We start from the raw sequence: 144179 nt of genomic DNA, 5'->3' as shown, positions 1-144179 counted from the left end.
CAATGGCACATCTATAAGATCTCAGACAAATTAAGATTACTTAGACTTTATTACCTGGTACTTGACTTCGAGTCAAAAATCCCTTTCAGACTTACCCATTGCCTATTTAAAGGCCAACGAATCATTGTTACTTGTGTCCCCAACCAACTTGTGGGTTTCACTATTGTAACTCCCCAACTCCAGGGACCGTTACGGTGTGCCTTGTAAACAGTGCTAAACTCGCTAATCGAGTCATTTGGCCAAAATCGTGAACTAAGTATGATTAGCGGTTTAGGATTTAAACATTTTGGTTAAGATGTAACGTTTCACTAGAACATTTAATATATACATTGGGATCCCGAAAATAAAGTTTCAGAGTTTATTACAGAATATATATACAACAGGCCGTTCTAAGCGGCAAAACAGGGTTCAACCCTAGTTCCACTTTAAACCTCGGCCGTGGCGGACGAGCAGCTGCATATGTACACATCATCACCTAAGCTTTCCAACTCAAGGATGGTCCAGCTTCCTCATGCCTTTACCTGCACCACGTAGCACCCATGAGCCGAAGCCCAGTAAGAAAACCCAATAAAGCATGCTATAATATCAACAACGATCATAATAATCATTCAGGACTATCAGTCCAGGCAAATAGGTGACAATAGCCAAAAGTCACAATAATGAGCATCGCTCCTTCTAGCCATGTGACGATAGGGTCACCAGGGCTTAACTGATACGTGATCCTTTCATAAGTTGATTAGGACAGGTGCATGGTGAATGGTCACCAACATAACCTTCCTCCCGACCCTAGAGTCGTGCCATGGACAACGTCCCTTGGCCGTGTGACTAACAGTCACCGGGGTCATATACCTTGGCCATAAACATCTGGTCGTAGACCAGGCAAGCGCTTATAAGTTCTTCGACCTTAGGGTAGGTCTGGCATTAATGCCATAGAGCCATTCAATGCATGATTCTCAACTTAAGCTTGATTAGGACAGGTGCAAGGTGATTAGTCACCAACATAACCTTCCTCACGACTCTAGAGTCGAAACTATGGACAACGTCCCTTAGCCATGTGACAAACAGTCACCGGGGTCATGTACCTTGGCTATATTCATCTGGTTGTAAGCCAGGCAAGCGCTTATAAGTTCCTCGACCTTAGGGTCGGTCTGGCATTAATTCTATAGAGCCCTTCAATGCATAATCATCGACCTTAGGGTCGGTCCCTGACTAGTCAGTGTCGATCACAAGTAAGACATGCCACCAATCACATATTTCATGTTCCATATCCATAAACGAGGCGTTTAGCATGCTTACTAAACAGGTATTAGTGCTATTAGGGCCATGCATAAACACAGAGGCTCAAGCTCTGGCCATAATCATACTCAGTATATAAAGCATGTCCCAATCATATGTTTCTCATGCATCATATGCAGTATATCCAGCAATCCAACATGCACCAATAACAGCCATGCACGTCACGTTTCATAGTCAAGCAACATGCATCAAGTATAGCCATGCATGTCATACATAATAATCAACCGGCATGCATCAATAATAACCATGTATGTCTCATATACACAAGGTGCAGTTTTCTGACCTCAAAGCCGAGCTAGAACGATTAAAAGTACGACCCTTGAGAACGATCAACTTTTAGTCCTTTAGCGGTCACCTAGTCATAACCAAAATATAGGATATCATTAATAAAAATGATAACTGAGGGTTCCCAAACCAAATCCCAGCCCCCGAGACCTCAAATACTACCCAACCGGGTACTAGGTCCAACCCCGATGCCTATGGTAAGAATCCCTAAGCTAAAAACCACTTTATAGAAATTTTGGCCTTATGGGCCGCGGCCCCCAAAAACTGTGCCGCGGCACGCCCCCAAGCCCCATCTGCCAGACACGCTTGGGCCGCGGCACACAAAAGCTGTGCCGCGGCACCCAGCCCAGTCCAGGCAAAAACCAGCAAGCGACTCAGTTTTTTTCCCCTGCGTTTTCCCTTAGAACCAGCCCCTCAAATTAATCCAAAACCCCTTCCAAACACTCATTCAAACCTCTAGACACCACCCATAACCTCCCCTCATCAAAACCCAATCTAATCACCCATCAAAACCCCCTTTGAATCCAAACTTCCAACAAGAAATCAAAGCTACAAAACCAATGAAGAAAACAGAGTATCACCTGAGTTCAAAGGCTAAAACTCACCTCAAACACAGCTTTGAATCCCCTTTGATGGTTGTTACAGGTTCCCTAGCTGTCACCTTTGATTTCCAAGCTTAACTTCTTGATTTGGGCTCTCAAAATTCAAGGGAAGGTGAGGGAGAAAGCTTGTACAGGATGGAAGAGAGAATAAGAGGATAGACTCTGTTTTTACTCTGTTTTCTACAGCCCTTATGTCATATATATCCTTAGGGTCAAAAGACCAAAATACCCCTAAGCCAAATAAACCCCTCTAAAATCTTCCGAGGGTAAAACCGTCCTTTCTCGCCTATCTTGTTAATTGTAATTAACGCTCTCCAATTCTCGCCATTCTCAATATCCTCAAATTCCAATAATTCATATCCCGTTACCCTAAAATCCCTGGTAACGCTCTAATCATTAAATTCACCCCGAGACTCACCCCGAGCCCCGAACTTAACCCGCTATGACTAGACCGAACACTTACATCTCATGATCGTCTCATGTCGATTAGCTCGAACCAATCCACCTTATAATGTGGCTATATTAATTAATCACAATCACGCACCCAAAATATACAATTACGCCCACAGTGGCCAAATTACTAAATTACCCTCATAATAAACATATGAGCCCATATGCATGCATTCACCATCATATAATAATATAATTCACATAAACATGCATATAATCATTAAATACTATAATAAATCAATTATAGCCCTCCCGGCCTCCTAATCAAGGTCTTAAACCTTATTAGGAAATTTGGGGCATTACAACTATCCATATCATAGGTGCTGAGTTCCGAGAAATCCTCCCACTATGACGAGGCATCGTAACTTTCTGACTTGGATTAGTGGTTTCTAAATGTACCTTGTTTTCATCGACTTGCGTCGATAAGGATGGAACAATAGTTTATCATTTTTCCATCTAATACTATTTTGCTATGAGACTTGAAATTCATTATGTAGTCATTATCCAGAAAAGTAGCATTTGTAGAGCCAAACGCTTTCTTGTCTACTGGACTATGAAACAGACCACCCTGAGTACCTTTAGAATAGCCATCAAACAAGCAAACCCTCAGCTCATTGTTATAGCCTTCTACCTTTTTCCTCATGACACCACCAAATTCCATAATGACGTAAACCAGGTGCACGGCCATTTCATAATTCTAGTGGTGTCTTGGAGACAGCTTTTGAGACGGCACAACATTTAAAAAAAAATCACATGCGGTTTGGGTAGTATGTCTCCAGAAAATATTTGAGTAAAAAGTTGGTAGAGTTTAACAGCTTATCATAGAACACACATTTTCATAAACGTGCGATTCACAACGCTCAGCAACACTGTTCTGTTGCGGAGTCCTTGGGGCAGTTGTTTTAATCAAATCTTCAAGTTCAATTAAATGATCTTGGTTCTGATTATCCAAATATCCTCCACCCCTATCAGATCGCAAGATCTTTAACGTTTTACCTAATTTGGTTTTAAAGCCATTGCAATGAATTCTTTGAACTTCTTAACAAATTCGCAGAATTCCTATGCTTTAGGTACTTACATGAGTCTCTAGAGCAATCGTCGATGAAGGTGACGAAATACTCATAACCACCCCTCGCTTGAACATTCATATGTCCCCAGACATTTGAACATACTAGCCCTAGTGGTTCTTTGGCCCTTTCTCCTATCACAGAGAATGGACGCTTTGTCATTCTGCCCTCGAGAGTAGATTCACAAACAGGTAGGTCACCCTAGGTGAGTTCCCTCAAAGGCCCAGCCTTTGTTAGTATTTGAATCCTATCATAACAAATATGACCAAAGCGAAAATGCCAAAGGTACGTCATTTCTAACGTTATTGACCTTTTGTCGTTTAACGGTCCTAGAATTAGCTGTCTTAAACAACTCATTATTTATAACATACGGTTCGTTTAGTTGCAATAGATATAGCCTGCTTTTCATACATCCACCCCACAATTCACATCCATTTAAAGAAATAGGATTTTATTACTTGTGAAAGTAACTACAAATTGTTGTTGATGTAATAAGAAAAACTTAAATTAAAATTTCTATTGAAAATCAGAATAAAATAAACATTGTCTTAAAACAATATATTTATTTCCAAAATTCATTCAAGCTTATCCTTTTGCCTTGTTTGATACGAACAACCCTTGATGGATACCAAGTCGTAGCTTTTTATCCTTCATGGCTTTCCCAATGCTAAAAGTGCAAAAAAAAGGTACATGCATGTTTAGTAGATTGTGATTCAACGATCCATAACCGAAGTATCATCCTCTAAAATCACATGCATCCAAGACAAATTTAATCATTTTGGGTTCCATATGCCTTGAGTTCCGGGCAATCTTGTTCCAATTCCCAGTCTCATTGCAGTTGGAAACACTCCCCTTTTTTTTGTGTACTTATAATCAGGCCTTGCTCCAAGATGCTTTGCAGCATTTGGTGCCTTGCCAGTTGACTTCTTGTTCTTTTTATATGAATTTCTTCCTCTCTTGCTCTTCGAAGAAAAAGCTCAAAGCAGCTTCTCCTTGAGCTTGTTTAGTAGTATTAGTATTCTTTCATTTGCTCGAACTACCATCAACAATCCTCTTTGAAGGATTTGGTGATCGTTGCATGGGAAAAATAGGAATATCTTTGATTATCACGAACTCGATGTTATCTAAAATCAACACCATGTTGATGTTGGACAAACATTTCGTGAGGTTCTCACCATAGAGTAACATTTTAGAGATCAGAGAGAGTATGAGGTGGGAAGCCTAGAGCTTCTATTATCAACTAAGTAGAAATCAACGCATTGCTTGACAAACATTTATTCATTAAATATTTTAGAAATAGCATAACATACAAAATGTTTTGAGATAAGCAAAATACTAAAACACTTATCTTCTATTTCTTAGGTACTTTAGCTAGCCATGAACCCATGTGTCCCGGTAGGCAAGAGTCACAAATATTCACGTAGTTAAATAGAGAAACATCTCAATTAATAAAACGTCATAGACTTTTATTAACTACCTATTCCATCCGATCAAAGTAACGGAAACTCATGTGTCCCGGTAGGCGAGAGTCACAAATATTTCTTACTTTATGAGTTTGACCCACGGTTTCGATTATTATAGACTTAATTCCTATAGTCACCGTAGGGATGAGTCTATAGAAGGTCCATCTATAACCATCTATCCTAAGAAATTTAACCATGTTAAGAAGTCCAGTGAACACCTTCCGTAGGGAGACGAAATCAAAGCGCCATGAGGCCCCACTGAACTCTAACCTTGTTAAATCAACGGTGGAGATCGAATTGAAAATTTTTAAAACTCATTATTAAATATTTTAGTATTTTATTCTTTTTGAAAAAATATTAACTTAGGTTTTCCAAATTATCAAAATAATCAATAAACCAACTAAGGTTCGCCAAATTATAAAAATAATCAACAAACCATAGTTTATAATTTTTCCATTAATTCTAAAATTACCATTGAAAATTAATCCAAAAATTAGAATTAATATGTTTCTAATCAATTATTAGGTCCAACTAAAAAGAATAACCTAATACAATTAAGCCCAACTTAGGTAAATGGGCCTTAACAATTCGAGCTTGCATGGAGGAGAGCTGGGTTCAGTATGTCGGACCCACTACTAAGGCTCCCTAACTTCCACACAAAGCCCAAAAAGACAGGAATTTGAACCTTTGTTTTATTAATTGTTATTCAATTGATTAGACCCAATCTAGTAATGCAAAGCAAATGAGCATTCACAAGTGGAACCACCCACAAGAGAGGAATTTAAACTTTACATGTTCAATTGGGCCCAAATAAAACCTAACATTTTATGAAAGTTTTATTTGAGTTTTCCCACATTTTTTAAACGCAAAAATTGGGCCATCACTATACTTATATTTAAAGCCCAAATGCAAAAAATAACTTAATAATGATGTTTGATATGTTAATAATTGAATGGGCCTAACATGTTATTCTATAAGCATGTATTATTAAATTATGCAAATATACCACAACAATACACTATTTTGTAAAATACCATAATTAATTAACATAGAATTCATCGGACAAATTCAATATAATTAATTAAACAAGTTACAAAATATTAAATTAATTAAAATAGAATTTATCACACAAAATTCAATTTCAAATAATTAATTAAGTTGTTAGGAATGATAAGATATTTTATTTTTAAATATTTTAACAAATTTTAAAATATCAAAATATTTTTTAACCAAATTTAAAATATATAGTATTATCTGATAACTAATTATAAATATTTTAAACAATGAAAATATATTGAATAATCAGATAACTAATTTTAATATTTTATTTATAACAAAATAAAAAAATATCATGATTATCAGATAACAAATACAAAATATTTTAAAAAGAAAAAATATCTATAAAATTATCAGATAATCAAAAAATATGTTTTGATGAGTTTTTTAGTTTTTTGAAGCTTGAGTATTGATGATTTTGCGCCATTGAGATGTTTGAGAACTTTTTTTTTTGGATTTGGATATGTTTGGATGAGTTTTTGGAAGATTTTTAAATGAAGAAAACGAAGGTTTTTGGCTAGGTTCGTGGTTGGGTCGCGGCCTTGTTCTTGGGCGCCGTGGCCCAGGCTTGAAGAACTAGGAGACTCGCTGATGGGCACTTAGGGCCGCGATGCAAGGTAGGTGCGCCACGGCACGAGGCGTAGGCAAAGAAGTGGTCTGGCTTCTGTCTGGAGGTGGGCGCGGCTCAAGGCTGGGGTGTCGCAGCGCTTAAGGGCAGTTTTGGCGAAAGTGGGTTTCTAATCATGGGAACTTAAACCTAAGGGTTCGGGATCGATCCTACTACCCGGTTTGATAGGATTCGATGTCCCGGAGGCTAAGACTCAGTCAGAAAGCCTTTATTTACTCCTTATTGATGGGATTCTATATTATGGTTGTGACTAGGTTATCTTTAGAGGCTCGGAAACGGGATCGTGCTCGATGGTCGTTTATTGGTAACCTATGCTTAGACTAAAGGTAAGAAAACTACACCCAGTATGTGATACATGTGATTATGGCATGGCCTAAATGTTGAATATAGAGTTGATCAGAGCTTGGGTCTCTGTAAATGTGTATGGTTATTATTATGCTTGTGATTTCGAATTGTTGAACAGGAACATGAATAGGCATGAGCGCCTGAGTATGTGCATGATTATGATTATTCTTGTGATCATTGATTAAGCATTCTGAATGCTTTATATCTGGATATTTGACTTATGATATATGCCTATTTGCATTATTTTATTGAGAAAGGCTTGACTTATTAGTCAAGGGCGGCAATAGCGCGTTGCACGCTGATCGATATGGTTATGTTTAACCAGAAGCGCATCATACGCTTGATCGATCTATTGGTCGAAGAAAACTAAAGAGCCAGGTACGCTGGGCCAGCTCCAAGGCTGGTTATACAAAGGATAGGGCAGCGGACCTCTAGGTGACTTATTAGTCTCATATCCTAGGGTTGGGCCCCAACATTGACTCATTAGTCAAGGACGGCCTTAGCACGGTGAGTGCTGGTCGTAAAGCATTGACTTATTAGTCAAGGACGACATTAGCACAGTGAGTGCTGGTCGTAAAACATTGACTTATTAGTCAAGGACGACATTAGCATACTAAGTGTTGGTTGTAAAGCATTGACTTAATAGTCAAGGATGGTAATAGAACGCTGAGTGTTGGTCCATATGGTTTAGTTTAACTAGGAGCGCATTATACGCTTGACCGACCTATGGGTTGGACACAACTAAAATGCTTGGTATGTTGGGCCAGTTCCAAGGCTGGTTGTATAGAGGACAGGGCAAAGGGCCCCATGGTGACTTATTAGTCCCATATCCTAGGGCGCTGAGCCATTATGATTCCATAATCATGTATTTTTGGCATTAGGCCCTGATATGATTCATTGATCATTTATCTAGGGCAATTGGTCCCATATGATACTGTGGTCATTTATATGAATGTTATGCATGCATGAGTGGGGATTTTACTGCTAGGCATGCTTATTATGATTTGGTAACATTTTATTAACTGCTTATGAGTATGTTTAAGTTTTCTTACTGAGCCTCGGCTCACGGGTGCTATGTGGTGCAGGTAAAGGGAAAAGAAAGTTGGACCATCCTTGAGTTGGAGAGCTTAGGTGATGATGTGTACATATACGACTGCTTGACCACCACGGCCGATGGTTTAAGGAGGAACTAGGGTCAAACCCTATTTTTCCGCTTATGTCAGCAGGTTGTAACTCTTTTATTGTAATTAACCTTTTAAATATATTTTAGGATCCCATGTATACAATAAACCTTTAGTGAGACGTTAGTATCTTTGACCACAAATTTTGACCCTAAACCGTTAATCACATTTAGCTACACGATTATGGCCAAATGACTCGTTGAGCAAGTTTAGCACTACTTAAAATACATAGTGTAATGGTCCCTGGGTTGTAGGGCGTTACACTACTGTTGCTCGTTCTCATGGTGGTAATGGAGCGGGTGATCCTCCTCCAGATCCTACGCGAGTTCCCACTTCCTGTGAGATAGGTAATATACTATAATTAATCACAATTTTTTATCAATAAATGACAAATTTTTATTATTTTGTTCAATTTAATTTTATTGTTTAATTAAAATATGCAGCAGCTGCCGCGAAAAGAAGAGGTCGGTCTCGATCCAAAAATTTGCAGTAGCTTGTCAATGACAATAAAGGTTCATTGGCTCTACAATTTGATTTGAATGAGGGAACCTACAAAGCAGTTGGTGATTTTGGGACATTGTTCACGAGACTTATTGGTAACCTTATTGGTCACCATGTCCCTTTATATTATGACTCGTGGAAGAGTGTTTCGGATGAGCACAAGATAGGATTGATGCAAAAGATTGAGGTAAATTTATCAACTTATTCGCATGCAATGTTTCTTTATAATTTCAAAATTATAACCAGGTTAAACTTTTTTTTAAAGGAATTTTTCATTCTTCCTTGAGCTCTCCCTGAGTGGCGACTAATAGAGACTGGGATTGAGCGAGATTTTTAGGATCGCTACAAAGATAGAAAATGTTGTAAGAAAAAACACTTTGATGAACATGGAGGGTATGATGATATCGAGACAGCCAGAAAGAATCCATCGGAGGACATGGACAACGAGAGTTGGTAGAAGTTGGTTAACCTTTTCACCACTCCACAGTTTATGGCACACTCAAAGGCAAATGCTGCCAACAGAGCAAAACAGAAGTATCAAAGTCTTCATGGATCGACCTCTTATGCTTCTGCTCGATTTAAGAAGGTAAATAAAAAATATAGATAATTTGAAATATTTTCAATTATCTTAATAATAATTTCAATATTTAATTGATATTGTGTTATATTTTGTTTTCTAAAGATGAATCTGTTGGGAAAACTTATACATGATCATTATTTATTTTCATGTAGATCTAATATTAAACACGTTAATATGAGAAAACCTAGAACATATTTCTAAAATTGAATTCAAAGAGAAATAATGATAAGAATACTTACATTATACGCAATGGAATAATAGAGTCATTCCTTCAGTTTCTCTAACCCTTGTATCCTTTCTGTCGCAGAGTATTACCAAGAAACTGAACCGATCATCAATTTTCTTCACAACCTTCCGAAGTATCCTTAGAATCACCAAGACTAGAGGGGGAAATTCTCAACAAATGAGATAAATACAGAGAGAGAAGAAGAGAAAAAGAACAATGAGGCTTAGAAAATGACTTATGTTTAGAGATAATCTATATAACCTATCAGAAACTTATGATTCAACTTTTGATTTCAACTCTCTCTTAGCATTCCTTTTATAGAATCAATTAGGTCATTTATTTAGTTAAAAAAATCAATAAAATAATAGCCAATAATCTTCCCTAGGTCGAAATTATCATGGGCTTTAGGCCCGTGAAATTTCTCATTTGATTATAAGCTCGTTGGACTTAAAATCAAGGCATGTATTATTTTCTATTGATTTAATTAATTAAATCCTTTATCAAATTAATTTAGATACCAATTTATCTTAATTAATAAATCTGCCATAATTTATTTTTTCTTTTCTAAATTGTATAACTCTGTGAAACTATCCAAAATTGACTTGGTATTTTTTAATTATAATTGATAATTAAATCAATTAATTGAGACTGTCTAGATGATTTTATCCAGGGTACAGTGGGGACCATGGGCCTATGAAATCAAGCTCCAATAAGTTATCATAAATCTAACAAATAAAATTTACTAACTTATTAATTCCCCGTGACTCCACTAAAGACTCGTAATTGCACTATTGAATTCATAGAACGCTCTATAAGTAATATAGATACGTTATTAATTATCCATTGTTACAACCATAATTGTCACTTAATCCTTTATAGACGGTCTACAATGAGATGGGACTAAAATATCGTTTTACTCCTCATTGTATTTTATCCTTAAAATACTTAGTTCCTTGTAAATGATATTTCAGTAAACTAGTATTAATTACTAAAATGAGATCTCTATCATTTAGCACCTTGAACCAAACTAAAAGGAAACCATCGTTTCACTTCTTCATCAAAAACTATAGATGTTCATATCTATGATTAACACTCCCACTCAATTATACTATCGAGTTCCCAAGATGTAAGTATGGGCTAGTCCGTAGGGTAAGTTGGTAACGAACAAGTCAAAGAACCCAAATAATACAATCAGTTAGAATACTAACCACTCAAAATTGAGATTGAATTGACCTATGGTCAACTATATGATATGACTATAATAGATAATAATGGTATGTTTACTTATCCTATCAACTGTCAATATTGGTCCAGTCCGATGTAATAAATACATCCGATATTATCTACTTTGCTAATGTTCTGGAAAGAACATAACACTAAAATGTGTAAGTAGATCATATCGTAGATTGGCAAGTCAGTGTAAATCCTGTGCACTGACTAATCTTAGGACTAACTTATATTTGAACATATAATCATATTTATATTCCATTGTGATTACGTCACTATAGATACGATTAGCTATATGCTCGGGATTTAATAGAAGTTTATATTAAACAAATTGTTGACCCTAATTTTAGTCAACTGACACGGAGTCAAAATGCTTGATGTGGATGGATGTGTTGGAATGAATATAATGACAAAAACAATAAAGGACACAAGAAATTATAGTGGTTCGGCCCCAGAAACTAGTAATGACCTACGTCCACTTAAGCTATTATTGATATGAGATCTTAAAGGGGTGATCAAAGAACTAGGGTTCTTCGAGTTTCACAAACCTCAGAGAGATAAACAGTACAATCGTAATAAAATAGCTCTAATTCTCTCGTAAGTATGTAATTTTAATTAAGCAAAAACCAAAAGTCCCTCCCTTGAGCTATCTTTCTCTATTTATAGGCTCAAGGAGGATTACATGAATTTGTTACAGATATTCTCTCCTAATTAATCGGATAATCAGGAATCATAGGAGATAATCTCGGGATTGACTTTGATTCACCCAAGATCATATTGAAATATGCGGAATGTACGACCACGCTGGTCGTAAGAAAAACTCAACCGCCGCGCCTGTAATGTCTTGCTGGTCGATACTCTAACAGAACTTTGCCAGGTGTCATCCACGTGTTCAGAAATCGCCTGCCACGTCATCCGTGCCTGTTTTTTGGATAACATTTGCCCCCAAGTTTATTTATTACTACCAACAATAAATAACTTTAAGGAAACGACCATTCGATTACCCCACCAGATTTGTCAGAGTTCGTGCATCCTTGGGAAAAGTAACCTACCCCTGTCCAATCACGGCTTTTCGGTTCCCAAGTAACCTATTGACGGATATCACCCTTCCCCATGCTTCGAAAAGAGGAAACTGATGATTACTCCTTCTTTCATGCCACGGACAAAAAATATATATAGCCTTCTCATAGTCTTCTTTTTCTTTTTACGCAAGTTATTTCTCCTTCAAGAAACCCTAAAACCAGAACCTTCAATCTCTCCGAAGACCATCTTTCAGCATTTCAAGAACCAACCGTCCGTTCGTCTTCGCTTGAAGCTCTTCCAAATCTCCACGACCTTTGCTTCTGGTAAGTTTCATAACCTTTATGCTTTTTTATCTTTGCCGTGCATGCCTCTGTGGGTTAACTGTTAAGTCCTTGTGTTGTCTGTATTTTTGGGTTGAGATGCATGAAGGTAGGGGATTTATTGGGTGATAGTAGATAGGATGATATTTCTTTGCCATTTAGAAGTTACGAGTTAGTTTGATAGCTGAGATCATGAATTTAGGACGTAAAACCGAAGTGAAAATTCGATTTTTATGCTAGCTGAAAAACTGAGTTTTTCCCGCCCTTAAAGGAGTTGAAAAATCTTTTTCAAAAAACTTTTTACTTTCACTTTTTGATATGCTTTTCAAACTGTTTGTGTGAAAAAAATTAGTTTTTTGTTAGAATGCTGTTGTATAAAAGTTTGACTTTTATACACGACCAGCGTTATTCTAAAAAACGTTCTAGATTCTTCATCCTCACCTCCCCATTCTTCTGTTTGCAGATTTTAATGCCAGATTTGTGGGGAGGTGAGAGGCCAATCAACGACGATCTTCTTGCACAACTGCTTGAAGGCGAAGAACAGTTGGCCCATCGCGTTCACGAGATTCCATTTTCCAGAGTTTCTTCTTCTAGACCTCAACCATCACCACCTCAAATGGCTCGCTCTAAATCTCCAGGCAAGAAGAAACCAAACCCTAAAAACAATCCAAATCCACTTGCCCAGCCTGATTCGCAGGCTAGGGTTCCCTTGACTAGTGGTCGAGAAAACATTGCCCCTGACCCTCGCATTCAGGTCAGGGCTCGCCCTCAACATTCAAACCTCCCTGATGTCGAGTGGTATCTTTCTCCCACCAGCCAGGTGACTCCCCAGATGCTTGCCAATTATCTTAGGAAGTATCCTCTTACTGGGGTCAATCTCAAGATCCCTGCTGCTGACCAGAGAGCTAATCTGCCTGGGGGCGTCTATAGCGCTTGGTCAAGATACCACATAGAGGCGGGGGCTACCCTTCCTCTACATCCATTTTATCAGGGGGTGGCAAACTACTTCGGTGTTGCCCCCTTTCAAATTACCCCAAACGGATATAGAATACTCGCTACACTCTATATCCTTCACAAACTCAAAAAATGGCCAGAGCCCACTCCCCATGAGGTCAACTTCCTTTTTGACCTTAAGTCCAACCCCCAACAGTACGGGACGGGCTTTTTTCACCTTTGTCACCAGGAAACAAACCGCACGTTCCTGAGTGACACTACTCATATCTCCAACGTGGGGAAATATAATCAGGAGTATTTCCTCACGCCAGACATGACTACAAACAACTTGGCCTTCGCTCGAGGAGGTAAATGTCCTTTTCCACTGGTCGCTATTTTTCTTAACAAATTATTTTAAACTTCTCTAAAGTATCTTGTGCCTTTCACGACCATGGTTACGCCCGAACCCAACACCAGACATGGTGTTGAGGTCCAACACATTGGCCAGGATGGCTGATGCTGAAAAAAGCATTAAGTCCCTGGTCACTGATGAAAACCTGAGGCTGTCTAGCCTCCTGGCTCCTCGTCAGGAAACGAGGGAACCTGTGGTGGCAGATGCCACTGTCGAGGGGCATCCCGAGCAGCAACCCCCATCGTCCCCTCCTCGAAGGAAGCCAACGGGGGTTACGATCAGGGAACCCACTGGCGTCCCTTCAGCAGAGAGGCCTTCTACACCCCAAGGGAAGGGGAAACAAAAGGCAACAGAGTCTGTCATAGACTTGGATGAGTCTTCTGACAAAAACGGTACTGTTATTTTTCTTTTAAATAGCTTGCCAATTCCCTGTCACTTGTTTGACGGGGACGGCAATTTTACATATACTCCAAATCTAGGGCCAGACTTCTTCGTGCCAGAGAGTGAGTGAATGACTAATAGAGTCAGTAGTGTAGTGACAAGTAGTTGATTTTTTATCTACTTCTGATATGCCATGATTTTTTATCTATTTTTGTCTTACTGTCTGCATGCTTATATTTTTCTGCAGAGATGGCTTCTCCAAATGTTTTCGACTTATACCAGACTCAAGAGGAAGAGGAGGTCCCCCTGGTCCGACAGAAGAAATCGGCCAGGAGACACGATGGCGAATCTTTCCAAGCACCCTCGGCCAAGAAGGGTCGAGCAGCTGATCCTCCCAAGGATGGGCCCTCTGGCCAACCTTCTACTCAAACACCTGCCTCTGTTGAGAAGGAGGCCCCACCTGCCGCCACCAACCCTCCGCCCGCGGCTCAAAAAGAACAGGCCCAACAAGCTGAACTTCCTAGGACCAGACTCTCGAGCCGTTCCCTGCGATCAGCTAAAGATCGCCTTGCTCACATCCTGAAGCATGACCGTTGCAGGGAAGCAATGGCTGAGGCTGAGAACATGGGGGTCGATCAGATCCTTAACAGGGCTCTTAACGAAGTAGCTACTGTAAGTACTCTTTCTCTTGGCTTTCATCTTTCCTTCTTGTAATATAGCCTAACTTTTATTCTTTGACTGCAAGCCATGCTGACAATGACCGCTGCTCGTACTCGCGCTATCCTTAGCATCGAGTAGTCCCGGGCGAAGGTTGTTGAGGAGCTTAAGGCCGCAGAGGCCAGGCATGCTAGGGAGTTGGAGGTGGTTACCCAGCAGAAGGATGCTGTGGTGGCAGAACTGGCAGAGAAGCAAACTTCTCAAGAAACTCTGAGGAAGCAGAGGGATGACTACCTGGAGTCCAGCCGAATCCACTGGCATGAAGTCAAGAAACTTAGGGAGGAGCATCTCGCTAAGGACGCGACCATTGCTGTTCTCAAAAGCCAGGTGGAACAGCTCAAGCTCACTAATGCCAAGGACCTGGAGAGGTATAAGAACGCGACACTTCGGTGTTTCTACAATTTTTGGAAACACAACCAAGGTGCCGACTTCAATTACCTCCCAGAAGATGCTAGGAAGGCCGAGCTAGCCCGCTGCACTGCTCGGTTAGCTGCCGAAGAAAGAGCTAGGGTCCCTGCCTCCCCAAGCATTCAGCCAGCCGCCGAAGTGGAGGGAGGAGAAGCTGGAGGGGACATGGTCGACTAGAGTGCTCCAGAGAATCCTCCTGCTCCCGAGGCTCCTTAGGATTTTTTGTTCTTTTATTTTTCTTTTATCACACAACCTACGGGTCATGATGTAAAGACTAAAAATTTTTTCTTTTTAATTTTGCTGCATAGGCAGCATATTTTCCTTTTACTTTGAACAATTACATCCAAGCAGTACTGCTAGAAGTATAAAAGAATCCCTTTTGACATTATAGTATTTCTGCTTATTATAACATCTGTTCGCATGACCAAACTTAGCATAGTACTTTGGCTTGATTTAACAAAATATAAATTCTGAAAAATACTCTAAGTACCGTAGCATGCTTTCACTTATTTTGTTCATGTGTTTACATACCTCTTGGTATGTTTTGCTATCGATGTACCTTATATGGCCCCCCAAGTGACTGAGGAGCTTTAGGTCCTTGGTCACTTGCCTTGACCACGACCTGTACGAACATTACTGCTCGTTAGGAAATGCAACACTTATAATACCGCAAAACAACACACGTAATGAACAAATACTTGTTAATTTTTTTTTACAAAGGTTGGCAAGAATGACTGGCTGCGCACAGTCCCTTATAATTCTCGTATTAAAATGGACTAAACATGTCTTTACGAGTGATCTTAAAAAGATCTTACACTTATAAGCGATTAGCCATATAACATGGCTAACCCTTTTTCAAAACTTGTAAAAAGTAAAAATTAATACAAGCCAGTCCTTTAAAAAGGAATGTTTACTGATAATACTTGCGCAGGTGTTCTCCGTTCCAATAGCGTGGAACGAGATCTCCATTTAAGCGTGCACGTTTGTATGTGCCTAGATGAAGGACTTCTTCAATCTGGTAAGGTCCTTCCCAGTTTGGTCCGAGTACTCCAGCAGTTGGGTCGCGGGTGTTTAAGAAAACTCATCGAAGTACTAGGTCTCCGACGTTGAACTTTCTTTCTTTCACTTTTGAGTTAAAATACCGGGCGACTTTTTCCTAGTATGCAGCTACTCGGAGTTTGGCTTTTTCTCGTTTCTCCTTAAGCGAGTCTAGGGACTCCATCAAAAGTTGGCTATTCTGGTCCTGGTCGTATGTGATTCTTCAATGTGAGAGTGGATCTAACTCGACTGGAAACATAACTTCATACCCGTATGCTAAGGAAAATGGGGTATGACCTGTCGCTGTTCGATGAGAAGTTCTATACGACCAGAGTACTTTAGGCAGCTATTCTGGCCATGCTCCTTTAGCGTCTTCGAGCCTTTTCTTCAGGGTATCTTTAAGTGTTTTATTCACTGCTTCAACTTGCCCATTTTCTTGTGGATGCGCAACTGAAGAAAAGCTTTTGACGATTCCATGCCTTTCGCAGAAGTCTGTGAATAAGTCACTGTCAAACTGGGTGCCGTTGTCTGAGACAATTTTTCTAGGCAAACCATATTGGCAAACAATGTTCTTGATGACAAAGTCAAGAAATTTCTTTGTCATTATGGAAGCAAGCAGCTCAGCTTCGACCCATTTGGTGAAGTAGTCGATTGCTACAACTGCGTATTTTACTCCACCCTTTCCCGTTGGCAAGGATCCAATTAAATCGATACCCCACAATGCGAAGGGCCACAGACTTTGCATCTTCTTTAACTCGTTGGGAGCTGTGCGTGGGATCTTAGAAAATCTCTGGCACTTATCGCATTTTCGCACAAACTCCATTGAGTCTTCGTTCATAGTCGGCCAGAAATAACCCTGCCTCAGAATATTTTTCGACAAGCTCTGCCCCCCAGCGTGATCCCCACAGAAACCTTCATGTACTTCCCTCATCAACTCTTTAGCCTTTTCCGGTGTAATACATCTGAGCAGTGGCATGGAGTATCCTCTTCGGTAAAGAACACCATCGACCAATATATACCTAGCAGCCTGTCTCTGAAGAGTCCTGGCTTTGTTTCTATCTGCTGGTAGTACACCATTCGTGAGATACTCCAAGTACGGTGCCATCCATGTATCTTCTATCCAAATTTCCATATTGGTTTCGTCCGCTCGTATGCTCGGCTCGCATAATCTCTCCACTGGCACTATATTTAAAGTGTCAGCGTCTTTTGCACTTGCAAGTTTGGCTAAGGCATCTGCGTTTGAATTTTGATCCCGAGGAATTTGCTGGAGGGTGTACTTCTCGAATTGTGCCAATAGATCTTTGGTTTTATTAAGATAGGCCATCATCTTCAGGCCCCGTGCTTGATACTCCCCTAAGACCTGATTCACTACCAGCTGTGAATCACTGTAAATATCAAGCACTTTTATACTCATGTCTTTGGCCAACCTTAGTCCAACGAGTAATGCTTCATATTCGGCCTCATTGTTTGATGCGGTGAAATCGAACCTAATAGCGCAGTGAAATAGATGCCCTTCTGGCGTTATCAATATCACTCCTGCTCTGGCGTGAGATTCGTTGGATGATCCGTTCGTGAATAACTTCCACGAAGGAGCTTCAATTCGGGGCTTAGGCGTACTAGGTTTTTCGCACTGCTCGCCATCTGGGAGTTCAGTGAATTCAGCGATAAGATCAGCCAAGACTTGTCCTTTTACTGCTGCTCGCGGTGAATATGTGATATCGAACTGCCCGAGTTCGACTGCCCATTTCAATAAGCGCCCAGCCGCCTCTGACTTTTGCAGAACTTGCCGAAGGGGCTGGTCAGTTAAGACTGTGATGGGATGGGATGGGCTTGGAAATAAGGACATAACTTCCTTGAGGCCAAAATTAAGCAATAGGCTAATCTTTCAATGGGAGGATACCTCAATTTGGCCCCGATTAACCTCTTGCTTACATAGTAAACCGCATTTTGTACGCCTTCTTCTTCTCGTACTAGTATCACACTAGCAGAAAATTCGGTGATCGCTAGGTTAATGAACAAAGTCTCTCCATCTATGGGTTTTGATAAAACAGGAGGCTGTGCCATGTGGGCTTTTAAGGCTTGGAAAGCCTGTTCGCAGTCTCCGGTCCATTCGAACGTCTTGTTGCCTCTAAGTAGATTAAAGAAAGGGACGCATTTATCCGTCGACTTGGAAATGAATCTACTTAGTGCGGCAATCCTTCCAGTTAAACTTTGCACATCCTTGATTTTCACCGGCGATTTCATGTCGATCAGGGCTTTAATCTTTTCGGGGTTGGCCTCGATTCCTCTTGAATTAAAAATGAACCCCAAAAATTTCCCTGATCCTACTCCGAAGGAACATTTGAGAGGATTTAACTTCATCTGATATTTTTTCAGAACATTGAAACACTTTTATAAATCCTTTACATGTCCTTCTGCCTTTTTTGATTTTACCATCATGTCGTCCACGTACACCTCCATGTTTACTCCGATCAACTCCTTAAACATGTGGTTAACCAATCGCTGGTAAGTCGCACCAGCATTTTTCAGTCCGAAGGGCATTGCTTTATAACAGTATAACCCTGTATTGGTCCGAAAGCTAGTGTGATCCTCGTCAGGGGGATGCATACTGATCTGATTGTATCCTGAGTATGCATCCATGAAAGAGAGGATCTCATGTCCTGCAGTTGCATCGACCAGCTGGTCGATCCTTGGGAGTGGGAAGCAATCTTTTGGGCAGGCTTTATTAAGGTCTGTTAAATCCACACAGGTTCGCCATTTTCTGCTAGGCTTGGGGACCAGTACTGGATTAGAGACCCACGATGAATAAAAAGCCACCCTGATGAACCCATTCTCCTTCAGTCTTTCAACTTCCTCTTTTAAGGCTTTCGACCTATCCTTATTGAGCAGCCTTATTTTCTGTTGCACGGGTGGAAAACTCTTGTTAACGTTCAGGACATGGCTGATAACTGCAGGATCTATCCCAGCCATGTCTTTGTGTGACCAGGCAAAAACTTCCTGGTTCTTTCTCAAAAATTCCACCAGTGCATGCTTCGTTATTGCTTCTAAATTTTTCCCGACCTTTACAACTCTGGTTGGGTCTTTTTCGTCAAGTTAGACTTCTTCAAGGTCCTCGAGGGGTCCAACATCTTCTTCAAAATCCCCAAAGAGAGGATCTAAATCTCTATCCTCACTTTGGGCAATACCCTATTTGGTGACTCCATCACCGGATTGGGCTTGTGTATCAATGGCCATCTGCAACTTTTCTGGGGGAGTGCTCTTCATCGTTCCTTTCTTTGCCTTCGTGATCGAGGCATTGTAGGACTCTCTTGCTTCTCTCTAATTTCCCAACACGCGTCCTACCCCTGCGTCTGTTGGGAATTTCATGGCCAGGTGTCATACTGAGATGACGGCCCGAAGGTCAACCAGTATGGGCCTTCCGATTACAGCATTGTATGCCGAAGGACAATCGACTACTATGAAAGTAGCGAGTAATGTCCCGGTAGAAGGCGCTGTACCTGCTGTTACCGGAAGTCTGATTGACCTCGTTGGGGCGAGTCCCTCACTAGAGAAGCCGTAAATTGTTTGGTTGCAGGGCTCCAAGTCCTTGACGGACAACTTCATGCGTTCCAGTGAAGACTTGTACAGGATGTTTACTGAACTTCCTGTATCAACTAGTACTCTCTTCACCTTCATGTTGGCGATTTGAACATCCACAACCAGCAGATCGGAATGTGGGATCCGGACATGCTGGGCGTCGCTATCAGAGAAGGTTATTTCACCATCCTCTGATCGAGCCTTCTTTGATGCCCTGTCTTCCACAGTCATCATCTCGATGTCCTAGTCATGACGTAGGGTCCGAGCATATCATTCCCTCGCCTTTCCACAGTCATCATCTTGATGCCCTGTCTTCCCGCGAGGTGCGGGCCTCCACAGATGGTGAGTAAAGTGCCAGCTACGGGATCAGGCTGCAAAGGTGGCGAGCGTTGGCGTGCGGGCGCCTGTTCGTTGCCACCTGGAGCCTCTCGTTGGGAAGTTCCCAAGGCCCGTATGTATCTCCTCAAGTGTCCTTGTCTGATAAGGAAATCGATTTCATCCTTCAGCTGGTTGCACTCATTTGTATCATGTCCGTAGTCGTTACGATAACGACAGAACTTGGTAGTATCTCTCTTCGAAATATCTTTTCGAATGGGAGCGGGTTTTTATAAGGCACACTAGAACTTGTGGCCTGATACACCTCTCCCCGAGACTCAATAAAGGCAGTGTAGTTAGTGAATCGCGGTTCATAACGATTGCCCTTGGCCCATTTATTTTCAGAGGTGGAAGGCTCATTATGCAGCTGTTTCCCCCCATTCTTGCCATTGCCATTGCCATTCCCGTTGCCTTTGCCGTTGCCATTGGGTTTTGACCCATTGGCGGATTTGGTAGGATCGGCAGTCCCCTTATCCTTGCTTGGGGGTTTTCCTTCGCTGGCGATGGCATCTTCGAGCTTGATGTACCGATCAGCTCTATCAAAAAATTCTTAAGTAGTCTTAACTCCATGCTTTTTGAGGCTACTCCACAAAGGCGTACGACGCCTAACTCCCGCAGTTAGGGCCATCATCTTGCCCTCATCTCCCACTGTCTTAGCTCCAGCCGCTGCTCGCATGAAGCACTGGACATAATCCTTCAGTGGCTCTCCTTCTTGCTGGCGTATCTTCACCAGCTGATTTGCCTCAGTTGGGTGCACACGACCCGCATAGAATTGTCCGTAAAATTCCTTTATGAACATCTCCCAAGAAACAATACTTGCAGGAGGGAATTTGAAAAACTACTCCTGTGCAGCATCAGAAAGTGTTGCAGGATAGATCTTGCACCGAGCGTCTTTGGACACTTTCTGAATGTCCATTTGTTTCTCAAATTTGTTGACATGAGATACCGGGTCACCATACCCGTCAAAGTTTGGAAGCGTGGGCATCTTAAACTTGCTAGGAGTTTCTGCCATAGCTATCCTTTGAACAAAAGGACTGCCTCTTCTCCTGTCGTACTCGATATGTGACGTTCTTCCCCAGACCAGTTGTTGTACTGCCTGGTTCAGGGCATCTATTTGGGCTTGCACGGCGTCGGGAACCGTCGGGGCCTCTGGTGCTGGGGGAATGTACTCGTCATGTCGTTCCCGGTGATCGTTGAGTACATCTCTTAAATCCTCGTCTCTTCGTCGCTGCTCGCTTGCTCCGAGTCGGTTAAAGATGTTATTTTGCCTGGGTTGCCCCCTAGCGTCACGTCTCTCGGGTTGGTCTTCCTTGGGTAGTGGGCTCCTGCCCCCACTTCTCTCTCCATATCTCCGACCGGCATTTCCTCTGCCTGAGTCGGCCTCATTGTAACCATGGCCATCTCTGAACCTCGAATGGCTATGGTGGGATCGACTGTCCCCTCGGTTGCCTCCTCGGGCTGGAACTTCCCGAGCGTTAGAGGGTGGCCTACGTTGGTTGGTGGGTCCCCATGCATTATCATGCTGTGGGGAGCCCCGGACCGCAGAGCTTATCTCTGAGTTCCTTCTGTTGCCAGAAGGACACTGCCCTCTGCTCGGGGGGTTTGGCTCTTCGCCCCTATGGCGTCTAGGACTACGGGGCTGCTACCCGGCCTTATTCTACCTTGGCTGCGGGGGAATATTTCGACCAGCCTGAGATGGAGGCTACGCTTCAGGATCCCTTGGTGGGATATCCTCCTGAGGCATTGGTGGTTGCTCGAGCCTCTGGGGGCTCGAGGGCTGGATCGGCGGGCTAGGATTGGGACCCCTTTGGGGTGGCCCATTTGAAGGTTGATCAGGCTGTGAGGCAGGTGTAGCCTGATTCCTAGCCAACTGTAGGGCTGCCTCGAGGGCTGCCATGGCTTCCCTCTGACGACGGTCCATCTCCGCCTGTCTTTCACTCAATTCCTGGCGTTGTCGCTCAATCTCTTGTTGCTGCCGCGCCATAACCTCAGCACTTTCTTGGCTGGCCCTTAGATTGGCCAGTTCATCCTGCAATACCCCCAGGGTATTTCTCAGCGTCTCAGAATCCAATTCTTCCTCATCAAATTCCAAATGTGGCTCATTTTCAGCCATGTCTGGAGGAGGAGGCGGTTGAGATAATGCAGCGCCAGCCGCCTGCCCAGTCTTCTTTGTTGTTCTCACCATCTATGCTTCAACAATATCAAACCAAGCTCTCAATGAAAACACCAGAATGTTGCCCTGATTTTAGTCAACTAACACGAAGTCAAAATGCTTGATGTGGATGGATGTGTTGGAATGAATATAATGACAAAAACAATAAAGGACACAAGAAATTATAGTGGTTCGGCCCCAGAAACTGGTAATGACCTACGTCCACTTAAGCTATTATTGATATGAGATCTCAAAGGGGTGATCAAAGAACTAGGGTTCTTCAAGTTTCACAAACCTCAGAGAGATAAACAGTACAATCGTAATAAAATAGCTCTAATTCTCTCGTAAGTATGTAATTTTAATTAAGCAAAAACCAAAAGTCCCTCCCTTGAGCTATCTTTCTTTATTTATAGGCTCAAGGAGGATTACATGAATTTGTTACAGATATTCTCTCATAATTAATTGGATAATCAGGAATCATAGGAGATAATCTTGGGATTGACTTTGATTCACCCAAGATCATATTGAAATATGCGGAATGTACGACCACGCTGGTCGTAAGAAAAACTCAACCGTCGCGCCTGTAATGTCTTGCTGGTCGATACTCTAACAGAACTCTGCCAGGTGTCATCCACGTGTTCAGAAATCGCCTGCCACGTCATCCGTGCCTTTTTTTGGATAACACAAATAATCATGAAAATAAAACATGTGAGCAAAGTGATTGATCAAGTCAAAAAATGATTTCTATTGTTTTTATTGATAATAAATGATATTACAAAGAAATTGAGTTTTAATTAGGGCATAAGAACCCAATAAACTCCCACTTGCACTAATTGAAACTAATGCCTTAATTTTACTAATCCCATTTCTTTGATATGCTTATCAAATGTAGCTTCTGGTAGTGTCTTTGTAAACGGATCCGCAAGATTGTCTTAAGATGCAATCTTCATAACCTTCACATCTCCCCTTGGCACATATTCTCGAATAATATGATACTTCATTTCTATATGCTTACTCCTCTTGTGACTACGAGGTTCTTTAGAGTTGGCTATCGCTCCTGTATTGTCACAAAACAACACAAGTGGTTTATCTATTTCTGGAATAACACCAAGATCCGAATAGAAATTCTTTAGCCAGACTATTTCCTTAGCTGCTTTTGACGGGGCTATGTACTCAGCCTCCATGGTGGAATATGAGATTGCATACTCATTTACGCTTCTCCATATCACAGCTCCACCCCCAAGAGTAAACACCATTCCAGAAGTAGACTTCCTGTCATCGACATCAGTCTGAAAATCTGAATCGGTGTAGCTTACAGAGTTCATAACACCACCCTTGTAGACTAACATATAATCACTAGTCCGCCTTAAATACTTTAGGATATGCTTAATTGCTATCCAATGTTCCGGTCCTAGGTTTGACTGATACCTGCTCACTACTCCTACTGCATAACAGATATTTAGTCTAGTACACAACATGGAATACATCAGACTTCCAACTGCAGATGCGTAAGGAACTTTTCTCATTGCATCTTCCTCTTCAGGAATCTGGGTAGATTGCTTCTTTGAAAGATGAATTTCATGTCGGGACGGTAAACGTCCTTTCTTGGAATTTGTCATTGAGAAACATTCAAGCACTTTATCAATGTAAGTTGCTTGAGATAGAGCTAAGAGTCTATTCTTTCTATCCCTAATGATCTGGATACCTAGAACATAACTTGCTTCACCCAAATCCTTCATCTGGGATTGAGTGCTCAGCCAATTCTTCACATCTGACAATTTCTTAACATTGTTTCCAATAAGTAAGATATCATCTACATAAAGAACTAGGAATACCACTATTTGATTTGCCTTCAGTTGGTAAACACAAGGCTCATCAATATTTTGTTCAAAGCCATAGGTTTTGATTATTTCATCAAACCTAAGATTCCAAGAACGAGAAGCTTGCTTAAGTCCATAAATGGACCTATTCAACTTGCAAACTTTTCCTTCTTGTCCAGCTACTTTAAATCCTTCTGGCTGATCCATATAAATGACTTCGTCAAGCTTTCCATTAAGAAAAGCTGTCATGACGTCCATTTGCCAGATCTCATAGTCGAGAGCATCTGCTATGGATAGGAGGATGTGAATGGACTTAAGCATGGCTACCGGACTAAAAGTTTCCTCATAGTCCACACCCTTCTCTTTGGGTATAACCCTTTTCCACTAAACGAACTTTATAATTCTTGATATTTCGATCAACAACTTGTTTCTTCTTGTAGATCCACTTGCACCCAATGGTCCTAAAGTCACTAGGTGCTTCCACAAGATCCCAGACGGAATTTGAGTACATGGACTCCATTTCCTGTTTCATGGCTTCGAGCCATAGTTCCTTTTCAGGGCTAGCCATTGCCTGTTTGAAAGACAACTAAACATCATCACTAGTGTCACCAACAGCCATATTGGTTTTACCGTCCATACCATAGCGAACTGGGTTCCTAGAAACCCTCCCACTACGACGAGGATCCGTGACTGTTTGCTCAGGAACAGTGGTACTTTCTTCATTTAAATCGACTTTTGTCAGTTGGACATGAAGAGTGGGAATTTCATCATCAACTCGCATTGATGACGATGGAACATTGGTTGGAGTCAATTCTTTAACCATCTCCTCTAAAACTACTTTGCTGTGTGGTTTGAAGTTTTGGATATAGTCATTTTCCAGAAAAGTAGCATTTGTAGAAGTAAACACTTTCTTTTTCTGAATGACTATAGAAAAGTCCACGCTAAGTACCTTTAGGATAGCCAACAAACATGTAAACTTCAGTTTGCGGTTCTAGCTTTTCTTCCTTTTTCCTCAGGACGTGGGCAGGACACCCCCAGATTCTATAATAGCATAAACTAGGTTCACGACCATTCCAGCGTTCTAAAGGTGTTTTGGAGATTGATTTAGACGGCACGACATTGAGAATGTCGTTCGTGGTTTCAATTGCATGTCCCCATAACAAAGTTGGTAGAGTTGAGTAACTAAGCTGCATCTAACCATTTCCAATAATGTTCTGCTCCAGCGTTCTACTACACCATTTTGTTGCGGAGTGCCTGGGGCAGTAAGTTGTGATAAAATCCCAAGTTCAGTTAAATGATCTTGGAACTGAATATCCAAATATTCTCCAACCCTATCAGATCGCAAGATCTTTAACGTTTTACCTAATTGGTTCTGAGCCATTGCTAGGAATTCCTGAAACTTTGAAAATGTTTCTGATTTCCTATGCATTAGGTAAAGACATGAGTATCTAGAGTAATCGTCAATGAAAGTAACAAAATACTCAAAACTACCCATGGCTTGTACATTCAAAGGTCCACAAACATCTGAATGCACAAGACCAAGTGGTTCTTTGACCCTATCACCCTTTGCAGAGTATGGGCGCTTGGTTAGTTTGCCTTCTAGACAAGATTCACAGATAGGTAATTAACCTAAGGTGAGTTCCCTCAAAGGTTCGTCCTCTGTAAGTCTTTGAATCCTATCATAGTCAATGTGACCTAGTCTCAAGTGCCATAAATACGTCATATTATCGTTATTGGTCTTTTGAAGTTTATTGGTCCTAGGTTTAGCTACTTTGAATAAATCATTATTAAGAGCGAGGGGTTCATTAGGTCGAAGAATATAAAGCCGGTTTTCCAAACATGCAATACACAATTGTGATCTATTGAAGGAATTAGATATATTAAAGCTTGTGAAAGTCATAACAAATCGTTCTAATTGCAATATGGAAACTGAAATTAAATTTCTACTAAATCTGGAATAAAAAAAATACATCATTTAAGATTAAAAATTTATTTCCAAACTTTAGATGAACTCTTGCTCTAGCTTGGACTGCAACGAACGCTCCGTTCCCAACTCTAAGTTTTAAGCCGCCTTCGTCCACTTCCTCCCACGATTCAAGAAGCTGTAAAGAGTTGTAAACATGGTTGGTAGATCCAGAATCTATAATCCAAACAGATTTATCATTCTCTAAAACACATGTTTCTAAGATAAATGAACTATAATCATTACCTTTGTTTTTTGCTACTAGAAACTTGGGGCAATCTCGTTTCCAATGCCCCTTCTCTTTGTAGTGAAAGCACTTATCTTTGCTTTTCTTGTTTTTCTTGTTCTTCCCCTTAGGCGTCTGTGCATTTAGTTGTGCACTCGTCTTTGCAGCCTTTGCACGCTTGGGGTTGTTGTTTTGTCCACCCTTCCTCTTATTTCCATCTTTCGAAGAAGAAGCTTGGTTAACTTCAGCCTTAGTTGGATCAGCAGCAACAACAGTAGTCTTATTTTCTCCTCCCTTACTAGGTCCACCCATGATAGGCTCAAAAATATGAAGCTCGTTCATGAGCTGCATCAGAACATAGTTGAGTTGATCACGAATGTGCGAACACGGTGCCATCCGAGCATTTACAGTGCCATCATGAACGTGTGGAGACAATGCTATTCGAGCATTTAAGGTGCCATCAAGGACGTGCGAAGATGCTGCTTGTTCTGGGGATTCCTCAATCATGACGAATTCAGAGTTGTCACCAATCAACACAATGTTGATGTTTTGCTTCCACTTAAGGAAGTTTTCTCCAGTGAGTTTTTCCATAGAAAGTTGAGAAAGGATGGGAGTAGACACATCCATACTTAAAACTACCAATTATCAATAAAATAGAAATCAATCACTTTTGCTCAATAAAACTTCCATAAAACTTCAAGATTTAGAACAACATATACCAAAAATATGTAAGATATGAGAAAAAATACCAAAATAATCATATCTCTATTTCTTTAAGTTTTTAACTAATCTATGATATCCTTGTCTCGGTTGGCGAGAGTAAAAAATACTACTAGTTAAATAAAGTTGTAAACCCATTTAATAATGGACACCATTATTAACAACCTACTATTCGATCAAAATAAGAAAACAAAATCTCTTATTTTATGAGCTAGACCCAGTAGTCACCGTAGGGGTGAGTCTAGTAGAATTTGACCTATATTTATCTATCTTTCGAAATCTAACCTTGTCAAAATAACTAATGAACACCTTCTGCAGGGGGACGAATCAAAGCGTCTCGAGACCCCATTAAGCTATTGACCTTGTTAAACCAACGATGGAGATCGAATATAAATCCTAAAATAAGCTCATTATAAAATTAAAAATAGTATTTTGATTATTTATTTTTAGAAAATTAATGATTATGGTTCTCCAAAAATTGAAAAAGATTAAATTTATAAAACCAAAGCCCTATAATTTCCTATTAATTCTAAAGTGTCACATTGAAACAAATTCAATTAATTTAGAATTAATTTGTTGCTAATCAATATTTAGGTTTAACTAATATAATGAACCTATACAATTAAGTCCAACCCAGGTAAATGAGCCTTAACAATTGGGCTTGTCTGGAGGAGGGCTGGGTCCAGTATGTCGTTCCCACTACAAAGGCCCCCAATCTTCCATACAAGGTCCAAAAGACAGGAATTTAAACTTTTGTTTTATTAATTGATTAGGCTCACTATAGTCATGCAAAGCAAATTGACTTTCACAAGTGGAATCACCCACAAGAGAGGAATTTAAACTTTACATTTTCTAATGGGCCCAAATAAAACCTATCATTTTATGAATATTTTATTTGGAAAAATCCATATATCTAACAAACATATGAGCCACTATATGCATCTAAGCCCAATTGCAAAAATACCACATATAGTGCAAACAGACGTGTTATAATTGGATGGGCCTAATCATGTTACTATATGAGAAATTCTATGAATTTATGCAAAAATACCACAATTGATTTCATTTGCAAAAATACCACAATTAATTATCTATAATTTATAAAAAAATTCGAATTAATTAATTTTTTACAAAAATAAGTCAGTGTAGATGAAATTTATCATCAATTAACAAAAGTTAATTTAAAATTCATTTATCAACAATCAACTTGGTTTAGGTTAATTTGAAAAGTATTAATTTAATTTAAATAGGATTTATCAACAATTAACAAAAGTTATGACCATAAGTTTGTCAAGACGATGTAGGAATTTTAAACCGAGGCGTGTGATATTTCTCTCTCTCTCCCCATGGGTCGGAAGAGGAAAGTTGTATCGAAGCCGGTGGTGGTTTCCGATGAGACGCTAGCGGAGGACCTCCCTTCGATCCAAGAAGTGGAGCCTGAATCGACTACTGTTGAAGAATTTCATGAACCTTGTGCCGATTTAGAGATGGATCGTGGAGTTGAGGAGATGCGTGATAGAAGTTCGAATTGTACCTCTCCCAAAGCAGTGAGTTGGGCTGAGGAGGTCGAGGGAACCGATTATCAGAGCTCGGCGAAGGACGTATGGAGTAGGTTCAAATTGAATCAGGTTCTAACCCCTTCTACTCGTTTGAATTTCACTGAACCCCTGAAAGTTGGTGATCAAATTGTCGCTCGTCTAGATATGGAGGAGGTGGAGATTGAAGCGTCGTTCTGGAAAAATGCTATTGTCTGTATTGTGCTTGGTGCTAACCCGCCCTTTAGAGTGTTTGAAGGTTTTGTAAAAAGAGTTTGGGGAAACCTAGGTGTTGATAAGATTGTGAGAATGCACTCAGGTTTCACATTAGTTAATTTCAGGGACGAAGCTACTCGGGACCTGATATTGGAAACGGGTGTTATTCATTTTGACAAAAAACCAGTTGTCCTTCGTCCTTGGACAACAGACATGGATTCTGTGAGAATGGTAAAGTCTATTCCGGTAAGGATTCGGTTGAATGGTTTGGGATTGCAATACTGGGGAAAAAATAGTCTCAGTGCTCTGGTGAGTACTATTGGCAAGCCGATAATGGTGGACAAGGTGACTCAGAGTAGATCGATGGTGAAATATGCTCGGGTTTTGGTGGATATGGAGATTTCGGACCACCCTCCTAAAACTATTGCTTACATCAATGAACGGGAGCAATTAGTCAAACAATTGGTTGAGTATGAATGGCTCCCCTCTAAGTGTGCTGCATGTGCTCAATTAGGGCATATAGTGGCTAATTGTAACAAGGAAAAATGAGTGGTTTGGAAGAAGAAGACCACTGTTGAGAAAGGAGAGAAATCAGAACAGAAGCAAAATGATACAGAGATTGAACAACAGCAGCCATCTGGGTCTGCTATACCAAAAAAAAGAGTGCATAATTCTACAAGTGTTGTTGCAGATGAGAGGAAAAAGAGCTTGTATAAGGGCTTTGATTCAAAGGAGAGTAATGAAGATCAGGTTATTCCCATCTCTTCTCAGCTAGATGAAACAGGCAGAGATGAAAGTGCTGGCAATTGGATTACTCCCAAAAGGCGAGGGCCAAGACAGGCAGTGGCAGCTCATAACAAGGCAGATGCAGCTCCAATCAAGGCTAGTTCGAGTAATGGTTATGTGGTTTTACAAGAAACTGGGGTTGGGCTTTTGGTCACCAATTCTAACCCAATTAATTGATGGAAGTTTGTAATATGGTAGGGTGGAATGTGAGGGGTATGAATAAAAAAGAAAAGCAAAAAGCTATTCTAGATGTTTGTAAGGAGAATAAGGTTGGTTTTGGAGCTCTTTTTGAAACTAAGGTGAAACATGAGAAGATACAAGATGTCTTTGAGAATAATTTCCATAATTGGGAATACTTTTCTAGTTCTATCACCTCTGGTAGGATTTTGGTTATTTGGTAAGCTAAGTTTGTGAAGGTCGAAATTTTGCTCGAGGATCCTCAACTTGTTCACTGCAAGATAAAAGTGTGTGGCCAGCAGGAGGTTTTCTTTGCCACGATGGTTTATGGTAGTAACTCTATGGGGGAGAGAAAAAATTTATGGGACAAGTTGGCTAACATTGGTCAACTGAATAATCCTTGGATTATTTTCGGGGATTTTAATGCTATGTTTAGCTTCCAGGACAGGAATGGTGGGAGACAAATCTTAGCAAAAGATATTGCTGATGCTCAAGACTGGCTGGCTTTAGGCCAAGTGGAAGAATTCAAGTGCTCTGGAGCGCACTTTACTTGGTCCAACAAACATGATGTAGGAGACCAGATTTTTTCCAAGCTAGATCGAGTTTTTACTAATGCCTCTTGGTTGGACACGTTCCCTAAAATAGAAGCATGCTTCAAATGGGACTGTGTTTCAGACCATAGCTACTGTGTGATTAAAAGCCAGGAGTTGAACAAGGTGGGGATCAAACCCTTTAGATATTGTAATCACTGGTTGCATTATAAAGGTTACAAAGAGACTGTTTTGAATAGCTGGAACTCTACTTCAGGTTCGGGAGGAGGTCTAAATAAGATTGTGCAGAAAATCTTTAGAGTTAAACATGTTTTGAAAAGATTTAACAGGGAAGAGGTTGGTGATGTTGTCTTGGATTACAAGTTGGCTAAGGAGGAACTCAGCAAAACTCAGGAGGCCTTGGCTTCTAATCCCTCTGACTATACTGTGCATCAAGCTGTTATTCAAGTTCAGCAGAAGTTTTCAGTTATGCAGAACTGGTACTCTAGCTTTCTCAAGCAGCAGAGTAAAGTTAATTGGGTAATTTTCAGTGATGATAACTCGAGGTACTTCCATGCTGTTATGAGGAAAAGAAGAATGGAAAACAGAATCACAACTTTCACTATTGGTGATAAAATTGAAGATGATTATTCGAAAGTAGTTGAGCACTTTCTCACCCATTTTGAGAACTTTATGGGGATGAGAAGTTCGGCTACCAAGGAGATGGACTTAGATTGTTTGAACCAGGTTAATAGACTGACTTTGGAGCAGCAAGTCCGTTTATTAAGGCCGTTTAGTAAGAGTGATGTGAAGAAGGCACTTTTCAACATTCACTCTTCTAAAAGTCCTGGGTTGGATGGCTTTGGATCAGGTTTTTTCAAGGGGTTATGGGAAAACATTGGAGATGAAATCTCTCACTCTGTGTTAGAGTTTTTCCAGGATGGGTTTTTGCCGAAGTCACTGAATGAAATGGTGATTTCCCTCATTCCTAAGGTTGCAGACCTGAAAACAGCTAGTGATTACAGGCCTATTTCTTGTTGTAATACACTTTATAAGTGTATCTCGAAGATGCTCTGTACAAGGCTTTCGGAAGTGCTTCCCTTCCTTGTTCATAGCAACCAAGGGGCTTTCATAAAGAATAGAAGTCTTGCTCATAATATTATGATCTTCCAAGATCTCCTCAAAGGGTATACTAGGAAGAATATTTCAGCGAGATGTATAATGAAGATCGATCTTAGCAAAGCCTATGACACAGTTGATTGGCACTTTATGGAGGAGCTGCTTAAGAATCTTTGTTTCCCTTCGAGATTTATTGATTGGATTCTGGTCTGTTTGAAAGGAACGAGCTACAATCTCCTCATGAATGGAAGAATTCAGGGTACTTTCAAAGGGGAAAAAGGTCTTCGTCAAGGAGACCCCATGTCTCCCCTCTTGTTTGTGCTGATAATGGAGTATCTAACCAGATTATTGGCCCATTATTCTGGTAAAAAAGGGTTTGGATTTCATCCTATGTGTAAACAACTTAGGTTAACTAGCCTTTGCTTTGCAGATGACTTGATAATCTTTTGTAAAGGAAATATCAATTCGGTGAGAGGTATTCAAGAAGCTTTCAAGAAGTTCTGTGATTCTACAGGTCTTTCTGCGAACAAAGCGAAATCTCATATCTTTTTTGGAGGAGTTAAAGAAGACATTAAAGTTAAGATTCTTGACTTGATGCAAATGGAAGAAGGCTCTTTTCCTTTGAAATACTTGGGGGTTCATCTTCGTCCTACTAAATGGAAAGCGTCAGATTGTGGGGTGATATTGGACAAGCTGAACAAGAATCTCAATTGTTGGGCGAGTAGGAATCTATCTTTTGCTGGTCGTGCTCAACTAATTCACTCGGTTTCGCTTGGTATTAGAAACTTCTGGATGAGTATATTCATTCTTCCTTATAAAATTACAGCTGCAATAGATAAAAGTTGTCGTGACTTCCTCTGGGGTTCTAAAGGGAATAGGAGTAAGCTTCATCTCCCTTCTTGGGAGAAGGTTTGTCTCCCTAAAAAGCTGGGTGGTATTGGTTTTCGCGAAGGCAAGAAATGGAACATGGCTTTGATGGTGAAGTTTATATGGGCGACCTCTAGCAAACAAGACTGCCTTTGGGTTAGATGGATCAACTCCATCTATCTTAAGGAGCAAATCATTTGGAGTATTCCTATTAAGCAAGAAATGAGCTGGTATTTTAAGAAGCTGCTGAGGCTTAGACAAGTTACTGATGAAGCTGCTTTGAGGCAAGCTGAAAAGGGAGGTAAATTTCGAGTTAAGCAATTTTATACCTCTCTTGTTACTGCTCAAAAAGTTGTGTATGCTGAAATTGTGTGGAATAAACTCCTAGTGCCCAAGCATAGATTTATCTATTGGCAGGTTTTTAACTCTCATCTGCTCACTAGAGATCATTTGAGCCGTTTCATGCCTATCTAATCTGCTTTATGCCCTATTTGTGACACTGAATATGAAACTCACAGCCACCTTTTCATGAAATGTATTTTCTCTAGGAGATTATTTGGGGAAGTTAGCAGCTGGCTGGGTTTTTTTCAGTGGTCAAATTCCTTCTTGGAGCTTCAGCAATGGTGTTTGAAAGCTGTTAGTGATTTGAAGAACCAAATAATAAATGTTGTATTATCTGCAACAATGTACTTTATTTGGAAAAATCAGAACAATTGTATCTTTGAATCTGTTTGTAGTTCGGCTAGAAGTATTAGCTTGGAAATTAGGAAGGTTGTTAAATATAGAGCTTTGGGTCTGGGTCCTCATAAAATTAGCAAAAGGGACAGGTATTTGCTCAATGTTGTAGAGGGTTGGCAGTTGTTTTTTTGAGTGCAGTTGCTGCTGTTGCAGGCTGCGGTTTGGTTGATTAGAAGTTGTTGCTTCTTTCTTTGCTTTGTATCTTGTTTGGTTTTTGAATAAAAGTTCTTCTCTTGTTCAAAAAAAAAAAAACAATTAACAAAAGTTAATTCATTATAAAAATATTTTGATAATTGGTTGAAAATAAATGATATTTTTCAAAATTTAACCAATTTTAAAAACAATATCTTAAGTGTTTTCCAAAAAATATGTTGGGTTGTTACAACAACTAGCTAATATTTTAACCATTTAAAAATAAATAAAATATTAATAGTTATAACAACCCTAAATTATCTCAAAACAATTAAATAAATTTAAATAGCTATGAAAATATCTAACTAACAAATTTCAAATAATTTAAATATTAAAAACTATAGAATAAACAGATATTAACATTTTCAAATAAATATTTAATAAAAATATCAATTATTTAAAAGAAAATATCTGAAATATCAGTTATCTTAATTCTAATATTTTAATATATTAAAATATTTAAAATTAAGTTGTTAGTTATTTTTAAATTTGAATTTGAATCTTTGTAGAAAATATCTAATTATTTAAATCTCAACCAACAAAAATATATTATTTTAAAAATAATAAAACAAATCTGATATTTTTGGCTTTGATTATAAATAATCAATTTCATATTTTAATTTCTTTAATTTAAAAAATAATAATTTCTTTAATTTAAAAAAAAATAATAATTTGTTTCATATATTTGAGGATAGAATGTCTAGGAGGGAATATTTGATAAATTTACCATTTTTGCCCTCAGGGACGTTTGGGTACCCCGAGCCTTGAGGTAACCACATAGACTTAAGTTGAATAAAACAAACCTTAGAATCTCATAGAACTCTCAGAAACTGACTCACCTCTTTTCTCCCTCTTCAAGTGGTTTTCTTCTCTTTGGAGGCTTAAGGAGAAACTTGGAGAAATTAGCTAGAAGCTAGAGGAATTCAGCTGGGAAATCTTGGGAGCTAGGAGCTTGAGGATTAAGGATCAAACTCAGAGACTAAACTCAGCAAAGGTAAGCTCTAACCATGGGAATTAAGCTTGAATTTCTGCTGTGTTTTTAGGATATGCATGTGATTGGAACTTGATCTGTTTTTGGGTATTTTAGTTGAGTTTTGGAGCAGGTTTTAATGGGGGCTTTGATGTTGATATTGAGCTGGAATGTTTGTGTTAATTATCTGGGATTGTTAGCTAAGCTTTGGGTGAATTGGCTTGAGGAAAATGTAGAAAGTTGATGAAGATTTCTAGGTTGGAGGTGAGGGTCGCGGCCCGTGTGCGCGTGCGGCCATGGGAGGCCGAGAAGTTTCATGCGCGCCGCGGCCCGTGTGGGTGTCAGTGTGGTGCTAGCCTCTATTTTGAGTCTAGCCGCGGTGCTTGTAGGTGGGGTCGCGGTTCTTAGTGCCAGCTTGTGTTTTTAAGGGTGTTCAGGCTTGGGAACTCAATGGTTAAGGCTCGGGATGGATTTTATCACCCGAATTGATAGAATTCAAGGTCCCGGAGGTTAGGGTTATGGCTCAAAGTTATTTTTTGGATTAGAACTTGATGGATGGATATTGCTAATGTGTTGTGACTAGGGTTTCGGCGAGGCTCAAGTTAGAGGACTGTGCTCGGGACATCGGTGCTTGGAGAGCTCGGGACTCAGGTAAGAAAACCCTTGTTCCCATAGAGCTTGTATGCAGGGCTGAGCCCAATGTGTTTGAATTGCAGGGCATGGCCCCTTGACCGTATTTGCTAGTATTCTGTACTTGTTTATTATGCTTTGAGTGCAATTGTGTGAATGATCGGCAAGAGCCGGGAACGGTGTAGGTCAAGGACGGCAGGGGCCAGGAACGGCGTTGGGCACGTTGAGTGCAAGGCCGAGTACGGCAAGGGGCCGGGAGCAGCGTTGAGCACGTGGAGTGCAAGTTTCCAGGGCGAGTCCTTAAAAGGATACCTGGGATATCCTCACGGTGTGGACTGCGAACCCAGGGCCTTGTAAAGCGCCTGGGACGGCTATGCCATATGTGTTTAACCTGCTGATGGCCAGTTTATATACTTGGTGTATGTTTTGCATACGTTATCTGTTTTGGGTTTTCTTGCTGGGCTTCGGCTCACAGATGCTCTGTGGTGCAGGTAAGGGCAAGGAGAAAGTCAGCCAACCTTGAGTGTAGCAGGCATGAGGCGGCATGTACATGTTTGGCCAGCCTGGCTGCCACAACCAGTGGATTTTGGGAGATGTTTGTAAATAAATCTAGATTTTGTCGTGTAGTCGACTTGGTTCAGTTTATATGTTGTAAATGTTTTTAAACTGTATTTTGGGATCCCAGGTGTTGAACTTTTATGATTTTCAATGATATGGAGTTATTTCTAAAGTTTTCTCTGTTTATGGCTTAGTTACACTATTTGACCTAAAACCTCGATTAGCGAGTTGAATGCACGTTTTAAACTCACTTAGTAACGACTCTAAGGAAGTAGGGCGTTACATTCATGCCTGGTCGGTCGAAGTAAACAATGATTCCCAGTTGGTGGTCTACCAAATTTCAGGGGAATACCAGGCAAGAGGTTTGCGCATGGTGGCATACTTGAATAAAACCTAGGACCTGCTAGCACAATTCGAGGAGTCTACTATTAAGCTAGTACCACGTGAGCAGGATTCCAATGCAGACGCTTTAACAAAATTGGCTAGTGCAAAAGATGCTGAAACTTTGAACATAGTACCAGTAGAATACTTGGCAGAGCCGAGTATTAATGAGCAGGAAACCATGCCCATCACATTAGCTAACACTTGGATGACACCCATCATTACTTGCCTTGAGCAAGGAATCCTACCAGACAATCGCAATGAAGCCAAGAAGATTATGAGGCAAGCTGCTAGGTATATTATGACGGATGGGGTATTGTATAGAAGAGGGTACTCTATGCCACTGCTTAGATGCATAACACCCGACCAGTCAAAAAACTTATTGACCGAAGTGCACGAGGGATTCTGCGGAGATCATGCTGGGGGGCAAAGTCTCTCCAAAAATATTTTGCGGCAAGGGTTTTTCTGGCCTACAATGAATGAAGATTCTATGGAGTATGTGAAGAGGGTGTGATAAATGCCAGAGATTTTCTAAAATACCCAGGGCGCCTCCGAATGTCTTGAAGCAGATGCAGAGTCCATGGCCTTTTGCAGTGTGGGGAATTGATCTGATTGGGAGACTACCCAAAGGAAATGGAGGGGTGTAGTTCGCGGTAGTTACTGTGGATTATTTTACTAAGTGGACCGAAGTTGAACCACTAGCAACAATCACCTCGAAGAAAGTGTTAGATTTTGTGGTTAAGAATATAATATGTCGCTATGGTCTGCCCAAGAAGATAGTCTCTGACAACGCCACTCAATTCGATAGTGACTTGTTTACTGATTTTTGTACTAGACATGGCATGATAAAAAGTTTCTCCTCGGTAGCTCATCCATAAGCCAATGGGAAAGTTGAAGCCGTGAATAAACTTAAAAGGATACTCTAAAAAAGCGTCTAGAACAAGCGAAGGGTGCTTGGGCAGAAGAATTGCCAGAGGTTCTTTGGTTGTACAGAACTACTGCCCGGACAGCAACTGGTCATACTCCTTTTTCCTTGGCATATGGATATGAAGCCATGTTTCCTGTCAAGGTCGACTCACCATCCCATCGGAGAAGTACGTATGACCAAGAGGAGAATCACTAATTGTTAGCTGAATCTTTGGACTTTGTTGAAGAAAAACGAGAAAAAACAAGCTTGAGAGTTGCTGTCCATCAGGAAAAAGTGGCCCGCTATTTTAATTTCAGAGTTAGAGATAAGAAATTCCAGGTCGGAGATTTGGTCCTTAGAAAAGTGTTCGTCAAAGACCCAGTAGCTGGAGTGCTAGGACCGAATTGGGAGGGACTGTATCAGATTCAGCAAGTCTTGCCGCCTGGCACTTACAAACTTTCTCGACTAAATGGAGAGCTGATCAGGAACTATTGGAATGGCGAGCACTTGAAGAAGTATTATCAATGAATACTGCTTACAGAGCAGTAGCTTAGTTTCAAGTGTTTAACTTGTTATTTAAGTTTGTTTGTGAACTGGTTATTTGCTGACGAGTCATTTTATTTTTGAAACAATTTTAGTTTGTTTGAGACTCGTGATTAGACACGCTTTGTCCTTATTTTTTACGAGTAATAAAAGAGATCACGCGCAGTGTGGTCGAATCTTGCTACAAATTTTGCATATGTGTTGATTATTTTTACTTTGGCAGTGTTCAACTATCAATGCATTTAAAAAAAAAAATTGAGAGGAAAAAATCGGGCAGTGTTCAACTGCTCAGTATCCATCAGATAAATTACCAGCATTTAACTGGTCGAATATTTTTGCAGTGTTTAACTGCTCAAATATCTTCTTTATATTCGATGTTTCACGATAGTAATAATTGCTCGAACAGATTCGGTCAAGTAGCAAGTGACCAAGGATTTTTCAACCCTCAATCACTTGGGGGGCACATAGGGTATACTGGTATGTAATTCAACACATGCAATAAGAGCACGAGCAAAGATATTTGTTTTTAGACTGACCTGTAAATTTTTGAAGTAAAAAAAGGCCATTAAGCTAACTTGTTTGACAAAGCTTAAGTAACTTGGAATTTTTTTCAAAATTTTAAGTTAGGAGCAAATAGTCATGTGTAAACAAAACACTATGCTCATAAAATGTTAGAGCAATAAGAGTGTGAGAAAGTATACTTAGTAGTGACTTATGAAATGTTTAGAATTTCTAAGTTAGAAAACTAAGTACTCATGTGAAAATATAAGGCATATATCAAAATGACTTTACTATTCCATAAAAAACTTGTAAAAGATTTAAGTCTAAAAAGTAAAGTATACATGCCAACAGCTCGGCCGTACGAGCAAAGTATAATAAGAAGATAGTTGAGATAAGTGTCTACTAGTCAGATAAGAGACTCTCAGGTCAGCTAAAGTATGATCACTGGTCTGGTAAACTGTTAATAGGTTGATCAACACCATCGTCGGCATCGGTGACATCCTCTGGTCGGAATGATAATGCAGGAGAAAAAGGCATAACACCAGCAGGATTGGCTGCCTCCTCAGTGGCCTTTGCCTCGCATTTGGCAAGTTCTTCTGCCCTGGCCTCCTCTGAGAGAAAGTCGAGGTTGAGGGGCTTGTTCAACTTCCATACCTGGTAGAAGCAGTTGAAACAAATCTCCTCATAGCGAGCAAGATCGGCTTCCTTTTCTCGCTTCAACTCCTCGTTCTCGCAAGTCATTTTCTCCAGCTGATCAGTCAACATCTTGGTTGTTTGAATTTGTTTCTTGTTCTCATCGGCCAAATCTCTTAGAGATCCATCCCGCTCAGCAATGGTCTTCTCCGCCTGCTCGACCTTGGAATGAAGATCCCCTTCAGATGTAGTTAAAGTTTCAATCTTGTCTTGGGCTTCCACCAATTGATCATTTAAGACTTTGATCAATTCCTTATAGTCTACTGCTCGGTGCTGAGCATGACTGATAGTGATAAGTGACTGAAATGGATAACAGACAGTTACTTAAAGTAAAAACAATTAATAACAAAATGGGATGTCTTGATGATAAAATACTTACACTCATCAGTTGGGCAAGACCCCTTTGTAGGACAACTTCAACACTGAGCCGGGGCAAAGACTCAAAGGTTTGAGTTGTTGTAGCATGGTGTAGAGTGTGGTCAAGCAATTCCTTCCCAATATCACCAGCAATGCGAAGGGGCTCACTTAAGCCATCCGAGCGGGTAGGTGTTAAACTAGCAGAAAGAGAAATCGATGAAGGAGTCAACTGTGGGATGGTGATAGGCTGGTCAGGTAATCTCCCCTGACTGGTTGGTATAGTCTTCGCGACTTTGCTTGGAGGGTTTGAGCTACTACCCTCCCTAGGTTTCCTCTTCTGGGCAGAGGAAGTGTTGAATTGCTTGAACATATCTGGATCTGCAAAAAAGAGTGAAGCACAAGACTTGTTAGTAAAAATGGGAGACGATATATAAATAAATGAAAATTTTACTATTACCACATAACTCTACAGATTTCATACAATCATTCTCGAGGGAAGTTATTTATATCAAAACACCAAACTATGGTTACTGATTAGCAGGAAAACCTGAGTTTAGAATTTGATCAAGAAAGTCATTCTCTTCTTCAGATGACGAGCTGACATCTCTATGGAGCTCAAGGGTCTTTCCTTTCCCAGGCTTTGTAGGAATGGCACGTCTACGATGGTCCTCTGGAAGGGATTCCCTAATAATAAGGTCGCCTGGTCTATGAGAGTAGGGAGATGGTTCAGGAGAGAATTGATCAGTCACTACTTCAGTGTCAGCATTTGACTGGTCAGTTGCGTTCGTTTCTTTTGTAGTGCTATCTTCTATGATGTTTTGATTGCTCAGTAACAACCCCACCAGCTGAAGATTGTCCACGTTGACCAACCCTTTTACATTTTTCTCTTCGGTAGACATGTTAGCAAGTTCTTCTGCTCGGGAATACATTTCCTTAGTGGGCAAAGGTTGATGAAAAAGACCTGCATGCATGAAGGCCAAGTTGTTGGCCTTAATGTCTGAAGTAAGAAAATACTCTGTATAGTATTTCTCGGGATTCGATTTATGTGCGATACCATGGAGGTATTTAATCCCTTTATGCCTATGGAAGAGGTGGAAAAAACCTGTATTCTTGTGGCTTGGATTGGTCCTAAAGTCGAAGAGGTAGTGAACTTCATGAGGAGTGGGTGGATCCCAGCCTTGAAAGAAGTAGAGAATATATAAAGCAGATAATGCCTTAATTCTATTGGGAGCTATATGGAAAGGAGAGACATTGAAGTAATCTGCTACTGACCGAAAAAGGGTGCAGTGGGATAGTAGCTCCTGCAAAATCATGGTATCTAGACCATGCGCAATAGGGTCCACCAGGCTTGTTAGCTCTCTGATGAGGTCGCGGGCATATCATGTTTACCCCTTCAAGGCCCGAAGCCTGAATGTGTTTATCGAACATGCTGGAGTTAAGTTTAGAAGGTTTGGCTATGAACCAAGAGGGCATTTCGTCTTCATCTTTTCTTGGTTTTAGAACAGCTGATTGCTGAATCTCAGTTGTAAATTTCTGGATAGTCTTTCTCCGGGGTTTGCTAGCTTTTTGGATCTGGCGCGGTGGCCTTGAAGAAGCTGCAGTTTGGGCTTCACCACGTTCCACTACCTTCTGTGTCGCTCTACGAGCCACTTGAGGAAGTCGATTGGATTTTTTCACCCTCATTGGCGGATGTTGAAGCTGTTGATTAAGAAATTGTTCTTCGTGAAGGAAGTATAAAGACGACCGAGGAAGGATTTTCTTAAGACGACGAAGGCGATCTTCAGGAGTATGACTGCTAGGAGATTTGGATGAAGAGTCGATACTTTGAGGAGTGTCACTTGACTTGGGAATTGAAGAGTCAGAGTTTATATGGTTGTCACCTACCCTGTAGTCGAAGTGATTCATCTACAAAAAAAGTATGGGGAGGTGAGTGAACTAAACAAACATAAATCAATCAATGCAAAGGAAAAATATTTATTTACTACTCAAAAAATATTTTACTGGGTAGTAAAAATATTTTTTACTCCCCAGAATAAACATGTATGAGGGCAAGAGTCATAATCAAAATTTTTGTTTTGGTGCCTAAAATGCCTGACTCATTTTTATAAGCCCAAAGGCTTGGGAGCATTCATGAGCCAATTGGAGGAGCACTCGAGCGGATGAGGCTACGTCCGACCCATGGCGCGAGATGCCCGAGCATAAGGGCGGGGATCTGATCGGATTGGATGGGCGTCTCGTCCGAGCGGCTGGCTTGGTACCCGAGAAGCCTGCCAGGCATCCGAGCAGATGGAAGCGCACCCGATCGGTTGGGTGATGGTCCGAGCGGATGTCATGGTACCCCGAGTGGTTATTGTGGTGTCCGAGTAAATGGTGTGGTGTGTCCGAGTAGACTGCATGATGCCCGAGCAGAAGGGGGGCATCCGATCGGTTGAGTGCTGATCCGAGCGGGGGGCGTGGTGTCCCGATCGGCTGGAAACTGGTCATAGTGGATTGGGCGTGTCCGAGCCGTTTATGTGCACATCCGAGCTGCTTGGGCGTATTCGAATGTTCGAACAGCTGAGAATAGCTGATCGGCCATACACATGCATCCCTAATAATCTATTTTCGAGGAGCTAAACTTTACTACTAATCATGTAAGAATTTAAGGGCCAAAAACAGTAATCGATTAGCTATAAGGTCTGAAAAGACCATAAATCTCAAAGGCTTGAGGCACAAACATGTTCTTCTATTTATGGGACACTACATCAAGATCAAAAGGTGGAGTTTGAAAAGTTCATGAGGTTCTAGGGATTTCATATGCTCATCAAATACCCATAATCCCAAATATGCAATGTGGAATGGAAAATCATTTTTTCTTCAAATTTTCATAAAATTGGGGACTAAATTGATTTACCCATAGCCTAAACTGCATCAAAACAGCCACAAATTGCATCATTCTTCAAAAATTCATACACAAATCCAAGAGTGTATTCCAAAAGGGGTTTCGGCACATACAAGAGTTTAACAAGCTTTTATGTAAATTTTAGAGCTTAAAAAGCATACAAATGAAGATGAGGAAGAAGAACTTACCCAAATATCTTGAAGAGGTGTTGATTTCTTGAAGAATCCTCAGATTTGCTTGAAGAATTTAGAGCCCTTCTTTGAGTTCTTTGAAGATTTCGGCCAAGAGGAGAGTAAACCTTGAAGGTTTCGGCCAAAAGAAGAGATGAGTAGTTTGTGAGCCCTCTTTTTTGCTTATGAATTGTGAGCACCTATGGGTCTATTTAAAGGGAAGAGAGTGGACATTTTCACTTACCCTTAGACTCTTGAATTTTTTTTTGCTATTCTCTCCCCCACGATTGGGAACAGGTAACTACCATGATCGTGGTCTGGTAAGATGTCGTGGTTTGTTTGCAAAGGCGGGAGAATGTGGAAAGTCATTTTTCTCTTTTTATGCCCTCAGCAGTTGAGAAATTTTTTATTATGTGAGTATATCATATAATAAACTTGGGGGGCAAATGTTATCCCCAAAATTTGAATACGATGACGTGGCAATAAAAGTGACAAGTGGCAATAAATGGCTGGAGCAAAGGTTTGAGATTAATCTTTGATATTAATGGACATGAAAATTATTTATCTGGTTTGGAAGTGATCTGACCGACCTGGTAGAATTTCTGTCCGATCGGTAAAGATTTTTGACTGACCAGTAAAATGTTTTGGCCGACCAGTCATCTGTTTTGGCCAACCAGTCATTCATTTTGGCCGACCAGTCATCTTGGAGTCAAGTGTATCCGGTCAGTCAAAAGTTTTGCCTAACCGGAAAGGTGCTTTGGCCGAACAGTCTCACTTTAGTGAGTGGATTTGGCCGACCAGACAGATCATGATTCTGCAGCAAAATTTCAGTAACGACTTCAGCTAGAATTAGTCGTACCCACAGAGGGAATCTCTCATATTATCCCAAAGAAATCGCATATTGTTGTATTTTAAATTTGATTATTAATTAAATATTGGTGAGAGCAACTGAATTATCCCGATTATGAGGGATTTTGATTTGTACGATCCTGAGCCTACAAATAAAGAGCTCATGGCATCATTGAAGGGATTCGAATTCTGATCTTCCTGGGAGAGCATTTGTATTCTGAGAGAAATCTTGTATTTTTTTCATTTACACTTAAGAAACTCAGTTGACACAGGTTAATCTGATCTTGAGTGTAGATCTATATATCACAACTCTAAGTGGATTAGGCTATTACCAACATATTGGGGCTGAACCACTATAAAATTATCAGTGTTGTATTTTATCTTGAAGGTTTATTGTAGTTTTGACGTCTACTCGTCATTGGCCAAAATCGTGGTCAACACTATATAATTTTAAATTAGTTTTATTATTTAATTAAATAAATTGGTTTTATTTATTTAATATTTAATATTTTATTAAATAAATTTTAATTAATATAATTAATTATTTTTTAAAAAAATAATATACCTACAGCGACGACCTGTCATCGCAATTGGGTGCTCACTGAACACGAAAATCTGAGATTTTGTGATCCTACAGCGATGACATGTCCTCGCTGAAGGCATATAAACTCATACACTTTATAGCGACGACATGTCGTCTCTGTAGATGCTGGCGGTCCACGGACCTACAGCAACGACATGTGGTCGCTGTAGGAGTTTTTGAAATTCAAATTTTTAAAATTTTCAACCACCTACAACGACGACATGTCGTCGCAATATCCCTGTTCAACCAAAAAAAGAGATTTCCTACTGCGACCGACATGTCATCACTGTAGTATAACTCTACTGTGACTACGTTTTGTCGTCGCTGTAGGTCGCTACACATACAGACCTACAAATACACCGTTTTGGCGACGACATGTCGTCGCTTTAGACCTACAGCGACAACTTCTTGATCTATAGCGACGACAAAAGTCGTCGTCGCCGTAGAGTCTTTTTCTTGTAGTGCTTTCGTCCATGTCTTGGTCCAGTTATTTATACGTTAAGTCTGCTTATGTAGTGTCAAATTTTCTTACTAGGGTACTTTTGCCGTAAATATTCTTTTAATTTGGTACTTTCGCCTACATGTCGCAGATGGACTTAATAGTGGGATTAGACGACTGTACTAAACTACACCAAAATAAGGACGAAATATACTTTCACTGCCAAAAAAATAACTTAGATACTTAAGTGTTACAAACAAAATAAATTAGTTACTCTCACAAAAAAAAAAAAAAAAAATAATAATAATAATATAGGTCATGATATCAAGAAGTGATCCACTAAGTAGGAGGTTATGGATATTATAATTATATATTTTATTGACCAAAAAGTGTAAATTGTTGCTAAAATACCTAATATTTTTAAAATGTTGCACTTTTATACCCAATTTATTTTTCGGCGGTAAATATACTCAATGTCTTCAAAATGTTGAATTTTATACCCTTTTTTTTTGCAGTAAATATACTCAGTGTTTTAAAATGTTGCACTTTAATACCTATTTTTATTATTATTTTTAGAATGCTATACCCAAATTTCAAGAATAAATAAACAACCTCGAAATGTAGGCTCGCAGGAGATAAGCTCGGAATTAATAAGTATACAACAAGATACTTAGCCAAATGATCATAAAGTTCCAAGGTGCTATGTTAGAGGCACTCGAGCATTAGTTGCAGGCTTGAAAGGAGGAGTTTCCTCTGAAAGATGAGTTCGACAGACTAATCAAGGAAGGAGGTGACATTAACTAGAACGACGAGCTCGAAGCTACGTGTGATCTTGAAAGTGTGTTGAAGCAACGTACTAGCTCGAATATGCGTTAAACAAATACACGATTATGCTGTTAGGAAATCCCCATCTATATGAGATTCGATTAAACTGTGTATAACATCCCTATTTGTATGAGATCTTTATTTAAATAATGCATTTAGATTGTATTATTCAAATATTTATTTGAATTTGAATATTATGTTGTAACTTCTCTAGAATTAATGGAAGAATATTCTTGTAACCGGGTCTATAAATAGTTTGGATTCACTCATTTGTACAGACGCACAATCTTGTACGCAGAATGGTTTGTGAAATTGCTCTGAAAGCTTTACTCAGATCTTAATAAAAGTGACTCATGGACGTAGGTAGATTTTAACTACTGAACTACGTAAAAATATCTTTCGTTTCTTTTCTTCCTATTTCAATTGTTTAATTGCTCTAACTAATTCAGTTGATGAAAAACGACATCAACAGAGAAATAATAAGAAAGTGAAAGAAACATACGGGGTTTTAATTATATTTTAAATTATTTTCACTTCCTTATCCTTTCTCAAAATAATAAAAACAATAATTTAAGATTTTAACATTAATCAAAATAATTAAACCTTATATAATCCCTTCATTTTTTTTAAACTTATATTTTAAATTGATGGAAATTGTTATCCAAAAAATTAGCATTGATGACGTGGCAAGTGATCCCTGGACACGTGGCTGACACCTGGAAGAGCTCTGCTAGGGTATCGACCAGAGGACGCACTAGAAGCAGTAAGTAGCCCAGTCTTATCTGCGACCAGTCTGGTCGATAGTTCCGCATGCAATGTCATATTACTGTAAAGATCTTTGTAGATCCCGAATTTAACTCACACAATCTCCTGAATATCCGATTATTTAGGAGAGAATATTGGAAACTAAATCATGTAATCCCCCTTGAGCCTATAAATAGGAAAAAATAGCTCAAGGAAGGGACTTTGTGCTTTTGAATTATTTGAGATTAGAGTAATTCTGCTTGGAATATTGTATTGTTCTTTAGAGGTTAGTGAAACTCATTGAACCCTTGTTCTTTGATCACTTCTTTGATTCTTATATCAATAATAGTCTAAGTGGACGTAGGTTATTACCAGATCCTGGGGCCGAACCACTATAAAAATATCATGTTCTTATTACTTTTTGTCATTACGTTCTTCTCAATACATTCATTCACATCAAGCATATTCTGACTCCGTGTCAGTTGACCAAAATCTGGGTCAACATTCTGGTGCTTTCATTGAGAGCATGATTTATCATTGTTGAGAAAATCAATGGCGAAAACTGGAAGGAAACCTGGACAGGCGGCCGCTGCTGCGCCATCAAGCCACCTCCTCCTCCCCCTGCGAGCGTGGCAGAGGATGAGCCACATCTGGATTTGAGGAGGAAGAGATGGATGATGCAACGCTGAAGAGTACCTTGGGGGCGTTGCAGGAGGAGCTGGCTAGTCTGAAAGCCAGTCTAGAAACTGCTGCCGAAGTTGTGGCGCGGCAGCAGCAGGAGATTGAACGGCAACGCGCGGAATTAAGCGAAAGGCAGGCGGAGATGGACCGCCGCCAGAGCGAAGCCATGGCAGCCTTTGAGGCGGCCTTGCAACTGGCAAGGAATCAGGCCGCACCTGTTTCGCAGCCTGACCAACCTGTCAATGGGCCACCCCAGAGGGGTCCTAATCCCAGCCCACCAATCCAGACTTCGAGTCCGCAAAGGCCCGAGCAGCCTCAGGTGCCCCATGACGATGTCCCACTGGACCCTGAGATGCAGCCACCATCCCAAGCTGGTCGCGGAAATCCCCCGCAACAGAGGCAGAATAGGGCCGAGCATCAGCCTCGTAGTCCTAGACGCCGTAGGGGCGATGAGCCAAACCTACCGAACAGAGGTCAGTATCCCCCTGGTAACAGGAGGGACTCAGAGTTAGGCTCTGCGGTCCGGGGTCCCCCACGGCATAATAATGCACGGGGACACCACGACCAGCGCAGGCCGCCCTCTAATGTTCGGAATGTTTCAGCCAGGGACGGAAATTGAGGGAACAGTCAATCCCACCATAGCCAATCAAGGGTCTAAGATGGCCATGGGTATAATGAGGCCGACTCAGGCAAGGGAAACGCTGGCCGAAGGAATGAAGAAAGAGGTAAAGGCAGGAGCCAGGTACCTCAAGATGACCAACTCGATAGACGGAATGCTGGGGGGCAGCCCAGGAAAAATAATGTCTTCAACCGGCTCGGGGGTAGCGAGCATCGGAGAAGAGACGAGGATTTGAAAGATGTACTCAACGATCGCCGGGAGCGGCATGGCGAGAACGTCCCCCCAGCAATAGATGCCACAGCGATTCCTGCCGCTGTACAGGCCCAAATAGATGCCCTCAACCAAGCAGTGCAGCAGCTGGTCGGGGGAAGGACATCTTATATCGACCACGATAGGAGGAAAGGCAATCCTTTCGTACAAAGGATAGCTAATGCTGAAACTCCAAGCAAGTTCAAAATGCCTACACTTCCAAACTTTGACGGGTATGGAGACCCAGTGTCTCATGTCAATAAGTTTGAAATACAAATGGACATTCAGAAAGTGTCCGAAGACGCTCGGTGCAGGATCTTCCCTGCAACACTTTCTGAAGCCGCGCAGGAATGGTTTTTTAAGTTCCCTCCCGCAAGCATAGTTTCCTGGGAAATGTTCGTAAGGGAGTTTTACGGACAGTTCTATGCAGGTCGTGTGCATCAAACCGAAGCAAACCAGCTGGTTGAAATTCGCCAGCAGGATGGAGAATCAGTGAAGGACTACATCCAGCGCTTTATGCGAGCGGCGGCTGGAGCGAAAATGGTGGGGGACGAAGGCAAAATGATGGCCATAACCGCAGGGGTTAAACGTCGTTCTCCCCTCTGGAAAAGTCTCCGAAAGGAAGGAGTAAGAACTACCCAGGAATTTTTGGACCGGGCTGATCGCTACATCAAGCTCGAAGAAGCCATTGCCAACGATGGAAAGCCCTCAGGCAAGGATAAGAAGGCTTCCGAACCCGCCAAATCCGCCAATGGGTCCAAGCCTAATGGCAACGGAAAAGGCAACGGGAACGGCAACGGCAATGGAAAGAATGGTGGAAAACGACCGTATAATGAGCCTTCCACCTCCGACAATAAACGAGCCAAGGGTAATCGTTATGAACCTAGGTTCACTAACTACACTGCCCTCGTTGAGTCTCGGGGAGAGGTTTCTTAGGCCACAAGTTCTAGTGTGCCTTACAAAAAACCTGGCCCCATTCGAAAGGATATTTTGAAGAGAGACACTACCAAGTTCTGTCGTTATCATAACGACTACGGACATGACACCAATGAATGCAACCAGTTGAAAGACGAAATCGAGTTCCTTATTAGACAAGGACACTTGAGAAGATACGTACGGCCCTCGGGAAATTCCCAACGAGAAGCTCCGGGTAGCAACGAGCAGGCGCCCATGCGCCAACGCTCACCACCCTTACAGCCTGCCCCCGTGACTGGCACACTCTTAACCATCTGTGGAGGCCCGCACCTCGCGGGAAATAGCGGAAAGGCCAGGGAACGATATGCTCGGACTCTGCGCCACGACCAGGACATCGAGATGATGACTGTGGAAGATCGCGCACCAAAAAAGGCTCGGTCAGAGGAAGGTGAAATAACCTTCTCTGATGGCGATGCCCAACACGTCCGGTTCCCACATTCCAATCCGCTGGTCATGGACATCCAGATGGCCAACATGATGGTGAAGAGAGTACTGGTCGATACAGGAAGTTCAGTGAATATCCTGTATAAATCAACACAGGAACGCATGAAATTGTCCGTTAAGGACTTCGAGCCCTGCAACCAAACGATATACGGCTTCTCTGGAGAAGGACTCGCCCCTGCCGGATTGATCAAACTGCTAGTGACGATGGGTACAGCGCCTACAACAAGGACATTACTCGCCACTTTTGTAGTGGTCGATTGTCCTTTGGCGTACAATGCCGTTATTGGAAGGCCTATACTGGTTGATCTACGGGCCGTCGTCATCTCTATGTGGCACTTGGCCATGAAGTTCCCAACAGACGCAGGGGTAGGACGCGTGTTGGGAAACCAGAGGGAAGGCAGGGAGTGCTACATCGCCTCAATCACAAAGGCGAAGAATGGAACGTCGAAGAGCACTACCTCAGATATGTTGCAGATGGCAGTTGATACACAAGCCCAATCCGGTGATGAAGTCACCAAATAGGGTGTTGTCCAAAGTGAGGATAGAGACTTAGATCCTCGCTTTGGGGATTTTGAAGAAAATGTTGGACCCATCGAGGACCTGGAGGAGGTCCAACTCGACAAAGAAGACCCGACCAGAGTCGTAAAGGTTGGGAAAAACTTAGAGCCTACCACGAAGCACGCACTGGTGGAATTTTTGCGAAAGAACTAGGAGGTTTTCGCCTGGTCGCACAAAGACATGGCTGGGATAGATCCTGCAGTTATCAGCCATGTCCTGAATATAGACAAGACCTTTCCACCCGTGCAACAAAAGAGAAGGTTGCTCGATAAAGATAGATCGAGAGCCTTAAAAGAAGAAGTTGAAAGACTAAAGGAGAATGGGTTCATCAGGGTGGCATTTTATCCATCGTGGGTCTCCAATCCAGTGCTGGTTCCCAAGCCTAACGGCAAGTGGCGGACCTGCGTGGATTTTACAGACCTCAATAAAGCCTGCCCAAAAGACTGCTTCCCACTCCCAAGGATCGACCAGCTGGTCGATGCAACTGCAGGGCACGAGATCCTCTTGTTCATGGATGCATATTCGGGCTACAACCAGATTAGCATGCACCCCCCTGACGAGGATCACACCAGCTTCCGGACCGATACAGGCTTATACTGTTACAAAGTAATGCCCTTCGGACTGAAAAACGCAGGTGCGACTTACCAACGGCTAGTCAACCACATGTTTAAGGAGCTGATCGGAGTAAACATGGAGGTATACGTGGACGACATGCTGGTAAAGTCTAAGAAGGCAGAAATACATGTAAGGGATTTACAAAAGTGCTTTGATGTATTGAACAAATACCAGATGAAGTTAAATCCCCTCAAATGTTCCTTCGGAGTTGGATCAGGGAAGTTTTTGGGGTTTATTGTAAATTCAAGAGGAATCGAGGCCAACCCCGACAAGATAAAAGCCCTGATCGACATGAAGTCTCCAGAAAGGATCAAAGATGTACAAAGCTTAACCGGGAGGATCGCAGCCCTAAGTAGATTTATTTCGAAATCAACAGACAAGTGCGTCCTTTTTTTCAATCTACTTAGGGGAAATAAGAAGTTTGAATGGACAGTAGAGTGCGAGCAAGCGTTCCAAGCCTTAAAAGCCCATATGGCACAACCTCCCATCTTATCAAAGCCAATCGAAGGAGAAACTTTATTTATTTACCTGGCGATTACTGAAGTTGCTGCTAGCGCTGTAGTAGTACGAGAGGAAGAAGGCGTACAAAAAGCAGTCTATTATGTCAGCAAGAGACTGATCGGGGCAGAATTGAGATATCCACCAATCGAGAGGTTAGCATATTGCCTAATCCTGGCCTCTAGAAAGTTGCGCCCCTACTTTCAAGCCCATCCTATTACAGTTCTAACCGACCAACCCCTTCGACAAGTCCTCCAAAAACCAAAGGCAGCTGGGTGATTATTAAAATGGGCAGTCGAATTAGGGAAGTTCGATATAACTTATTCACCGCGAGCAGCAGTCAAGGGACAAGTCTTGGCCAACCTTATTGCAGAGTTCACCGAACTCCCAGACAGCGAACAGTGCGAACAGCCTAAAGCGCCTGAGCCTCAAGACAAAGCTCCTTCGTGGAAGTTATTCACGGATGGGTCATCCAACAAATCCCACGCTGGAGCGGGAGTGATATTGATAACGCTGAAAGGGCATCGATTTCACTGCGCTATTAGGTTCGACTTCACTGCGTCAAATAATGAAGCCGAATACGAGGCACTCCTCGCTGGATTGAGGATGGCGAAAGATATGAGCATAAAAACGCTTGATATTTACAGTGATTCACAGCTGGTGGTGAATCAAGTTCTAGGAGAATATCAAGCACGAGGCTTAAAAATGGTGGCCTACTTGAATAAAACAAAAGACTTGCTAGCCCAATTTATGGAGTACACCCTTCAGTAAATTCCGCGGGATCAGAATTCAAACGCAGATGCCTTAGCCAAACTCGCGAGCGCGAAGGATGCTGACACTTTGAACATTGTGCCGGTGGAAAGACTGAGTAAGCCAAGCATACAAGCGGTCGAATCCAGTATGGAGATTCGAATGGAGGATACATGGATGGCACCTTATTTGGAGTATCTGACAAACGGTACGCTACCAACGGATAGAAACAAAGCCAGAACTCTACAAAGGCGAGCTGCTAGGTACATACCGGTCGATGGTGTTATGTACCGAAGAGGATATTCCTTGCCACTACTCAGATGCGTTACACCGGAAAAAGCTAAGGAACTCATGAAAGAGGTGCATGAAGGCTTCTGCGGAGATCACGTTGGGGGGCAGAGTTTGGCAAAGAAGATTCTAAGGCAAGGCTACTTCTGGCCAACTATGAACGAGGATTCAGTGGAGTTTGTACGAAGATGCGATAAATGTCAAAGGTTCTCCAAGATTCCACGAGCAGCTCCGAACGAATTAAAACAAATGCAAAGTCCGTGGCCTTTTGCAGTATGGGGGATAGATTTGATTGGATCCCTACCTACAGGGAAGGGCGGAGTAAAGTACGCAGTCGTAGCAGTCGATTACTTCACCAAATGGGCCGAAGCTGAACCGCTCGCTACCATCATGACCAAGAAAGTTCTTGACTTTGTTATCAAGAACATTGTCTGTCGATATGGCTTGCCTAGAAAGATAGTTTCAGACAACGGAACCCAATTTGACAGCGACTTATTCACCGATTTCTGCGAAAGACATGGAGTTATCAAAATATTTTCTTCAGTTGCACACCCCCAAGCGAATGGGCAGGTCGAAGCCGTGAATAAAACTCTTAAAGATACCCTGAAGAAGAGACTTGAAGAAGCTAAGGGAGCGTGGCCAGAGCAGCTGCCTGAAGTCCTCTGGTCGTATAGAACGTCTCACCGAACAGCGACAGGACATACCCCATTTTCCTTAGCCTACGGATATGAGGCGATGTTGCCTGTCGAATTAGATCCCCCCTCACACCGACGATTAACATACGACCAAGACCAGAACAGCCAACTGATGATGGAATCCCTAGACTCGATTGACGAGATACGGGAGAAAGCCCAACTCCGAGTTGCTGCGTACCAGCAAAAAGTCGCCCGGTACTTTAACTCCAAAGTTAAAGAAAGAAAATTCAACGTCGGAGATTTGGTGCTACGACGAGTTTTCTTAAACACCCGCGACCCCACTGCTGGAGTACTCGGACCTAATTGGGAAGGACCTTACCAGATTGAAGAAGTCCTTCATCCGGGCACTTACAAACTTGCACGCTTGAACAGAGATCTCGTTCGACGTTATTGGAATGGAGAACACCTGCGCAAGTACTATCAGTGAACAGTCCTTTTTAAAGGACTGGCTTGTATTAAATTTTACTTTTTACAAGTTTAGCAAAGAGGGTTAGCCACGATGTATGGCTAATCACTCGTATATGTATGATTCTATTTTAGAATCACTCGTAAAGACATGTTTAGTCCATTATTAATACGAGATTATAAGGGACTGTGCGCAGCCAGTCATTCTTGCCAACCTTTGTGAATTTATATTTACAAGTATTTGTTCATTACGTGTGTTGTTTTGCTGTATTATAAGTATTACTTTTTCTCCCGAGCAGAAATGTTCGAACAGGTCGTGGTCAAGGCAAGTGACCAAGGACCTAAAGCTCCTCGATCACTTGGGGGGCATATAAGGCACATCGATAGCAAAGCATACCATGAGGTATGTAAACACATGAACAAAATGAGTGAAAGCATGCTAAGGTACTTAGAGTATTTTTCAAAATTTATATTTTGTTAAATCAAGCCAAAGTACTATGCTAAGTTCGGTCATACGAAAAAATGTTATAATAAATAAAAATGTTATAGCATCATGATGTAATCTCTTACACCGCAAGCATCACTGCTTGGATGTAAATGTTCAAATAAAAGAAAAGGTTTGCTGCCCATGCAGCAAATTCAAAAAAGGAATTGTCTTTACATCACGACCCGTGGGTCGTATAATCAAAAGAAAGAAAAAATATTAAAAGCTCAAGAGGCATTGGGAGCAGGAGGGTCTTTATCAGCATTCTGGTTGGTAGCATCCTCAACAACTCCTTCTTCCTCTACGCCAGCAATACTTGGGGAAGCAGGGACCCTGGCTCTTGCCTCCTCTTCAGCCAGTTGAGCAGTGCAGTGAGCCAGCTCAACAGTCCTGACATCTTCTGAAAGATAGCTGAAGCCGGCACCCTGATTGTGTTTCCAGAAATTGTAAAAACACCGGAGCGTCGTCCTCTTATATCTTTCCGGATTCTTGGAGTTGTCAAGCTCCAACTGCTTTACTTTGCCCTCAAGAGTAGCAATGGCCTCGTCTTTGAACTTATGCTCCTCTTCCAATCTCTTGACTTCGCGATACTGGGTGCGGCTGGCATCTTGATACTCCTTCCTCTGCTTTATTATAGCTGCCTTCGTAGCTTCAGCCTCTGATAGCTTTGTCACCGCGGCATCCCTCTGCTGAGCCAGCGCCTCCAACTCCTTTGCGTGCCTGGCCTCTGCAGTCGAAATTTCCTTGGCTACCTTCATCCGGTGCCTCTCGATGGCCTTTGCCCAAGCCTGTTCAATGGTGGCTTGGGTGCGGGTACGAGCAGCAGTTGCAGACAGCAAAGCCTGAGGACAGAAGATAAAGTTAGAACCTATTACAAAGAATAAAAGACTAAGGCCTAAGAGATAAAGAGGCACTTACGTTGGCTATTTCGTTCAGAGTCCTGTTCAGGATTTGGTCGACTTCCATACTCTCTGCCTCGACTAGTGCATTTTTGACGCGGTCGTTCTTCGCGATGTGCGCGAGGCGGTCTTTAGCTGCTCGTAGGGCATGGCTCGAGAGTTTGGTCCCAAGAGCTTCTTCCCGCTTGTCTTGTTCCCTGGTGGTCGCAGCCGGAGGGTTCGGCGGGGGAGGAGGAGTCTGCTTCTCAGCAGGAGCCGGAGGATGAGCAGAAGTTTGCCCAGCTGGCACGTCCCTGGGAGCGTCTTCTGTTCGACTCTTCTTGGCCGGTCTCTGGCTTGTTTCGCTGGCCTGTCTCCTTGACGACTTTCGCCGGAGCTGAGGAACTTCCTCTTCCTCCTCAGCATTGTACAGGTCGAAGACGTTGGGAGTGGTCATATCTGCATATAAGTAAAAACATACAGAGGGAAAGATAAAGGCAGATGAAAACTCTTTATTCAACGGAAAAGAAGGTCACAAAGTTAGTACCCGAGCTACAACTACCGGTCGCTATACTATTGACTCTATTAGTCACACACTCACTATCTAGCACGAAGAAGTCTGGCCCTAGATTTGGAGTATATGTAAATTTTCCCTCCCCGTCAAATAAATGACAGGGAATTGGCAAGCTATTTAAAAACAAAATAACTTTACCATTTTCGTCAGAAGATTCCCCCAGGTCCACAACTGGCTCTTTGGCCTTTTGTTTCCCCTTGCCTTGGGGAGCAGAAGGCCTTTCTGCGGAAGGATTACCCGTGGGCTCCCTGATTGTAACCCTCGTTGGCCTCCTTCGAGGAGGGGACGCAGGAGGTTGCTGCTTGGGAATCCCCTCAGCAGTGGCATCAGCTACCACGGACCCTCTTGTTTCATGGCGAGGAGCCAGGAGGCCAGACAGCCTCAGGTTTTCATCAGAAACCAGGGACTTGACGCTTTTTTCTGCGTCTGTCATCCTGGCCAGTCTATTGGACCTCAACACCATGTCTGGTGTTGGGGTCGGACGTAACCATGGGCCTGAAAGACAAAGTACAGTTTGAGAAAAATGAAAGGAAACTCCTTGATTAAAAGTATCGACCAGTCAAAGATGGTACTTACCTCCTCGGGTGAAGGCCAGGTTGTTGCTGGTTATGTCCGGAGTAAGGAAGTACTCCTTACTGTACTGCCCCACGTTAGAAATGTGCGTAGTGTCACTCAGGAACGTCCGGTTTGTCTCCTGGTGACAGAGGTGGAAGAAACTCGTCCCATATTGTTGCGGGTTGGATTTAAGGTCGAAAAGATAATTGACCTCGTGGGGAGTAGGTTCTGGCCATTTTTTAAGTTTGTACAGGATATAGAGTGCGGCCATCATTCTATATCCGTTTGGAGTAATTTGGAAGGGGGCGACATCGAAATAATTAGCCACCCCCTGGTAAAAAGGATGTAGAGGGAGGAAAGCCCCCGCCTCTATGTGATACCGAGACTAGGCGCTGTATATACCTCCGGGGAGGTTAGCCCTTTGGTCTACGGCAGGAATTTTGATGGAAACCCCTGTGAGGGGATACTTCCTGAAATAGTTAGCAACCATCCGAAGGGTCACTACGCTAGTCGGGGAAATATACCACTCGACATCAGGCAAATTCTGATGGCGAGGGCGGGTTCTAATTTGGATATTAGGGTCAGGAACAGAATTGTTTCGACCGCTGGTCGAGGGAGCCCTAGCCTGCGAATCAGGCTGAGCAGGAAGGTTTGGACTATCATCGGAGTCAGGTATTTTCTTGCCTACGGATTTGGAACGAGCCATTTGAGGAGGGGAAGGATGAGGTCTAGATGAGGATCGAGAAAAAGGAATCTCATGGATTCGGGCGGCCGGTTGTTCTTCACCTTCGAGCAGCTGGGCGAGAAGATCGTCGTCGATGGGCCGTTCACCTCCCCACAAATCTGGCATCAATGTCTGCAAACAGAAGAATGGGGAGGTGAGGATAACGAATTTTTAAAGGCTTTTTAGAATAACGCTGGTCGAGTATAAAAGCCAAGCTTTTATACAACAGCATTCTAACAAAAAGCTAAATTTTCCGCACGAACAGTTTGAAAGACGGATCAAAGGGTGAAAGTAAAAAGTTTTTCAAGAAAGCTTTTTCAACTCCCCTTAGGGCGGGAAAAACCTATTTTCCAACTAGCCTAAAGATCGAATTTTTACTTCGATTTTACGTCCTAAAAGTATGATCCTGACTATTAAACTAACTCGTAACCCTTTATTGCCTACAAAACATTCTACTCACAAGCGTCTCGAACCAGAAGCAGATGAACTCAAACAGTCAACATACAGGAGCATGCATCATGAAAATTTGAAGCATAAGAATTCGAAAACTTACCAAGAAAATGATCGTGGAGATGGAAAAATGGTCTTCAGAGATCAAGGAACTCTCGGACTGAGTCTTGAAAATGCAGAAGAACGGTCTCTGGAGAAGATTAAAACTCTGGTTTTTAGGGTTTCTTGAGAAGACAATGGCGTGCGTAAAAAGAAAAGGAAGATTTCGAAGGTATTATATAAGTTTGTCTGTGGCATTAGAAAGGTGTAATCATCAGTTTCCCTTTTTCGAAGTATGGGGAAGCGGAATGGCCGTCGAATTATTACTGGGGAACCGAAAAGTCATGATTAGACAGAAGTAGGTTACTTTTTCCAAGCACACACGAAGGGTTCTGACACGTATGGTGGGGTTACCGAAGAGTCATTCACTCAAAAGTTTATTTATTGCTCGTGATAAATAAACTTGGGGGCAAATGTTATCCAAAAAATTAGCATTGATGACGTGGCAAGTGATCCCTGGACACGTGGCTGACACCTGGAAGAGCTCTGCTAGGGTATCGACCAGAGGATGCACTAGAAGCAGTAAGCAGCCCAGTCTTATCTGCGACCAATCTGGTCGATAGTTCCGCATGCAATGTCATATTACTGTAAAGATCTTTGTAGATCCCGAATTTAACTCACACAATCTCCTGAATATCCGATTATTTAGGAGAGAATATTGGCAACTAAATCATGTAATCCCCCTTGAGCCTATAAATAGGAAAAAATAGCTCAAGGAAGGGACTTTTTGCTTTTGAATTATTTGAGATTAGAGTAATTCTCCTTGGAATATTGTATTGTTCTTCAAAGGTTAGTGAAACTCATTGAACCCTTGTTCTTTGATCACTTCTTTGATTCTTATATCAATAACAATCTAAGTGGACGTAGGTTATTACCAGATCATGGGGCCGAACCACTATAAAAATATCGTGTTCTTATTACTTTTTGTCATTACGTTCTTCTCAATACGTTCATTCACATCAAGCATATTCTGACTCCGTGTCAGTTGACCAAAATCTGGGTCAACAGAAATATATATATTTTTAATTATTTTAAATCATTTTTTTTATTAATTTTAATAAAATGTTTATCAATTTTAAATTTAAAACAGTTATTTTGAGGAATAATAAGACAAAGAAAATAATTTAAAATTTTTAAAATAATTAAAAACTTATATTTTCTCTTCAATTTCTTATTATTTCTCAAAATAATAAAAAAATAAGTGTAAAAGTGTAACATTTTTAAAACATTGAATATATTTACCTCTAAAAAAAAATTTAGGTATAAAAGTGTAACATTTTGAAGACAATGAATAAATTTACCGTTGATAACAATATTGATTATAAAATTACAATATTTTAAAAATATTAAGTATTTTAGGAGTAATTTATTATAATTTATATGAGAAAAACATCCCACCAAATACCAATCTTTGCTTTGCATACACGTAATATTATATTGCTTATAATTATTGTGTAAACTAATTAAAGAAACCATTATGTGAATGCAGTTGGCCAAACTACTATTTCTACTTATTCTAAGTCATTATAATTTTTTTAATTATTATTTAATTCAAAACAGTGTATCACAGTAATTTATTAACTATTATTTATTATTGTTCAATATTACAGATAGCTCTGTCCAAAATAGACCTGTTCATAGTACCAATATGACGTGGTCACGTCAATAAAAGATAACACCATCGTTTATGCAATTAAAAAAATACAATAGGGTTTTGTTATCTTGAACCATCAATATTATAGTATTAAGTAGTTTATCCAAGATTACCATTACAAGAAAGTTTGAAAAGAAATCTAAATAAAAAATTGCTTTGTTTGGAGAGGGAACGAACCAATAATAAAATAAAATAAAGAAGACGTCATTTCAAAAAATAATTATATATATGAAGAATGTTTTTTTAAAAAAAATTGTCATGGAGATACGGATTTGCTTATATTATGGGATGAGATCACGAGAGCCATGAGTTGTATTGTACGACTTCTAATCTTAAGAACGACTTTTCACCAATACGAATCGCTTCGCCCCCAACCAACATAAATCATCGTATTACGTGGAAAAAGGAAAATTAAAGCCTCTATTGGCCCATGGGCCTTGGCAACATTTTCAGCATACTTACAAAAATTACAATTTCGAATAACAACTATAAGATTTTTTTTTAGAAAAAATATATAAAAAACAAAATATGAAAAACTAATTATTAAAAAGTTATCAAAGGGTTTTGTCAAAAAAAAAATTAACAAAGAAATATCCAAAAAAAAAAATGTCGACATAATGTAACGACATCACCGAAACTTATTTTTATTTATTTTACATACTATTTGTACATCAACTTATCTATATTTCTTCAGAAAAACTAATTAAAATTGTAGCAAAACAAAGTGTGTTTTGCAAAATTTGAATCAGTGTTATTTTAACACAAATTCTTTATATTTAAAAAAAGATTCAATTATACAAAAACCATTGAAAAGTGCTCTAATAAAAGGTCCAAAAACATTAGATGGTTTTTTTTTTTAATTTTAAAACTCAAATGACGTGTCCAGGATTACTTTCAAGAGGGCTTCTTCGTACTAGTGATTACCAATTACCAACTCTTCTAATTCGAGACCAATTTGATGTAATAAATTTTGTTTATCTAATGGATTTTTAAGGGTATAATTGGTATAGGATTTAAATATGATTTTATATTTTCAAAAATTAAAAATTGTGCGACCTACAAATAAAACTTGATTGGTTAAACATTTTTAGAAATTAATTCCAAAAATAACTTCAATTCTAATGAAGGATTTTGAAAACGAAAATTTCATATTTTCAATATAATTTTACTTTTTTTTAAAAAATATTTTTTTTCTTGCTAATTTTCTTTTATTTTTCTTACCGTCTTGATTTTTTTTTCTTTTGTCATTTTTACAAGTCAATGTACTTTTTAAATTTTTTATCTATATAAATTTAGTAAAATAATTAATTATAAAATCATATACCATAATATAAGTTGATTCTAATTTACAATATATTTGCTAAAAAAATTCATTGATCAAATAAAAATTACAACAAATAAATAAAAAAAAATATTTTCACTTCAATTATTATTATACCAAAAATAAAAAATATATATTACATATTCAATTTTTAGATTTTCTACCAAAAAATTATTCAATTTTATAAAACTTAAAAATAATTAACAGACAATACATTCAATCACATTTTCATAAACATATTTTCAGACACTAAATCTAGATTCTTTTTTCAGAATCATACTTTTTCAAAATATAATTTTTAAATCATTAATCAATCATGCCCTACAAAAATATAACTTTAATTTATAAAAAAAATCAAAGTTAATAACAATGCAATATTGTTATGAATTTAATTAATGCACTATTATTAAATTTTAATTTATCAATATAATTAAATTTTACTTTCAGCTAAACCAATCACGTATTCAGTTTCTGTCATATTTTCAAATTTAATCCCAATCACAGATTCAGTTTTTTAAAACTCAAAATAATTTACTGACATTGAACCAATCACATTTTCAGAAACATATTTTCAATCACTAAATTCAGATTTTCATTTCAGAATCCCACTTTTTAAAAATTTAATTTTCTAATCGCGAACCAATCAGACCCTAAGTTATTGTATCAATTCTCAGCATAACATTTCACTATCTGGCTATTTAAATAAAATCCTAAGGAGTAATAAGCAAAACCTTGTGTCACTTGATTGAAGCAGTGAAAGATAAGACATCATATGATCCCACTTATTACATTTTAAAAGAAGTGGACTATATTCAGTACAAAGTTCACACCTGAACCACTGATATTATAACTCAAATTTGATGAAAAAGCCACCTAGGGAAAACTTTCTCAAGCTCAGGCATTTTTCTTCACTGTGGCGGACTTTATAATGTCGATGAACTCCGGCTGAGAAGAGAACATGAAGCCATAGTCAGATGGAAGTTGAGTACAGAAAATCAAATAGGGAAAAAAGAGAAACAATCACCTTTAAAGAAGCTCCTCCAACCAAAAATCCATCAACATCCGGCTGTGCTGCCAACTCCTTGCAGTTTGCTCCATTTACAGAACCTAAAATTGAATTTCATGTTGAATTCACATTATGACAACCATGAGTAAATTAGTAAAATGATTTGTTCAGTGAACAGAACAATTACTCTTGCTTTTTATTGTTAGTTGTTAGTTTTATTTAAGAGACACGTATGCATGACCGAACGGCATGGTATCAAATGTAAGCTCAATATAAGTCAGCAGCAAATCCATGATTGCAAAGAGATTGTGTAGGGTTGCATAAAATAGAAGATAAGTACCGCCGTAGATGATTCTGGTTGATGAAGCAATTGCAGCACCAACATTGTCATGAAGCCATTTTCTCAACTCAAAATGAACCTGTAGAAGTAAATAAATAATTAAATAATGAAAAAAAGTACAACACTGGAAGTGTAAAGTTCTAGCTGAGTATAAATCACCAAATATTTCTATGACATGTATAAAATGGTGAGGAGAAGAAAATGATTTTACAAACTAGAACTTAGGCTTATATACATATTTACACATCAAACTATTTAATACAACATAAATACAATAACAGAGAATTCCTAGACTTTAGGAAACTGAAACATCCTTCTGTAACGTTTTGACGTTATTTTCTGACTGTTAACACTCCCCCTCAAGCTGGACTATAGATATTGATGAGTCCAAATTTGTTTACTAGAAACTCAAATACTCGCTCGGATAACCCCTTTGTGAGAATATCAGCCAACTGTTGATCCGTATGAACATATTTGATGTTCACAATTCCCCCATCAATCTTCTCTTTAATAAAGTGACGATCCACTTCCACGTGTTTAGTTCTATCATGATGTATAGGGTTGTGTGCAATACTGATGGTAGACTGATTATCACAGTAAAGCTGAATGAGAGCTTCATATTCAATCTTTAGTTCTCCTAACAGGCATCTGATCCATATCTCTTCACATATTCCGTGGGCCATGGCTCTATACTCTGCTTCTTGCAACCACTGTTTGTTTTTACTTCGCTATGTTACCACATTGCCCCATACAATTGTACAATATCCAGATGTAGATTTCCTATCATCAACTGACCCAGCCCAGTCTGCATCTGTGAACACTTCAACTTTTCTTTCAGTCGTCTTTCTGAAGAAAAGACCTTTTCCTGGTGTTTGCTTTAAATACCTCAGAATTCTATATACTGCATTAAGATGTCCTTGACATGGTTCATGCATGTATTGACTGACCAGACTTACTGCAAAGGCAATATCTGGTCTGGTATGAGAGATGTAGATAAGCTTTTCTACTAGTTGCTGGTACCTTTCTTTGTCAACTGGGTTTCCTTCAAACATTTTCCTCTTGTCTCCGAGCTCGATTGGAGTTTTGCTAGGTTTACTGCCTAGCATTCCTGTCTCATTCAAGAGATCAAGAGTGTATTTTCTTTGAAAAACATAAATTCCCTTTTTGCTTCTAGTAAATTCCATTCCCAGAAAATATCTAAGTTCACCGAGATCCTTGACTTCGAACTCCTTTGCCAATATTTCTTTAATCCGAATCACCTCTTCAGTATGGTTGCCAGTGACAATGATATCATCAACATATACAATAAGGACTGACATTTTCCCTCTTTCTGAGTGTTTGATGAAGAGAGTATGGTCAGTCTGACCTTGTATGTATCCAAGTCTCTTGATAACTTTCAAGAACCAATTGAACCATGCTCGAGGAGATTGTTTTAGACCGTAGAGCGATTTGTTTAGCTTGCAAATTTTGGTTGTATTGGGAGATTCTTCAAAACCCGGAGGCTGTCTCATGTACACTTCTTCTAGCTCACCATTTAAGAATGCATTTTTTTACATCAAGTTGATGCAATTCCCAATTTAAGTTGACTGCAAGCGAGAGCAATACTCTGATGGTATTGAGTTTGGCAACCGGAGCGAATGTTTCAGTGTAGTCAATTCTGTAGGTTTGAGTAAAACCCTTGGCAACTAACTGAGCTTTGTACCTCTCAATGGATCTATTTGCATTATATTTGACTGTGAACACCCACTTGTACCCTATTACTTTCTTATCTGGTGGTAACTCCACTAATCGCCAAATACCATTCTGCTTAAGTGCTTTCATCTCTTCGAGAACTACTGTCTTCCATTGAGGAGTACCAAGTGCTTCATTGATATTCCTGGGAATCATAACATCTGATAGACTAGTGGTAAAAGCTTTAAATGGAGATGATAATTTTGCATAAGAGATGAATTTTGAAATAGGGTGTTGGGTGCAAGATCTACTTCCTTTTCTTAAAGCAATAGGAATATATAGATCTGATTGAGTGTTTGAGGGTAGAGTACCTGAATCTTTTAACTGAGGTGGTTCTATCAATGGATCGGCCTCTTGACTATGATGAGAATTCGTCACTTGCTTATTTCTTTCTCTTCTGGCATGCACCCGAATTTCTTTCTGCATGTTTTGATTTTGAGAGTCATGAGAAGAAGGTGGAAGATTTTCTGGTTCGGGAATGATTTCATTAACTGGAGGAAATGACACGTCTAGGAGTAATTCTAAACCCCACTACCATTGAGCTTCTTGCTCGTGATAAATATGCTCCCCTTGAAGCGAAGTGGGAGTGAAGTATGGAGTATTTTAAAAAAAAATTACATTGTGGGAGATGTAGATTTTCTTGGTGAGGGAGTAACATCGATAGCCTTTCTGTGTAGGAGAATATCCTAGGAAAACTGTTGTTATGGCTTTAGGATCAAGTTTACTCCGGTGTTGGGAGTGCACATGGACAAAGGTGGTGCACCCAAAAACTTTTACTGGCAGAGTATTTGTGGAAATGTGAGGATAGAGAAACTGAAGAATAGAATATGGTGTCTTGAATTGAAGAGGCCGACTGGGAAGGCGATTGATTAGATAAGTAGCAGTGAGTACAGCATCGCCCCAAAGATATTTTGGAACATTTATGTTAAACATGATAGCACGGGCTACTTCTAAGAGATAATGATTTTTCCTTTCGGCTACTCTATTCTGTTGCGGAGTATCTACACACGAGCTCTGGTGAACAATCCCATTTTGTAGAAGATAGGGACCAAGAGTGGTATTGAAGTATTCAGTACCGTTATCGGTACGAAGTGTCCGAATAGATGTCTGGTACTGTGTTTGGATCATTTTGTGGAAGTTTTGGAATACCTGACAAGTTTCGTATTTGTGCCTAAGAAGTTACACCCAAGTAATTCGTGTATGGTCATCAATGAATGTAATAAACCAACATTTACCAGAAGAAGTCGTGACCTTGGATGGTCCCCCTACGTCACTATGAATAAGAGAGAAAGGGCTAGAGGGTGTATACTGTTTGTGAGGAAATGAAACACGAGTATGTTTAGCAAGTTGGCAAATATCACATTGAAAATCCGCAACATTTTTATTTAAAAACAAATAAGGAAACAAATGTCTTAAACATAAAAAACTTGGATGTCCAAGTCGACAATGCCACAACATAATTTGTTGAGAAATTGCATCAAAAGATGAACTAGAAATAGAACTTGAAGTTAAACAGTGCAAGGAAGGCAACTCTTTGTTCGGGTGCTGAAAGAAATAAAGTCCGACACGAATCCTAGCACTGCCAATCGTCCTCCCTGATGATAGATTCTGAAATTAACAAGAATCAGACATAAATTTAGCAAGACAGTGATTATCAGATGTTAATTTTTGAATAGAGATTAAGTTGCATTTTAAAGAAGGAACAAAGAGAATTGATTTAAGAAATAAATCAGTAGACAATTTTATGGTGTCAATGCCTGCAATAGGTGAGTGAGTACCATCTGCAATCTTAACACTAGAGGCAGTAGAGCAGGGACTATAAGAATCAAACAAATGAAGTAAACCTGTCATGTGATCAGTCGCCCCTGAATCGATGATCCATGATGTATGGGAAGCGGAAGAGAAATTACCAAAGTGTGCAACAGAAGCACTATGAGACTCGGGACTAGATTTGGGTTTTATGGAGGATTGACCAAGGAGTGTGTATAAATGTTCGAGTTGTTCCTTACTGAATGAAAGGGCAGCAGTACCGCCATGAGTAGTGCTATTCTCAGACTGGGTTTGGTAGGCCTTTCTGTCATTTTGGCGACGGGGAGTCCAATTTGGTGGTTTGCCATGAATTTCCCAACAAGTGGAGCGAGTGTGACCATGACGTTGTCAGTGATCACACCAAGGTCGATCACCCTTGCGATTAGGTCGAGGATCAGGATTTGATCAGCCAAATGGTGGTGGACCAGATTTTGAGACAAGAGCTGAACTCTCTACGGCAGTAATTCTTGAGTAGTGAGCATGACGCGACGACGTGCTTCTTCATATTTGACCTCGGAGAAATCTTCTCCAGTGTCAGGAAACGGAGAACGACTCACCAAACGACCCCGAACTTCATCAAGATTACTGTTCAACCCAGTAAGAAATTCAAAGGCCCGCTCTTTTTCTAATTGTTGGCGCTGAAGAGTGGTGCAGGTAGCACACAAAGGAGTGGTATCCAGATACAAATCGAGTTCCCGCCACAGGTCTTGTAAGTCTGAAAAATATTGGGCAATAGTGTGATTACCTTGCTTGATTTCTTTGAGTTTGGTACCAATTTCAAAAATCTGAGAGGCATTCCCAAGATCAGAGTACATCTTTTTTGCAGCATCCCATACTTCCTTAGCAGTTTTAAAAAAATAAATACCTACGACTAATCTTTGGATCCATTGAATTAATAAGCCATGCAAGTACAATAGAATTCCCAGCCTGCCATACCTTGTAGGTTGAGTCAGTCAATGGAGGGGCAAGAAGGTCACCTGTGAGATATCCGAGTTTTCCACGTCCACAAATGACTAACTTTACTGACTGTGCCCATTATAAATAGTTTCTACCATCAAGTTTGTGGGCAGTGATGTGGAGAGAGCTGGTATCATGACTATAAATGGAGCCAAATGACTGACTTTGGGCCTAAGTTTGGGCTGGATTTGAGTTAGGCCCACTAGTTTGAGAAGAGATTTCATCACTGCTTGACATGATGACACGTGGCTAGGGTTGGCTGACAAGTGGGGATGTATCAATTAAAAATTTGTTTTCTGGCAGGAAAATGCGAGAGTGATAGGGAAGGGTTGGCTAACAAGTGGGGATGTATCACCTAATCGACCGAGACTGAACTAGACCGAGATTGTCGAGGAGGGCTGGACAGAGAGCCGGACTAGACAGAGATTGCCCCTGGAGTTGCAGACCGCCTGGAGCGCCGGAGATGTCACCGGAAGTTGCAGAAGCCGCCTGGAGCACCAAAGATGTCGTCGGAAGTTGCGACAACCGCCTGGAGCGCCGGAGGTGTCGCTTGGAGTTGAAGAAGTTGCCAGGAGCCAATCAGAGAGGATAGAAAGAAAAAGAACCGTACGGCTCTGATACCATATAAAATGGTGAGGAGAAGAAAATGTTTTCTTATTTCTGTGTATTTTTACAAACTAGAACTTAGGCTTATATACATATTTACACATCAAACTATCTTTACAATAAAAGAGAATTCCTATAGACTTTAGGAAACAGAAACATCCTTCTCTAACATTTTGATGTTATTTTCTGACTGTTAACAACATGAGAATACCAAACTCAGCAGAGACATTTTGACGTAGCAGAAGAAAAAGAAGTAGAAGTTTATTCTTGTTCAAAGAGTTCAGAGAATTAATAGACCAAAAACACCTCTGTATAATTTAATTATACAACTTAACTTAATTAAAATACCAAAGAAACAAATATTCATAACTAATTAATTTTCAAATTAAAGAAATAATATAGAATCTAATTAAAACTTTCAATATTTAAGTAATCCTAATTAACATCATTTATGGTAACTAAAGAAAGAGGTTTTATAGTTTCTCTTTTTGTCACATGAAATTGCATATGATTACAACCACAAAATTTCACATTCATAACTAAGTTAGCATATTTGCAGCCAATTAGGAGCACAAGTACAACCAAAACAAAAACAAAGTTTGATCCTTACTTCCTGAGCCTGAGCAGGGGTTGCAACCTTCCCTGTTCCAATGGCCCAAACTGGTTCATATGCCAAGACAATATTATCCCAGTTGAACACTTTATCTGCAGAAGAAAAATTATATTATTCAAGTAGACATTCACACCAGGAAAAAAATAGCATATAGATCATTTGATGAAGTAAAAAAATTCAAGGAAAACACGGGGGCTAAAATACCAATCATCTAAAAAAAATTCTCTGTTGAGAAATTACCAGCTATTGATTGTGTTTGTGCAGCTACAACAGCTAACGTGGATCCTGATTCTCGCTGTTCTAAAGTCTCCCCAACACAAGCAATGACTTTTAAGCCTTGAGAAAGCGTATAAGCAACTTTATCTCCAACAAACTGAATGGTCAAGCATGAGAAAGTAGATCGTAAATACTTTATTTAACATTGTTCAGCTGATCTACCGGATGATAGTAATGGAAGATGCAACAACAGGGACTCCACTTCTCACCTCATTTGATTCGTTTAATATAAGTCTTCTTTCAGAATGACCAAGAATGACCCAAGGAATGCCCAAATTGATAAGCATCTCAGCACTGTACAAAGCAGAGAGATATAAATAGCTGCTCTAATAACATGGTAATTGAAGAGTGGCATAGTGAAAATTTATTACAGCTAGATTAAAGATAATTACAGGTATTAGTAGGTTCTTCAACGAAAAGGAAAAGGCGGAACAAATAATGGTTGCCATACCAATTAAGCTCTGAAAATAATGCCAAACAGTTAACTTAAAGATCAGTTGTAAGGTGCTAAAGTGGAATATTATGATCTTTATGGGATCAATAAGACAGAAATCTGTAAGCCAAAGCTTGCAAGGCAAGAATCAAATAATCCAAGAACAATAAGAACAACAGGAGAGCATCATCTACAGCAAGACTTTGAGAAAGTTCCACTATTCAAAAATCAAGTTACAAGCTACTTCTTTTCTTGCTCTCGCTGTCCGAACAGTTCCCGGAAACCTCTCGCAAGATTCAAGTCTCTTTACAAAATTTTAACAATTTCTCACTATATCCCATATTAAAACCAACTCTATACCGCCAAGTTAACTGCTTATTCATACTGGAAAGCAATGATAATAACACTTGTAAGTTGCAAATAAACACTACACAAAACGATGATGAAAAACCATTGGAACTCTACAAGTTGTTTGGTCTCTCACTATCAAACCAAGAACTCTTCTAAAGCTTTTATAGCCAATCAGTTTAAACTGGATAATATCATAATTAACTTAGACCGGGCTAGTAAAAATCAAACAGGGAAGAATAAACAAAACTACTCAAACATTAAATAACATGAACAAAAGAAACAAAAATTAACATATCCAACTTTCATGGAAGCAGCAGCATATACCTAATCTCTCCTGTAAAAGCACCACCCTTGCGAACCCAACAGTTCTGGGCAGCAACCTGGAAATCGGACCGCAGCAGACTCTTCACCATATGAAGAAACACAAATGGAGGGCTTACCACAACCTCTGAAAACAAAAGTAAAATACAGCTGACATTAACAATAACCAAAACACATTATGAACGTATAAGAAAGAAATAAAGTTAACCCATTTGTTGAATCACATTTAAAACGTAAATGGAGGGCTTACCCACAACATCTTCTGATGGAACTTCAGCTTCATTTAAAACGGTGACTATCTTTTTCACCTCATTGGGTGTTCCATTCTGTGATAAAATCAAACCCAAAACAAAGCCTATTAATTTATTTCATTTATTACATTAAATTCAATTCTCTGGGTTCTCTAAATTGTGATCCAAAAGAAAATAAAAATATACAACGTGTGATCATACTAAATTATTAGAGCTAATTGTCAGTGTATACATGTGTAATTCAAGCTAACTAAAGGGTACTCAAATTATAAATTCACCGTTTGAAGATTTCAATCCACCAAACCTCAATAAGAACTGGAAATTCGATCACGAATCAAAGCACAATTCTACGAGATTAAACGAAAATTTTGAAAGAAAGTTGCTCAATTTTGACATGAATGTATAAATTGATAAGAAAAAATATTATAAGACGTACGCATTTCCAGTTTCCACCGACGAAGAATTTTCTGGTCATCTTTCGTTAACAAATTCGGGAGAAAAAGCAATGCACTTGAAGCTCTTCACTGAGCAATCAGATTCCTGAACTCCCTTTCTCTTGTACTTCGTCTTTGTCCAAAGGAGCTGAAACATGTTGTGAAAGTTGGGCCATAAACCCAGACATTCAATGGGCCTACATTTACTAGGCCTAATTCAATGTTTAAGCCCAGCCCAGCGTGAGCCCGTGCAACCAAACTTAAATAGCTGGCGGTTTAGGATTTTTTTCGGGCACTTTACAAAAATAAGTTAATTTCTAAAGCTTATGCCGATAACTCTAGCAAAAAATAAAAAATTTGGGAATCCTATAAAATATTATAAACAAAATACTATAAACAAAAATATTCTCTCTCTTACTTTCCTCTCTCCCTCACATATCTTTCACTCACTCTCTTCATTTTCTCTCATAACAATGGCAGCCAACTATTTTCTCTCACAACAATGAGAGCTCTTTCATGCCAGCAACAAAAAACGGATGTCGTACCTCCGGTCACCGTCGACGCCATCTTCGGTTCTTCTTCTTCGCATTTTTCTTCTTCATCATCTTTGTTATTTCAGATCTTTTTTTTTCAAATTTGGTTTTTTTATCTTCAGATCTATCTAAGTAACCGGTTACTGTCACGATCTAGTTTTGTTTTTCATATCTGAGTTTTTTGTGGACCTAGCTGTAACCAGTTACATTATTCAATCTCATTCTTCTTCTTCTTCTTCTTCTTCTTCTTTTATTGTTATTCTTTTTTCTATTTGTTGCTGTTCTTCTTTTTCCCATCTGATTTTGCATTTCAAATTTGATTTTGCACTTCAAATATGATTTTTTTTTCTTCCAACTCTAACTATAATTGATTATCATCACGATTTGTTCATGTGTTTTTTGTTCAGATTTGATTTTTTTTATAGATCGGTTTAAGTAACCAGTTACCATGGCGACTAATTCGTTTTTTCATATCTGGTTTTTTTAGACCTAGCTATAACCAGTAACTATAACGATCAATTTAGATTTTTTTTTGTTTAGGTCTGATTTTGTTTTTACATTTGACAAAGTAAATAGATACCATGACAATTTTTTTTTGATATATATTTTTTTTCAAACCTAGCTATATCCAGTTACGATTATGATCAGTTTAAAATTTTTGTTTAGATCCTATTTTTTTTCCAAGTCTGCCTAAGTAACCGGTTACCATCACAACTGGTTCCTTTTTTTTTCACATCTTTTTTTTTTTCAGAGCTAGCTGTAACTAGTTACCTTCACGATCAATTTGGTTTTTTTTTATTTTTTTAATATCAGTTGTTTTTTTCTTCCAAATTTCTCTAAGTAACCAATTACAATTCATTTAGTATTTTGATAATGGTATATTACTAAAAAATCAAAATTTCTTTTATCTTTGTAACCAATTACCACTACACTACTTAAAAAAATAAAACTAATTTTGATAGTGGTAACTAATTACCATACATCTCTAAAAAAATTGACAATGGCATATGATTACTACCACATAAACAAAATCAAAATTGTTTTAATAATGGTAACCAGTTACTGCAGAGAAAATGTTGAAGAAGATAAAAAAATAGAAGAAAAGAAGAAGAAGAAATAGAAATAAAAAGCATGATGAAGACGATCTCAGTTTTTTTCTTTAAAAAAATAATGTAAAAAACGTTTTATAAAATATGAATGACAAATAGATTAAACTTATAAAAAAAATCTCAAAACATACTAAAACTAGCTACTAAAGCTGTATAAAATATATATATATATGGTATACAAATTAAATATTACAAATAAATGGAGAAAAAAAATCCCATAAAAATGTAAACAAAAAAATATCCCATAAAAAACTTAAGAAAAAAAAAGCTGCCATATTTTTCAAAGTTTTAAAAAAAAAATCTCATATTTAGTGTAATTTCTTCATTTTTTATTTATGAATATGGTATTTTTAATAATCTATTTTAATGAATATATTATATTTACACCACACTAAATATATTATATAATTTGTCAAAAAAAATATTATATAATTACAATCATATAAATACACCTCAAGCTAATTATACCACATTTACTATAATTAATTATATAAAATTTTATTCCCATACCAGGTCTTGAATTCTACCCATTTTTAAAAAATAAAATAAAATTATACACATTAATTATTAAAAATTAGAAAAAATAAAGTTTTTAAATGATAAATTCAATAATTCTTAATAAAAATAAGGTTTGATACAATCTTAAAGAAAAAATTATGAAAAATTAATTTAAAAATAGAATAAACTTTGAAAGATTAGTGTTGTTATATGATTTTTCTAGAGAGAAAATTTTATTATTGTGTTGTTACATAATTTTTAGAAAGATTAGAAAATTCAATTTAAATGAAAAAAATTATAATTTTAATTATATTAGAAATGAGTGTGAACGAGGTGTATTTTCATTATTATTGTGTTGTTATATAATTTTTAAAATATAATTAAAGATTTTAAAATGTATTTTAATCATTTTACTGTAGTAATTTTTTTTAAAATATGGTGTATTCATATATTTATAGGATATAAATATAATTTCCCCAATAATATTTGCAATAAATAAAAAATAAATGAATAATAATAATTATTAAAATAATAAATATAATAATACAAAAAAAGATCATACATATAAACTATTAAAAAAATAACAATGTAAAAAAAAGATCATTTAAAATAATAACATATATATATTTATATAGAAAGGAGATGAGAGATGTCATTGTTGTCTTCCTAATAAATATATAGATATAACTATCCACGTCACTTATGGCGCAGGTCATGAAGGGTCTTTATCATCCCTCCACTCCTTTCTTGTTTGCTTCGCTTTCTAACAAACCTTCCTACATTTGAAAAAGCATATTGTGGGGCCGTGAGTTATTTAAAAGTGGATCTAGATGGCAAGTAGGAAATGTTAAAGATATTGCCATTTACTCAGATCGTTGGATCCCGAGAGAGGATAGTAACTGCTCTTTATCCCCTCGAGTCCTACCTATGGCGTCGATTGTGGACACTCCTATTGGATTCAGGAGAGTGGAACATCTCTCTCATTTCACAATCTTTTGTAAAAGAGGAAGCTGCTACCATCCTATCTATTCCTAGAGGAACTACTACTATTCAGGATTGCTTAGTCTGGCATCATGAGGAGTCTGGTCTCTATTCAGTTCGCAGTGGCTATTGGCTAGCTGTCAGAAATAAGGGGTTAGGTCAAGCAGAAACGTCCAATGGCCCATCTCCTTGGTGGAAAAAGCTATGGTCTTTGAGACTCCCTTCGAAAGTCCAACTCTTCATTTGGAAGGCATCAAACAATTGGCTACCTTCTATGGCCAACCTTAAGCACCATGGGATGTCAGTGCAAGATACCTGTCTGTTGTGTTTGAAGGGTCCTGAGACTACTTTGCACGCTTTTTGGGGTTGTTTGCCGCTTCAGAATACCAAAAAAGCAATCCTTAATTTGGTGTGTTTCCCTCATGGCCATAGTATCGATCTTTATGACTTGTTTCTTAGTCTTTCCAATTCGGTCCCTAGTGACAAGCTTGAGGAAATCTTGACCATTATGTGGAGAATTTGGTACAGGCGTAATTCTTTTGTCAATAAGAATAATCTTGTTCATGATAAGTTGATTGTTCCTTGGGCTCTTAACTATTACCAACATTATGTAAGTGTTAATTTCTCTCAATCAAGTGTTGAACTACTATGCAGCCCAAATGTCAACAGATGGTGCCACCCACTTGCCCCTTTTCTCAAAGTCAACATTGATGTTGCAATCTCCTATCAACAAGGCAAAGTGGGTCTTAGTATGGGCATAAATATACAATCTCCTATCAACAAGGCAAAGTGGGTCTTAGTATGGGCATAAATATACACATAGAGAATAGAAGGTAACCAGTTACCATAGATCTAAGATAGAAAAAAAAAATCAGATCCACCCCCTTTCTCTTCTCGCCCATCTTCTTCTCTTCCCTCACTAAGAACCCTAGCCTCTACCTACCTTTCCACCACTTGGGTTCGTGTTTAGGCCACCTCCCTGCATCACCTCTGACCACGAACCACATTCCTCCCTCACCTTCGACCACCACTAGAACCCCTTATCCTCTGCACGCTAGCCCCGTCGTTTTGGATCTGGGTGCCCATCAACACCACGGGCGAAGCTGGAGGTGGTTTGCCGTGGAGATGGTGGTGATGCGCCTGGGCCCGCACTTAGATGGGGCTCTCTAATGAAGCTGGGGTCTCGGACTAGTGGGGCTCGGGCGGAGCTAGGGTCTCAAACAGTTGGAGCTGGGTTCAGATGGTGGGGCTCAGGCAGATCTGGGCTCTCAAACGGTTGGGGTCTTGAATGGTTGGAGCTGGGTTCGGATGGTGGGGCTCGGGTGGAGCTGGGCTCTCGAACGGTTGGGGTCACCGGAGCTGGAGGGGATTGCGCCGGCCAGAGCAAGAGGGGATGGTGCGATTGGGTTTTGGAGAAAGAATGGGTTTGTGTGGCTGGGCTTTGAGAGAGAGAGAAGAGTAGAAGACTAATTTTACAATAGTACCTCTGTTTGGCATATGTGTTTTGGTTTTAAATTTACCTTCCATATTTAGTTAGCTAGTAATTGTGTTTGCTACTAAATATCTAGTTGTAAAAAATATTATATCTAGTAGCAAAATGATTAATTTTTGTGCCCACTAAATTTTTTTTTTGCTACCATAATTTAGTAGCAAATTAATTTATTATTTATTAGAATAATCAGTAGTGCTATTTTTTGCTTCAAATTTGGTAGCTAAATATTTTTAAATCAGTAGCTAATAAAATAATTTCCATTAGGGGTTATTGATGGGTATTTATATTAAATATTTTTATTAATTGAGTAACTAATATAATTGTTCAATTATTAAAATATAAATACTATAAATGAACATGACAAATATCAAAACTAAATTTAAAATTAAAATAAAGACATACAAATTGAAATACATTGAAGAAGCAATGAATATTTTATTAATACAAAATTTACAAATACAAACTTCATAGTAGTACTTTGAAGATGAAAGTTAAGATTGCTTTAATAATGCAAAATTACAAGATGGTATCTTATAGGCTTTACTTGTAGAACTTTCTAATCTCCAATTGCAGAGTCCCAGACTTTACGTAGCTAGTTAGATAGTAGTAGTAGTAGTAGTAGTAGTTAGTAGTAGTTACAGTATAATAGTTACTGTGGTTTTTGGTTCAAGCCGGGACTTAGTTGAACACTTGTAGCAACACTTATAGATTTTATAAGTTTAACCTATAGTTTAAGAATATTAATTATAACATAAGGTTTGATTAATATAGTTGATTATAAAGATGTCATTTATTATACTATAAGGTTTAGATAGAAATAATAAGATCATGACACTTGTCGTGTGCATGTTTATTTAAGGATTTAATTATATTTTAAATAAAAGAAAGTTCAAGAAACTCTAGAATCTTCCAAAACCATTAAGAGCATGACACTTGTCACCGTCTTGTTTATTTGAGGAATTAAGCATTTTAAGTGGATAATTAAAAAATAGAAGTTTCTAGAAGCTCTAGTGTAACGCCTTGGATAATCAAGACCGTTACACTGTGTGTTTGAAATAGTGCGAGACTTGATAATCAAGTCATTTAAATAAAAATGTGAATCTAGAGACATAAACAGGTTAGGTTTAAAAGATTTTAGTTATAAACGAATAATTTTTATTAAAATAAATGTTTGGTACATGGGATCCCAAATCAGGGTTAAATGACATAATTACAAGATTTCCAAATGTTATAAATAATCAAAGCCACTCTAATGGCAAAATACAAAGTTTAGGTCTCCGTCCCTGTACAAACCCTCGACCGTGGCGGCCGAGCAGCTGACAATGTACCCCTTCCCCCCAGAGCTCTCCAACCCATGGTCGACTCATCTTACCCTTGCCGTTACCTGCACCACGCAGCACCCGTGAGCCGAGGCCCAGCAAGAAAACATAATATCATAGCACAATTAATATCAATAACCAAGTAGTTCACAGAGCATAACCAAATGATTTACAAGACACTAATCAATTACCCAGCAAGCCATAGCATTCATTCAATCCAGGACATCAGTCAATAACCAATGATCTAGTTTCCAAATATTCAGCATATCATATACATCAAATTAACAATAGTATACATGTCAAGCAACAACTAGGGTCAACGCCCATAGGCCGCACCCTCTATTTAATCCATTGTATTTGGCTCGCTTAGGCCAAGCCCAGTGTTCACCCCACTGACTCTGGCCTGCTTAAACCGAGCTCAGTGATTATTAAGCTATCCTCGGCTACCAGTGGCCGAGCCGCGTCCTGTGCGCCAATATTGTTTCCGACACTCTTAGGCCGTATATTTCATGTTCACATGGCGTAATACCATCGTACAATAATGCATACAAGTATAGGGGGCCCTTAGTCCCAACATATTTACACAACCGGGTGCAGTTTCTTACCTTTAATTCCAAGTGCTTTGATTAAGAAAGATGACCCCCGAGCACGATCCTGCCCCAAGCCCAAGCATTCACCTAGTCACAACCATACATAGCAATCTCATTACTAATCAATTCATAATCATTTCCCGAAACCAATCCCATGCTCTCGAGACCCCCCGTTTCCCCACACAAGGTAGCGGAAGCGTCCCCCGAGCCCCCTATGCCAAAACCCTAAGAACTCAATTTTCCCCTTTCCTGAAATTAGCGTAGCGTCGCGGCACATCCCTATAGGTCCGCGGCGCCCAGAGTGGTTCCCTCCTCCTGATTCAACCTAGTGTCGCGGCACAAAAGAATAGGGCCGCGACGCTCATACGCGAACCCAGAAAACTGGGTTTTTCCCAGCATTTTTCCTGAGCCAAAACTCTTCCAAATCAATACCCAAGCACACCCAAGTCCCCGATTCGACCTAGAACTTCATATAAACAGTATAACAACTTATGAACACCAGAAACACACCCAAACACTTCTCCAAACTCAAAATCACAGTGGTTTCAAACTTTACAAAACTTAAACCACACCAGTTAATAACCTCAAAGATGCATAGAACTCTTACCTTGAGTAGAAATTCGTCCCTGAGCCTCTTTCAAATTCAACTCCAAGCCCAAATCCTTTGATTCCCAAGCTGAATTTCACTCCAATAATCCACAAGACAAAACACAACTCAGCTCTCAAACCATAACATTTCTTGGCTGAATTCCACAAAATAACCACTTAAAATCCTTACCTCAAATATGTAGAACACCCTCTAGCTTCCTTGGTTTGATTCCCCACTTGATCCCACAAGATCAGAGGTCTTTCTTCTTTTTGGTTCCTGGTTTTCTCTAGAGCTCCCAAAAATAACCCATGTATAAGCCAAAAATGAGAGAAACGTATCAAACCTTTCTTCAGCCAAAGCCTATCTACTACTAAAGCCATATGACACAATTGCCCTCCCCTATAACTTAGACTCTAACTAATCTTCAAAGGCAGCCAGACTTTTCCTTAACCTCTTGCGAGAATGCCACATTCTCACTTATAACAACTATCCTCAAGAGTTACCTATAGTCACCTAAGTTACCAAAATGCCACTGACCACTAATTATTCCCACCAGTGACAATCTGGCTAAACCGCTCCCCAAGACTGTCTCGGGTCGAATGCTGCAAACATAAATATATCCACATAATAATGTGGTCTCAACAGTTATCGCAAATAATCGCATTTATGCCCCAACGAGCCAAAATTACAATTATGCCCTTACAGACTAGACATGGCCCACATGCTTATCTAATACTCATAAACATGCATTTCACATATCCATATAATCATAGGATCATGCATATCACACAATCATACATTTTCACCATTAATTCACATAACTTCCAACTATGCCCTCCCGGCACACTAATCAAGGCCCTTAAGCCTTATTAGTAATTTTGGGTCGTTACATCTAGACCCTTTCAAAACTTGCTGGAATCACGTATTACTCAGTCAAACCTAATTAATCAATTCAAATTATGCTGAGAAGTGCAATTACGTGTTTAATATATTCACGCATGCCGATATATCGCAGCATAGGAGTCGATATATCGCCTACGGAAGATACGAAAAACACGTCGACTTTGCACGAATGATCGAACTAGCCTCAGGAATACTGAGAGAGGCGATATATCGCCTATAGGGGGCGATATATCGGCCCCACCTATGTATTTTTGAAAGTTCGGTTTTTCAATTTTAAAAATAGCCTTAACCTCTTGACTAGCCTTTGAACGTTTTTTACCGAGTCTTATGCACCTGTTGAACGAATATTCAAATATTTTAAAATTAATATTCATTATTTTATTCAAGCTAAAAGGAGGTAGTTTCACTCCTTGAACTCTATAAATAGGACCTAGTACCCAACCATTTTTCTCATTCTTCAAGTTGTGTTCAGAGCCTTCAAGCTGCTAGGGTTACTATAGAGTGATAAACACTTGGGTTGGGATAAAAGCTTTATCATCCTAAGCTTTATAAACACTTGGCAAGTGAGATATAGAGTGTGTTTTCAATATCGAGGTGTAGATCGGTTCTAGTACATCAAAATGTATTCTTATTCTCAAGTTCATTTCTGTTTAATTCCTTAGTTTTCTTTAGTTTTCATTCAGATCCTAACTCGTTGTTTTCAATTCTTGGTTAGGTATTTAAGTTCTTTGAACTTAAGGTTTCTTTTTGGTAAGCTTTGTCTTGGTGGTTTAGTTCTCTTCTTTATCATCTCTTATCTTTAGAAATACGCACCATTCTTATTGTTGGTTTTAGGAGGGTTCCAAATCCCGTCCTTATTCTAAAATATCCCGGTGTTGGTAAGGAAAATAGGATAGTTTCTATATGCTTAAATGTTATGATATGTTATGATATATATATATATATGAATATGTTTTTATGTTGCTAGGGGCTCATAGTTGCTTAGCTAGCAAACCTCAATGTATTTTGAGGCTCATAGTTGCTTAGCTAGTAAACCCCAATGTTTTTATGTTATCTAGGGCTCATAGTTGCTTAGCTAGCAAACCTCAATGTATTTTGAGGCTCATAGTTGCTTAGCTAGCAAACCCTAATGTTTACCATGTACATGGGTCAGAGTTGTGATATATGTTTTATAGTATATGTTGTTTTATAGTATATGTTTTGTAGTCTTATGTTTATGTTTAATGTTGTATGTGCTAGTAGATTTTCCTTATTGGGCATTAGGCTCATTCATTTATTTTTTATGTATGCAGGAAAATAGTTATGGCGGCGGAAGGATTCTTGGTAGCTTGGTTTGTTTATTAAGGATGAAGGGATTTGATGGACTGCGTGACGATTCGAGGATGATGTTATTTTTAGTCTATTTAAATTATGTTCTTATGTATTTTCCGCATTTAGTTTTGTAAACAATTTCCTTTAGTTTAAAGTTATGTTTTATTTTAAAACAATGTGATCTCATACCGCTTATTTATGTATTTCAATATTAACTTTGGAGTTTTTAATAAAGTTATAAATATTCCTTATGTATGTTTTCTAAAAAATAGTGGCTATGTCTAGTAGTTTTAATGGTCCAAGGTCTTAGAAATAGTTGGATCATTACAGTTGGTATCAGAGCAACGGTTCATTCGCATGAAGTTCTCCTTGATACACATGCTCAAGCTCCGAATCTAACCGTCAATGTAAGTATTTATGTTATAGATATTATGTTTATATGTATAGCTAACGTTTTAGCCTTATGTTTTCAGTTAAGAATGAATGGAGCCTTAACTTATGAGGATATCCGAGCCATTAAGCCCTTGAAAAGAATTAGAGAGCCAAGAAATACCGTAGGAGTGCTAGAAAGAATCACTCGGAGACTACTCTTATTTCACAGGGAGATAGATCACCTCCAAGCCACTAAGCAAATCATGATGAGAGCTACGGAGCAATATGTTTTAGTGATTAGACTTTTTAAAGATTATCCTACTGTAATTGCAGCCTTAGAAGATATATGAGAGACTATAGATGATGAAGATGAATTACCGGTAGCTATGAGATATTACTTTATCATACTTAGGTTCACCTCTAAGATGGAATTCCAATTCACAAATGAGCAAAAACATAGAATCTTTACGAATCTTCCTTGAGGGCATTTTGAGGCTCAAGATAATGATGACTATGAGGAGATAGATGATGACATGTTAGATGAAGGATCAAATGTAGAAGATCTCGATTTTTAGAATAGATTAATTTCTTTATTTATTTTATTTATTATTTTTGCTTTACCAAATTGTACTTAGTGAAAACAGTTTTTCCAAATAAATATCATTGTTATTTTGATAACATGTATGAGTTTGATTTTTCTTTTGCAATCATAATAAATAATAAATTTAATAAATAATGACCAAGTTCGGTGAGGGTGGATACAAATCAATGGACCGGGTTCCATATTGAGAGTTAGGGGACCATAGTAGTGGGAACGATTTTACTGATCCCAGCCCTCCCTCAATATGGTTAACTTTGGAACAACGACGAGTTTTGAGCCTGAGAATTAAGTCATATAGGATGATTAGAAACAAACTTAGTAAATTATAAAGATGGATTATTTTTCTAAGTTTAGAAACACACCCTAATCATAAAGAAGGCTTACATTATTTTTCGTAAGAAATCATAATTAATAGGTCCGAGTTATGTTTGCTTAGATTAAGTTTTTGCCTTAGAGCCTATTAGGGTAAGTTCTAATATGTTTTCTCGACTATTAGAACTTGCTGAAGATGTCGCTCAGAAGTTCTACACGCACGAATGTCGATGCCTCCAGCGTCACTCATGAGACTAATGAAGCCCCTCCAGTTCGCAGAAGAGAAGCGCGTGCTACCACTACTGCTGCTAATCAAAGTGTGCCACTGCCGCCGCCGATTGACATCACGTCTAGCTACGACAACAAGTGAAAGAGCTGCTACAATGACAAGAGACTCAGCCGCAGCCTCAGCCTCAGCCGCAACTGCACCCTCAGCATAGCAACAAAAATAGGCAGAAGAGAAAGCATCTCGATAGTAAGCAGGCCAATGGTGCCAAAAGAATGTGAGCAAGTGATAGGCCGGGTTATGTAGAATACCCACAGTGCTCCAAATGCCAAAAGAAACATCTTAAGGAATGTCGTGCAAACACCAAAGGATGCTTCAACTGTGGCCAGGAAGGTCACCAAAGGAGGCAGTGCCCCAGCTCAAGCAAGAGGAGAAAATGGACAATACGATGGTTCCAGACCAAAGTCTTTGCCTTGACTCAGGGAGGAGCCCATGCTAGTAACAAAGCAGTTACAGGTCAGATTCCTATCATTGATAGTATATATTCTAGTATTGTTTGATTCAGGAACAACATACTCATAAATCTTGTTAGGAATGATAGAGAAATTAGACAAATCTTGTAGAACTAGGTTTGTGACATAGTTGCCTTTGGGTGAAGTAGTCCTATCATCACGGATAGCACGAGGCGTACCGATCAAGATTGAGGACGTAGAACTAGAAAGAGACCTGATAGGACTGGAGATCAAAGGCTTCGACGTAATACTAGGCATGGATTGGATAGCAAGGCATGGCACAACCATCAACTGCAGACGTAAGCAAGTTGTGTTCGAGACTTCTGACGGTCAGAGACTATGCTATATGGGAAAAGTTTGAGGACTACGCACACCACTTATTTCATCTCTCAAAGCTCAGATGATGATAGAAAAAGGATGTCAATCATTCTTAGCCAGTGTCACAGATGTGGTAAAGGAAACACCACTAAAAGTTGGAGACGTCCGCATTGTAAAAGAATTCCCATAAGTATTTCCTGACGACTTACCAGGGTTGCTGCCAACTTGGGAAATTGACTTCACAATCGAATTAGTTCCGGGCACCGAGCCTATCTCCAAGGCACCATACTGGATGGCACCTACCAAACTCAAGGAGTTAAAGACGCAGCTACAAGAACTCTTAGACTTGGGTTTCATTAGACCAAGCCATTCTCCATGGGGAGCACCGGTTCTATTTGTGAAGAAAAAGGACGGAAGCATGCAGATGTGCATAGATTCCTACGAGCTGAATAAGGTGACGATTAAGAATAAGTACCCACTACCCCGAATTGACGACTTGTTTGATCAACTCCGAGGAGCGATCGTGTTTTCAAAGATTGATTTGCGGTCTGGGTATCATCAGCTCGAGGTACCGGGAGAAGATATTCCTAAGACTGCTTTAGAACTCGTTATGGGCATTACGAGTTTTTAGTTATGTCTTTTGGTCTTACCAATGCTCCAGCCGCGTTTATGGATTTAATGAATAGGGTCTTTAAGGACTACTTGGATAAACTCGTCGTAGTGTTCATCGACAATATCTTGGTGTACTAAACTGGACGAAGTCGACCACGAGGAACATTTAAGGATGACCTTATTACGACTAAAGGAGCATAAACTTTACGCCAAGATCAAGAAGTGAGAATTTTGGCTTTCGCAAGTAGCATTCCTCGGGCACATTGTATCCAAGGATAGAGTTGCAGTAGACCCATCTAAGGTAGAGGCTGTGAAGGATTGGCCAAGACCAAAGAACGCGTCAGATGTAAGAAGCTTTCTGGGATTAGCAGGTTATTATCGGAGGTTTGTTGAGGGCTTTTCTAAGACAACCACTCCACTCACCAACCTGACTCGGAAACAGCAAAGGTTCAACTGGACTGATAAGTGTGAAGAGAGTTTCCAGTTGCTTAAGGATAAGCTATACTTAGCACCAGTACTTTGTGTACCGACACCCAACGACAAGTTTGTAGTCTACTGCGATGCATCGAAGCAAGGGTTGGGTTGTGTGTTGATGCAAAATGATAAGGTGATAGCCTACGCCTCAAGGCAGCTAAAGGAGTACGAGTAGCGCTATCCAACACACGATATGGAGTTGGCAGCAGTGGTCTTTGCGTTGAAAATATGGCGCCATTATCTTTACGAAGAACGGTGTAAGATTTATATGGACCACAAAAGCTTAAAGTATTTCTTCACTCAGAAGGAGCTCAACATGAGGCAGCGCAGGTGGTTAGAACTAGTGAAGGATTATGGCTGCGAAATCCTATACCACCCATGAAAGGCAAACGTAGTTGTTGATGCGCTAAGTAGGAAGAGTTATGGAAATCTAGCAGCTAGCAGCACTAGCCGGAATAGAAAAACCACTACAGCAGGAGCTGATCAGTGTCGGAATAGATGTAGTCATCGATAAGCTGGCTAACTTGTCTATCCAATCAAGTCTATTAGAAGAAATACAGATTGGGCAAGAGCATGATGACACATTAGTAGTACATATGGATGCAGTTAAAGAAGGCAAGGCCACAGATTTCTCAATATCAGGACAAGGGTTATTGAGATATAAGGATCGGGTATGCATGCCAAATGATCAAAGGATTAAGATGAAGATTTTAGAAGAAGCGCACAATAACCCCATACTCAGTTCACCCAGGGTCAACCAAGATGACTCACGACATTAAGGCAATATATTGGTGGCCAAGAATGAAGAAATATATAGTGGAATTTGTGTCTAAATGTTTAGTATGCCAGCAAGTGAAAGCAGAACATTAGCGGCCTGCAAGCTTATTGCAATCACTTAGCATTCCAGAATGGAAATGGGATGATATAGCCATGGATTTCGTGACGGGTTTGCCACGAACAAGTAAGTAGCATGATTCGGCTTGGGTAGTAATAGATAGACTAACCAAGTCAGCTCATTTTCTGCCTGTTAAGACTTCATACACAGCAGATCAATACGCAGACATTTATGTTCAAGAAATAGTACGACTGCATGGAATCCCTAAGACAATAGTATTCGATAGAGGATCGGTGTTTACATCGAGATTTTGGGGAAGTTTGCAGAAAGCCATGGGTACCAAGTTAAGTCTTAGTACAACATTCCATCCTCAGACAAACGGTCAGTCCGAGCGTACCATACAGATTTTAGAAGATATGTTGCGCGCTTGTGTACTTGATTTCGGAGGATCATGGAGTAAGTATTTGCCGCTGATAGAATTCTCCTACAACAATAGCTACCAATCAACGATTGGGATGGCACCCTACGAGCTACTTTATGGGAGAGGTGTCGACCACTGTTACATTGGGACGAGGTAGGAGAAAGGCAACTTCTTGTTCCCGAAGCTGTTAGAAAAGCTCGGGAAGCAGTAACACTGATTAGAAAATGTATGCTCGCTGCTCAAAGCCGTCAGAAAATTTATGCGGATGCCAAGCGGCATGATGTGGAATTCAAAGTCGGAGGTCAAGTCTTCCTAAAGATATCTCCTATGAAAGGTGTGAAGCGGTTTAGGAAGAAAGGCAAGCTTAATCCTCAGTTTATAGGTCCTTTTGAGATATTGGACAAAGTGGGAGCAGTTGCATATAGATTAGCCGTACCGCCAGCTCTAGCAGATAGCCACAATGTGTTCCACATCTCGATGCTACGAAAGTATGTGTCAGACCCATCTCACATCCTCAAGTATGATACGATAACACTCCAGAAAGACTTGAGTTACGAGTAATGACCGGTTAGCATCCTAGATAGAGGGATGAAGGATTTACGGTCTAAGAGTTTTCCGATAGTCAAAGTCCTCTAGAGTAATAGTTCTGAACAGGAGGCAACGTGGGAGTTGGAGGAAGACATGTTAGCATGGTATCCGGAATTGTTTGGTAAGTAAATTTCGAGGATGAAATTCTTTTTAGTAGGGGAGAACTGTAGAGTCCTAGAAATTTACTTAGCTTGTAACGCCCTAGATAGCCAAGACCGCTACACTGTGTACTTATAAAGGTGCAAGACCCGCTAATCAAGTCATTATTTTAAAAACGTGTCACTAAACATGTAAGAGCTAGGGTTAAAAAGGTTTTGGTCTCAAAAGACTCATTTCATATATTTAAACTATTATAAACACGGGATCCCATAAGAAAACAGAGTTAAAATAAGTTTACAGACTCCCAAAAGTACATGAGTAATCACTAGCCATATTAAGGCAAAATAGACAGTCTTCAGGTCTCGCGTCCCTGCCTAAACCTTAACTGTGGCGGCCGGGCAACTGACTATGTACATTCATCTCGCTGAGCTCTCCAATCAAGGCTGGTCTAATTTGCCCTTGCCTTTACCTGCACCACGTAGCACCCGTGATCCAAGGCCCAGCAAGAAAACATCTTATACAACTCAATCAATGATAACAGACAGTTAATTCATTAAGCATGTATTCCCATCAGATAATCCACAATAGATATTCAGCACGTACATTCAAATTCAAGATACAGTCAATCACATATTACACTCATATCACATAATACCCAGGGCCGAAGACTTAGGCCGCACCCTCTGTTTAACCCACTGATTCCGGCCTGCTTAAACCGAGCTCAGTGCATAATAAGCTGTCCTCGGCTACCAGTGGCTGAGCCGCGCCCTGTGCACTAGTGAAACCCTTGGCACCCTTAGGCCGTTGGTTCACTAAATGGCTTGCATGGCATAATACCATCTTTTCAAGCGTTTACAATAGGGAGCCCTTAGTCCTGTCACATATATTCAACCAGGTGCAGTTTTCTTACCTTTAGTCTGTACGGTTATTGATTACGAGCCACGCCCCCAAGCACAATCCGTTCCCGAGCCTAAGCCTTTATCACCTAGTCACAACCAAAGTATAGGGTTCCATTAATACTCGAATATAGGTTTCTGGTTATAAAACTAACTCCCGGGAATCCGAATTCCACCAAGCACGGTGGTGAAATCAATCACGAGCACACTATATCACTTTCCCGTGCCTAAAACCCTCAAAAACTCATGTGCACACCCAAGGGCTGCGGCCCTTGAAGCTTAGTCGCGGCCCTAGCCTCAAAACAGAACCAAGCCCATGCTGAACAAAACACGCGCTGCGGCCCTTGCTTTGGGCGCCGCGGCGCCCTCCCATGGCCGAGCCTCCTTGGTCCTTTTTCATCCTAGGGCTGCAGCGCTCTAGAACAGAGCCGCGGCCCTCCCCTTCGTGCCCAGAAAACCCATCATTTCTAAGCTTGAAACCTCACCTTAAACCATCCCAAAGCTCCCCAACTCATAACCAATTAATCCCAACTCCTTTGGCATGACTTAAACAACATAATTCCACAGAAAACACAACCTAACACACACTAATCTTCTCTTTTCAATTTCTGAAACTCAAGAGCTATAAACACTCAAACTAGTCATTCAAATCCAATTTAAAACTTCTAAACCATGAGTTGAAACTTACCTCTTCTGCTGAACCACTTCACCAAGCCAAAGCCAAGCTAAGTCCCCAAGTTTCCTCCTCAATTCTGCCTTAAAACATCAAAACCATGTTTGCCTCAAAACTTAACCAAAACCCAGAATATCCAACCACATAAGAGAAGATTAAATTGCTTACCTTAATCCTGACTCAGTTCTTGATTAATCCCTGAGCTAAGCCTCCAAATCCCCACCTCAATCCTCAGAAATTCCAGCTTGATTCCCTTAAGATTTATGTGTTTTCCTTCCCTTTGTTTTCCTTGAGAGTGAGAGAGAACTGAGGTAAAGAGTTTTAGTCGGTTTATCTTTCTTCCAAAAGTTTCCTTAAGTCTATCTTATTGCTAAGTCAATCCCAAGGCTCGGGGTGCCGGAATCGTCCCTGAAGCCAAAACGGTAAAATCCCCCAATATTCCCACTTAGACATCCTAACCTCAAATATATCTCCATATATTTATTTTCGTAACCCGATAGTCCAAATCACTACCCGATACCTTAAATACCCCTGACTTGCCCAAAGTCATATCTTAAATCCCGTTGTGACTTTTCCCGCTATTTGACCCTAGGATCGTCTCGAGTCGTGCTCTGCGAACCTGCCCACATAATAATGTGGTTCTTACATATATCACATATTTATTTCATATTATCACATAATATCATCAACTATCATATAATCAACATTAATCACACATTCACACATTTAAGTCAACAATATCCACTCTAATCCCATTTATGCCCCCCTGGCATGCTAATCAAGGCCCTTAAGCCTTATTAGCAAATTTGGGTCGTTACATAGCTAGTTAGATAGTAGTAGTAGATCGAGATTGTACTCTAAAGAGGACAACCTTGTCATTCCTGGGTTGCAACTTGGGGTTGATGTTATTACTAAAAAGATGTGGTTTCATGCACTTGAATATAATGGACAACCTATTTTAAAATCAGTAAGTGTTCTTGTTTTTCTTTTATTTTTTTGTTTATATGGTGCTGTTTAATTTAATTTTTTTTAGTTTACTTTCTTTATTTAGTTGCTAAAATGTATTATAAATTTGGTTTTCTTTGCAGCATGTTGATGTAGTCTTTTATTATTTGAGGAAGAAATGTATGTATTATGACTCTACTGTTTTGAAGTTCACTACAACTGATACTACCTTTCAAAAGAGGATTGAAGTCATTTATGATCATTTTTTAAAGAAGAATCATGATCATGAGGTAATGAATCATAACCATGTTGTTGTTGAGGTTATGATGGGCTTTGCATTGAGTTGCAACAAAGCTTGGCTACAAGTAGATCATGTTCTTTTTCCTATTTTAGTTAAGAATGAAAAGCATTGGCTCCTTGCTATATTGTATTTAAAGACAGGCTGACTCATGTTTACAATACTTTGAGCTGTGATCGTAAGGATCATGTTGCCTTGCTAGCTATAGAACCATTTCGTGTGTTGCTGCCTACTTATTTGTCTATTATTGGATTTTATGAGTGTAACAATATAGACTTCTCTTCAAAACCTTATGTTGAGAGACCTCAAGTTGGTTCTTTTAAAGTAGTTATGGATGATGACATTTCTTCTGGGTCGCCTATGTGAGTTTTTCTTTCTTTCTAATTTTTAGAAATCTTAAATATTTTATTATATTTTAATATGTTGTTTTAGTATATAACTTATGTTATGTTTTGTGCTTGTGTAGAGATAGTGCGATATATATATATATATGTTCTCTTTTGCTGAGTATTTCATTGGCGGAAAAGAGATTCTAAGATGTGATTTTGATGTCGAATGTCATAGGCCTAAGCTTGCTTATTTACTATACTCATATGCAATGGGAAAGCAAGAATGTGGATATGAGAGTGCACGAGAGTATGCTTGTCGTGATTAGGCAGAGAGTAAGGTAGAGCCAATAAGACAATGGGAAAACTTTATTAAGGTAGTTGTTGTTGCTGCCAAGACAAAATGCTTATTGGTTGTACTTAAGAGTTGCTTTTATTAATGCAATTGTTGTGCTTATTAGTTTTTTGTTATAATTGTTTTATAATTTAATGTCTCTCTTTGATAATTTCCAAATAAAAAATTTAAAAACAACATATAAAGCAACCCTTAATCAACCTACTCAACAACCCTTAAACAACTACCTGTAAACAACTCATTCAACTCTTAAGCAACCCACAAATATACTAAACAATATGTTAAAAAACTATGAAAACTCTTGTTAAGCAACACATAAAATAACATGATATGCAACCCTTACAATTTCTAAGCAACATTTTTAAGCAACTCTTAATTAGTATATTCAGCAACCTGCAGCTTATAATCCCCCAAAACAACATATAAATCAACTTTTTTTTTTGCAACTATTAAGCATTCAGCAACCCACAACTTTATATCAGCATACAACATATACAACAACCTTTGCAATTATTTAAGCAATCATGAACAATCTATTCAACAACCCACAATCTCCATTATAACAAAAAAATTAGCAACCCTTAAAGAAACCCATAATCCCCAAAATTAACATACAATAATTCCTTGTGAGCAATTCTATATGACTACATGTACAACAACCTGAAAGAAACCTAAACAACATGTTAAGTAGATTAATTAACAATAAATTTATAGACTAAATAACCTTTATATATTAAAGAAATTATTAGTAATTTTAAAGTAAAACATAAAGGAAATAAACCAAAACCATTGTATAGATCAAAATAATTGAACTTTACATATTGTTTTGAAAAAAAAAATGAAGCAATACTGTATGCTTTTGTAAGTCAATATCTAATCTTTCTATCAAGGGTTTCTGCAAGTCTTTCTGTTATGTCCACTTTGACCGCAATTCCCGCATTTGTTTTGCTTTTTTGTTTTTCTCCCATGCAGCTTTACATATTCTTTTCTTTGGTCTACCTACTCTTATTTTTCCTTCTGGAGGGTGTATTTTCACAGCTTTGATATGTTCAGGTATTTGCCAAGTGTCTTCATTGCCAAGTGGGTATATAATTTATTTGTAAGTTGCAACCATGGCTTCCTTGGTGTAATATGGAGAACAATATTGATAAGGATCTTGATTCATTTCTTTAAAAATAGCAATTGCGTGGGCACAAGGAAATCGATCCATTTGAAACCTGTTGAAACATAACTAATCTTATAAAAACAACTAAAGTAATTTAATTATTTAACCATATAAAAAGCATAACCCTTCAAGAAACTTGTAAAGCAACCTATAATGATGTTAAACCCTAATATTTAAGCATCATGTTAAACCCTAATCAACTTATTCAGCAGCTCACAATCATTATTATAACCAAATTTAAACCAACCCATAAGCAACCTAAGCAACAAATAAATCAAATCTTACGCAACCTATTTGGCAACAACCAGACATTATAACCAACATATACAAAATTGTTACAAGCAACCTGTTCAGCAACTACCAATTATTATATGCAACATATACATCGACTGTTACAATTACTTAAGTAATTCTTAAGCAACTGATCGAGAAACTACCAGTCATTATAAGAAACATATACAACAACATTTACATCTACTTAAGCAACTCTTAAGCAACCTATTTAGCAAGTACCAATCATTATATGCAACATATACAACAACTGTTACACTAACTTAAACAACTCTTAAGCAATCAGATCCAGCAACTACCAGTCATTACAAGCAACATATACAGCAACCATTACAACTACTTTAATCAATTCTTAAGCAACCTATTCAGCAACTTGTAACTTATAATTCCCAAAAACAACATATAAAACAACATTTTTAAGCAACTATTGTACTCTTAAGCAACTTTATAAAGCCCATAAACAACACATAAAGAAACATATTATCAATCGACAAACCAAAGCAACCACAATAAAATATTTAAATAACAAATTGAATTATGGTGTTAAACCTGTTGCATGTACATGTTCTTGAATTAGATAAACTATTGATTTCTTGCCATCATCACGAACTTCATACAAAATATGATTTGTTGGGTGCACCTATTTTTTATTTTTATTAAGAGTAATATTGTTAGTTTTGTATGTGTAGTGAAGTTAAATTAAATAAAAAAGAAGTGTGCATTTTTAATTGAGAATAATACCGTTAACTTCAATGAGTAAATGTAGTTGTCATTTAGGATCCCTTCATGCTTGTCGGTCAACTTTGTGGAGGTTGCACTTGCTACGTTCCTATTAGTCCAACTCCACCGTTGCACCAAAGCTCGTAAACACTCTAGCATCGTACCAATTGGTAGCTCTCTTATTGCTACGATTGCAGAATTCAAAGATTCTGCAATGTTTGATGTCATGTTTGAGTATCTATTGTTTGGAGAGTGAATCCTTGCCCATTTGTGATACCCAATTTGTTGTAGGTAAGGTCGTAGCATTTTGTCAATCTTATCAAGTTCTCTCATCTTGTACTCAAACTTTTTCACAGTGTATGCATTCGCAGCTGCAAAAAATGTATCCTTGAACTATTTTGAGTTCTTCTTGAGCTTGCTTTTCATGTTTTTGAGCAGATGGAAGGTGCAAGCCCCATGTGGTACTTTTGGGTACACTTTGATGGTTGCTTTTATAATGCTTTTGTGTCGGTCAGATACGATGCTCATGTCTTTGCTTACACCATAAGCTTTCCTAAACTTGTCAAAGAACCACTCCCAAGAATCATCATTCTCTGAATCAACAACACAGAATGCTAGGGGAAACTTTTTACCTTCAACATCTTGAGTTGCTGCAACCAATAATGTCCCTCCATATGATGATTTTAAGAAAGTCCCATCAACTATTACAACATGTATGCAATAGTGCCAGCCTTTCATTGAAGCATTCAATGCTACAAAAGCATATAAAAATATGGCATCTTCATCTGATTTTAGTTCAATATAGGATCCTGGATTTGTGCGATGCAACATATACAGATAACTAGGAAATTCTACATAAGATTCAACTGCTTTTCATCTCACTTTTTCAATAGCTTTTTCTCTAGATCTCCAAGCTTTGCTATATTTGACTTGCACTTCATGATCATGTTCCAAGTCCCTAACTATATCAGCAGTTGTGTACCTTGTTTTGATATTTGTGAACTTGTGTTTGATCATATCTGCAATGATTGTCGAGGTTGCTTGACGTTGGTCTTTTAATCTTATCTCCAAATCACAAATGTGAATGTGGCTGAACTTTCTAATTATGAATTGATTTGTGTTTCCATTCCTCAATGCTCGTAACATCCACTTGCAATTTTTATCAAGGCAAGCACCTAGATATTTCTTTTGGCATGACTTTTGTACACAATACTGGAAATGATTATTGATCGCATAATGGCTTAAAGCAGTCTTCAATGTTTCTTTGTCCTTATATATTTGAGACAAAGAAATCTCTTGGTGACGGTTGTTGGTGACTACCAAATCATCGTCAATGTCAATTACTTCTTCTTCATTATTTATGTTTCTTTCATCTATCATTTCTATAACCTGATTGGAGACCAGTTCTGCATAATCAATAAAGTCTGCAACCTCTTCAGCAACACAATAATCAACTGGTTCATCATCTGAATTTGATGATGCCTTTTCTGTTTGTGCAACTTCATTATATAGTTGATTATGCGTTGATGTACTCCTAGTTGAGAAAAAAGATTGTTGCATTGAGTTGATTTCAATTGTGAGACACAATGAGTATTTTGTGATATTCGTTTCCTTTTTCTTCAACTCTATGTAGAACTTCAGTTGCGAATCATCAACTATTTTTAAAGGAGGGTATCCATCTTTAACTTGATATTGTATTTACAACAATGTAGATTCAAGTTGCAGCTTCAATTCATTGCATATCATACCAATCAGGTTGTTGTAGTTGCAGTCATTTCTAATTACTATTCCACAAACATCAAAGTTGACATAGTTTTTGTTTTGATCCCATTGCCCATTGTGTTGGAGTAAAAATGCAATGCTATCCATTTCCTGCAACCAAGATAAACCTTGTAAACAACATATAAGAAATTTATTAAGCAACTTACAATCTTTAAGAAAACCTTGATGATCAACCCTTAAGCACCCATTAAAAAATCTCTTCAGCAACTTTTTTAACACATTAAACAATAAAGAAGAAACCTATTCAGCAACCTTTATAACCCCTTAAGCAAATAAAGAAACTCTTAAGTAACCTCTTCAAATCATTATAAGTAACTGTTATCCCCAAAAATGGAGATTGATAACGTGGCAATAGAGGTGACAAATGGCAGTACATGGTCCGTAAAAGACACATTAAATAGTCAATAAATACATTGACTCCTCAGAGTTGTGATAAAGTGACCCGGTAGACTGATGAAGAGTTTTGACTGCTTGAGAGGTGTCACGTCCAAGCCAAGTGCGTCCAAGGAGAGCCCAAGGGGCGTGGTCGGACACATGTCCGAGGAGAGACAAATGTCTGGTCCTTATGCGTATGTCCAACAAGTGCATGGTTGTCCAAATAAAGAAATGGCATGCTAGAGGAGAGTGCCATGTTAGAAGAGAGGAGAACCATGAGGTGTGGTCGGACCTTGGTCCGAGGAGAACCATGAGGTGTGGTCGGACCTTAGTCCGAGGAGAGCCTAGAGGTGTGGTCGGACCTTGGTCCGAGGAGACCCCAAGAATGTGATCCTAGGAGAGCCCAAAAAGTGACTGGTCAGACTTTGGTCCGAGGAGAGTCCAAAGGGACTGGTCCTTATGCATGTGTCCAGCAAGTGCATAGTTGTCCAACGAGAGATATGGCATGCTAGAGGAGAGTGCCACGTTAGAGGAGAGATATGGCATGCTAGAGGAGAGTGCCATGATTAGAGGAGAGATATGGCATGCTAAAGAGGAGTGCATGTCCTACCCATGTCCTACCACCATGCACTTGTCCGACCAACAAAAGCATGTCCTACCAACAAGTGTATGTCCTACCAGCACTTGCATATGTCTAGCATGCATGTGTCCGACCAGCACGTGCATGGGTGGTCAGTAGGAGATATGGGTCGACCAGATAGAGGATGACTAAGTCAAGATTCCCAGAAACGGCCTCAACAAGAACCGGTCTTGGCACGCGCGGGAATCTCTCATTCTTCCCACAAATTGGGGGTTTTGTTACATTTTGAATGTTTTTTGTAATTTAAATGTAATAAATATAATAAAATATCCCGATTCTAGGGGATATCAGATGTATGATCCTAAGCCTATAAATAATGGCTTATGGGATCAGAAAGGGGCTTCTTCTCCTTCTTTCTACACTTTTTGGCAATTGGAAAATTGGTCTGAGTTTCTAGAGAGAGAAAGTGCGTTTTCCTTGAGAGAAACCCTTTTTGTATTCCTGAAAATTTACACTGAAGAAACTCAGTTGACACCGGTTCATCTGATCTTGAGTGTAGATAAAGTAATAAAATCTCTAAGTGGATTAGGCTATTACCGACTGAACGGGGCTGAACCACTATAAAATCTTATGTGTTATTTACTTTTCTTATTAAACTATCTGTGTTGTTTAAATTCTCTTGAAGGTTTGTCGTATTTGACGTTCTCACGTCGTTGGCTAAAAACACAAGTCAACAGTAACATAAGCAAACAATAAGAAACATGTACAATATTTAGAGCAACCTTTGAAACACCCAATTAAGCTACCAATTGTTCTAAGCAAAGTATAAAATCATATTTACCTCCTTTCAATCACTCCTCTTTAAATCCCAAGATATTGACAATTGCTTGTTCTCACACCCTCTTCCAATTTCTTGTTTTGTGAATATGATTGCAGCAACCTAAGCATTTACAGCAACTCATTCAGATCCAACCAAATCAATCAAAAAAATATACAAAAATAGAGAAACTCTGAAGCAGGCTCGTCAACAACCTTTATTACCTCTTAAGGAACTAGTCAGCAACCCAGAAATTCAGATTTACATCATTTCAAGAAATTGACCATCCACTGTTATTCCACTCACTGTCAATTGCTTCTTTGCAGCAACCTAAGCATTTACAGCAACTCATTCAGATTCAACCAAATCAATCAAAAAAATATACAAAAATAGAGAAACTCTTAAGCAGGCTCGTCAGCAACATTTATTACCTCTTAAGGAACTAGGCAGCAACCTAATCAGTAACCCAGAAATTCAGATTTACATCATTTCAAGAAATTGACAATCCATTGTTATTCCACTCACTGTCAATTGCTTGTTTGTAGCAACCTAAGCATTTACAGCGACCCATTCGGATTCAACCAAATCAATCAAAAAAATATACAAAAAATAGAGAAACTCTTAAGTAGACTTGTCAACAACCTTTATTACCCCCTTAAGGAACTAGTCACCAATCTAATTAGCAACCCAGAAATTCATATTTACATCATTTCAAGAAATTGACAATCCATTGTTATTCCACTCACTGTCAATTGTGTATAAGCATGTAGATTCGAAAAGTAGGCATATTAGACAATACTGTACCCTTGTGATTTTGATTGGTTTTCCGTCCATGGATATCAAAATATTTTTAGTAAAGTACGAGTAGCTAAACTAATGAAGCATAGAGAAACTTATTGGATTTTTGAGGGAAGACCCCATGTGGTAAATTTCTAAGGGTAGAATCTAAATTAGTTTATTAAAATTAGATTATAATTGAATAAGCTTAGAACTTACCTGAAACTTGCCAAGATTTCAACCTTATTGCAACAGAGATGGCAATGGCAAAGCCTTTTGTAAATTTTGGATTTGACGGGACTATATGCTTGATTTCGAAGGTTTACAACTTTGGCAATGACTCTCACCAGAGTTGGAAGAGAAGAAATGTTGAACCCATGTAGGTTGGAGAGGTGAAGTTCATGTAGAAGGGAGAGTGGGAGGGGTGGATATCGTGTAGAAGAGAGTGGCAGCCCTAATATCCCTTTAAAAACAGTAAATTTGAATTAAAACATTATAGTAGATGTTTATGAATTAAATTTTTAATTAATGTATTTTTGCAAAAAAGTTTCAGCATTACCTAAGCCCCAAAAAAGCCCTTTATATTAATAGTAAATTATATTGGAGATTAATTTATTTATTATATATACATCTTATAAACTTATACGGATAACATATTTTATTATATAAGTATGTGTATATATGTATTAATATATATAAATTTCAAATGATATAATACAGTTATATAATTATAATCGTCGTGTCCTTACCATGAATAACTATTACAAATATATTAAAGATAGAAATATGATTTATTAATGTTCTTTTTAAAAAATTTATATTTACTACCTTTAGCTACCAATATTAATGATTGACATACTTATAATGCTACAAAATAATTAGTAGCAAATTTTTTTTTTTCAAAATTTAATATAAAGAAATTTAGTAGCTAAAAATTTCATTTTTGCTACCCTAACAAAATGGTAGCAAATAATATATAAAGTTGGTAATTTTATCTTTTGGTGTCATTATAGATTTAGCTACTAAAAGAAAATTGATAGCTAAAGTGTTAATTAGCTATAATTTTTCTAGTAGGAACATTTGGTATTTTATTATTAGATTTTGCAACTAAATCATTTTGCAAAAAATATTGGTAGTTGAAAATATAAATATACTACTAAATATTTTGGTGGCAGACCTATTTGGTATCATTTAAATTACAATTTGTCACTAAATCATTTTGCTACCCAAACATAGTAGCAAACTTATTATTTGGCGCAAACAATATTAGCTACCAAAGAACTATACTAAATCATTTGACTACCAAAATTTAGTAGCAAATAATAATTAACTGCAATAAAAAATATTTGGTAACTAAAACTTTTGTAGCTCAAAATCTTATTTCTTGTAGTTTAAGGAAAAACAAAATTGATTAAGGTGGATTAAGTTTTTAAATTAAAGATTACATTTTTAATCAATTTAAAAAATATTTATTAAATTAAAAATGATTAGGCCAATCAAGTTCCGACATGTGACTACCACTTAAGTTCCTGATCAAACTTAAGCATTTAAATGCAACAAAACAAACTTCATGTACATTATTGTCGCAAAATTCTTTTTGTTTTTTAAAGAAGAAAGTTGATAGGTACATATAAAAAGAACGAACAAAATAGGAGCCTATTGACTATGATGAGTTGACAAAAATGCCAAGAAACAATATGATTTGTGCTTGGCTGTTTTACATTATATGGACTAAATTACAACTAACTAAGAATCAAAAGGACTAGAAACCAAAAGAAGAACAATGGTCAGTAATACAGCTATTTGCACGCACTGGATTGGTGACTGAAAATGGCCTTCATTGGTATCTGCCTCTATCTCTAGATGCAAGCAATGTGAATGCGGCTAACCAGTCTCGTTTACTAGACTCCAGAACTTGGTCATTGCCAATAAAAGCTTTCCACTCTTCAGAAGAATCTGAGAGAACCCATTGAACATTCTCAGGCACATCCGAAAAGTTGAAGTTCCTAGCAGAACCCTTTTCGATTGTGCAAGCCTTCTGTTTATGTGCCCCAGAATTGTCCCCAGACTGATCAAAAACAAAAACTTAGTAAAATGAAAGAGCAGGCCATGAATCAAAAACTTCAAATAAGTAAGGTTTGCATTTGGACTCACTGGTGCATCAGCATCGAATTCTTTTTTCCTTTTCAGCCGAGTTCCTGTTTGCAAAAAGTAGAGGACCTCTTTCTTTGAGCGAAATTTCCGGTTCGAGATTGGATCAAAGTAGTACTGCAACAGAGATAGACAACTAAACCCTTGGAAATTTTTAATTTATTTTTCTGTCTCTAAAGTATTTAATAACCCTCTTGATACAAAAGACTGCGAGATTTTTCTTATTATTCAAGTAGTTCCTTAAGAATGAAACTAAACACACCATACTCTGAAAAACAAAATTGATTAATTTCAAATGCAGTGTAAGTCCAACTCCACTCGCTAAAACATCTCTTTGTATATAGCAATGCAATGAAAATCTTAATCTTTTATAAATCTACATTCATATTACTTGACGAAACTCTTAACATAATATCAAAAGCCTAATAATTCTAATAAGCATATTAAAAAAAACTGTTTGAAATTAGAATTAAAAAAAGTGAGCAAACCAAGTCACCATCTTGAGGCATATAAGAGTATCCACATCAAAAGAATATTCATCCATCTATGAGAACATGAGTTATATTAGTTATCACCAATTAATTTTAAGATAGAATCTTATGATTCTTACAAATCAGCATTGTTAAAGCAATAATAGAAGCTCTTTTCTTATTTGCCCATCAAATTCAGTGATGTCTACAACACGAGCCATTGAGTTTCATTACATGCAACGAGTTGGACCAACATATTGTGGAGAAAACTTGTTCTAGATATACGTGCTACTGATAAAACCACTGTATCAAATTGTGTACATTAATACGTAAGAACTAGCATGAAGTAAAGGGATAGCACTACCTCAGCAACAAGGTTGAGAATAACTACTGCAATTCTTTTAAGATGAAGATTCATCAACACAGAACTGATTGCTCTACTTGCACATCTATATCATGGAGTTACCACACCAATCGTTGAAACTTGAAAGTGAAGTTAAAAATAAGGGTTGAGGCATGGAGGATAGCAAATTTATTTTCCATCCTCTATCAAGTAGACACAGAAGGTAGTACAACAAGAAGTTGTTGATTCAATTACCTTAGCTATATGACAATCTAACTAATGACAATGAACTTTGAAAAGATAAGCAAACTAAGACACTAGCATCAAATTGGAGAAACCATGTGATTTTGTTTTTTTTGTTTTTAAAAAATAATCATCAAGAATAGTTGTGAGAAACCAACATCATAATGAATTTTCTCATTGCACCATTCTTCATTAGCCAAAGAATAGAACTTTGCACAAACATCATCTTTTGTTACTTTGGTCTGAGTGAAGTTGCAAGCCTAGCCTCTAACTGGTGGTTTAGCGGAGAAGTATGTATTACAGAACTAATAACACACATTATGACAGAATAACTACTAACAAGTGGAATGCCATATCTTGAACTAAGATATACAAAAAGGTAAGCCTGTTAAGGACTTGCGACTAAAGTTAAGTAAAAAAAGAAAAAAAAAACAGATGAAATTACAAAGGTTAGCCTGTTGAGAACCATAGTTTGCAAAGATATATACCCTAATCTTCTCCATAAATAATATAAACTCTCTCTTGAATATCAGCTTCTTAATGGCAATATTAATACTAATAATTGTTAGGGGAACATGCGTATTATGCTAATACCAAGTCATCCATGTCTAGTCTGCCTGTGGTCAGATCTTCTCAACCTTACAAACTGTCTTGAAAATCATATTCTTAATGGCAAAGCTAATACTAATAATTGCTAAATCTTCTTGAGAAAGAGGAATATCTAGCTCCTATAACCAGTAACCTGAAACTCCATTAACTTCTAAACTCGAACATGGATACACAAACACAAAAGGCCCTTGAAGTTAGGGAGAACATTCTAATTATACTTGAAAAATGGCACTCGTATGGATAAAATCGGAGAGGAGCGCTGGAATATTGATAGATTTATGCAATGGGACTAATGCAATTGACTCCAAATATATGGAAATAACCTTTTTCCTCAAGTAGAGTTGAGAAACTTTATAGCTTATTAGCCACTAAAAAGTGTTCCCTCTTAGTACCCAAAACAACCATCAGCATAAGAACATTTTAAGGACATTTCACTATGAAATGCACACACAGTGACAAATTCACAAAAACCAAGACCAACAATCAACCGAAAAAAAAACCAAAACCATTGCTTTAGTTGTGGAATCTAGAGAAAACAATTACTATGAATGATTGCGTTCTTTATATTTGGTTTCTAAATTTCTGAGTTGGTCGATTAATCTTTGAGTTTTAAATATTCATTCATGATTGCTCTTGAGCCATTTTAACAACAGAAACTTTTAATAATCAATGTTAAAAACAGAGCTACCCAATAGCATAGCAGCAACTAGCAACCCTTTTCCTTCCATTTTCTATTCTCAAATTCGATTCCTTTTCCCAGCAACCAAAAAATACACAGTTTTATAGTAAATCTGTTTTATTTTTTAACAAATATCTAACTAACAACAACAATCAAAGCTACGAAAACTCACCCTATCTGTCGTACCAGCAGACGCACCAGAGACCCGTACTCTATCTTCAACAGTCCAACCAGGCGGCAGCCAATCAATCTCCGGTTCCGGCTGCTTTCTAATTCCTCGCACAGAACTCGTAGTCGTAGCCGGTTCCGCGCCATTCGTATTATCAGGGCAAGCGGCGCCGCCATTAGACGATTTGCGTGGTTCAGCCTTCCGGTCGTCGACTGAGCTTTGGCCATTAGTGGTGGCGCCAATAGAGGAGCCGGACTTAAGAAGTGGATCAGGCGGGAAGCCGGGGACTTTGGCTGCGATGGGTTGAGCTTTCCGATCCTGGTCCGAGCAGGGTTGGGTCCGGTTCGGGTAATGGCCAGAAGTCCCGGAGGCTGACATGGCGTATTGTTGCTGGTGTAGTTTCCGAGTGCACGAACTGCGGAGACAAGCTTGACTCGTCAAGTTGGGTTCTCTACTTTAGTACAGTGAAATAGAGGGATTAGAAGCGTGACTTCTGTTTTAGATGAGGACCGTCCGATTATATATCCATATTTATGATCATTTGTATCTGTGATTGTTAGTTAATAATGTATTTTTAATTCTTTTCGGCTTATCCTGTTGGCTTATATTAATTAGTTTTTACTTTTCATTTATTTCTTCAACGTGCCTAATTTATTTTTGAAAAAAAAAGTTATAAACGACAAGATAATGAATCAGGACAATAAGACAATAAAACGACAAGAAATGTATACAAACGACAATGAAAAAGAGAAATGCCAATTCGTAATTATTTTTTAAAATTTCAGTTGTGAAAAAAAATTATGAAAACATGTGTGTTTTTTTTACCATAACAATTTTGTAACAAACATTTTATAGAAAATAACTACATACCATTTATAAATCAATTAGTAACGAAAAAATACATTGTTTGTAACAAAAAAATACATAACTAATTTTGTAACTAAAGAATCTCTTTAATTAAATATGATAATAATTGAGAATCACTATGTTACCCAAACATTAATTTTTTATTCTATTTGTGGTACATACTCGATTTTGCTAGTTCATATTTATCTATATAAATATGATTCATCTCCATTGAAATAATACACAGTTTACTCTTTCTTTATATATCTTTACTATTCTGTCTAGTTATTTTTTTTATACCTTATATTTCCATATTTTTAATAGTTTTATAAAAAAAAAATACATATTTGTAACTAAACTTTTCACACACATATATATATATATATGATTTTTTTAATCCACTTTACATAAACTTTGAGAATTTATACTCTCCTAAAAAAAAATATGGGAACAAATAACTATTGCAATCAAAATTTAGAACCCACATATAAACCAAAATTCCCACATTCCAAACATAAATCAACTAAAGAAACATAAAAAAAATCTCCTAGACCAATTGTCCAAAATGAAAAACCAACTTCACCTCTCCATCAATCACCTCTAGCTAATCGCGCATTTTTGATCCAGCTCCAACATTCTCAGTTCACCTCCAACATATCAAAGGGACAGTCATGCATATATCGAAATAGCATGGGAAACCCCAATAAAGCGTGATCTTGATAGAGAGTCACTTAAACCTAAAAGATTGTAGTAATCATCTTCGTCACATTAGATGATCGTTGGCCAAGATATAAGAAGAGACAACAGCAGAGCAAATATGATTGTGAACCCCTGAATTGTTGTTGGTGACACCATGACCTTTAGGTTTGCTCTCGTCAGCTTAGAAGTTGGATTATTAAGATGGTTTCGTTTAGTGGAGTGAGAGCGAGTGTTGTTGCAAGGCTTTGGCAAATGTATTTGTATGTGATTGAGTCTTTTGTTTGTTTGTTTTTTCTTCTTTTTGTTTAGGTGGTGAGAATATTGAAACGAAAATTTATACATTTTAAAAAATTATACATAGAAGAAGTACGAATCAGATGAGTTCACAAACGAGTTGTGTGTTGCATTGATTCTTGTATTTTATTCATGGATTGAGATTTAGAATCAAAGCACATAAAAGAAGCATGACTAATCTATTATTTTAGTTACAAAACCTTCAAGTGGTATTGTAAAATTGTAAACTGTAACATGTGTTGTCTTCTTGTTTTCCCTTGATCTTTGTCAATTTGTTCAGCTAATAATCATTGTTGAATATTTCAGGTTTGATAATTAGTCTTCACTTGACATGTAATATGCATTCTGCATTTGGTAATTGGTTTCCCAGGTCAAAACCACTCACCCAACTAGCAATGAACAAAATCAAGTAGGTATTTAAGACTTGATATTCTTCTGCTAGTATTTTTGTTGGCTTGTTTTGGAGTTATGTGAGGTGTTGTAAGAAGCACATGCTTGTTAGGGGTTATTAGAATAATTACAAATATCTGAGGTTGTTATTTTTTAGTGTAAAGTTGGTTATAACCATCTTGTTTTCTTTGGGCCTATATATACAACCCCTAGCCTGTATTCGGATCAGGTTTTTGGGTTTTCAAGATAATTGGCTTTGTTTTTCTCTCTTTAGTTTTGTACCTCTTTCTCTAACATGGTATCAGATGCATACCTAATTCACTAAAAGCACATCTTCAAGAAAAATCCCTAACCCATTTTCAAGAACCAGCCCTAACCCATTCTCAAGGTCTCTTGCGTTTGTTTCGTCTCTTTGTTTGATGGCACACACGAGAGGAACCCAGACCAGAAGCTCTTCAGCGCCCCTTCCAGCTGCGCCTACACTGCCCTCGTCGACGGCTCTGCCATCCTCATCTCTTGCTCCGGCGACTGCACTCTTTCCTCCTCCTCTCCCTCAGTCGGAAGCTGCTCCTCACGGTATGGCTTCCTCTTCTCTCCATCCCCAAGGGCTTAGGGCCTTGATTAAGGGGTCAGGATGAAAATATATGGAATTATGTGTTTAATTGTTATTATGTGAATTATGTGATAATATGACTAGTTGTGCATATTTAGGGGTATTAAATATGCATGTGGGCCCGTTTCTTATTAGAAGGGCAATTTTGATAATTTGGTTCGTTGCGGGCATAAATGTGTATTTATGTGTATATATTTGATATAAGTGTGAGACTACATTATTATGTGGATATATTTGGGTTACTCGGCACGAGGCGATCCTAGTGAGCAATTAGCGAAAAATGTCACAATAGGAATAAATACCTGGCTCGGGGTGAGCCTAGGGGTATTTTGGTAAATTAGTACATTATCGGGGATTTTTGGGTAGTGGATATTTATTTGGTGTTTATTTAAGATAGCTGAAATTTATTTAAGGATATGTTGAGAAATGGTGGCAAATGACTATTCTGCCCTTATGGGCATTAGAGGGCAACTTTTGGACTTAAGGGCATTTATGTCTTTTGTAGGATTTGTCTATACTTAGCCAAAATAGGAAGTTGTGAATTAGAAGGAAGGAAACAAAGGCAACAGAAGAAACACTCTATATATATATTTTTTCTGTCTTTCCTGTATCTCTCTCTTTCTCTTGGGATTTTGCCATTTTGGAAGAGGAAAGCTTGGGATTGAAGCCTGGAGTGTAGAATCAAGCTAGGATCAGCTTGGGAACCATTGGGCAGCCATCAAGGTAATGATTTTGAGCTTGAATCTTTGAATTTTTTCTGAGTTCTCACTCTGTTTTTATGGTGTCTGGAGCTTGAGAGCTTGGGTAAGGATTTTTGGGATTGGTTGGAGTTTTTGGGAAAAACTTGGTTAGGTTATGTTGCCTTTGAGGAGTAGAGTGTGTTTCTATGGTTAATTTTGGGTTTGGAGGTCTTGATGGATGGATTTTTGGAGCTTTGGCTCAGGGAAACTCGAAGAGAAAACCCAAAATTTCGAAATTCTGGTGTCTGCGCTGTAGCGCTAGGCTGCGATTTTTGGGGGCTAGAGTCTCTGACTCTAGCGCTACTCAGCTTTCAAAACTTGATTTTTGGGTACATTTTAGGGTTTTTTCTTAGGGGCTAGTGGACGATTTCACCACCCCGTTTGGAGGAATTAGAGGTCCCGAAGGCGCGGAATTGGTCCCAGGATTGGGCTTTGGAATTTAAACTCATCGAAGAACATTTATGGTTTGTGACTAGGTCTTCGCTAGGGCTCAAAATGGGATCGTGCTCGAGGGTCGTTCTTATTTACGCTTACTTGGACCTGAGGTAAGAAAACTGCACCCAATACGTGTTATATGTGATTAGGGCTTGGTCCGACTGGGATATGTTATTATGAATAAGGCTTGGGCCCCAGGATGTGTATGCTAGGCTATTAGTTCACATGTTTGCTGATAAATGCTTAAGTGTTTTATAATCGTTGCATAAACTCTATGGTTAGAGCACGTGGCCCCGTTAAATAGGTATGTTTACCGTTATGGAAATGGCTATTTAGTGGTATTATACGATTAACATGCATATGTGCTTAGTTTATCGGGATGTGCCTATCCACATCTATTTTCTATATTGAGATATGTAATCCTGGATCAGGGCTTGACTTATGAGTCAAGGACGGCAATAGCGAGATGTGCGTTGGTCAAGAGGCTTAGGCCTAAACCAGTAATGTACTATTACGTTGATCGACTCTAAGGTTGATAATAAACCAAGGGGTTGGGCTAGCTTTATGTCTAGTGAGACAAAGCTAAGGGCGAGGGCCCCAGGTGACTCTATGGTCACGTAGTAGGGCATAGACCTGGGTTTGGCACTAAGGCCAACTGGTTAGGGCAGCGGCCCTAAGTTGATCCAATGATCACCTGCTTGAATTTAAGTGTTAATATCTATGGATTGTAATTACTGATTATGTGAATGGATATTTTAAAGTTTACATTCTTTGATTTTGCATGTTGAGTTTTCTTGCTGGGCCTCAACTCACAGGTGCTTTGTGGTGCAGGTAAGGGAAATGGAAAGCTTGACTAGCCATGATTTGGAGAGCTTCGGTGGCGGCGTGTACATATGCGGCTGCTCGACCACCACGACCGGGGTTATCTCAGAGGAACTAGGGTTATAGCCCTGTTTTTCTGCTTAGGCCGACTGATGTAACTTTTGATGTGTATAATTCCCTTTTTAAAAGTTTAGTTGTAATATTTTGGGATCCCATGTTTATGTGAAACTTTTTAAATAAAAGTCAACGATTTTTTGTCCAAATTTTTTAACCCTAACCCTTGTCACTAACCTTAGTTACACGCTTGAAGCTAAATGACTTGATTAGCAAGTCTGATACAATTTTAAGTACACAGTGTAACAGTCCTGGATTAGGACGACGTTACACGCTGCACTCATCCTCGACCTCTCTCCACCATACCTTCTCCATCAACCCAAGCTTCAATGCTACTACTGTCGGCGTTAATGGTGACATGGGTGTCAATATTACCTTTACTACAAATCGGTGTCAACCTTCCTAGCTTGATTGTACATATCATTTGGGAACTGGAGACAACCCTAATTTCCTCATTGTTCCTAAGCTCTTAACAGGCCAAGACAAATTTCAATCTTGGAAAAGAGCTGCTTCCATCTCCATTACTGCCAAGAACAAAACCCCGTTCATTGATGGCTCTATGTCTCGACCACCTCCATCAAATCCGAACTTTGATTTTTGGGTGTAATGTAATAATATGGTCATGGCTTGGTTATTGCAATCTGCCTCTCAAGAAATTGCTACCAGTATTATGTTTCAAGATTCAGCAAGACATATGTGGCATGATCTTCATGAGCTGTTCAATCAAGGAAATGGCCCTAGAATTTTTCAACTCCAAACTTTGGTTCACAGCATCAAACAAGGAGACTCGGACGTGAACACCTACTTCACTCGGCTGAAGGCTCTATGGATGAGCTCAAAGAGTTTCAACTGATTGTTCTGTTCACTTGTGGCTATACTTGTGGTGTTGTTGGGAGACTTCTTGGATATTACATTAGAGATCAGATTCTTCAGTTTCTCACTGGCCTCAGTGAATCCTATAACCCTATAAGGGCTCAGATTCTGCTATATGATCCCTTTCCACCTTTGTCAAAGGTGTTCTCAATGATAGTTCAAGAAGAGCGACAACGCTGCCTTGGTAACCCGACCTCTCTCATTGTCGCTGCTGCTGTCCGTACTCACTCGGCCAAGCCTCCTCTGTCCAGATCAAAGAAGTCGAGACCCTCGTGCTCTCATTGCCTCAAGCCCAGCCACCTAGTGGAAAAATGATTCTTTCTTCATGGTTTTCCACCCAGGTATGGTGACAAACGACGTCAAGAGGAAGCATCCAAGCCTTCAGTTCATCAAGCTTCAGCTTCCCCTGCCTCTGCACCTCTCTTGGGAAAACAACCTCTGTTTTCTCAAACTGAGCTCAGCCAACAACTCATCTCTCTCCTAAGTCAGCAACTTCACAACACTTCTTCCACTAGTGATACTTAGCCGATTGCCTCTCAAATTTCTAGTAATCTTGTTGAATTCCCCTCTATTTTATGGATAGTGGATAGTGGGTCAACTCACCATGTGTGTCACTCACTTAAGTATTTTACTACTATTGATCATTTTCCTTTTGCTAACTTAGTTTCTTTACCTAATGGGCATAACATTCGCATTACTCATTCAGGCTCGGTTAGGCTTAATAATGCTATCACTTTGACAGATGTTTTATTCATACCTGAGTTTAAATTTAATATGTTTTTAGTTAACGCTTTTTTGCAAAATAATCCTAACTCTCTAACTTTTACATCTTTTGAATGCTTTATTCAGGCACGCACTCGGACTTCCAAGATTGGGATTGCTAAGAAAATTGGCAAGCTATTCTTCTTTGAACAAGATAGATGTTGGGTACAATCTGTACAATCTGATTTAGCTATTCTCTCTTGTACTGAAATGGACCAATGGCATTGTCGCCTTGGCCATCCATCTATGTCAATCTCAAAATCTATTAATAAAACTCTTTTTTTACCCAAAAAACGGCTGCTGATGATGTGGCAAGGATTTCTCACACGCGGTTGACACATGGCGGAAGTGTTGTTCGACTATCGACCAGAGGCACATCACTTCGTCAGGCTTAACTATTAGATACGACCAGGCTGGTCGTATAATTTGATTTATTTACTTCTAAGATTGTAATCCTATAATAATTGCATTGAATATTTCCTCTTTATTACCTTGATACACGGTTATTAAGGAAAGTTAAGGCCCATTGGCCCATGTAACCCTCCTTGAGCCTATAAATATGCATGAAATAGCTCAAGGAAAGGACTTTTGATCTCTGAATATTTTTCTTGAATATTGAGAGAGAGAGCTATAGTGTGATTATCCATCGTTTCATTGTAATTCTCCCACGGTTTGTGAAACTTAAGAACCCTAGTTCTTTGATCACAGCTTTGAAATTCAATATTAATAATAGCACTAAGTGGACGTAGGTCATTACCATTTTTGAGGCCGAACCACTATAAATCGTTGGTGTTTCCTTCTTTTCCATTAGATTAAACTCTTAATTGTCGTCTTATTTTCTGTCGTATATTTGACTCTGTGTCGTTGGCCAAATCAAGAGTCAACATTCTAGTGCTTTCATTAAGAGATTGATAAAAAACTGTAAGAAAATCTAATGGCGAAAACATCAAAGAAGACTGGACAGGCCGCTGGTGCTGCACCATCCCAACCTCCTCCCCCAAATGTGGCTGAGAATGAACCACATTTGGAGTTTGAAGAGGAGGAGTTAGATTTCGAAACGCTGAGGGCAACGCTGGGGGTGTTGCAGGATGAGTTGGCTAATCTAAGGGCCAATCAAGAGAATGCTACGGAGACAATGGCGCTGCAGCAAAGAGAAATAGAACGCTAGCGCCAGGAGCTGAGTGAGCTGCAGGCGGACATGGACCGTCGGCAGAGGGATGCCATGGCCGCTCTTGAAGCAGCCATCCAATTGGCTCGGAGTCAGGCTGCGCCACCCTCTCAGCCAGATCAACCATCCAAATGGTGTTTTAACTAGAGGTGGTAAAATGTATTTTCTTACTTTTATAGATGATTTTAGTAGATATACCTATGTGTTTCTTTTAAAGCATAAATATGAAACTTTTGATGCTTTTAAATTGTATAAATTAGAAGTTGAAAATCAACTAAATAAAAAAGATTAAGGTGCTAAGAAGTGATAGAGGAGGAGAGTACTTCTCTAATGAATTCAATACATTTTGTGAAGAAAATGGTATAATTCATGAGTGCACTGCACCTTATACACCACAACACAATGGTGTTGCCGAAAGGAAAAGTAGGACTTATCTAGAGATGATAAATTCTATGTTGGTGTTTTCTAAGTTGAACTTCAACTTATGGGGTGAAGCGCTTTTAACCGCTTGTCACATTCTTAATCGAATACCGATGAAGAAAAATGAGATATCTCCATATGAGTTATGGAAAGGAAGAAAACCCAACGTAGGGTACTTCAAAGTGTGGGGGTGTCTTGCATATTGCAAGAAAAACCGAACCTAATAGAAAAAAGTTAGGTTCAAGAGCCATAAAGTGTGCTTTTGTTGGTTATGCCAACAATAGTAAAGCTTATAGGCTATTAGACTTAGAGTCTAATATTGTGATTGAATCTAGAGAAATTGAATTCTTTGAGAACATGTTATGTGACAACAATTCTCAAGCTTCAACATCTCTAAAGGAGAATATGTTATATGAGAACAATTCTGAAGCTTCTACATCCAAAGTTGATTCTCAAGAGGAGAATTCTCAAAAGGATGTAAAGCAACCCTTTGAACCTAGAAGAAGTCAAAGGCTTAAAAATCATAAAAGTCTAGTAGTGGATGAGATAGATTCTCAACGAATTTCATTCTACATGGTAGAAGGAAATAGAGAGGAAGTCATTAGGAAAATTCCTATTGTACTTCTCGTTGAGGATGATCCTAAGACTTATAGAGAAGCTATGCAATCGAGAGATAGTGCATTTTGACCTCCCACCGGGGTCTAAGCCAATTGGGTGTAAGTGGGTATTTAGGAGAAAATATCACACTGACGGCACTATCCAAACCTTTAAAGCTAGATTAGTAGCTAAAGGGTTTAGGCAAAAAGAGGGTATCGACTATTTCGATACCTATGCGCCTGTTGCAAGAACAACTTCTATAAGAATTTTGTTCGCTCTAGCTTCTATAAACAACTTGTATGTTCATCAAATGGATGTCAAAACGACATTCCTTAATGGTGACCTTAATGAGGAGGTCTATATGGAACAACCAAAAGGGTTTGTCCTACCAAAATATGAACATAAAGTGTGTAGACTTGTAAAATCCTTATATGGATTGAAACAAGCTCCTAAGCAATGGCATGAGAAATTTGATCAAGCCATCATGTCTAACGGGTTTAGACATAACAATGGAGACAAGTGTTTGTATTCCAAAACTTGTAAGGGATATGTGATCATTGTTTGCTTATATGTGGATGACATGCTTATTCTAAGTAATAACATGAAAGGGATAGAAGAAACGAAGAGGTTTCTATCATCAACCTTCAAGATGAAAGATCTTGGAGAAGTTGATACCATACTCGGTATCAAAGTAAAGAAACATAGTGGGGGTTTTGCGTTAGGGCAAGCCCACTATGTTGAGAAAGTATTGAACAAATTTAACCATCTCAAGGCTAAAGATGCCAATACTCCATTCAATCATAGTGTAAAACTAGAGAAGAATGAAGGAAGAGCGATGGCTCAATTGGAGTAAGCTAGTGCTATAGGGAGTCTAATATACGCTGTCTAATGTACTAGACCTGATATAGCATTTGCGGTAAGTAAACTTAGTAGGTTTACAAGTAATCCAAGTATGGATCACTGGAAGGCAATTGGAAGAGTCCTAGGTTATCTCAAGAAAACCAAAGGACTAAGCCTTCACTACTCCAAATTTCCTTCAATTTTAGAAGGATATACAGATGCAAGTTGGATATCCAATCTTGGGGACAACTTGTCCACAACTGGTTGGGTATTTACACTTGGTGGATGTGCAATTTCTTGGGGTTCCAAGAAACAAACCTGTATATCTCATTCCACTATGGAAGCAGAGTTTATAGCTCTAGCTGCTACCGGTAAAGAGGCCTAATGGTTAAGGGATCTGTTGATAGAGATTCCCCTAATCAAAGATAATGTATCTGTTATATCGATACATTGTGGTAGCCAAGCGACATTGGCTAGAGCATACAACGGAGTGTATAATGGGAAATCTAGACACATTAGTCTAAGACATGGATATGTAAGAGAATTGATTCAAAGAGGAGTCATCTCAATATCCTATGTGAGAACAAGTGAAAATCTGGCGGATCCTTTCACTAAGCCACTAACGAGGGATTTAGTGGCTGCATAATCTCAAGGGATGGGACTTAAACTCCCTAAAGAGGTTCACGATTGATGGTAACCTATCTTAACACTAGTTATTCAACTAGTGTTAGGTTCAATAGGTAACAACAAGTCAATCAAGTGAATATTAGTTGTACTCAAAACATGTCCCGTCTGAGATATTGAGTACTTGTGTGTTACCAAGTGGAGGGTTAAAACCGAAAGGTTTTTTAATAGAATTCAGTCTTGTAAAGACAAGTATTTTTGGTAACAAAATACTATAAGAATTCTACCTATATGGACCTAGGGGTGGTGTCGCCTCTCATGAGAATTAGGAGTATTCTGAAGAACATCCATGAATGGAAAGTGCACATGGCCATTAACGGTGCAAAGCGAGACATGGAGGTCTCAAGTGAACATCGCAAAGGTGTGTGTGTTATCACCGATTTGTTATCATGAAAAGATGGTTCAATGCCTAGTGCAACAAAATTTTCGACAAATTTTGTGATAATTACACTATAGTAAAGTTCAAGTTGAAAAACACTTTGCTTTATGCACTAATGCAATGACTCCTATAAGAGAGAGTTCTTATTTAATCAAGTGGGGGATACATTATATTTCAAAATATAATGATTGATTAAATAAGTGTTACAATAGATAACTATTTTGTAACGCCCTGGATAACCAAGACTGTTACACTGTGTGTTTAAAATAGTGCAAGACTTGCTAATCAAGTCATTTAAACAAAATGTGAACCCAACGTCATCAACGGATTAGGAATAAAAGATTTTGGTCACAAACAGGCTATTTTCATTTAAAATGGCAGTTCAATACAGGGAAACTCAAAACAGGGTTTAGATGATTCAGTTACAGCAAATCTCAAAAGTTATAAATAATTCAAGCCACTCTAATGGCAAAATACACATTTTAGGTTTCCGTCCCTGTACAATTCCCCGACCGTGGCGACCGAGCAACTGACAATGTACACCTCGCCCCCAGAGCTCTCCAACTCATGGTTAATTCAGCATACCCTTGCCTTTACCTGCACCACGTAGCACCCGTGAGCCGAGGCCCAGCAAGAAAGCATGATATCATAGCAAGATCAACATCAATAATCAAATATTCCACAATGCATAACCAGGAATTCAAAAATTCATAACATTTATCCAATCAGTGATAACACTCAACAAATTAACAATTTGTCATCCAGACAATCAGCAAATCATATCCATAACGCAATATTCACATTCATAATCAACAGTTTATCACATCCATCAAATAATATTCAGGGTCGGCGCCCTTAGGTCGCACCCTCTATTTAACCCACTGTCTTTGGCTCACTTAGGCCGCCCCAGTGTTATACTCACTGACTCCGGCCAGCTTAACTGAGCTCAGTGATAAATAAGCTGCCTCAGCTACCAGTGGCCGAGCTGCGCCCTGTGCGCAAATATTGATTCTGACACCCTTAGGCCGGTTATCACATGTCCCATGGCATAATACCATCTCATGACATGATATACAAATATAGGGAGCTTTTAGTTCCATCATGTTCACATGGTTAATCACATTCACATAACAATGCATACAAACATAGGGAACACTTAGTCCCAACCTAACCACATAATCAGGTGCAGCTTTCTTACCTTTAGATTTCGCTAGCTCGTTCAATTAATCCTCAAGCACGATCCCATCTGAACCTTAGCGCGTACCTAGTCACAGCCATAGATCAGAATCACCACCAAACTTTAAATCCAAAACCTAGCCTCGGGACCAATCCCGAGCCCCCGGGAATCCTTAATTCCACCAAATGGGATGGTGGAATCAAACCCCGAGCCTCCGGGTAAAAACCCTAAGGAAAAACTCAAAAACCCCTTTCTGGAGACAGGGTAGTGCTACAGCGCTCTAAGGAGGGCGCTATAGTGCTACAAACAGAACCAAAACGCCCAGGAATCCCTAGCCTAGCGCTGTAGTGCCCAAAGGCTAGCGCTAGTCACAGACCAGCAACACTCTGTTTTCCCTCTTCGACTTTCCTCGAACCAAAACTCCTTGAAACCCTTCCAACCCTCAATTACACACCAAATTGAGTCTACCATCACATATATCTCACCCCATACAACTCAATAACACAAGACTTAACCACATGCATCATCAAACTAGAAAAACAAACATTGAACCCAAGAATTGAAAGATTCAGCTAGAAACTCAGATACTTAGAACATCAACGCCAGAACTTGTTACCTTTTATGGAGGATTTCTACCTTAGGTTATCCCTACCATCCAACCAGCCTCAAGCCCTTCAACTCCTCAGGTTCATATCCCTTTATTCCATCCAAAACTCAAACTTAGAAACCATCTCATTAAAACCCAGAAAAACACATCAGGAAACCTTAAAACTTACCTCAATTGACTGGCTAAACCCTGCTAGTTCTTCAAGCTTCACCAAGGTCCTTAGCCCTAAGCTCCATCCTGAGCTTACTCTGGAATTCCAGCTCCAAAACTCACAAAGAATGGTGAAGAGATGACCCAGTCGAATGAGAGAGAGAGATAACTCTAAGTGTCATGTTTTTCTTTCTTTCCTTCTTCTTTTCTTTTCCTTAAGCTTTTGAGTTTATCTACAACTTCCACTAAGATTACAAAGCAGAATATAGCATATCCTTTAGTAAGCCAAATGACCACCTTGCCCTCCCACTAATAACTAAACCTTTAAATCATTCTAGGGGCATTTTGGTCATTACTCCCAATTCCCGCTATTTCCCTTAATGTCTTTTATATTTACCGCTTACTTTCCAATACCCAACTAATCACCAATTATATTTCTCAATATCAAATCGTCTCCAATATATTCTCTAAATTCCCAGATACATCCCCAGGCTCACCCCGAGCCGGGTATAAATCCCCGCTGTGACTTCCCGCTAAACCGCTTGTTAGGATCGCCTCAAGCCACAAGCTGCAAACATATCCACATAATAATGTGGTCTCAACATTAGCCTACCAATATACACACAAGTATGCAATTACGCTCTTAATGAGCCAAATTACCAAAATACCCTCACAACAGGGTATATAACCCCATGCATGCCTTTATCATCATATAATAATATGACCCACATAATCATGCATATAATCATATAATAGCACAATAAATCAATTATGGCCCTCCCGGCCTCCTAATCAAGGTCCTAAACCTTATTAGGAAATTTGGGTCGTTACATATTTAATCTAGTGGGGGAATGTTATATTATTTTATAATATAATGTAATATTATATTATATTATAATATAATGTTTTATATTAAATAAATGTGACAAAGAGTGTCACATATTGTAACATATAATAAGAGAGTTACAATATTTAGATATATGAGATATATCCAAATAATGTAACATATTTGGTGTTACAAATTTGTAACATCCAAAAATTACCCTTTATTGTGTAAATTTGTTGTTACACAACATTGAGATGAATTTCATAAAGCCATATGTGAAATTGCTGTTAGAGATATGATTTTAACTCGTGTTTTGGGAGTTACAAAATCATTTGGGAGGGTTTGGAACCGTTTGGAAAAACAACACATTTTTAAGTGTTGAAATTGGTCGGTGGCCGCGGCCTGTGGGACAGAGACCAGTGGCCGCGGCCACTAATGTCTCTAGCCGCGGCCATAGGCCAAAACTGACCAATTTTTCAGTTTTTTCAATCTTTGTTGAACGGCTCAAAAAACCCAAATAACTCCCAAATCTCTTTTTTAATTCCATATTAATCCAATTAAACATTGGTAACAACCGTGGGGGTTGGTGGAATTTGAAATTCAAAGGGTGTCTCTAAACTCTATAAATAGGAGCCTATAGCTCACTTGTAAGACACAACATTTCTATCCATTAGAGCACTTGGCTAGAAACACCTTGAGGCTTGATTATTCTAGAAAGCATTTCCAATATCTGTGAGAGATCCCTTGGTGCTTGATTTAGGGGGAAATAAGCTTTTGGATAAAGGTTTCAAACCTTGTTCAAGTTGGTGATCCCCAACACTCTTCACTTTGGTTGTGTGAGTGAGAGTTCTTAGTTCATTGTTCTTATTCTTGTTCTTTTATTCTATTGCTTTTCATTTCTTCTATTATTCTATATTTACTCTTTTATATGTATCTTTTGTTTTAGAGTTGTATTCTCATCTATATCTTTCATTCTACTACTTCTAGTTTATTTGTATTTTTTGTCTTAGAGTTGTATCCTCTATTTCTATCATCTTCTACCTCTTTCTCTATATTTACATGTAATTTTTGTCATAGAGTTGTAACACTTTTTAATCAATAATATTTGTTTGTAATATTTAGTTTAGAGTTGTAATTATCTTACCTATTTCCATTGAGGCAATACATATTTTCCTAACAGGATGCGTATTGGGAAATCAGCAGGAGGCAAGGGAGTGCTACAACGCCTCGATAACCAAGTCAAAGAAAGGTGTGTCGAGAGATGTTCCCGGAAAAGAGTTGTAAATGACAATTCATGCTCAAGCCCAGTCAGGTGATAATGTCACCAAATAGGGCGTTGCCCAAAGTGAGGATAGAGGCTTGGATCCTCACTTTGGGGATTTTGAGGAAGGAGTAGGATCCATCAAGGATCTTGAAGAGGTCCAACTCGATGAAGAAAATCTGACTATGGTTGTGAAAGTCGGTAAAAACTTAGAGACAACAACAAAACAGGCACTGGTGGAGTTTTTGAGGAGGAACCAGGAAATCTTCGCTTGGTCGCACAAAGACATGGTTGGAATAGACCCCGCAGTCATCAGCCATGTCCTAAACATCGACAAGAGTTTTCCACCGGTGCAATAGAAAAGAAGGCTGCTCGACAAAGATAGATCAAAGGCCTTAAGAGAAGAAGTCGAGAAGCTGAAGTAGAATAGGTTCATCAAGGTGGCGTTTAATCCATCGTGGGTCTCTAATCCCGTGCTAGTTCCCAAGCCGAATGGAAAATGGCAAACATGTGTGGATTTCACAGACCTCAATAAAGCTTGCCCCAAAGATTGTTTCCCACTCCCTAGGATCGACTAGCTGGTCAATGCTACTGCAGGGCACGAGATTCTCTCTTTTATGGATGCATACTCCGGATATAATCAGATTAGTATGCATCCCCCTGATGAGGATCACACTAGCTTTCGAACTGATACCGGGCTTTACCGTTACAAAGTAATGCCCTTCGGTTTGAAAAATGCTGGTGCAACTTACCAGCGACTAGTCAGCCACATGTTTAAGGAGCTAATCAGGAAAAACATGGAGGTATACATCGACGACATGCTGGTTAAGTCGAAGAAGGTAGAAGGGCATGTAGAGGATTTGCAGGAGTGCTTCAATGTCTTGAACAAATATAAGATGAAGCTGAATCCCCTCAAATGCTCCTTCGGAGTAGGATCAGGGATGTTCTTGGGATTTATAGTTAACTCGAGAGGAATTGAAGCCAATCCCAAGAAAATCAAAGCCCTGATCGATATGAAATCGCCAGCAAAGATTAAGGATGTTCAAAGTTTGATCGGAAGGATTGCCGCTCTCAGTAGATTTATTTCAAAATCAACGGACAAGTGCGTTCCATTTTTTAATCTACTTAGAGGCAACAAAAAATTTGAGTGGATGGAGGAGTGCGAGCAGGCTTTCCAAGCATTAAAGACTCACATGGCGCAACCACCCATCCTATCAAAGCCGGTCGATGAGGAAACCTTGTTTGTCTACTTGGCGATTACGGAATATGCTGCTAGTGCTGTCTTAGTAAGGGAAGAAGAAGGCGTGCAGAAAACTATTTATTATGTAAGCAAGAGGCTAATTGGAGTGGAGCTACGATATCCACCAATTGAAAAGTTAGCCTACTGCTTAATTTTGGCCTCAAGGAAGCTGCAGCCTTACTTTCAAGCCCACCCAATCACAATTTTGACCAACCAGCCTATACGTCAAGTGCTGCAAAAGCCAGAGGCTGCGGGAAGATTGTTGAAATGGGCAGTCGAACTTGGGCAATTCGATATCTCTTACTTACCACGAGCAGCGATAAAAGGACAAGCCCTGGCTGACTTCATTGCCGAGTTCACTAAACTTACAAATAGCGAGCAGACCGAAGAGCCTGAGTCTCAAAACCAACCTCCCTCATGGAAGTTATTTACAGACGGCTCTTCCAATGAGCATCATGCAGGAGCAGGGGTGATCCTTATTACGCCTGAAGGGCATCGGTTTCACTATGCAATCAGGTTTGACTTCACTGCTTCCAACAACGAGGCTGAGTATGAAGCGTTGCTCGTTGGGTTACGATTAGCCAGGGACAAGAATATAAAGATACTTGACATCTATAGTGACTCTCATGTAATGACCCACTAATCTAGACTCTTGGACCATTATCGAACTATACATATAAATTCTTACTAAAACATACATTTGCGAAAATACCATAATTTATTATAAACTTGTAGAAACAAAGGTTACTTTCATAAAATTAAGTAGGATATGGGTACCCATTGTCTTTAAAACAAAAACAACTTAAGGTAAAAAGAGTTACATAGAAAGTGCGGAAAATACATTTGAAACCATAAAAAACATAAACAAGACTACATCCTCGAATCGAATAACGCTCGGCCCCTTGACTCCATTCACCATCGATACACATCCTCTAAGCATCCACGAATCTTACCGCCTCTTAAAGCTATTTTCCTGCACATAAAACAGAAAGGAATGAGCCTAATGCCCAGCAAGGAAAATCTAACACATAGTCATACACATAAATTTCATAATAAACGTAAAGACATATCATAACACTTAATACATACACTTATTATAATGGCCATTATTACTTGGGGTCCCTTAGACTAAACAAGCTTATGCCCATGAGATTAGTGGGGTCCTACCAGCTAAATAGGCATATGCCCACAATCTTTTTGGGGTCTTGTTAGTCAAAAAGGGCATAAGCCCAAGCCTACAAACATACACATTCATAACATATTCATAACATATCATAACATAACACATAAGATAACATAAACATAAACATATAGATTCTAGCCTATTTTCCTTACCAAAGTTACCGGGATATGATGGACTGAGTTGGGACTTTTGGAACACTCCTAAAACCATATGAGAAAGAGTGAGTCTTATGAAGAAGAAGAAATGAAAAATGAATAGGAAGACTAAACCATTGAGAAATATGCTTACCACAACTTATGTGCTTAAGAACTTGGATTCCCTAACCAAAATAAGAATGAGGTTAGGGGACTGAGTAGAAGACTAAGAGAAGGAAAACATAACATGAAACAATGAAATAGAGTTTCGGGTTTACCTCAAAGTTTTGCAAGACCAATCTAACCACAACCGAAATACTAAAGAACCTCACTTCCCAAAGTGTTTGATAAGCTTATGATGTTTAAGCTTATGATTTCCCAAACCCAGGTGTTTAACTCTCACACTCTCCTAACACTTGCAGCTTCTGAACTTAGAGTAAAAGGTGAATAATGGCTGGGTACTAGGTCCTATTTATAGAGTTTGGGAATGAAAGTATCTTGATTTTACTTGAATAAAAATAATGGCTTTTTAGGTGAAAATCATTTGAATAATCGTTCAGCAGAGGCTGAAGACTCGTTCAAAAGATGCTGGACTGTTGAAGGAGTTTGAATGGCTGAAAGGAAAAGAATTCAAAAGTGTTTGAAAAAATGCTGGTGGAGGCGATATATCGCCCCCTGTAGGCGATATATCACCTGGGCCAGTATGCCCGAGGCGACCGTGCATCATCTCGTGTTTTCCGTATCTACGTTCTGCGATATATCGCCCCCTATAGCTGCGATATATCAGCACACGCTGAATATTTAAACACGAAATTACACATTTTTAGCTAAGTTTGAATGGAGTAAACAGCCTTGACTAAGCCTTCAACGTATTCAAAGCTGCTGACTGACCCTATATCATTCAAACTTTACCCTTATTTAATTTAATCCTCAAAAATACTTAATCCTTAATTACCATTCATAACATGTGCTTAAAATCCTATTGGTTGATATCTAAACCTTATAGTATAATAATTATAATCCTTAATATCAGTCACATTAATCAAACCTTAGGTTAAACTTAATATTCTTATACTATAGATTAAACTTAGAAAATCTATAAGTACTACTATGAGTGTCCAAATAATTCCCGGTCTGAACCAAAAATCCACAGTTATAAAGATAATGCTATAAATACTATCATACTATTATCTATCTTAGCTAAGTAAAGTTCTTGGACTCTACATCTCAGCTGGTGGTAAATCAAGTCATGGGAGAGTACCAAGCCCGAGGTTTAAATATGGTTGCCTACTTAAACAAAACAAAATATCTGTTAGCACAGTTTGATAAGTACACCCTTCAGCAGGTACCTCGCGACCAGAATTCAAATGCTGATGCTTTGGCCAAGCCAGCAAGTCAAAAGATACTGATACTCTGAACATAGTGCCAGTTGAATGACTATCTGTACCAAGCATCCAAGCAGAGGAGACCACTTTGGTGATCCAGATGGTGGATACATGGATGGCACCATACATAGAGTATCTGACGCAAGGCGTGTTACCAACGGACAGAAACAAAGCTAGGACCCTTCAGCGATAGGCTGGTAGGTACATCCTAGTCGATGGAATCTTGTACCGAAGGGGATACTCAATGCCACTCCTTAGATGTGTTTCGAAAGAGAAGGCCAAAGAATTGATGAAAGAAGTACACAAAGGCTTTTACGGGGACCACGCTGGGGGGCAAAGTTTGTCGAAAAAGATCCTGAGGCAAGGGTATTTCTGGCCAACAATGAATGAAGACTCGATGGAATTCGTACGGAGGTGTGACAAGTGCCACAGATTCTCAAAAATCCCATGAGCATCCCCTAATGAACTGAAACAGATGTAAAGTCTGTGGCCGTTTGTAGAGTGGGGTGTAGATTTAATCTGATCTTTACCCATAGGAAAGGGCGGCGTCAAATATGCTGTGGTTTCCATTGATTATTTCACTAAATGGGCCGAAGTTGAGCCACTTGCAACCATAACAACCAAGAAGGTACTAGATTTTGTGGTAAAAAACATCGTTTGTCGCTATGGATTGCCAAGGAAAATCGTCTCAGATAACGACACACAGTTTGATAGTGATTTATTCACGGAATTTTGCGAACGACATGGGATTATCAAGAGCTTTTCTTCAGTCGCTCATCCCCAAGAAAATGGAAAAGTCGAAGTATTTAATAAAATGCTAAAGGATACCCTGAAGAAAAGACTGGAAGAAGCTAAGGGTGCATGGCCAGAACAATTGCCTAAAGTCCTTTGGTCATACAGAACTTCTCATCGAACAGCAACAGGCCATACTCCATTTTCTTTGACTTATGGGTATGAGGCTATGTTTCCTGTTGAGTTACATCCACCCTCACATCACAGAATAATGTACGATCAAGGCTCTAACAACCAACTATTGATGGAATCCCTGGACTTGATCGATGAGAAACGTGAACAAGCCCAACTCCGAGTAGCTGCGTACCAGCAAAATGTCGCCCAGTATTTCAACTCTAAAGTATGCGAGAGAAAATTCAACGTCGAACATTTAGTACTTCGAAGGGTTTTCCTAAATACCCACTGTAACGACCCAAAATTACTGTTATGGCTTAAGGGCCCTGATTAGTGTGCCGGGAGGGCATAATTGGTTTATGTGTGAGTTTATTGATTTAATGCATCGTTATATGATAAGCATGCTTGAATGATTATATGAATGTAATTATGGTTAAATGTTGTATCTGTGAGAACCACATTATTATGTGGCTAAGTCTGCAGCGTGCGACTTTAGGCGATCTTAGGGAGCCAGTTAGCAGGAAAGTCACAACGGGGCTTAATATTTGACTTGGGGCAAGTCAGGGATATTTCAGGTGTTGGGTGGTTATTTAGACTATCGGGTTATGGGAATAAATATATGGAGATATATTTGAGGTTAGGAAGCTTAGGCAGGAATATTGGGGAATTTTACCATTTTGCCCTCGGGGACGTTTCCGGCACCCCGAGCCTCGAGATTGATTTAATTAACCAAGGTTAGACCTAACAAAACATAAACCATTGGAACAAAAGAGATAAACCGACCCTTTAATAGTTCCTCTCCTCTTCTCTCTTCTCTCTCAAGAAAGCTATAGGAAACCAAGGTGAATTCAGCTGGAAATCTTGTGATTTGAGCTGAAGTTTGAGGAATTAGCTCAGCTCTAATCAAGGAGCACTCAACCAAGGCCAAGGTAAGAATTGAGTTTTTTTTTTGGGTGTTAGAATTATGAGTTTTGGCTGAATATTAAGGTGTTTATGGTTTTGATGTTTAAGGGCTGAATTGAAGCTGAGAAGCTTGGGTTTTAGCTCAGAATTTGTTTAGGAAGTGGTCTATCAAAGAAGGTAAGCTTCAATTCATAGTTTAGAGCTTAAATTCTAAGTTTGCATGACTGGTTTTTGAGTTCTTTAGTTGCTGGGTTTCAGAAATCAAAGTGGAGTTTTAATGAGTTTTTAAGCTGGATTTTTGTTGGATTACGCTGTTAGAATCGTGCTAAAAGTCTTGTGATTAATGGGTTTTGGTATTAGGGTGCTTAGGGGTGGTTTTGAATAAGGTTAGGATGTTAGAAATGGTGGATTTTCTGGGCACGAAGGGGTGGGCTGCAGCTTTGTTCTAGAGCGATGCGGCCCTACGAAGCAAAGGAGCCAGGGAGGCTCGGCCGAAGGGGAGCACCGTGGCGCCACAGGGCAGGGCCACGGCGTATGTCTGCCTTCTGAGGGGCTTGGTTTCTATTTCAGGGGTGGGCTGCGGCTAGGTTTCAGGGGCCGCAACCCTTAGGTGCATTTTTTATCTTTTGGGGATTTTAAGCGCGGGAACCTAACCTAGGGTGCTCGGGATTGATTTCACCACCGTGCTTGGTGGAATTCGATTTCCCGGAAGCTAGCATTGTACCCGGAAACCTTTATTTGAATATTAATGAAATCCATTACCTTGGTTGTGACTATGTGTTAAGCTAGGGCTCGGGAAGCGGATCGTGCTCGAGAGACGTCGCTTGTAAACAGTGAACGTGGAAATTAAAGGTAAGAAAACTGCACCCGGTTGTGTAATTGTAATGGGACTAAGGGTTCCCTAATATGTATACTTTGAAAGGATGGTATTATGCCATGTAAACAGTAAACCAACGGCCTAAGAGTGCCAAGATTACACCAGCGCACAGGGCGCGGCTCGGCCACTGGTAGCCGAGGATAGCTTATTATGCATTGAGCTCGGTTTAAGCGGACCGGAGTTAGTGGGGTAAACAGAGGGTGCGGCCTAAGTTGTCGACCTTGATAATCATGTAACTTGATTGTATTAATGTTTAATTGCATCTTCAATTCAAATTACATGCTATGTGATTAATATGAGTGCTAAGTTGTTGATCATGCTTAAGGGACTATTCATCTGTTATTGTTGTTTGTGATGCATATTATGTTTTCTTGCTGGGCCTTGGCTCACGGGTGCCACATGGTGCAGGTAAAGGCAAGGGCAAACTTGATCAGCCTGACTTGGAGGGCTCTGTGAGCTGAATGTACATGACCAGCTGCTCAGTCGCCACGGTTGTGAGGACGACAGGAACAGGAGAGCTATAAACATCTGTTTTGCCTTAGAATGGCTGATGGTTGTCTGTATTTTGGAGATTCTATAAACAGGCTTTTAAACACTGTTTCTTTTTTGGATCCCATGTGTAAAACTGTTTAATTATGCAAAATGTATCTTTTGAAAACCCTTTAAAACCCTAGCACATTTATGGTTAGTAACACATTTTTAACTAAATGACTTGATTAGCAAGTCCTGCACCTTTATAAGTACACAGTGTAGCGGTCTTGGCTATCTAGGGCGTTATAACTTGGTATTAGAGCGCCCTAGGTTTAAGGGTTCCTGAAGACCGGCTGGACATGTACATTTGCTGCTAGAGACAATATCAATTCAGGGTTTGGTAATGTGTATATGTGCATATATGCTTGTATGTCTGGAATGAATTACGAATGTTATTATTTATTGGATCAATAGGAAGCATGAGAAACTGATAGGGCCTGGCCCTTGACTGCTGTATGAAAATATTAAGGCATGTTTATCAACATCGCAGTGCATGTAAATGAATATTTGAATGATTAACTGTATATTGTGTATTGGTGAATGCTTTTATCTTAGCTGTGGTGTGGTAATGTTGGGGCATGCTTATCAGCAGCCGGTGCATGTGGATGAATGCCTATATTCTGAATGATTGTGATTGGTTATGTTCCTTTGATGGATTTTGGAGAAGCTTTTGCCCTGTCATCATGGTCTGACTGCCGAGTCGTTGATTGCAGATTGACTTGGATAGCTATGCGTCCAAGAAAATCTACGCGAGTAGCCGTTACTAGGTCTGGGACCGGGGGTGACAACCAGGGCCTGATTCCTCCGCCAGTCCCTGAGAACTGGCAACAACTTATGGCAGATATGCAAGCTCGATTACAAAGCCAAGATGAATAGATTCGTCTACTGCGATAGCAGGCTCCAACAGGGAGTGCTGCCCCTATTGTACCACCTGCAGTGGTACCAGTTGCACAGTCGGGAGAGATTGGGAACAGGTGGGAGCCGTTATATGAGCGGTTCAGGAAGCAGCAACCCCCAATCTTTGAGGGAGGACCTAATCCACTGAAGGCCGAGCAATGGCTGACTATGATTACTACTATCCTAGATTTTATGAGGATAGAGGGACATGACAGAGTGGCCTGTGCCACGTATATGTTGAGGGAGGATGCCCGCATTTGGTGGGAGGTGGCTTCACAGACCAGGGATGTCACTACTCTGAGTTGGGAAGGATTTAAGGATTTGTTCAGCCAGAAATATTATAATGTTGCCGTGAGGGCAGCAAAAGTTAATGAGTTTGTGGGTTTGGTACAGGGAAATATGACTGTTACTGAGTATGCCCTAAAATTTGACAGGCTTGTGAAGTTTTCACCAGATCTTGTGCCTACTGATGCTACTAGGCAGGATAGATTCATCAGGGGGCTTAATGCTATGATAGCCCGGGATGTTAGGTTACAACGGTACCTGGAGGAAAAACTTATGCCTAGGCCGTTGAGAAGGCTCTTACCGCTGAGGAAGCGAAGAACAAGATTTGGAGGGAAAGTGCGGTGAGGTGCAAGGGCTGCAGAGTGGTGCCTCCTTATTCAGGGATAGGTAGGGGCGGAGGCCCCAGTGACGTCAAGAGAAAGAACCCTGACACTTCGATCACTGTTGGTCCTGATAGAAGGGGTCGAGGTGGTCAGGGTGGCCGTCAGGGTGGCGGCGAGGCATGACGGACCTATCCAAAGTGCCTGAGGTGTAGAAGGCGTCACCTGGGCGAATGTCGGGCCAAAGCTTGTTTTGTGTGCGGAACAGTGGGGCATCTCAGGAAAGACTGCCCAACAGTGAAGAAATGTGAAACAGGAAAGGTGGATAGCTTGACTCCAGCTCGAGTATTCACTTTGACACAGGCAGAGGCCGAGGCTAGTCCCTCGGTAGTGACATGTCAGCTTTCTAGCGCTAGCTCTACTTTTACTGTATTGATTGATTCTGGTGCTACACATTCCTTTGTTTCTAGTAAAGTGGTTGATAGATTGTGTAGACCTAGTGAATATCAGACTGCGGGGTTTGGGAATTTATTGCCTACAGGGGAATTGGTAATTTCTAGGAGATGGATTAGGGCATTGCCAATGATGGTTGATTGTAGGAAACTTTCGGTGGATCTGATTGAGTTAGACATGGAAGATTTTGATATGATCTTGGGGATGGACTGGTTGGTCAGATATGGGGCTACTATTAACTGCAGGAAAAAGATGGTGACTTTTGAGCCTGAGGGCGAGGTTCCTTTTGTCTTTGTGGGTGCAGTATGTGGACCCCGCGTACCCATGATATCAGCATTGAGAGTCAGAGATCTGTTGCAGGGGGGATGCATAGGTTTTCTGGCCAGTGCAGTGGATACTACTAGGGTTATGCCAGCAGGGCTGGGAAAGACCAGATTGGTGTGTGAGTTTTTAGACGTATTTCTTGAGGATCTACCAGGGTTGCTGCCGCGTAGGGAGATTCAGTTTGAGATTGAGTTAGCACCGGGGACAGAGCCAGTATCAAGGACACCATATAGAATGGCACCAGCTGAGTTGAAGGAACTAAAGATACAGCTGCAGGAGCTTTTGGATTTAGGATTCATCAGACCTAGTTACTCACCATGGGGCGCTCCAATGTTATTTGTTAAGAAGAAGGACTGGACATTGAGGATGTGTATAGATTACAGGGAATTGAACAAGTTGACTATCAAGAATAAGTACCCTCTACCAAGGATTGATGGCTTGTTCGATCAGCTGCAGAGAAAGATGGTATTCTCAAAGATTGATCTACGATCTGGTTATCACCAACTGAGGATCAAAGATGAGGATATACCGAAGATGACCTTTCGGACATGATATGGGCACTATGAGTTCTTGGTCATGTCTTTTGGTTTGACCAATGCCCCGATAGCTTTTATGGATTTGATGAACAGGGTGTTCAAGGACTTCTTAGATCAGTTCGTCATTGTCTTCATCGACGACATTCTAGTATACTCCAGTTCAGAGGCAGAGCATGAGTAGCATCTTCGACAGGTTTTGCAGAGGTTAAGGGAGCATCAGTTATACGCCAAGTTTAAGAAGTGTGAGTTTTGGTTGCCAGAGGTGACTTTTCTTGGACATATAGTTGGAGTAGAAGGGATTAAGGTGGATCCGTCCAAAGTGGAAGCGGTGAGAGAGGCCAAGGAACGCCTCGGAGGTGCGAAGTTTCCTTGGGTTGGCAAGTTATTACAGGCGATTTGTGGAGGGATTTTCAAAGATTTCTTCACCAATGACAGAATTGACAAGAAAGAATCAGAAGTTTGTTTGGTCAGAGAAGTGTGAAAACAGTTTCCAAGAGTTGAAGCGACGACTTATTTCTGCACCTATGCTGAGTCTTCCCTCAGAGGAAGGAAAGTTGGTAGTTTACTGTGATGCATTGAGGATGGGTTTAGGCTGTGTCCTGATGCAGAATGAGAAAGTTATAGCTTATGCATTGCGACAGCTGAAGGAGTATGAACAGCAGTATCCTACTCATGATTTGGAACTAGCAGCAGTGGTATTTGCACTGAAGGTGTGGCGTCATTACCTATATGGGGAGAAGTGCGAGATATACACTGACCATAAGAGTTTGAAATATTTCTTCACTCAGAAGGATCTGAACATGAGACAGAGGCACTGGTTAAGGATTATGACTGCGATATCCTTTACCAGCTAGGGAAGGCCAACGTGGTGGCAGATGCGTTGAGTAGGAGGGGTCCAGGACAATTGTACAGTTCCACCCAGATCTCGAGAGAGTTAGCTGATGAGATGGCCAGGGCAAAGATAGAATTAGTGGTGGGCTAGTTAGCTAATATTACCTTGCAGTCGACCCTGCTAGAGAGGATCAAGGAGGGACAATTGGTGGATGCACAGTTGCAAGATGTTAGGCAGCATGTCTTAGCTGGGACAACTAAGGATTATTCTGTTTCTGAGACTGGTATGCTTCGATATTAGGGATGGATTTGTGTTCCGGCAGATGAGGGGATCAGATGAGAGATACTGGATGAGTCTCACACTACGCCATAATCACTTCATCCGGGTACCACGAAGATGTATCAGGATCTACGGAAATTATATTGGTGGCCCGGGATGAAGAAGGATGTGGTAGAGTATGTGTCTAGATGTTTGACATGTCAACAGGTAAAGGCTGAGCATCAGCGACCAACAGAATTGCTTCAGCCACTGGGCATCCTAGAGTGGAAGTGGGAGGACATCACGATGGATTTTGTGGGAGGACTACCCAGGATAGTGGGACTTTGTGACTCGGTGTGGGTGATAGTAGACAGATACACCAAGTCAGCTCATTTTCTGCCAGTGAAGTCGACGTATACAGTGGAACAGTATGCAGAGTTGTATGTGAGGGAGATAGTTTGTCTCCATGGGGTTCCAAAGTCTATTGTATCTGATCGAGATCCTATATTTACCTCTAAGTTTTGGGGAGCTCTACAGAGAGCTATGGGGACCCAGTTGAAGTTTAGCACAGCCTTCCATCCTCAGACTGATGGAAAGTTTGAGAGGACGATTCAGGTGTTGGAGGACATGCTTAGGGCATGTGTGATTGATTTCGAGGGACCTTAGAGTAAGTGTCTACCGTTGATTGAGTTCTCATATAATAATAGTTATCAATCCACGATTGGAGTGGCTCCTTATGAAATGTTATATGGGAGAAAGTGTAGATCACCCATTCATTGGGATGAGATGGGTGAGAGCAAGTATTTAGGGCTAGATATGGTTTAGAAGACTAATGAAGCTATTGAGAAGATTCGAGCCAGAATGCTTGCCTCACAGAGTAGGCAGAAGAGCTACGCTGATCCTAAGCGTAGGGACGTGGAGTTCCAGGTTGGGGACCACGTGTTTCTACGAGTTTCACCATTGAGAGGGGTGAGGAGATTTGGGGTAAAGGGCAAGCTGAGCCCTCGATTTGTTGGACCTTTCGAGATTCTAGAAAGGATTGGACATGTGGCTTATAGGTTGGCCTTGCCACCGTCGCTATCAGGAGTTCATGATGTATTCCATGTCTCCATGTTGCGGAAGCATATTTCGGATACGACGCATGTGCTGAAGTATGAGGACTTGGAGTTACAGACAGATTTTTCCTATGAAGAGCGACCAGTTCAGATTTTGGACCGAAAGGACAAAGTTCTACGAAATAAGACGATTCCGTTAGTTAAAGTGTTGTGGAAAAATAGAAAGGTCGAGGAAGCGACCTGGGAGTGAGAGGCAGCGAGGCAGGATCAATATCTCGAGCAATTCAGGTAAATTTTGAGGACGAAATTCTCAGTAGGAGGGGATAGTTGTAACGACCCAAAATTACTGTTATGGCTTAAGGGTCCTGATTAGTGTGCCGGGAGGGCATAATTGGTTTATGTGTGAGTTTATTGATTTAATGCATCATTATATGATAAGCATGCTTGAATGATTATATGAATGTAATTGTGGTTAAATGTTATATATGTGAGAACCACATTATTATGTGGCTAAGTCTGCAGCGTGCGACTTTAGGCGATCTTAGGGAGCCAGTTAGCAGGAAAGTCACAACGGGGCTTAATATTTGACTTGGGGCAAGTCAGGGATATTTCAGGTGTTGGGTGGTTATTTAGACTATCGGGTTATGGAAATAAATATATGGAGATATATTTGAGGTTAGGAAACTTAGGCGGGAATATTGGGGAATTTTACCATTTTGCCCTCGGGGACGTTTCCGACACCCCGATCCTCGAGATTGATTTAATTAACCAAGGTTAGACCTAACAAAACATAAACCATTGGAACAAAAGAGATAAACCGACCCTTTAATAGTTCTTCTCCTCTTCTCTCTTCTCTCTCAAGAAAGCTATAGGAAACCAAGGTGAATTCAGCTAGAAATCTTGTGATTTGAGCTGAAGTTTGAGGAATTAGCTTAGCTCTAATCAAGGAGCACTCAACCAAGGCCAAGGTAAGAATTGAGTTTTTTTTTTTTGGGTGTTAGAATTCTGAGTTTTGGCTGAATATTAAGGTGTTTATGGTGATGATGTTTAAGGGTTGAATTGAAGCTGAGAAGCTTGGGTTTTAGCTCAGAAGTTGTTAAGGAAGTGGTCTATCAAAGAAGGTAAGCTTCAATTCGTAGTTTAGGCTTAAATTCTAAGTTTTCATGACTGGTTTTTGAGTTCTTTAGTTGCTGGGTTTCAGAAATCAAAGTGGAGTTTTAATGAGTTTTTAAGCTGGATTTTTGTTGGATTATGCTGTTAGAATCATGCTAAAAGTCTTGTGATTAATGGGTTTTGGTATTAGGGTTCTTTGGGGTGGTTTTGAATAAGGTTAGGATGTTAGAAATGGTAGATTTTCTGGGCACGAAGGGGTGGGCCACGGCTCTATTCTAGAGTGCAACGGCCCTACGAAGCAAAGGAGCTAGGGAGGCTCGGCTGAAGGGGAGCGCTGCGGCGCCACAAGGCAGGGCCGCAGCGCGTGTCTGCCTTCTGAGGGGCTTGGTTTCTGTTTCAGGGGTGGGCATCGGCTAGGTTTCAAGGGCCGCAGCCCTTAGGTGCATTTTTTATCTTTTGGGGATTTTAAGCGCGGGAACCTAACCTAGGGTGCTCGGGATCGATTTCACCACCGTGCTTGGTGGAATTTGATGTCCCGGAATCTAGCATTGTACCTGGAAAACTTTATTTGAATATTAATGAAATCCATTACCTTGGTTGTGACTAGGTGTTAAGCTAGGGCTTGGGAAGCGGATCGTGCTCGAGAGACGTCGCTTGTAGACAGTGAACGTGGAAATTAAAGGTAAGAAAATTGCACCCGGTTGTGTAATTGTAATGGGACTAAGGGTTCCCTAATATGTATACTTTGAAAGGATGATATTATGCCATGTAAACAGTAAACCAACAGCCTAAGAGTGGCAAGGTTACACTAGCGCACAGGGCGTGGCTCAGCCACTGGTAACCGAGGATAGCTTATTATGCATTGAGCTCGGTTTAAGCGGGCCGGAGTTAGTGGGGTAAACAGAGGGTGCGGCCTAAGTTGTCGGCCCTGATAATCATGCAACTTGATTGTATTAATGTTTAATTGCATCTTCGATTCTGAATACATGCTATGTGATTAATATGAGTGCTAAGTTGTTGATCATGCTTAAGGGACTATTCATCTGTTATTATTGTTTGTGATGCATATTATATTTTCTTGCTGGACCTTGGCTCACGGGTGCTACGTGGTGCAGGTAAAGGCAAGGGCAAACTTGATCAGCCTGACTTGGAGGGCTCTGTGAGCTGAATGTACATGACCAGCTGCTCAGCCACCACGGTTGTGAGGACGACAGGAACAGGAGAGCTATAAACATCTGTTTTGTCTTAGAATGGCTGATGGTTGTCTGTATTTTGGAGATTCTGTAAACCGACTTTTAAACATTGTTTCTTTTTGGGATCCCATGTGTAAAACTGTTTAATTATGTAAAATGTATCTTTTGTGAGACCAAAACCCTTTAAAACCCTAGCACATTTATGGTTGGTAACACGTTTTTAACTAAATGATTTGATTAGCAAGTCCTGCACCTTTATAAGTACACAGTGTAGCGGTCTTGGCTATCTAGGGCGTTACACCCGCGACCAGGCTGCTGGAGTACTCAGACCTAATTGGGAGGAACCATACCAGATTGAAGAAGTCCTCCATCCAGGCACCTACAAACTTGCTCGCTTAAATGGAGATCTCATTCCTCGCTATTGGAATGGAGAACTCTTACGCAAGTACTATCAATAAACAATTCTTCTTAAAGAATTAGCTTGTATTAATTTTACTTTTTACAAGTTATGAAAAAGGGTTGGTCATTTTATGTGACTAATCGCTTATAAGTGTAAGATCTTATTGATCACTCGTACAGACACGTTTTGTCCATTTATTACGAGAAATATAAAGGATTGCGCGCAACCAATCATTCTTGCCAATTATTGTATTTATTACAAGTATTTGTTCATTACGTGTGTTGTTTTGCTGTATTATCATTTTAGTTATTTTGCGCCGACCAATAATGTTCGAACAGATTCTGGTCAAGGTAAGTGACCAAGGACCTAAAGCTCCTCAATCACTTGGGGGGCATATAAGGCATCTAGTAAGCAAAGCATATCGAAAGGTATGAAAACACATGAGCAAAATATGTGAAAGCATGCTAAGGTACTTAGAGTATTTCTCAAAATTTTATATTTTGTTAAATCAATCCAAAGTACTATGCTAAGTTCGTCATGCAAACATATGTTATAATAAAATGCCAATATTATAATATCTTAAGGAAACCTTTTACACCGCAAGCAGTTACTGCTCGGATGTAATTGTTCAATTAAAAGTAAAAGCTGCCCATGCAGCAATAAACTTTTAACTAGAAAATTAAAGTGTCTTTACATCACGACCCGTAGGTCGTGTAATTAAAAGATTAAAAGATAGAAAGGAAAAAGACTAAGAGGCTGGAGGGTCTGGAGGAGCGTCCTGGTCGACAGCTGCGCCGGCTTCATTATCTGCACCATCTATCCCTGTTGCCAAGGAGATCTCTGGGGAAGCAGGAACTTTAGCCCTCTCTTCTTCCTCCAAGCGAATGGCACACTGAGACATTAGAGTCCGCCTCAGGCGATCTGACAGGTAGCTGAAGTTAGCCTTCCGGTTGTGCTTCCAAAACTCGTAGAAGCAAAGATGAGTGGCTTCCTTGTACTTCTCCAAGTTCTTGGCTTCGAGTTCCTCAAGATTCTTCACACGCTTTTCCAGCTCCTCCGTCTCCTGCCTGCTCGCAATCAAATCAAGCTCGAGCTGTTTGGATTGTTGGTAGTTGAGTTTGGCGCTTTCCCTGAATTTTTCTTTGTCTTCTTTGGATTTCTTCAGGGCGTCCCGACTCTCCAGCAGCTCCTCGATCAGAGTGGCTTTTTGCTCGAGCAGTCCCTCATTCTGCTTAGACAACTCCGCACTTTTCTCAAGAAACTCACCGTTCTGCTTGGTTAGCTCATTGTTCTTCTCGAGCAAGTCATCATTTTTCTCTTCAAGAGCTTTCTTAGCCTCAGCAAGCCTGGTGTCAAAATTTTTGGTCTTGGACACCATTGCACCCGCACGGCGCCAGCCAGCGGTCATGGTCAGTAATCCCTGCAATCAGATGAAAAGGGTAAGGCGATGGCAGAAAATAAAAAGAAAATTATTCAGCATCAGGAAGTAACTTACGCTAACTATCCCATTCAGCCCCCGGTTGAGTATTTGGTCGGTCTCCATGGAAATAGTATCGTCAATGGCCTCTTGACTGCGTTTGTGTTTGGAGAGCTTGTATATCCTCTCCTGGCTGAGCTGACCACAGAGCTGGACAGGGAGCCTTCGGGCTGAGTGCGGTGTGTTCGGCTGGTAGGGTCTTGAGGTGTGGGGTGCTGGTCGACAGGTGTTGAAGGAGTAGTGTCCTAGTCGACCGGAGGAGTTGAGGCCGGCTGCTCGAGTGGTGATGGAGGTGGCGTGTTCTCCTTCAAAGGGACAGTGGCTGGAGGGTCCTCAGTTCGAGCCTTCTTTGAGGCGGTTTTACTGCTCTCCCCCGAGTCTTCTTGCTGTATTTATTCCTGCCTGAAGATGCAGCAGCAACCTTTTAATGCTTGAACACGTCTTCAGATGACATATTTGCACAAAAAGAAAAAACACAAGCAATGAGACAAGATATATAGACGGAAATAAAAATGAAAGTAAAGAGATTATAAGTAAAGTACCCGTGCTACAACTACTGGTCGCTACATTACTTACTAAACTACTTACTACTTGGAACAAATCTGAACTTAAGTTTGGAGTATACTTAAAGTTTCCGTCCCCGTCAAATAAGTGACAGGGAATTGGCAAACTATCTAAGAGCGAGAGATCAGTACCGTTCTTATCTGAAGATTCGTCGATGGGAGCGGGAGATTCGGTGGCTTTCCTTTTTCCCTTTCCTAGTGGGGCGGGGGGAGCGGTAGCTCGCGAGATGCTAGAGGGTTCCCTGATTGTCACTCCAGCCATCCTCCTCCTTTGAGGTTGTGACACGTCTGGGTGCTGCTCGGGAATCTCCTCGCCAGTGGCACTTCCCGCTGTTGACTCCCTCATATCTTGGTGAGGAGCCAAAAGCCCGACCAACCTAAGGTTAGCCTCTGTGACCAGATGCTTGACGCTCTTCTCCATGCAGTCATACTGGCTAAGAGGGTTGATCGAATCTCCATGTCTGGAGTAGGGTATGGTCGCAACCATAGGACTGAAAGGCGCTAAAAATCTAAGGAAAGTTTAGGAAAAAATTAAAGAAAAATAAACAACCAGGGGTGTTAAAGTATTAACTCCTTGGGTGAGGCCAGATTGTTGGCAACCATGTCCGTAGTCAGGAAGTACTCGAGGTGGTACCTCCCCACATTGGAAATAAAAGTTGTGTCACTCAGGAAAGTACGGGACGTTTCCTGGTGACAGAAGTGGAAGAACCCCGTGTTTTCCTGGTTGGGGTTGGATTTTAGGTCGAACAGATAGTTGACCTCGTGTGGTGTGGGGACATGCCATTTCTTATGGCTATAAAGGATATAGAGTGCCGAGAGCATTCTATATCCATTAGGGATTATTTGAAAAGGAGCGACCCCAAAATAGTTGGCCACTCCTTGGAAGAAAGGGTGAAGAGGCAGGATAGCTCCTGCCTTGATGTGATACCTCGACCAGGTGCTGAAAGCACCTGCAGGCAAGTTCGCCCTGTGATCTTTGGTGATTTGGACTAAGGTTACCCCAGGAAGTCTGTATTTTTTAATATAATTCGCAATCATCCTAATTGTTACTCGGCTAGAAGGGGCGACATACCATTCAACATCTGGTTGAATGGCATTTCGAAGTTGAGCGTGAGTTTGGATGCTAGGGTCGGGGATATTTCTTTCTCGACCATTGGTCGAGGGAGTTTTAGCCTGAGGAGCAGGCTGATTTGAAGGATTGGAAGGTTTCTTTTTCTGTGATTTAGTTTTTGCTCGACCCATATTTTGGATGATGGTCAATGGAGTGTTTGAAGTGGCACGAGAAAAGGGAATTTCAGGTATTAGTAACGACGGTTGCTCCTCATCCTCAAGCAATTGTGCTAGCAAGTCATCATCAATTGGTCTCTCACCTCGCCACGGATCTTGCATGAAAAGCAACGAACAGAAAAAGGGGAGATGAGAACTTAAAGCTTAAAACCTTGTGTTGAGAGTTGGAATAATGTTGCTCGCGTATAAAAATTAAGTTTTTATACGGCCAGCAACATTCTAACAAAAACACTAAGTCTCTTACGAGCAGTTTGAGAAACAGATTGAAAAGTGGAAGTGAAAAGTTTTTCAGAGAAAACTTTTTCAACTCTGAGAGGGCGGGAAAAACCCAGTTTTTCAACTAGCTTAAAAATCGAATTTTTACTTCGATTTTACGCCTTAAATCTACGGTCTCGACTATCAAACTGGCTCCTAACTCCTATACAACACTATTTCACTTCCCTATCAAGCATCGATCAATATGCCCATTACCCCAAAAAAGTTTCGGACAAGAACAGTCAAGAACATAGATTTGAATACATAAAAAAAAGTTTTGCATGGAATCTCAAATGTCCAAGGGGTTCGTAAAACTTTGATGAAAAGAGGGGTCTGAAATGAAAGCTTTGATCATCCGAACGGAGGATCCTTAGAATAGCGATGGAAGCTCCTCACATTTTTTGGGCTCTGAAAGTCGAGGTTCTTAGGAGTTCTTGACAAGAAAATGGCGAGTGAAAAGTAAAAAGTAAAAATATGGATTTGGGGTATTATATATAGTGATTGCGACACGATAAAAGAGGTAATCATGAATTACTTTTTTCTGAGTATGGGGAAGTGTAATAGCCGTCAGACAAGTTTTTGGGAAACCAAAAAGGCTTGATTAGACATGATTGCTTGCTTTTTCTGAGAGGGCATGGGCGGCTCTGAAAGGTTTCGTGGAGTAAGCGAAAGGTCAGTTTCCTAAGTTTACTTATTGCTGGTCGCAATAAATAAACTTGGGGGGGCAAATGTTTACCCAAAAAATGGCTGCTGATGACGTGGCAAGGATTTCTCGCACGCGATTGACACGTGGCGGAAGTGCTGTTCGACTATCAACCAGAGGCACATCACTTCGTCAGGCTTAACGTATAATTTGATTTATTTACTTCTAAGATTGTAATCCTATAATAATTACATTGAATATTTCCTCTTTATTACCTTGATACGCGGTTATTAAGGAAAGTTAAGGCCCATTGGCCCATGTAACCCTCCTTGAGCCTATAAATATGCATGAAATAGCTCAAGGAAGGGACTTTTGATCTCTGAATCTTTTTCTTGAATATTGAGAGAGAGAGAGCTATAGTGCAATTATCCATCGTTTCATTGTAATTCTCCCACGGTTTGTGAAACTCAAGAACCTTAGTTCTTTGATCACGGCTTTGAAATTCAATATTAATAATAGCACTAAGTGGACGTAGGTCATTACCATTTTTGGGGCCAAACCACTATAAATCGTTGGTGTTTCCTTCTTTTCCATTAGATTAAATTCTTAATTGTCATCTTATTTTCTGTCGTATATTTGACTCCATGTCGTTGGCCAAAATCGAGAGTCAACACTCTTCTATTTTCTGACGAAACTCAAGTTAACATATGTTCTATTTGTCATTTGGCTAAACAAAAATGGCTTCCTTTTGTGTCTCATAATAATATGGCATCTGCTCCTTTTGATTTGGTACATTTAGATATCTGGGGACCATTTCATGTTCTAAGTATAGAAGGGTACAAATATTTTCTTAACATTGTAGATGACCACACTCAGTTCACGTGGGTATATATGCTTAAAGCAAAATAAAATATGAAGTTATTATTCCACAATTTTTTTCTTTAATTGCTACTCAATTTTCTACTTCTATTAAAAATGTTAGATGTGATAATGCTAAAGAACTAAATCTTACTTCTTTCTATGTCACTAAAGGTATTGAACAGTTTCAACAAAATTTTGTGGTTGAAAGAAAACACCAACACATCCTAAATATGGCTCGGTCTTTATTATTTAATCTCACCTCTCTCTTCCATATTAGTCTTACCTCATTAATATAGCTGTTTACCTCATTAATAGAACTCCTTCTCTTTTACTGAAGAAGAAAACATCATTTGAGTTACTTTACAACAAATTGCCTTCATATGATCATCTTAGATGCTTTGGCTGTCTTGCATATGCTTCCACATTAGATAGGACTCGTCATAAATTTTCTCCAAGGTCAAAAGCTTCCATCTTTATTGGTTATCCTCATGGAATGAAAGCCTATACTTTACTTGATATTGAAAGTCAACAAATATTTCATTCTAGAGATGTCATTTTCTATGAAAAAATATTTCCTTTAAAACATGACAAGTGTAATGTTTCAAATGATCAACTATTGTTGTCTAAGGTGTTTCTTGTAGGGACTAATACTTCTCCTGCTCCAAAGACGTCTCACACGGTGTCACAACCAGCCACTACCTCAAAAAGTGGCAGATCTGTTACTCGCCCCTCTTATCTTAGAGACTATGTTTGTAAGTTGGACATATCTGATTCTACTACTGCTCACCCCTTATCTGATTTTCTATCTTATGATAGGTTAAGTGATCATTTTTGGGCTGCCATTCTTTTCGCAAACATTGTGATAGAATCGTCTAGTTACAAGCAAGCTTTAACCATTCCAGAGTGGCAACTAGCAATGAAAGATGAACTTCATGCTCTTGACAATAACAACACATGGCAGATTGTCTCTCTCCCTCCAAGACAACATATTATAGGAAACAAATGGCTCTACAAGATCAAATACAAAGCAAATTGAGCCATTGATCGATATAAAGCCAGATTAGTGGCTAAAGGCTACACTCAAAAGCAAGGTATCGATTACTTTGATACTTTTTCTCCTGTCGCAAAATTTAACACTCTTAAATTACTTCTTGCTATGGCTGCCATAAAAAATTGGTCTCTATGCCAACTTGATATAAACAATGCTTTTCTTCATGGGGATTTAAATGAAAATATCTATATGACCATACAAAAGGGTTATCAACCCCATATTCCCCTTCCTATTAATGCGGTTTTTAAAATAACCAAAAGTCTATATGGCTTAAAACAAGCCCCTAGACAATGGTATCATAAACTCAGCACATATCCCATTTCTAATGGTTTCAGGCAATCGCACTCTGACCATACTTTGTTCATTAAGAGCACAAATCATATTTTTATTGCTCTATTGATCTATGTTGATGACATTGTTGTTGCTTCAAATAATGATGTTGTTGTCTCTGAATTTAAAAATCAATTACATTTCATATTTCAGTTAAAAGACCTTGGTCCTTTACGTTTTTTCTTAGGGCTAGGGATTGTTCGTTCCAATAATGGAATGTCTATGTCTCAACGACCTTTTACCTTACAATTATTAAGTGATACAGGTTATTTAGGTGCCAAAGTCTCCTCCACTCCAATGGAGCCTAACACAGAACTCAGTAAAGATGAGGGAGACCTTTTACAGGATCCAACCATATATAGGAGCCTAATTGGTAAATTAATTTATTTAACTATTACTCATCCTGACATTTCTTATGTTGTCAATAAGCTAAGTCAATACTTAACTACTCCTCGGACTCCTCATCTTCATGCGGCGCACTGTATACTTCAATACATTAAAGGGACGTCAGACCAATGCCTTTTTTTCTACTCTAAATCTCCACCTCACCTTAATGCCTATGCTGAATCGAATTTTACTGGTGCATATTTATCTCTTAAATTGTTTTTAGATGCTGATTGGGCTTTGTGTAGTGATACCAGACACTCTGTTTCTGGTTTTTGTGTCTTCATTGGCCAATCAGCTATATCTTGGAAGTCCAAGAAGCAAGCAATTGTCTCTCGCTCTTCAGCTGAAGCAGAATACCGAGCTATGGCCAATGCAACATGTGAGATTACTTGGCTGCTGTCTTTGCTGAAATATTTTGGCATTCATCACTCCCAAGCATCCATCCTTTATTGTGATAACACGACTGCCATTCACATCTCGGAAAATCCAGTCTTCCAAGAAAGAACAAAGCACATTGAGATTGACCATCACCTTGTTCGTGAAAGAATTCAAGATGGTTCCCTCAAACTCATTCATGTTCCTTCCAAAAGCAACCTTGCTGATGTCCTCACAAAACCCTTGTTCCCAGCTCAGTTCACAGAGTTAGTGTCCAAGATGAATGTCAATAATTTGTACATTTCATCTTGAGGGGGTGTATTAGAATAATTACAAATATTTGAGGTTGTTATTTTTTATTGTAAAGTTGGTTATAACCATCTTGTTTTCTTTGGGCCTATATATACAACCCCTAGCCTATATTCGGATCAGGTTTTTGGGTTTTCAAGATAATTGGCTTTATTTTTCTCTCTTTAGTTTTGTACCTCTTTCACTTGGATATGAGCCCAATGCTACTTGGGCAAATAACCTAACTCTTAGCGAGTAGCTAGTCATGAGGTCATTCATGTCACTTGGATATGAGCCCAATGCTACTTGGGACCTAGTTGTAAGGAAGCCTAACCAATTTCTCAGGTCTTAGAAGTCTGCAATCTGGATGGTTCAAATGACTAGATTCCACAATATGCAAGGATAATAGTTTCTCAAGACTCACTGTTACTTACTAACTCATGAACATGTATATGAAGACAAAATGGATATGGAGACCACAGTTTGACCTAAAAGCACCTAACACTGACAACATAATGGTTGCATGAGAAGAGTGGTTTCCCCTCCCGTACAATTAACAATTGGGATGGTTAGAATAACATAATTACACTTGGAAAATAGGGGCGAGCTAGGGGTATTTTGGGTGATCTGGAGAGTCACCAGGACTCATTGTATCATGAGTCGTATTTTTGGGAGAAATAGCAATATTCTGGGTTTAGCGTAATTATTTGGGGAGATTTGGGTATAAAGCGAGATTAGAGAGTGAAAATGACATTTTTTTCCCTTATGGGGTGTTGAGAGAAAAATAGTTTGAGTGGGGGAATTTTGGTCATTTGGGATCATTCGAATATAAGGTTAGGGCTGAGTTCATTAACTCAAAAAACATAAACCTCTCCGTCTCTCTCTCTTGTTCTCTCTCCTGTTCTCTCTAAGCTTGTTAGTGTTTTCGAAGGAAACTCAAGTTTTAGAGCTCAGATTCAAGCGAGATTAGAATCATAGCGATTCTGGGGAAGATTATAAGCTTTATAGCATGGAGATTCAGCTGAAAAATGAATTTATCAGAGGTAATTTGAGCTTTCAAGTTTCTGAGTTTTGGTTTTTAAGTTTCTTAAGCTTTGCTTGAATTTTGTGATTTTGAGAGTGTTATGATTCGATTTCGAGTTGGGTTTTGCTGCTTGTGATGTATTGATAATGTTTTGGGACTCAATTATGGGTTTGGTACTGCTTTGGGGTGAATTTTGAGGGAACTGGCTCGGGGGAAATGTTTGAAAATCTAGGTTCGCGGGGTTGCACTGTGACGCTGTTCTTGGAGCGCCGCGACTCGCATGAACTCAGGGGATAGGGCGGTCTTTTGAATTGCCTTAGCATTGCAACGCTGGGTGTAATGTCCCAAATTTCCTAAGTGGTTTAGTGCCTAGATTAGGGGGCCAGGACGGCCATAATTGATTTAATATGAGATTATGTGATTATATGCACGATTATATGAATTATATTATTATATGATGATAATTGCATGCATGTGGGCCCACTTCTTATAAGAAGGGTATTTTTGTAATTTTGGTCGTTGATGGCGTATTTGTATATTTATGTGCATGTATGTGATATATGGGTGATACCACATAATTATGTGGATATGTTTGAGCTATTTGGCATGACACGATTCTAGGATGCAAGTTAGTAGGTTGGTCATAACGGGGTTAATTACTGGGCTCGGGGTGAGCCTAGGGGTAAATTGGTGTTTAGTACATTACTGTGAATGAACAGGTAATGGAATATGATTTAATAATTATTTGAGGATATTGGGAATGACGGGAATTGGAGGACGTTAATTATGACTAACGTGGTAGGTGGAAATGACAATTATGCCTTTGGGTGGCTTTGAAAGATTAGAATGGCCCTAGGGGCATTTTGGTCATTTAGGCTATTAGATATACTTAAGCTTAGATGGCCATAGAAGGAACTAAGGCTGAAAACAAAGGTTTCTCTCTCTCTCTCTCTCACTCTCGATCATCTCTCTCTCTCTCTTTCTCTCTTGGTTAACTTTTGAGGCAAATTAGGAGAATTGAAGCTTGAGGTTCTTGAGGCTTGGGACTTAGGATTTTAGTGCAGCAATTTGAGGTGTTAATTATGTGTTTGAGGTAAGGTTTTGAGCTTGAAATTTAAGGTTTTGCTATGTTTTTTATGTTGTTTGAAGGTTTGAGATTTTGATTGTGTAATTTGATGTTTGGTGGTGTTTTAAGTGTTATAGAGCTTGGGTTTTGCTGTTAAACTAGTGATGATGTTGTGGTGATGATTGATTGTGATATTGGGATTAGTTTGATGAGTTTTGGCTGAGGTTGGATTGAGGAAAAATGCAAGGGAGCTGGGTTCGCGGGGTCAAGTCGCGACTTGAATGAACCCGAGGGCATTCATTGGGCTCTGCCTGGCAGGGGCACCGCGGCCTTTAAGGGCAAGTCGTGGCCCGCCCCTGGCACCCAGACAGGGGGGCTCTTTGTCTTACGGGCACATCGCGACCCTTGGGAGCAGGTCGCGACTCGCCTGTCCTTTTTGAGCCAAACTAGGTTTTAACTAGTTTTAAGCGCGGGTTTTCGAACTTTAAGGCTCGAGATCAAATTTACTAACCGTTTTAGTAGGATTCGAAGTCCCGGGAGCTGGGTTTTAGTCCATGAACCTTTTATTACTCATTTTATTGATGAGATTTCATATTTGGTTATGATTAGGTGGCCGCTAAGTGCCTAAGGACAGGATCGTTCTCAAGGGTCATTCTTTATTTATTTTACTCTCGAACCTGAGGTAAGAAAATTGCACCCAGTATGTGACATACATGATTATTGATGAGGCATGTTGAGTGCTCTATATATATGGACATTGGTTGCATTGTAAATGTCTGGCAGCATTGCTTACTTGTGAATGACACTGACTTATTAGTCAGAAGTATAAGCCATGATCGACAATAGTACTAAGCGCTGGTCGTATGGAATTGACTTATGAGTCAAGAGCAACAATAGCATATTAACGCGGGCCGAAATGATTAGATCTAATCAACATGAGCATTAAATGCTTGACCGACCTATTGGTTAAAGAAAACTAAAGCTCTTGGCTAGTATATGGCCAGTTACTCAGAGCCAGGGCTAAAAGGCTCAGGTGACTTGATAGTCACATGGCTTAGGGCGTAGGACCCCAGAATGACTCATTAGTCATCTATTTAGATTGCAGGACCCTAGAATGACTCATTAGTCATCTATTTAGGGTGCAGGACCCCAGAATGACTTATTAGTCATCTATTTAGGGTGCAGGACACCATAATGACTTACTAATCATCTATTCAGGGCACAGGACCACAAAATGACTTAATAATTATCATCTGATTAGGGCTGCAAGCCCTAGAATGATTTCATAATCATTTATTTATACTGTATACATGCATTAATAAGTTTTCTTGTTGAGCCTTGGCTCACAGGTGCTATGTGGTGCAAGTAAAGGGAAAGAAAAGCTTACCCAACCTTGAGTGGAGAGCTTAAGTGGCGACGTGAACATATGCGGCCGCTTGACCACCACGGCTAAAATGTTTCTTAGGGGAACTAAGGTTTAACCCTATTTTTGCCACTTAGGTCAACGGATTGTAACTTTTGAACTGTAATGACCATTTGGATTGTAAACAACTTTGTAAACACTTTTATGGTGATCCCATGTACAATTTAATGCTTTTAGTAAAATATATCCATTCCTTTTGACTAAGATTTTAACCCTGACCCATTAATAACACTTAGATGTACCTTTATGACCTAATGACTCATTTAGCGAGTTAAGCACTATTTAAAGTACATAGTGTAACGGTCTTGGCTAACCAGGGCGTTACACTGGGTGTGTTGCACCACGGCGCGTGTCTAAGGAAAATAGGCTTGGGGCTTTATGTTTTGGAGCGTGTTGTGACCCTTTAGAGGTGCCCCACGACACTACTTGGGAAGGTTAGCCAAATGAGGTTTTGAGTTACAGAAACTTAAACTTATGGGCTCAGGAAGGATTCCACTACCCGGTTTAGTAAAATTCGAGGTCCCGGAGGCTAGGACTTGGTCCGGAAGTCTTTTTTTACGCGATATTGATGGATATCACTTATTATGGTTGTGACTAGGGTACCGCTAGGGCTCGGGATGAGATCGTGCTCAAGGGTCGTTATTAATTAGCTTGTGCTTGGAGCAGAGGTAAGAAAACTGCACCCAATACGTGATATATGTGATTAGGGCTTGGCCCGGTTGTTAAATATGGATATGATTAGGGCTCGGACCCCTTTGAATGAGCATGGTTATGATTAATCCTGTGATTGTTTGATTAAGCATGCTTGAATGCTCTGTATCTGGATAACTGTTAAATGGTGTATGCTTATTTGCATTATCTGATTGAAAGCATTGACTTATAAGTGAAGGGCGGCAATAGTGCGCGGAGCGCAGGCCGATATGGTTAGGCCTAATTAGGAGCGTGATATATGCTTGACTGACCCTATGGTCGTTGGAAAATTAAAGTGTCAGGTACGCTGGGGCCAACTCTAAAGCTGGTTATACAGAGGATAGGGCAGAGGGCCCCGGGGTGACTTTATAGTCCCATATCCAAGGGAAATGGGCCCCAGTGCGACCTTACAGTCATTTATTTAGGGCAGCGACCTCGGGGTGACTCTATGGTCACTTATCTAGGGCAACGGGCCCCAGTGTGACACTGTAGTCACTTAATAGAATGCATGCATGAGTAGGGTTATTACTGCTAGGCATGCTATTTATGATTATGTAATATGTTGTTAACTGCTTATGAGCATGTTTAAGTTTTCTTGCCGAGCCTCGGCTCACGGGTGCTTTATGCTACAGGTAAGGAGAAGTGGAAGCTGGACCAGCCATGAGTTGGAGAGCTTCGATGGCGACATGTACATATACGGTTGCTCGACCATCACGACCAGGGTTTCTGAGAGAAACTAGGGTCAAACCATATTTTTTCACTTAGGTCGGCTTGTTGTAACTTTTAAGTTATAATTAACCTTTTAAATTTTATTTTGGGATCCCATGTATGGAATTAAACGTTTTAATAAAATGGTTATTCCTTTTGACCAAAAATTTTAACCCTAAACCGTTAATCATGTTTAGTTACACATTTACAGCCAAGAGACTCGTTTAGAGAGTCTAGCACTATTTAAAATACATAGTGTAATGGTCTTGGATTTCTAGGGCGTTACAGGTTTAATGGATCCAATTTCACTAGGTGGCAAGACACTACAAGAAAAAATACTTTCAATAAGACCGAAGAAGTATTATCAAATATATACCATAACACTTTTTGATGTGTTAAGGAAAGTGGTGTTATAGTAGGTCAAAGCACTTTGCATAACACTTTTCCACCTCAAATTTAATTTATTTTCTTAAAGAAAAATATGGAAAAATCCAATATCATTTCCCACTACACACACACATCCAACTCATGGTTTCCCCTTCCTTTTTTTTTTATTAAATCTAATATAAGGAAACTATAAAATGTGTAGAAAATTCTACACATGTGCATCATGTTACCATGCACATGCACACACTAAATTGCTAGGGTGCATCACTACCTATCATGCACCTTAGCGCATACAACCAAAACTCAAATAATCACATTTTAAAAAATAAAAATAAATAAATATCATTTAACAAATAATTTCACAAAATTCTACCAACAATTCTAACAATTAAATAAAATGACAAACAATTAAATAAAATAAACAAACATTTAAATAAAACAATTCACCGCACTTAACACTTAAATAAAATAAAACACAAAAATTTTAATAACTAAATTTTTTTTTGGTGCACTACACTAGTCTTTTTGAGTGCATTCATTTCATTTGCATTTCTGTCTTGAGGTGCTTCTTGGAACTCATTTTGAATTGTCTCACTTGTTTTTTGTAATCGATCAGATTTTCTAAGAGCTTGCCGCATTTGTTGCCTTATAGCTGGGGAAATACTTATATTTTCGTTTGTTTCAGCCATTATTTCTAGTTCTTCAAGTTCCACCTCAGCAACTTCTTCAAATTCTACCTCGGCCATTTTTTCATGTTCAGCCTTAGCCACCTCTTGCAGTTCCTCATTTTAACCCTCTTTAGAAATTCTTCTTGCTTCTAATAACCTTTCTACTTCATCATTAAGGGATCTTCTAGTCCTTGAACTTCCAAGTGACATCTCTATGTTTCCCATATTATCATTTGGAGATGGCTCCCCATTGTAAACCATACGACGAGTTGCTGCTCTTGTACTAAGAGCAGGTGGTGAGTCTATTACAACTCTAGCAGGTGCTGAAAACTTATGTAGGGCACTCTTTTTCTTTAGAATAGGGCTTTCGTCCAACATATCATCCTAGTCAGCTTGACTTTTTAATGATTTTTTTCTTTTTTGGGAAACAATATTGCATAATGCACCTAGGTGTAGGTGTATTTTTTTACTTTCTCAGAGATTTTTGTATTGTACTCATTTTTTATTGAAATTACTGCAATAAAAAACAAAATAACATAAAAAATGAAATCATAAATGCATCATATCCTTATCTTCCTAAATAAGATAAATAATTAATATATAAAATTAGAAATGCAATATCAGCCAAAGAGTAAATAAAATCAGCTTTGTTTCATTAAAAGTATGAAAAAATTACATTTAAAGAGTCATAAGAGTAGCATAAATTTGAATGAAATCATACAGATTGTTTCATTCTAGCCCCAAACACCCTCTATTTGAATCCTTTAAAGCTATATACCAATTAGATGACTCATTCTCTCTTGCATAAAATGCCTTTTTAACTTGAGATGCTAATACATATGGATCCCTAATAGAGTGATTTTGCCCTATATTAAAATTTACAAGTGTATAGAAATCCAACTTCTTAAACACCATTTCGAATATTTGCCCAATCGCACCAAAATAAAAGCACCTTAAAAGTACGATAATCAAGCATTATTATATCCTTGATAACTCCGAAATACTCTTCTGTATCATTCAACTGCCCACTGCCATGTGATTCCAAGTATACACCACTGTTTTGAGTAGTTTTTTCAGAACCTCTTTTATGAAACCGAATTCCATTAATCATGTAACCTTTATAGGAAATGACACTACGACTTGGGCCTTCAACCAATTAAGCTAACATGTCATCTACTTTGTTAGATTTAGAAATCTGAAAAGAAAAAAAATATTGATGTCAAATAAATTTCATATACTAAATGAAAATATAAACTTGTATCTTTGCTTTAGAGTGTAACCTTATCATAAAACCATAGGGGGAACCCTTCAGAATGTCGATTCCACATCAAAGTTTCATTATCCTTCAAGTTTTTGTGCATTTCTTTCAGCTCATCCATATGGATATTGAGAAACGGTGCTACAATATTCGAGTTGAATAACACATACCGGTGGGCTATTGCTATATCCTCTTGGTCAAGTTCAAAGCATTCTCCAGCTGATAGTGGATTTTCGTCAATTTCAGTACTATCTTGATTATCATTATAGTTCAAAAAGGTCTCACAAAAGTGTACACATTCAACAGCAAGATAGCGATTTGTAATACATCCTTCTGGTCATGCATAATTTGATACAAATCCTTTCAATACTTTCATATACCTCTCAAAATGGTACATCCATCGAAATTTCATTGGACCGCAAAGTCTGACTTCTCACGCTAAATGGACAACCAAGTGAATCATTGGATCAAAGAAAGAAGGTGGAAAATATTCTTCCAGTTTGTAGACAATTTCTGCAGATTCTAATTCCAATTTTATAATATCCTCCTTATCAACCACACATTGACACAATTCATGGAAAAACCTACAAAGTCGAAGGATTGTCTCTCTGCAACCTTCCTCCATTAAACCCCTTATAGCAATAGCTAACAATTGCTGCATAATCACATGACAGTCATGAGATTTAAGTCTTGTTAGCTTATGTTTCTCCATATCTACACAATTGCTAATCTTAGAACTATATCAATAAGGCAATTTCAAGTCAAATAGTCTCTTACAAAACAACTTCTTATCTGATTTTGACAAAGTGTAAGCTGCAGCAGGAAGACAAGTAATTCCTTCTTCTTCATATGGGTGGAGATGAGTCATAATGCCCATCTCTGTCAAATCTAATCTCAAGTTGTAATGATCCTTATATTTTCCTTTGCAATCAAACAATGTGTTAAGAATGCTTTCACAAACATTTTTTTCAACATGCATAACATCCAAGTTGTGATGAACTACCAAGATCTCCCAATAAGGGAGCCTAAAAAAATTTGACCTTTTCTTCCATCCTTTATCAAACTCTGAACCACGACCCCTCTTTCTACCCTTGCCAAAATCATTAGTGAAATCACTTAATTGCTCAACTACTTCAACACCTGTTAATATAGTTTGACATTGTGGTGCCCTTTCGCTTGCCCTAACAGTTGTATATTTCTTCTTTCGATATGGGTGATGTTGTGGAAGAAATCGAATATGATTGCAAAAATACATCTTCTTACTATGCTTCAATCGAACAACATTTGAGTTTTTCTCCACATATAGGACAACCATACTTCCCTTTAGTCGCACATCCAGCTAAGTTTCCATAAGCTAGAAAATCATTTATGGTCCATAACAACATGGCCTTTAAATTAAAAAAACTTATTTGTAGAAGCATCATATGTATACACACCTTTCCATAAATCTAGTAACTCATCTATTAAGGGCTCCAAATAAACATCTATGTCATTCCTAGGTTGTTTTGGTCCAGGAATCAATATAGAAAGAAATGTGAATTCATTATTCATGCACATTGAAGGTGGAAAATTGTATACAACGAGCATTATTGGCCAACAACTATATGTAGAACTCATATTTTTGTAAGGGTTGATCCCATCAGCAGCAAGTCCTAGTCGAAGGTTGTACGGTTCAAGTGAAAAATCTGGCCATCTCTCATTAACTGCACCCCAAGCCTCTGAATCTACCGGGTGGCTCACTTTCCCATCCATTCCTTTATTAGCTGAATGCCACTTTAAGCATGAAATTGTCTCTTCATTTCTGAACATCCTTTGAAACCTTGGTGTAATAGGAAAATATATTAACAATTTTGCAGGCTTCCCTTGTAGAATCTCCTTTGTGTGTTCATTTTACTTCCATCTTGGATATTGACAGGTGGGACACACTTGGGCATTAGCATTTTCTTTTGTGAACAAGCAGCAATCATTCACACAAGCATGTATATGCTTATAGTTTAGATCAAACATCTTTAGATACTTATTAATTGCATACATAGATGTTAGTAGGAGATTATCTTTTGGCAACATTGCTTTGATCATCTCCAACATCTCACAAAATCCAACATCTGAGAATCCATGCTTTGTTTTTAGATTGTATAGCTTGACGATGGGTGAAATTTTGATGTATTTCAAACAAGCTTTATACAATGGAGATTCAGCATCTCCTAATAGACTATCAAAATCATCATCGTTGTTATCATCATCCAAATCATTGACATTACTTGAACATACTCCAGCAACCCGAAATAAATTATATTTAGAACTTGTCTTAGTCGTGCTACTTTGAACTAGATCTTCCCCGTGATGAAACCATGTTTTGTATGATTTGTCCATGCCATACAAAACTAAGTGTTCTACAACTTCATCCGAAAGTTGATGTCTTAGATTCTGACATTTTTTGCATGGACAAAGAATCTTACTCGGAAAACCGACATTCATTACTACAGTTTTCACAAACTCCTTAGCTTTTCTCTCATATTCCTTCGTAGCTCTACAATTTTGAAGGATACTTCAATACTAAAATACCAAAACTTAAACTTAAACTATATAATTTTATTTGCTAACCAGTTAAAATGGATCCAAGTTTTATCCATCTGCATATCATAAGCATAGATATAAAAAAGCTAATCACAACTCATATGTATAATGTTTTATTATTCAAACCCTAAGGTTGGGGACATGAAAACTACCCTTATTCACAGCCCAGGTGAA

The 144179-nt window shown here is 39.3% G+C and overlaps 2 protein-coding genes across 2 annotated transcripts; both read right to left on the bottom strand.

The window, feature by feature from the left end:
• Positions 1–59396: 59396 nt before the first annotated feature.
• Positions 59397–67951, bottom strand: LOC133791088 (triosephosphate isomerase, cytosolic). Its single transcript, XM_062228978.1, has 9 exons — positions 67809–67951; positions 67372–67447; positions 67125–67248; positions 66226–66310; positions 65981–66113; positions 65738–65832; positions 60025–60103; positions 59703–59785; positions 59397–59623 (listed from the first exon to the last, which is right to left on the bottom strand). Exons 1-9 carry the CDS (start codon positions 67845–67847, stop codon positions 59573–59575), a joined length of 765 nt encoding a protein of 254 aa, XP_062084962.1. The 5' UTR covers positions 67848–67951; the 3' UTR covers positions 59397–59572.
• Positions 67952–94078: 26127 nt separating this feature from the next.
• LOC133791086 (methyl-CpG-binding domain-containing protein 5-like) lies at positions 94079–97652 on the bottom strand. Its single transcript, XM_062228977.1, has 3 exons — positions 97169–97652; positions 94656–94769; positions 94079–94569 (listed from the first exon to the last, which is right to left on the bottom strand). The coding sequence occupies exons 1-3, from the start codon at positions 97541–97543 to the stop codon at positions 94339–94341; spliced, it is 720 nt and encodes a 239-aa protein (XP_062084961.1). The 5' UTR covers positions 97544–97652; the 3' UTR covers positions 94079–94338.
• Between the last annotated feature and the right edge of the window lie 46527 nt (positions 97653–144179).

The sequence above is a fragment of the Humulus lupulus genome, chromosome 7 (genome assembly GCF_963169125.1).
Source record: "Humulus lupulus chromosome 7, drHumLupu1.1, whole genome shotgun sequence".
Lineage (NCBI taxonomy): Eukaryota > Viridiplantae > Streptophyta > Magnoliopsida > Rosales > Cannabaceae > Humulus > Humulus lupulus.
Note: the sequence above shows the minus strand (reverse complement) of the source record. Positions and strands in the feature narration are given on the sequence as shown.

Bases quoted from the DNA above. Each gene is read 5' to 3' on its own strand.
- LOC133791088 (XM_062228978.1), bottom strand. From the start codon at position 67,847: ATGACCAGAAAATTCTTCGTCGGTGGAAACTGGAAATGC. The intron at 67,249-67,371 runs GTAAGCCCTCCA...TTTTGTTTTCAG, and splicing joins TCCATCAGAAGATGTTGTGG to AGGTTGTGGTAAGCCCTCCA. The intron at 60,104-65,737 runs GTAAGGATCAAA...TTACTTCTACAG, and splicing joins CCCCTGCTCAGGCTCAGGAA to GTTCATTTTGAGTTGAGAAA.
- LOC133791086 (XM_062228977.1), bottom strand. From the start codon at position 97,543: ATGTCAGCCTCCGGGACTTCTGGCCATTACCCGAACCGGACCCAACCC. The intron at 94,770-97,168 runs GTGAGTTTTCGT...TCTCTGTTGCAG, and splicing joins CTGCTGGTACGACAGATAGG to TACTACTTTGATCCAATCTC. The intron at 94,570-94,655 runs GTGAGTCCAAAT...GTTTTTGATCAG, and splicing joins AATTCGATGCTGATGCACCA to TCTGGGGACAATTCTGGGGC.